This window comes from Culex pipiens, chromosome 1, assembly GCF_016801865.2.
Source record: "Culex pipiens pallens isolate TS chromosome 1, TS_CPP_V2, whole genome shotgun sequence".
In the NCBI taxonomy this organism is placed as follows: Eukaryota; Metazoa; Arthropoda; class Insecta; order Diptera; family Culicidae; genus Culex; species Culex pipiens.
In genome coordinates, this window is record NC_068937.1 from 9050371 (window position 1) to 9165231 (window position 114861).

Consider the following 114861-nt stretch of genomic DNA (forward strand, 5'->3'; position numbering starts at 1 on the left):
AAACATACGGTATTTTGTGACATGCCGAGTATTCCATTCCAAATAGTTAAAAACATTGCACAGTGGTCCAGATCACAAAGTTAAGTGGAATGGATTTTTCGAAAAATTGTGAAGTTTTGGAGCTTTGGTGTCTTCAGAAGAGTTGTTGCAAATGAAAAGGGGCAACTTTCGGTTTGTTTTAAAATTAGAGTGCTTCACGATTAGGGTGATTTTGTAAATCTAACTTTTTAGGAATAATTTTGGGATTTTTTTCGTGTGCTGCCTACGAGTTACCGTTTCAAGCAATTTTGTCGAATACACCAAAATTGTATCTCGTAATCTACGCCTTCTACGACCAAATTTAAAAAATCAGCTTTTTGACCGTGGTAATTCAGGGATATTTTTTAGAGAAAAGTTATGTTCGAAAAAATTCGAAAATTGTCCAATTATTTGTTTTTCTATGTAATTTTGCTCACTGAATCTGAATTTGCCCTCAGAATTGTGCCAAATTGTTGAAAAATCGCTTTTTGGTCAAATTTTAGATTTAAATGATAATTTTAAATGGAAACCAAAAATCGATTTATTGACAATTTGGCTCAATTCTGAGGGCAGATTCAAATTCAGCGGCCAAAATTACATGGAAACACATATATTTGGAAAATTTTCGAATTTCGTTAAGGGGTTTCCCTCGAATATTAGACTTTTTCAAATGAAGGTCCTTCGAGTTTAAAGAAAAACACCCCTGACAAGTGTGTTACAAGTTATAAAAATTTACAAGTTATGAAAATCTTAGCATTTAAAAAAAATCATTCAAAAAAAAAATTTACGACGCTGAAAATGCATACTAAATTTCAAACAATTTTCAAATTAAACTAAAAAACGGCGTTTTTTTGTTATTTAACAAAACAAAATTTGCATGGATTTGAATTGATTTATTTATGGATATAGAAACTGAGCAATTCTCTACCAAAACCGGAAATGGATTTTATTTGTATTTTTTGATTTGGCTCAAACTTTGTGGGGGCCTTCCCTATGACCAAATAAGCTATTTTGCGTCATTGGTTCACCCATACAAGTCTCCATACAATTTTGGCAGCTGTCCATACAAAAATGGTATGTAAATATTCAAACAGCTGTAACTTTTGAGTGAATTATCTGATCAATTTGGTGTCTTCGGCAAAGTTGTAGGTATTGTTGAGGACTTTTGAGAAAAAAATAGGTACACGGAAAAAAAATTGCAGATTTTTTATTAACTTTTTTTTCACTAAAACTCAATTTCCCAAAATACGTATTTTTTGATTTTCGAGATTTTTATATGTTTTAGGGGACAAAAATCCGCAACTTTTGAGCTATATAGAAACAGGGTAAAAAAATTTACCGCCGAGATATGATTTTTTGAAAAAAATTGTGATTTTTGGAAAAAAATCGAAATTTCATGCAAAAACAAGTTTGACATTATTTTTTAAAGCAAAATTGAATTTGCAATCGAAAAGTACCTTACAGATTTTTTGATAAAAAGCTCCGTTTTCAAGATATAGCCACCGAAAGTTTGATTTTAGCGAAATATTTGCAGTTTTTTAATTTTTAAAAATAGTGACCAAGAGTGACCATTTCTAAAAATATTTTGAGAATTTTTAGATCAAGACTAACATTTTAAAAGGGCCAAACATTGAATATTACGTACTGAGATTTCTATCTGAATTTATAAAATCCTTTTTTTTTTCATCCATAGTCCAGACTTTTTTATCCGAAGGCTTCGGAAAAAAATCACTTCGGATAATAGAATTTTTGGATAATCGAACCACGTGAATAAAAAATTGTTTCTTTTTCTCATTTTTGACTGTCTAGCTTAAATATGACCCCTTAACTACTCAAAAGTGGTTTTGAATATTAAAATCCAAAATGGCGGCCAAAATGCTAGTTATAAAATTAAAAAAAAATGTTTTTTTGTAATTTCATAAGGCCGTTGAAAATATTTTTCAAAGTTTATGTAACCCCCCCCCCCCTCCACCCCCTCCCCCTTCAAAATTGGTCTGAAAAATCAGGGGGCAAACAAAATATTTTTCCAAAAAACTTCAAAATTTCCATGAAAATAGAAGTCTAATCAACTAAAATCAATCCAAAATGCATTTTTCGGCATTGATAATCATGTTTGGGCTTGTTTAAAATTGTTTTGAATTTTTATGAAATTCCAATGTACAGCACCGCAATTTTTTTTTTATATTGTGGTTCCATATTTTGTGAAATTGTGAGATCTTAAAAAAAACATCACTTGTTTTCTAATTCCATGAGCCTAACAGAATTTCCTCAGACTAACACGTAGTCGTCGACTTAATCACATATTAATTATCAAAAACGCTTAGCGTTCCATCGTAGCCGTTTTTAATCAGTGATTAGTTTTTATTGAAAGCAATTAACGATTGAAACTCCATAACCTCAAAGCAATTTCCAAAAAAGTTCTGTGGGGCCACCACAACCACCGCCACCCTGCAGTATCGAATAATCTATTTTAATTTAAAAATCTCATTTCTGTTCGAAGCCGAAAAGGTCAGCTCGTCGCTTCAAAATGAGGATGTTTACTGAAAAAATACCTTATCAGAGTAGAAACAATTTCGATTTAAACTTTTAACGCTGACCCACGCGCGCTCCGCTTCAAGATTAATTTGCAACAGTCAGTTTCACCCACCGCGGCGGCGAGCGCTCCCTTATCGATACTCCGTGGCCTCTTTCCCCACCTTAACGGTGGGGAACGGGAAGATTGGTTTCTGGAAAATGCTGCAAAGAAACCAAACTTGCTCATTTTTCTTGTGTTTTTCTTTTCTTTTTTGCATCGAGGGAAGCAGGGAGAAAAAGGAAAATTAATGAACATTTGATGAGGCTGAAGCAGAAGAAGCGAATTTTCCTTTTTCCTCTCAATTTTATACTGGCTGTGAAGGAGGGGGTGGTGGAAAATAAGAAAATGAGCAATCTTTGGCGAGCCGCGAAGGAAAACGAAGCTTGTTGGTTTTGGCTGGGGAAGACAAGTGATGGTTTCGCTTGGTCTGGGAAAGATACCTGAAGGAACGGCGGCTGTGACCATTAAAATAAATTGGAAATAAGATTATTTAACAAGGTGGAAAGGTGGAGTTTATTTTAAAAAAGCTTTTGTACGTTTTGTGAATTGAAATCAGCTTCGTAAATATGTTGAAACCAAAAATCTCCTAAGAGTAGATGTTGAGCGCAACAAGACGACACTTGCATGCAATGTTTGATACAAATGTTGCTAGCCATATTAACGCCATCTGTTGATGAGTAGCAAATTTACTGTAACTTGAAATAAACTGACTGTATTTCAAAACGTTTTTCGATAAGTAATTTTCTAAAAATGATTCTAGATCCAAAAAAACTTCTTTCACAGCATGCCTCCATCAAAATCCCCATCCCCCACTTTTGTGCGTGAAAACCAACGTCGTCGTCATCGTCCCGCGATCCCAAACCAACCCAACAAAACCTCGACGACGATCGGACCGGGTTCCGGAGCTCACCGGAGCTTCAAAGCCTCACACACACACACACACACACTCGGGTGCCGCCATCAATAACGCATTTCGATAGTTGCCTGCGGCCAGGCTCTTTGGCGTGGTTCAATTTGGCGGTTAAGTTCTCTGCACTGGCGCTGCGCTCATTTTGAGGTGGGTCTTTTTTTTTGTTCCTCGTTGTTGCAGAAATTCTGGCGCAAAATTGAACGAGAAAGGCGGGGTGATTTGCGCGCTGTTTAGAGAGACCTTAGAAGGGGGTGGATTTGAAATTAAAAATTTAGTTGGAGTTTTTATTAAAACATTTTGTATTTTTGTAATTTTGTCCAATTTTGTACAATTTTGTCCAATTTTGTCCAATTTTGTCCAATTTTGTCCAATTTTTTTCATTTTTTTCATTTTTGTCAATTTTGTAATTTTTGTATTTTTTGTCAATTTTGTAATTTTTTTTAATCTCTGTATTTTTTAAATTTTTTAATTTTTCTAATTTTTGTCATTTTTGACATTTTGTAATTTTTGTAATTTTTGTCAATTTTGTCATTTTTTTAATCTTTGTATTTTTAAATTTTTTAATTTTTCTTATTTTTTTTTATTTTGTCCAATTTTGTCCAATTTGGTCCAATTTTGTCAAATTTTATCCAATTTTTTTCATTTTTGTCGATTTTGTAATTTTTGTCAATTTTGTCATTTTTTTTAATCTTTGTATTTTTTAAATTTTTTAATTTTTCTAATTTTTGTCATTTTGTAATTTTTGTCAATTTTGTCATTTTTTTTAATCTTTGTTTTTTTAAATTTTTTAATTTTTCTAATTTTTGTCATTTTGTCCAATTTTGTCCAATTTGGTCCAATTTTGTCAATTTTGTCAATTTTGTCAATTTTGTCAATTTTGTCAATTTTGTCAATTTTGTCAATTTTGTCAATTTTGTCAATTTTGTCAATTTTGTCAATTTTGTCAATTTTGTCAATTTTGTCAATTTTGTCAATTTTGTCAATTTTGTCAATTTTGTCAATTTTGTCAATTTTGTCAATTTTGTCAATTTTGTCAATTTTGTCAATTTTGTCAATTTTGTCAATTTTGTCAATTTTGTCAATTTTGTCAATTTTGTCAATTTTGTCAATTTTGTCAATTTTGTCAATTTTGTCAATTTTGTCAATTTTGTCAATTTTGTCAATTTTGTCAATTTTGTCAATTTTGTCAATTTTGTCAATTTTGTCAATTTTGTCAATTTTGTCAATTTTGTCAATTTTGTCAATTTTGTCAATTTTGTCAATTTTGTCAATTTTGTCAATTTTGTCAATTTTGTCAATTTTGTCAATTTTGTCAATTTTGTCAATTTTGTCAATTTTGTCAATTTTGTCAATTTTGTCAATTTTGTCAATTTTGTCATTTTTGTCATTTTTGTCATTTTTGTCATTTTTGTCATTTTTGTCATTTTTGTCATTTTTGTCATTTTTGTCATTTTTGTCATTTTTGTCATTTTTGTCATTTTTGTCATTTTTGTCATTTTTGTCATTTTTGTCATTTTTGTCATTTTTGTCATTTTTGTCATTTTTGTCATTTTTGTCATTTTTGTCATTTTTGTCATTTTTGTCATTTTTGTCATTTTTGTCATTTTTGTCATTTTTGTCATTTTTGTCATTTTTGTCATTTTTGTCATTTTTGTCATTTTTGTCATTTTTGTCATTTTTGTCATTTTTGTCATTTTTGTCATTTTTGTCATTTTTGTCATTTTTGTCATTTTTGTCATTTTTGTCATTTTTGTCATTTTTGTCATTTTTGTCATTTTTGTCATTTTTGTCATTTTTGTCATTTTTGTCATTTTTGTCATATGTGTCATTTTTGTCTTTTGTGTCATTTTTGTCATTTTTGTCATTTTTGTCATTTTTGTCATTTTTGTCATTTTTGTCATTTTTGTCATTTTTGTCATTTTTGTCATTTTTGTCATTTTTGTCATTTTTGTCATTTTTGTCATTTTGTAATTTTTGTCATTTTTGTCATTTTTGTCATTTTTGTCATTTTTGTCATTTTTGTCATTTTTGTCATTTTTGTCATTTTTGTCATTTTTGTCATTTTTTCATTTTTGTCATTTTTGTCATTTTTGTCATTTTTGTCATTTTTGTCATTTTTGTCATTTTTGTCATTTTTGTCATTTTAGTCATTTTGGTCATTTTGGTCATTTTGGTCATTTTGGTCATTTTAGTCATTTTGGTCATTTTGGTCATTTTGGTCATTTTTGACATTTTGGTCATTTTGGTCATTTTGGTCATTTTGGTCATTTTAGTCATTTTTGTCAATTTTGATTGACTTGTTTGACTTGTTTGACTTGTTTGACTTGTTTGAATTGTTTGACTTGTTTGACTTGTTTGACTTGGTTGACTTGTTTGACTTGTTTGACTTGTTTGACTTGTTTGACTTGTTTGACTTGTTTGACTTGTTTGACTTGTTTGACTTGTTTGACTTGTTTGACTTGTTTGACTTGTTTGACTTGTTTGACTTGTTTGACTTGTTTGACTTGTTTGACTTGTTTGACTTGTTTGACTTGTTTGACTTGTTTGACTTGTTTGACTTGTTTGACTTGTTTGACTTTTTTTACTTTTTTTACATTTTTTACTTTTTTTACATTTTTTACTAGTTTGTCTTGTTTGACTTGTTTGAAGAATTCTTGTAATTCCAAATTTGGTAATTCTTTCTGATTACTCTAGCAAAGCTTGCATCAAACTTTGCACGCAAGCTCACTCAATCCAAAGTCACCCCACGCAACCGTACGCCCAGGTAGGCGCGCACCGTGTGTTGGTCGGACTCTATTCACGCATGGTTGATAGAGGTGACGCCACAACACCCCCCACAGCAGCACACCAAAGTGAGAGGTGTATCGAAATTGCATACATCACTCGAGCGGCGGTGGCAGCGTGCGCCGTGCGGACAAACTAGAATGCCTCCGGCCTTGAACGCACCACCCCCGCCTCTTCCGGATGGTTTACGCGATGTAGCGGGCTGACCGCGACCGAACGGACCCCCACGGAAGTGAGTTTGAGGACACTGTAAGCAAAAGCTGCTGAGAAAGCGTTAAATAACACAACTTGCATGAAAAGTTTGACGCAAGTGGCGCTTGTTTTGACAGCGCCATCTATGATTAAATAGCGAAAAAAAAATCAAATTTCGCAATTTTTGCAGTGCAACTCGCGTGGGCATCATTTTTGGGAGTTTCGCGATCCACGTGGATCGCCCCTCCCTCCCAAAATGAGGAGGGGGGAGGCCAGGGCAGTGATATGTGGGACATTTGAGTGTGCAAACATTTCGGTAAGTTTAGATTTTAGTTGGTGCGGTTTGATGGAGGATGTTGGGGTGTGCGCGTGCACACTTTGCACTTGCAGCTTTTTAGAATCGAGGTGGTGGTTTGGAGGGGGCAGAGTTTTGATGCGTTTAACTATGCTGCTGCATAATGACGCTGTGGGTGGTTTTTTGGAGAGGCTTGGGGGAGGGAGGAACGGGTTAAGCTGGGACCACTCTTTGACGTGAGGCCCGCGCCGGCTTTCTACGGCTGGCTCGATGCACACACACATAAAAGCTCATTAAAATGTTATAGTGGGCAAACTGATTTATTATTGCATATTGTGGGATTGTGTGTGTGTGCAGCGTGTTGCAGTCCGCGTCCGGGCTGCATTTGCATTTTTGGGTGGTCAAAAGTGAGGGTGGTTGGGGAGGGGGAGCTTTCTACCGGACCAGAATTTAAGGGTTTTGGGAGAGCGAATGCAGTGAACCGATCGACCGTTGCTAATGGGCAATGAAACTAGAAATTAATGAAGTTTGATTTTATTCTTTTTGATTATATTTGGGAGGACGCATTCTACAATGTTATAGTCACTATCAGCTACAATCTACATCTATTTATTGGTAGGAAGCTTTTTACAAGTTTGTTGTTATTTTTTCCTGTATCTTGTTTTTTTCTCGTGGATGGCTACTTTTTTAACTACATAACGGTATCCTATAAATGTACAATATTTTGTTGAATGAATTGCCTCTTCTTCACTGATCTTTCTTCATACAATTTGAAAATACGAATACATTATATTAGAGATATGTGCTGCTTTATAATACATTCCGCGATCAATTTCTCTCCATTAACTTCAACTCTCAAAATGAAGAAAAGTAAGGTAAAAGAAGATTGAACTATCAAATAATAACATAACATATCAAAATTTATGTAAAAATATTTGTACATGTGTCTTTAATAAGTAATTTTTTTTTTCCTTGGATGGCCCACCTCATACCCATACACAGTTTTTGTAGTATGGAAGATTTACGAGCAGATATCTTTCGATAATTCTTCGTTCATGTTTAGAGAGTGTCCTGTAATCTTACTCCACTTCCGTGTATGCCCATCCATATCTCTCTTATCTCGTCTCAAGGCGCTCTTACAAATCCTATGTAGAGTCTTTCATCACTCAGATTGCATCAAATTTAGGGTATTGGAACCATTTGCTATTCCACTCGCATATGAGCGCATAGGGTTAAACCGCGCCCAGATTCGCGTTACTTTTGATCAGGTTTATCATATGCGGCCCAAAGTGATCCCATGCGAATGCGTACCGATAATGAAGATGGCCGACCGTCATAACGTGCTCTTCCTCACAGTACCATCGTGGGTCACTTCTACTCCAACGGCCGTGTCCGTACGAACTCCTTGCAGTTTCTTTTAAACTCGTTGATGTTGCTTGTCGTCTTTGCATTCTCTGGAAGCTGGTTGTAAAGTTTAAATCCTTTGTAAAACAGCGAGTTCTGCGTGCATGCCTTTTTCCAGTTCTGCAATCTGAGATCGTCAGCTCCTCTAGTGTCATGCTCATGGATATCTCTTCCGCATACCATGGCTTCCGTCAAGTATTGTGGCGCCATCCTTTTTTTCATACGATAAACAAACACAAGGGTATTGTACTCGATTCTTTGCTTTACCGACATCCATTGCAAACATTCGAGCATGCTCCGTCGAGGCGTCAGTCGATCACACTTTAGTATCAGCCGCATTATTTTGCTTTGTAGTACCTGCATCCTTTTCAGTTGTCGTTGTGTTCCCAGAAACAAGATCGATGAACAATAGTCAAAGTGAGGAGCGATGAGCGAATTGTACACCTGAACTTTCGTCTCTGCCGTCAAGTAGCGATTTATCCTACACAGAACACCAAACTTCCGTGCTGCCTTCCGAATAGTATAGTCAATATGTTCGTTGAAATTCAACTTTTCGTCCAACATGACTCCGAGGTACTTCATCGTCTCAACCCGCTCCACAACTCCTCCATCCATCTGTACACACCGTCTGCAGTCGTTGGTTTTCCGTGTCGTCACTACCATGCACTTCGTCTTCGCGATGTTCAACTGCAGCTTCTTCCATTTCAACCATTCCGTGAATCCTACTAGCTCTTCGTTCATGATGTCAAAGCACTCGTCGAAGCTGTCACCAATCACAAACAAAACTGTGTCATCGGCGAACAGGTTCACCTGTACTCTCCTCAGTGCCTGTTTAATGTCGTTTATGTACAGTATGAACAGTAGTGGGCCTAGCACGCTTCCTTGCGGTACTCCGAGCTTGACTGCTGTTTCTGATGACACCGCGCTATTGTACCTTGTCACTTGCGTCCGGTTCTCCAGGTAACTGCTGAACCATTTTAGTACCGTGCCCCGTATTCCACTTTTCTTGAGAACACCTATTAGTTTCGTCCGGTCAATGGTTTCGAAGGCTCGCTTCAGATCCACGAAGACTGATAGAACACTGCTTCCACTTCAACAGCAACAGGTTCAGCGCTGATTCACAAGAGTGATGTTTCCGAAAACCAGATTGTTCCTTCAGCAGCACACCAGTACGGTCAATGAACGCTAACAGTTGTTCCTTCACGATTATCTCCATGACCTTCTCGTACAGCGGCAACATGTTGATGGGTCTGTGGTCCTCCGGATTCTTCGATTTAGGAATTTTTGGGATGGGAATCACCAAGGTCCTCTTCCATGCGTCTGGGAATTCACCTCGAGACAGCGACTTGTTTACGATATCCAGCAACTCAACTGCAACCACGTCCAAAGCATCCATCATGACCCGTTTCGTGACATGTTCAACTCCAGCACAATTCTTGAGTGACCGTACCGTTTCCTTCAGTTTGTTTATTGTGATCGGTTCAAAGTTACTCAACAACTCCTTGTGTTCCGTCCCTCCTGTCGTCGGCGGCGTAAATGCCGTAATTGCATTAAGTAATTGCATAGTTAAAAAAATATTTTCATCAAAAAGGTGTTCCAATGAATTATTCACTAGCCAATCAGTGTAAATTGTAAACATCAAATTACGTGAGCAGGATAGTCTCCTTGTTTGCACTTCGACATTGGCCCATTTAAATTGTTTTACTTACTTTCTTCGAAAAAATAGCAACTTAACAACGTTAAATTTGAATCCATGGAAACTCACCACGGCCAATTTAAATTCACCATTGCTCATGTGCACGCGATTACCAGTTGAACAATTCTGATAAATAATCTTGTTAGGGGTAGTTGAACCAAAATGTTACGTTAATTTAAAAAAAAACTGCATTTTTGAGAATCCATTTGCAATCTATTTCGTGTCTGCGGCAAAGTTGTAACTGAGGTAAAGAGAACTCGATATAAAATGGCAACACTCTTTAAAAATATTTTTTATCAATTTTTGTGATTGATAAGTTGCGCAAAAAATATTTTCATTTTTTTTATTTGTAGGAAATTAAGAGATAACCAAAAACGCTATCTATTGAGCTTTGGCACAAAGTACTAAAAATCAAAACATATTATTGACTCAATATCTTCATTTGAAATATTTTTTATAAATCCAATTTGCAACCATTTTCATAATTTTTGACAAATTAAATCCTCCAAATGGGTTTTTTTTTTGCATAATTAGCGACATTTTTATCTGTAGAAGTCATGATCAAGCTTGACCATTTTTGATTATAGTTTTCAATTGCAGAAATTATAATAAGCAATTCTGTTCCAAAACCGGAAATGGATTTTATTTGTGTTATCATTTCACCTATACACAAGTCTTTACACAATTTTGGCAGCTGTCCATATAAACATGGTACGAAAATCTGTGACTTTTGAAGGAATTTTCTGATAAAAAAGGTATACGGCAAAAAAATCTTGCCATTATTCATTTAGCCCTTTTTCACAAAAACTGGTTTTTCATATATTTTTTTTATTTTCGTGATTTTTTGTATGTTTCAGGGAACCAAAATCCGCACCTATTGAACCATAGCAATATGGATCAAATAATTTGTCGCCGAGTTACGAATTTTTGAAAAAAAATAGTGATTTTTGGAAAAAAAGAAATTTCAAGCATAGTTTTTTTTTTTGTCCTCGACTTTTATGTAAATCTGATTTGCAATCAAAGAGGCATTCAAGATCACACCGTTTTGAAATATTAGTCTTGATTAAGAAAAAAAATGTTTCCGAAGAGATCAAAAAATTTCACGAATGTTTTATTTTACAACATTGAAAATCAGACCATTAGTTGCCGAGACATCGACGTTAGAAAATGGAGTATTGCTTGAGTTAGATTTAAGCCACCATTACCGCCAACAAGCAAACAAACTCGCACGTTTTCGTGTTTGACAGTTTGCCAAACAATTTTAAAGCAATTTTCCTAAACTTTTCAAAAATGGTAAAAAAAAATCGAAAAACTGCAAATATTTTACGTTTTCTAAGTGCACCTATTTCATCTAAATAGTTCTCATCAATACCTACAACTTTTGATCAGAGAATTCCTTCAAAAGTTACAGATTTTCAAATATTTATGTATCATTTTTGTATAGTAAGCTGCCAAAATTGTATGGAATGGTACAAAATGACTTATTTGGTCATAGGGAAGGCTCCCACAAAGTTTTAACCAAATAAATCAATACAACAAATAAATGGTCGAAATAGTCCGATATAGTTGACAATTGCTCTTGTACAATAAGGTTCTCTTTACTAAAACACGTTCACATTTCAGGTAAGAATAATTCATCAATTATTGTCTTAGAATTTACTGTTCCTCCGATACAACTATTTTTTATTTTTTTAAATCATGTCGGGAAAAAAGGTAAATAATAACATGGGTAAGACTCTTGGAAAAAGTAGACTTGACATTAAAAAATTAAAATGTTTGAAAAAATTCAAAATGTAACTCAGAAAACTTCATTTTCCTGTTTGTTTATCTATCGAAGGCTTCAATGTTCCTACGCAAAATTAAAGAATATGTAAAAAACTTTTTGAAAAAATAAAAGAAGACTTTTGCTGGATGAAAAAGTCACTGTTAATACAAAAGCTAAAATACTGTTAGAAGGATGTAATTTGCAAACAGTTAATTACCATCATCTTTACATTTTCAAAAAAAATATTTAAAAAAAAACGTTCAAAATGTCATTAAAAAAGTAATATTCCAAGTATACTTCGACGTTTCTAAAATAAATCTGGTTTTTTTGCTGCAACTTTTTTTATCTGCTTTTTTGGGTGAATAATCACAAGTTTATTTAAAAAAAATATTATTTTTCACTCATGGCCATTCCATCTGACGCTACTTTATCAAAACAATTAAAACGTAGTAGTTTTCAGTTTTTTTAGATTAACTTAATTAAGAGCATCAAAGCACCAACAGAGTATTCTCGTTTTCTTTCGCATGCAATATTAAAAAATCCAAAATTTCGTTCGAATTTCTTTAAAAAATAATCTGCATTGTGATGGTATACATTTATCTTATTTTTTCTTAGTCAATTTAATCAAGAAGTAGGTAGAACAACTGTTTTACAAACATAAAATTTGTAGAGAGAATTTAAACTAGAGCAGTTCTCTAGGATTTCGGTCATTCGATTTTTTTTTTGTATTTTTTAATCCGACTGAAACTTTTTTGATGCCTTCGGTATGCCCAAAGAAGCCATTTTGCATCATTAGTTTGTCCATATAATTTCCCATACAAATTTGGCAGCTGGCCATACAAAAATGATGTATGAAAATTCAAGAATCTGTATCTTTTGAAGGAATTTTTGGATCGATTTGGTGTCTTCGGCAAAGTTGTATATATACAGACTACACTGAAAAAAAATGATACACTGTAAAAAAAATTTGGTGATTTTTTTATTTAACTTTTTATCACTAAAACTTGATTTGCAAAAAAACACTATTTTTAATTTTTTTATTTTCTTAATATGTTTTAGAGGACATAAAATGCCAACTTTTCAGAAATTTCCAGGTTGTGCAAAAAATCTTTGACCGATTTATGAATTTTTTAATCAATACTGATTTTTTGAAAAAATTGAAATATTGGTCGCAAAAATTTTTCAACTTCATTTTTCGATGTAAAATTAAATTTGCAATCAAAAAGTACTTTAGTGATATTTTGATAAAGTGCACCGTTTTCAAGTTAAATCCATATTTAGGTGATTTTTTTGAAAAATAGTGTACATGTTTGCACACTTTTGGAAAAAATATTGTTGAAGAGCTGAGAAAATTCTCTATATTTTGCTTCTTGGGACTTTGTAAATACGACCTTTAGTTGCTGAGATATTGCAATGCAAAGGTTTAAAAACAGGAAAATTGATGTTTTCTAGGTCTCACCCAAACAGCCCACCATTTTCTAATGTCGATATCTCAGCAACTAATGGTCCGATTTTCAATGTTAATATATGAAACATTTGTGAAATTTTCCGATCTTTTCGAAAACAATATTTTCAAAATTTTCAAATCAAGACTAACATTTTAAAGGGCGTAATATTGAATGTTTGGCCCTTTTGAAATATTAGTCTTGATTTGAAAATTTTGAAAATATTGTTTTCGAAAAGATCAGAAAATTTCACAAATGTTTCATATATTAACATTGAAAATCGGACCATTAGTTGCTGAGATATCGACATTAAAAAATGGTGGGCTGTTTGGGTGAGACTTAGAAAACATAAATTTTCCTGTTTTTAAACCTTTGCATTGCAATATCTCAGCAACTAAAGGTCGTATCAACAAAGTCCCAAGAAGCAAAATATAGAGAATTTTCTCAGCTTTTCAAAAAAAAATTTTTTCCAAAAGTGTGCAAACATGTGCACTAATTTAAAAAAATTAAAAACTGCGACTATTTTCAAAAAAGTCACCTAAATATGGATTTAACTTGAAAACGGTGCACTTTATCAATATTTTGCTAAAGTACGATGTAAAATCAAATTTGCAATCAAAAAGTACTTTAGCAAAATATTGATAAAGTGCACCGTTTTCAAGTTAAATCCATATTTAGGTGACTTTTTTGAAAATAGTCGCAGTTTTTAATTTTTTTAAATTAGTTCACATGTTTGCACACAATATTTCGATTTTTTGAAAAAATCAGTATTGATTAAAAAAATCATAACTCGGTCAATGATTTTTTGCACAACCTGGAAATTTCTGAAAAGTTGACATTTTATGTCCTCTAAAACATATCAAAAAATAAAAAAAAATCAAAATAGTGTTTTTTTGCAAATCAAATTTTTGTGATAATAAGTTAAATAAAAAATCACCAAATTTTTTTTTACCTTGTATCATTTTTTTTCAGTGTAGTCCATATCCATACCTACAACTTTGCAGAAGACACCAAATCGATCAAAAAATTCCTTCAAAAGATACAGATTTTTGAATTTTCATACATCATTTTTGTATGGACAGCTGCGAAATTTGTATGGAAAATTATATGGACAAACTAATGATGAAAAATGGCTTCGTTGGGCATACCGAAGGCACCAAAAAAGTTTCAGTCGGATTAAAAAATACAAAAATTAAAATTGAAGAAAAAAGACCGATTTCGTAGAGAATTGCTCTTCTGCATTGTTTAATTTGAAACATTAAGCGCTATCAAAATTCATTTTCTCTCTTTTTAACTTTGTAATGAATTTTTATTTCGAATTGGGTACTAACAATAACCTTAAATTTGTGATATTATTGTTCACAATAGCAAAGCTTATTTTTCCGAGTACAATGACCCTTTGTACGACTGCAATGGATTTAAAATGGATTTTTGAATCAATTTAAAAAAAATTAACCTCCCGGCCCTTCTTGACAAAAAATGTCCAATTTGACAGCTCGTTCCAAGGGTACCATAGTTGAACCATCAAAAAAATGTTGTCTTTTTAATTTATTTTTTTGCATTAAATTCAAAAAAAGTTGTACATAAAAATTTACATAGAGCTCTAGGACCCTATTCAGCATGTTCTGTTTAGAAGCAAGTCGTTGTATTCTTTTGCTGTACGAAATTAATAAATCAATTAACTGTTTTTTCAGTATTGACTGATGCAAAAGTCATTTGTTCTCATTTTTTAGACACCCCCCCGTAAATGTCAAATTATTATAAAAATTGCTGCCTTAAGTTTAATTCTAATTTGACGTTTGCTGAGGTTTTCGAAAATTTTGGTTATGTTAAACGAGCTAGCTAAATAAAACAATATTAAGAAATGACGTTCCAATCTTCTTTTCCTTCTCCCTTTCCTGAAGAGATCGCTTTCGCCTCAAACTATCTCAAATCTACAAAATTTCACCCTAATCAACTAAAAATACATAAAATCCCCCCTCAATACGGCCGCCACACATCGCCCTGCTTCCCCTGCTGCAGCTGCTGCTGGTGGAACCGGCTGCCCTTCCTAAACCGAGCCATCGTCGGCGTGCTGGCCCGCTCCAGAATCGTCACGCTGGCCACACTGTCCGTCGTGCACGGCGACCCCGGTGGACTGGGCGAGCGCTTCGTCGAGCTCACCGACGGGGGCTGGTCCTGGTCCGGGTCGTCGACGGTCGCTTCCGTGACGGCCTGCAGTTTCCGCGGGGGAGCGTCTTCGCCGTCGACCGCGAGCGGCCGTTTGGCATCGGTGGTGCTTTTGGGCGAGTCCAGGCTGTTGTCCTCCTTGCCGTCGGTGATGGTCGAGGGCGGGGAGGTTAGCGAGGGGTTGAAGAGGGCGGACTGGCGGAACCAGGGCAGTTCCTGGTAGTTGCCGTAGAGTTGGTTGTAGAGCCAGTGGTTGGGCTGTGGGATGAGTGGGTTTTGGAAGAAGAGCTGCGCGGCCAGGGCGTGGTTCAGCGGGTGGTGATGGGTGGCTTGGGGGTGAAGTTGCTGCTGGTTGGGGTTCGGGTAGGGGAACATTTTGGCCGCGGCGTGCGGGTTCTTCTGGATGAGGGAAGTGAAGGCACCGCCCATCAGGGGACTTCGCGTCCGGCGATCTTCGGCGGTGTCACCCACGTCGGAACCGGTCACGCTGATCTGGTCGTCCACGTCGTCCTGGTCCGGGTCTTCGGAGGTCGTGGTCGGTTGGCGGCTGGACGGCACCGGAGAACTCTTCGGACTGGTCGTGCTGTGCGGGTTGCAGCTGGCCGGGGGATTTTGGACGTCTGGAAAGCAAAGAGAAAAGAGTAAAAAATCAATGACCCAGTTTTGGGTTCGCGGGAAACATTCCGCGCAGTCTGCTCCGTAAACATTTTTACGACCTCCAACCCCTTCTCGGTGGAACAAAAACAGAAATATTTTCACGCAAATGGTCGTACTCACCATTGGAATCGCTAATCCGGGGTGAGTTTACGGCATCGCCGTTATTACTACTGCCCGTGCCGTTGAAGACACCGCCGCTGGTGTTGGAGGCCGCCGCGGCCACCGCCGTCAGCATTCCCATGGTCGTGGCCGCCGTCGCACTCCCGGTTTGCTGTTGTTGCTGCTGCTGCTGCTGTTGCCGATCGATGGCCGCTAGCATGTGGGGACCAAAGTGGTTGCCCGCCGCCGCGTGGTGGTGGAAAAAATGTGAACTTGGAAATCGACCGTTGAGCTGCCGCCAATCGTTGGCCATGTGGAGGTGGGACGCCATGCCGCCCAGCTGGTGGGGGAAGCCTGGGTGCGGTGGAGGTGGGGCAGGAATCATCACGTGGTGGGTGCGAGATTGTGCATGTGGGTTTTTGGAAGAGAAGAAAATTAAAACAAATATTTATTAGAGTTGGAACGTTGGAATTGATTGTTAAATCATAACGCAAATTAAATTGTTTTAAAAAAGATGATGCATAAGATTTTCTGATTTTTTATGATTTCTTAAACCATTTTTGATCATTGATTCGTCCAAAAAAGTATTCATACAATTGGGTACTAAAGCCCTATGTCAATTTTCATGTACAACGGTAAAAAAACACGATTAAAACCCATTTCTGATCACTTTTTTTCATTTTAATACAAACATTTTTTTTACAAGACAACATTTTTTTATGGATCAACTATGGTCCCCTTGGAACGAGCTGTCAAGTAGGAGCTTTTCTTTCTAGAAGGATCGTGAGGTTAATTTTTCAAAATTGATTTAAAAATCCATTTTAAACTCTTTGTGGTCGTACAAAGGGTCATTGTACTCAGAAAAATAAGCTTTATCGCTGTAAACCATAATACCAGCAATCTAAGCTTCATTTTAGGACCCAATTTTCGAAAAACTAACACTACTTCGATTCCAATTTATTATCTGTGCCAAATCTAAAAGAAATTGCTTAAAATTAAGGAGTCGCTGTTTATCTTTTAAATTTGTTAAAAAAAAAGGTAAAGACATTTTTTCCATTTTTTTCTAAACGAAGCCGTAATTGATTCTTTGTATTTTTTTATTTGCATTAAACTTTTTCCGTGCATTTGATTTGTCAAATAAAGGCATTTTTTACTTTTTATTATTTCATACAGGACTCCATACAACTTTGTGGGCTGGGCATGTGAATGCTTGAAAATTTGTATCTTGGGAACGATTTTCTGATCGTTTTGGTGTCTTCGGCAATGTTATAGGTTATAATTAGTTTTTTTTTCAGAAAAATAAGCACACGGAAAAAATTGTACACATGTCTATTTTACTTTTTATTACTCAAAATTACTTTTTATTACTTACTGAATTCATAAACAGTTTTTTTTATTTTCATTTTTTTTATTCTTTGAATTTCTAAATTTTCAAAATTTTCTCTCTAGTCGAGTTTTGGTTGGTGCAAAATCTGGAACCGGAGATACATTTTTTTTTTTGAAAATTGTAATTTTAGGAAAATGTTGGAAATTTGAAATAATTTAAATGGTAAAAAGCAGATAATTTCACAAAAGTGAAAAAAAATTACTCAGCTCCTGATTGTTTTTGTTTTCATTGGTGCTCTCTATAAAAATGTATTTTTAAATTACAAAAAAAAATTAAACATTCCTAAAATTTTGCCATGATTGCCTGTAACTTGAAAACGGTGCACTTAATTGAAAAATTAATACAATCGTTCTCAATTGCAAATTTGATTTTTGATCTGAAAATGATTTTTGAAATTTTATTGGACAGTAAAAAACTCACTTAAAAAAATATATTTTCGGTTTCCTACAACTTTGCCAAAGACATAAAAAATTTGAGAAATTCTACACAATTTCTCTTTTGAGCCATAATCCATTGAAAACGGAAAATGAATTGCCTCAAATTTATGACCAAAGTAGCCATTTTACGTCATTGATTCATCCATACAAGGCTCCATACAATTATGACAGCTGTCCATACAAAAATGGTACGTAAATATTCAAACATCTGTATCTTTTGAAGGAATTTTCTGATCGGTTTGGTGTCTTCGACAAAGTTGTATTAGTAGGTTGATAAGGCCTACTGAGAAAAAAATGGTGAATGATTTTTTTCAGATTTTTAAATCAACTTATTTTTACAAAATTAAATTTTCCGAAATCCAAACACAAATCCAAAAATTTTAAATTTTTGATTTGTTTTAGGGGCCTAAAACCAGCAACTAAAGAGCCATAGAAAAAACTAACTTAATCCACCTAGGTCACCTATGGCTAATAAGATGGGTTTGGACACACATTTCATATTTTTTTTCAGATCCGGAATAACAAAGAACATAAATATTAGTTAAGTGGTCATAACTCAAGACATGGTTGCCAGAACATCAATGTTTTAGACTCGTTAGAAAGGTCTTTCAATAACATAACCAACGATGGGTCGGATGATGAATCCGGACATCATTTACAAGCATAAAAAATGAGATCCGGCTTCAAAAAAGTACATGAATATCACTTAAGTCGTCATAACTTGAGACAGGGTTGCCAAATCTTCAATATTTTGGACTCGTTTGAAATTCAGACATTTTCTGATCTACTAACAAAAATATTTTTAAAAATTTGGAATCTAGACTAACATTTTAAAAAGGTCTAATATTCGATATTAGTGTGTTTTAAAATATTTTTTTTAATTATATCATTAGTTCATAAAATGCTAAATATGATTTAATTTTTTTTTGGGAATTAAAAAAAATTACTGCAAACTTTTTTTTCTTTTGCTAACAATATAGAATTTTTTTTAAATGTTAATAAACATAAAATACTTTCTTCAAACCTTTGGCAGAGTCTGATAAAACGAGTCAAAGGACTTAAACATTTCTAATAAAATAGTTCTTTTATCCAATGTTTTTTTGAAGATCAACAATTGACTAAAATCTTATTTTTGGCTAACTTCTAGGTTGAAGGTTGCCTCGAGGTGAGACGCCACAGGATACAAATTGGCGACTTTTTGGTTACGAGTCCAATTTTACCTGTCTGCACCACCAAGGTTGACTTTAGTTGAGTTAATTCCTTAAATAATCTCAATTTCATCATAAAACTTCTCCCGACGCTGATAAAACCAGTTGCAAAAGACGAAAATCCAATTTCCACTTTCCACAACCAGAATGCAGTACTGCAGAGCTTTCTACATCTCCACACAACCACCCCATCACAAAGGCCAAACATTCAATATTACGCCCTTTTAAAATGTTTGTCTTGATTTGAAAATTCCAAAAATATTTTTTTCGAAAAGATCGGAAAATTTCACAATTGTTTCATATATTAACATTGAAAATCGGACCATTAGTTGCTGAGATATTGACGATAGAAAATGGTGGGTTGTTTGGGTGAAACTTAGAAAACATCAATTTTCCTGTTTTTAAACCTTTGCATTGCAATATCTCAGCAACTAAAGGTCGTATCAACATAGTCCGAATAAGCAAAATATAGAGAATTTTCTCAGCTTTTCAAAAATATTTTTTTCAAAACTGGGCAAACATGTGCACTAATTTAAAAAAATGAAAAACTGCGACTATTTTCAAAAAAGTCACTTAAATATGGCTATAACTTGAAAACGGTGCACTTTATCAAAATTTTAGTAAAGTACTTTTTGATTGCAAATTTGATTTTACATCGAAAAATGAAGTTGAAAAATTTTTACGACCAAAATTTCGATTTTTTGAAAAAATCAGTGTTGATTAAAAAATTCATAACTCGGTCAGTGATTTTTTGCACAACCTGGAAATTTCTGAAAAGTTGGCATTTTATGTCTTCTAAAACATATCAAAAAATAAAAAAAATTAAAAATAGTGTTTTTTTGTAAATCAAGTTTTAGTGATAAAAAGTTAAATAAAAAAATCACCAATTTTTTTTTTACCGTGTATTATTTTTTTCCAGTGTAGTCCGTATCCATACCTACAACTTTGCCGAAGACACCAAATCGATCAAAAAATTCCTTCAAAAGATACAGATTTTTGAATTTTCATACATCATTTTTGTATGGACAGCTGCCGAATTTGTATGGAAAATTATATGGACAAACTAATGATGCAAAATGGCTTCTTTGGGCATACCGAAGGCACCAAAAAAGTTTCAGCCGGATTAAAAAATACAAAAATTAAAATTGAAGAAAAAAGACCGATTTCGTAGAGAATTGCTCTCATGGATGAGGAAGAAGTGAACTAAATCAAATTTCAATTTTAATTTTTGGCATTTGGAAACAAAAAGTATCACAAAATAGATCTTTACAGATTTGCTACTATCGAAGATTAGCAATTTATCAATGATTTTCTAAACATATTTTTTCCTGAACTTCTATGTTTTGTACCGATCTGCGGTCCAAAAATTTAAAATTCGTAAAAAGATTACAAAGTGTAAATTTGATTTGAAATTATTAAATAAGCAACAAACAACAATTCTGAATTATTTACTGTTCATTTTAAATGCTTAAAATGTTTTTTTTTTCAATATTAATCAATAAACAATTTCTTTCACAAAAAAAAATTATCGTTCAAAAGAACCATTTGAAAATCATCCAATTTTCAACTAATTAATTCATGGAATTAAAAAAAACTGTGTGTACATTTGACTACTTTCGTCAATAAAAAAAGTTCTGCAATCTTCATTACATCACTGTCGTGAGTTATGTTTGAATTTTGTATAAAACTCTTATTTTCAATAGGTACTTCAATTTGACAAGCTTCGTTTTATGAATAGATGACTCGTGGTGGAAATATTTTCAAATAAATGCAACTTTTTGCAAAACACTTATAAAATTCAAATAAATTATATTTTGTGGTTTGGTTTTGGTTTAACACAGTTAAACACAATGAAATTTTCGCTTTTATGCCATATTTTTCAAACAAAATAAATCAGCAGTATTTTATGATAAAATAATTATAAATTATAAAAAAATGATGCAAGTTTCAATATGATGGTTGAATTTATTAGCAAACAACTGTTGAAAAAAAGTTAAAGAATGTCATTGCTGATAAAAAAACTTTTAAAAAATTGAGCAGGCAACAAAATTTCAGGGTTAGTAATTTAAATTGGAGGGTCAGAATAAAAAACAATATTTTAATTACTGAAAATCATGTCTTCTTTTATTCACATTTATTTCAATTTTATTTCCAATCTTGTCCCCTTTTTCACTAAAAAATGAGGAGATCAAAATTTTATAATTGACTAAAATTTAAAATTTCATTGAAAGAACTTGTAAAATCGATTGTAAACTATGTATAATATATTTAATAATGATTATTTATTTTTTTTTTATTCAAACAAGACTTCAAAAGTTTTTCACTTTATTTATTTTTTGATCGGTTCAAGACGTGAAAGTACAAGAAAAAAAATATTTTCATAAATTAATTGATTTCAACATCAGTTTTCAATATAAAATCAAATTTGCAATCAAAAAGAACATTTCGTACAAATTTTGGTAAAGTGTACCATTTTCTAGAAAACGCCACTTAACATTTTATGTTACATAAAAAATCAGCTTTTGAGTTTTTGAAAATAGTCCAATTCTGCAAAAAATCAAGGTTTAGAAAATGCCCAGAACAATTTTCTTAAGAGCATTGATAACCTCTGGTTGCTGAGAAACAGCGGCTAAAAGATGAAGAAACATGAAGTCCAATTTTTAATGTTACTTATTGAATTTTTTTTTTTCAGGAGATAAAATATTTTGAAAAGTTAAATCAATACAATACATGCTTGGCTCTTTAAAAAAAAATCCAAAAGACCAGAAAATTTCACAAATGTATCTTTTTTTAACATTGGAGCTTGGGCCTGAGATATTTGCATAAGAAAATGGTAGCTGTTTGGGTAAGACTTTAAAATTTAAATTTTCGCGATGGCCAATTTATTATTAAAAACACAATATCTGCAAAAAATCCTTTTCTAGAATAATTTTAAGAATAATTTAATTTTTTTCAGCTTTTCACGAAAAACAATCTACTCCAGTTCACAAAAACAAGACAACATCCATAACTTGACCATAAAATAGTGGCATCGTCAGCAAAAGTTCTAATCAAGATCCCGACGGCTGCTGCTCCCTCGAACAATCTTGCACCAGCTTTCCCGAAAACTGTGTCTCACTTTCCCGTCGCATGTCTAAGAAAATTCCTCCACTCCAAAATTCCGTCCTCTCTGCAAAAAAACCCAAATGGATTCAGTTACACTCTGCTTCGTCGGATGCTGCCCAAATCGATGCCAGCACCCATTTACTGGTGGGTCCTTTGCAGCAACCTTTAAACCTCTTGGAAAATGAAAACAACAAAAAGACGGCTGACACGGGAGATTGAGAAAATTTTCTCAGCTTTTCCACCCATCGCGAGAGAGAGAGAGAGCGACAATCTAATTCTCTCACGACATCGAGTATATATAATTTAAACTCGCACACACACATTTAAAGCGCGCAAGAGAAAATGCTTCGAGAGAATTGAAACCAGAAAAAAGTGACTTTTTTTTTGTCAGTTTCCACCAGGACTAGCGTCTGAAGCCATCTCACTTGCTCACAGCAGCTTCTGCTCGTTAGTGTCTTGGTTCGCCGTTTGTGAACGTGGTTTGCTGGTGTTGCCTGGTGGAGCTTTTTCCCTTTTAGTTTGATGTTTTCTTTGCTGCTCGTTAGTAGGAGCAGTGGCAGCAAGTATTGTGGCAGCTGATAATAATGATGTGGAGTTTTGTGATGTCGATTGAAAGACGAATGTGTTGTGGATTCAATTGAAGTTTGAAACGAGTGAGCTGATTGAAAATAAAAAATGTGTGCTTGAGTTTAATTTGTGTATGAGAGTGAAAAAAATATAGTAAAATTTATTGAACATTTTAAGCACCGGATCAGAAAAGTTTGCAAATAAAATATTTAACAAAAAAAAACAAGTTTCAATGCATAGAAGGTGTCTTGTAAACAAACTTATCACAGTACCATATTTCAGAAAAAAAAATACAAATAATTGAAACGGAAGTAAGTGAAGCGATTTCCCGTCGGCAAACTGTTGTCAAATGTTATCAAATATGTATGTTATCAAATAGATATTCGTAATATCTGGCCTTGGAAATTATTGTATGGATCTTAATTATGGGACTCATTAAAAAAATAATTTCTGATTTCAAAAAAGTTATCGGATCTTTTTTTGTAAATAATTTTTTTGGTAAATGACTAGAATATTTAAAAAAGTGTTTCCATCGATTTTTTTAAGCTAAAATTAAAAAGAAATTAATTCATTCTATTTAAAAAAACTCAGCTTGTGAGCGTTCTAAAACAATTGTTTTAATTCAGATTGTTTTACAGTACGCTTTTTTAATTAAAATTTTGATGTGCAATGAAGATAAGATGCCTACGAAAATGTTTAGCAATATTTACCGTAAATACCGTAAAATTGTTTTAACTGATTAGGTAAATCTCAAGATTTCTATATTTAAAACATGTACTGGGTTAGGACACACAAGCTTCATGAACTATTTTTTTAAGTTTTTTTTTTTAAATTGAGTTTAAAAAAATGCATCGGAGATTATTATTTATAATTCCGAGATGACTCAAATAATTGTTTTCTATTTAAATTAGATTTTAAGAATTCTATTTTTTTTTATTTACGTTGAATGTACCATTACTAAGGTTGCTGGTTGGACAATATATTGCGTTAGAGCACAGTCCCAGAAATTAAATTTTGTTTCTTCAAATATGGCCTTCTTTGCTCTAACGCAATATATTGTAGAAAATGGATAGATAAGTAAACATTTGCTGAGCAATTCAGGACTTTCTAACTTAAAAATATATAATTTACCCCGAGGTTTTGATTGAATTCAATGTAAAATAAATCTCAGAATCCGAATGCAATTGCCAGTTTTCAGGTAAGTGCTTGCCCAAAGGGTTAAAAATGCATGTTAAAACTTCAAGCAACGCTGTACGTAAATTTTAAGCATGCCTTTGGATTCTACGTCAAAACATCTTCAAATTTGCGTACCCAAAAGTTGACTTTTTGTTAAATTTTCTTGTGTGAAAAAATGCATTAAAAAAAGAGGGTTTTCAAAAATCCCAAAAACAGAGGACGGGGGTGCGACATGGGAGCGGGGGTGGACCAAATGTCACCAAACTTGGGATTTTTCGTTTTTGAGGCAAAACTAACCCCCATGCCAAATATGAGCATGTTTTGTTTGTTAAAATATCGATTTTTATTACAATTATGAACTGAATACAAAAAACCAATCAAGAGTGTCAAAAATTTATATAAAAATAATTAAAATATTGAAAATCATTATATTCACACATTTCAATCTCATTGCAATGGAATATAAAAAAGATTAATTGATTTAAAAATATAGTGTTAAAACTAAAGTTCATATTTAAATTCTAATATTCGAATTATAAAAAACAAGTAAAAAGTTATTAAAAATGCTTTATCCAGCACACAGTAAAAAATTGTATAAAATTGGAAGGTTTAATTTTTAAACGTTGAATATTACCTCTTTCATGATATAATTTCCCTTCAATTTAGACCGAAAAAGTTACATTACACGTTAAAAGTGGTAAAATTACACATTTTCCGAGGTAAAATTACTATTTTTCTGACCAAAAATAATTACCATGTTTTTTTTAACTTTGCACAAGAAATCGTTCAGAAACCAAAAGGTCTTTAAATTTGAAATATTCAAACATCCATGTGTTAAGTAAACTCTCTGTTTAAAACAAATTATATTGCTGTTCCATACTAGTGCTAAAAATATTTTTTTTTCAGCACTCATTTCAGTGCTGAATCATTCTATTATTTTAGGTACAGCAATGTGCCTTTTAATCGCTTCAGAAAGACAGAAAAAGTAAGTAGTTTCACAACGGAATTGCAAAAATATTGCAAAACTGGATTTAATTCCCATTCATACGGTGAACACCGCCCACGCAGATATTTTAAATGATGGTATTATTTTGAAAAAACGTGAAAATTATGCAAAATTTTGATGAAATTCATTGTAATTAGTTTATAAGAATTATGAAAAAGCTCAGTAAAAGCAGAGTTTCAATTAAGAAATATAAATTAAGAAGTTTAAATTTTGAAAATTTGAATTAAGGAATATAAATTAAGCAATTTAAATCAAGAAATTAAGTTTAAAAATATTAACTTAGAAATTAAAATTTGGAAATTTCAATTCAGAAATTTTATTTTAAAATATAATTTTATAAATTAACATTTAGAAATTCAAATTTAAAAATTCAATTTAAGAAATAAAAACTTATAAATTTTCTTTTATGAATTAAATTGAGAAATTTTAATTTAAAAAGTTAAATTAAGAGATTTAAATTTGTAAATTAAATTGAGAAATTTTAATTTAAAAATTTTAATTAAGAAATTCAATTTATGAAATTAAAACATAAAAAATTAAAACTTAGAAATTTCTGTAATATTAAGAAATAAAAATTTAGAAATAAAAATTTAGAAATTTGAATTAAAAAAATTAAATATAGAAATTTAAAATTATAAAATAAATTGAGAAATTTAAATTTATAAACTAAATTGAGAAATTAAAATTTAAAAATTTAAATTAAGAAATGAAAATTTTAAAAAATAGAGAAATTAAAGTTTAGCAATCAATATTAAGAAATTAAAATTTAGAAATTAAAATTTAGAAATTTAAATTTAGAAATTTAAATTTAGAAATTAAAATTTAGAAATAAAATTTTAGAAATTGAAATTTAGAAATTAAAATTTAGAAATTAAAATTAAAGATTTAAATTTAGAAATTAAAATTAGGAAATAAGAATTTAGAAATGAAAATTTAGAAATTAAAATTTAAAAAATTATAATTTAGAAATTAAAATTTAGAAAATAAAATTTAGAAATTAAAATTCAGAAATTAAAATTTAGAAATTAAAATTAAGAAATTAAAATTTGGAAATTAAAATTTAGAAATTAAAATTAAAAAATTAAAATTTAGAAATTAAAATTTAAAAAATTATAATTTAGAAATTAAAATTTAAAAATTAAAATTTAGAAATTTAAATTCAGGAATAAAAATTTAGAAATTATAATTAAGAAATTTAAATTCAGAAATTTAAATTTAAAAATGTAAATTACTAAATTTTTATTCCTGAATCTAAATTTCTAAATTTAAATTTAGAAATTTTAATAATGAAATTTAAATCTAGAAATTTAATTTACAAATTAAAACTTACAAACTTAATTTAAAAAATTAAAATTTAGATATTTAAGTGAAGAAATTTAAATAAATAATTTTTTGAGAAAGTTGCTTTTTATTTCACGAAATTGGGCATATCTCTGCCTATGTTAATTCTTTCAGGCCTGAATTTTGAAAAAAAAAATGTTGTGTTAATGATGGGAAAATGAATCTATCTGAATCTATGACCATACAAAAATTATAGGCTAGTTTTGGAAATTTTTGTTTTTGAGTCATATATGACCCATTTGACCTGAAAGGGTTAAACCAAAATTGATACTTTTTTTTAGGGAAATTGTTCTGGAAACTGTTTTTTACAATGTGATTGATTCCAAAAAGAATATTTTTTGGGAGACTGGTGAATAATAAATAGCATTTTAATGAAATACTCCAAGTCTAACAGTGACAAATTGCACAAAGAAAAGAATTTTATTCGGTCGTATTGCATTGATTTTGGGTAATTTCAAAGAAAGCAAGAAATCTGCTAAATAAGCTTCGGAAACATTTGAATGGAGGTCAAATATGTAATTTAGAGTCTTTCAAGGCATGTTCATAAGAAATTTGATGGATATCTACATGAATCCATCGATTTTCAGCAACTTTTCTACAGAAAAATCCTACAAAATCAAAAAAAAAATCTTTAAAAAAAATTCATCAGACCCCACCCACTAAATATTTCGACAGACCTCGCAAAATGTCCGGAGAGAGTACTTCTTTCGTGGTGTCAAATCTAAAGTTTACCGGTTTTTTTTATCTAAGTGTTCTCGAAAAAATACACCGTTTAAGGCTATAGGGAAACCACATTTTCAAAAATTCACTGATATTTCATAAATTTATGACATTTATTTATGATACTGGCAATGATCACTTTTCAAAACTTTTTTTCAAAGTTCAGAAAAAAAGCTAGAAATTTCAAACATACTTTAAAGAAAAGTTCCTAAACTAAATTACAAAACAAAAGAGAAGTCCCTACAACAAAAGAATCAACCCAGTTAAAAATCTAATTACTCTCACGTCAATCCGCCACTCTGGTGTGCCCTACCAGTGGCAAAAGTGGCCTCCGCGAGTGACTTCGCCTAGCAAATCCTCTTTCAAGGCAAACACCCCTTTTCCCTGCCCGAGGAGGAACCCTCGTCATAATCATCTGCCAGCTGCCAGCCATCACTTTCCAAGACATATGTTCTGTTCGCACATAATTATCACTTCGCTCGCAGGCCTTCATATTTCCCGTGTCGTCACTTATCATCACACACACACCACGTGTATGAGTAATTATAATTGAATAAATTATCGTCATTTTGCGCCCCTTTCTGGAGAAGCATTCTTCGTCTTGTTGTTGTTATTCGTCACTGACGTGGAAAATGAGTGATCCTTTTCTTATTGTTGGTTGTTCCAATGAAAATTACAGTTAAATAATGCAAATTTGTATTTTAAACGCCTCAAAGTAGGCAATCTTCAATCCCTAACTGTATCGAAAGCGCCTAAAAGTATGCAATTCACTCGAAATCAGCCTTACACAATTCTACGGTATAAATTTAGGGGAGCTGAAAAGGGGTTTTGCGCCACTTCTGTTGATGACACTTTCTCAGCACTCAGTGAAATCTTCTTCAGTCGTCGTCGTCGTCGTCGACACCATCGGATGATAATGAGCGATAATGTATTTCAAAGTATCGGAAATGAGCAATTTATTCACGCGTCAGCGCGGCATTAAGGAGAATTGGGCGTGATTTTGCCGGGGGGATGGCAATGAATTGGAGACGGTGTGAATAATTCAAGTTGCATACATCTAGGCGTAAAGTCACACCAAGGAAGACATTAGGAAAGCTAATGGGTGCCTACTTTTGGGCGTTGGTGGGAATTAATGGCCGGAAGTTGAAGTCTATCATTTGTTGGCGATTTGGAGATATTAGGCTGCTGAAATTTATGGCTTTGGGACTTTTGGTTGAGTTGCTTGAGCGTCATCTCAATTACAGACTTCAAAGTAGAGGTACTCTAAGCGTTTGAAGTGTTGAATGAGAAGTAATCAGGTAAGTACATTTTTCCAGCATCTTCGTAGCCGTTGAAGGTAAGTACAGTTCTGTCAACTCAGTCAATTCAGTCAACCTTGTTAAGGTGGTATTCTACTGCGGCAGTCTCAGTAAGCAATCTAGTCAATCATGTGAGGGATGTATATTTTGCACTGAATCTACCTCCTACTAGAATATCATCTTAAAATTTTCTAATTTAAGCCTTTTGCATCTATCTTTTAATCTTTATCTATCTACAATAACCTTAAACAATTGCGACTCAAATTGAATCGCAAGTGCCGTCCTACCTTCAAGATGAACTTTACTACCTTCAAAATTCCCAAGAGGAAGGCAAGACAATCCCCCAGCGACAAACAATTTAAACTCAATCTTCTCCCCATTTCCACTACGGCTGTTGTCGCAGCCACCGAAAACCGGTGTCAATACAAGGCACTTAATCAAAAATTTTGAAATTCCTCCCCTTCGATTTTCGCACATGCACACGTGTTAGCTGGAGAGGTATCGAATGCTTTTCACGTGCCATTTCTTCCCCCTGCTAGAATTTCATAAAAGGGCGACGCGAGTCACATGTGTGCCATGCGTTTTTCGGGTGGGGTGGCGGCGATCACATATTGCAAATCAATTTACCATCTATTATGAATATGAAATTGGTACAAAATGCAGATGGGGGGAGGAGAAACACGAGTGTCGTGTCAGTTTTCCATTTGTTGAATGGTGTTGTGAGGTGAATTTTTGAAGGGAAAAAAAGAGGGGAAGGATTGGGATAGCCACCGAATTCCGGTGCAGGATCGGAAGCCAAGGGTTAATTTAGCTTCCGGGGAGGTGTATTAGATGTGGGACACGTTTTCTGGCTTTGTTTTGAGAAGTTGAAGTTATTTCAACAAAAGTCTTGAAATTGACCGAATACTTTGACTTTTCCCAGTTTTTTATATGTTTGAGACATTTAAATAAGCTTGATAGGAATTGAAATTATTTTTAACACAATGCAATTTTTTAAAAGTTAGCAACGCTTTCTTCAGTATTGATATCTTATGACAGCGTTGCCAGAGCATCAACTTATAACAAATTTAGCTTAGAGAAAATGATTCGAAAAATACAAAGTCAACGATGTATGAAAATGTGATTACAGAAATATTTTAATAATCAAATCAAAAATGCATTGTTAAGTAAATTCAATTCAATCCGGTTTATTGGTGAATAAACAAAATACAATAAGTTCTTTTGAGGTTTATAACAGAGTTTTGGAGTTCCTTACAGCATGTTACATCATAATCCATTTTGGAACAGTTATTGCTTGTAAATAAAGGTGTCACCAAGAGCAAGAAAATTAAAAAAAAACTTGCTTAAATTGAAAAGCAAACTTGTAAATAAAACCAACATTGATTCAAATCTATAACTTTATCAAACTGTAACCTTTTTTCAAATCAACTAAAATTTGGCACAGATTTTGTTCACATAAAAAACATGAAATAAAATAATAAAATATTGTAAATAAGATAAAGATTCATAAGTTTTACAGTATTGTGACTTTTTATTTATGTTTATATTATTATTACTTTGGCATTTGGTTTTAAAGTTAAGTTAAGTTGAATTTTTCAACTAATTTTATTTGAATAATTATTTAGTAGCAATAAAAATTTTCAGTCCTTATTTCACATTTACAAAAAGGACATTGTTACGACAACATTGTACTCAATTTTGATAAGCCCCAGCAATATCATTTTACAATTTTTTAAGAAAAAAAATAATAGTGACTTTTAAAGGTAATGTAAGGTAAGGTCATTAAAAAATCACTATAACATGAAAATTGTTTGCTATATAAATAAACTTATAAAGTCGATTTTTTACTTAAAATTTTATTTTAAATGCAATCATAAAGTCAAAAATAATTTCGAATTACTCTTGACGTATTCTAACTTTTTTTATTTGTTGGCAACAATGCAAAATGAATTATGATCCTGCTGTTGTTTGCGATCAAAAAAATAAATAAATTATTATTATTATTATTATTATTATTATTTATAGATTTTTAATGACAGAAAAATAAAAAAAATGTCTCAGAAAACTCGTTCTCAAGACAACGATTTTGAATTTTTTGAATCCATTTTTGAACGGTTGTCAAGTAATATGAAACAATTTTGAAAAAAAAGATGATTTGAAACAGCATTGTCAATATAATTGCTATAAAGGGGAAAAATCACTCAAAAATATAGTTGTTGGATCTTAAATATTTAGAATTTGTAAATTTAGTGGGAACAAAAGCCTAGAATTTTCTAATTTTATTTTTTTTTCCTTTCAAATTTCAGTAAATACCGTAATTTTCAAACAGATACTAGAATTTCCATTTTTTGGAAATGCAATTTTGTTTTATAGAATTTTGGTATAAAATACTCAAATTTTCATGAATTCGTTGTTTTTTAACAAACATTTTTTTTTGTTTACAATTTTTTTACAAATACAATTTTTTACAGGCACAATTTTCGTATATTGGTTTTTGGTACAAAATACTCAAATTTTCATACTAGAATTTCATTTTTCATACTGGAATTTATTTTTTTTGCAAAAGCAATTTGTTTTATTGCCTTTTTGGTACAAATTTCTCAGATATTTATCAATTCCGTATTTTTTAAACAAATACTATAATTTCAATTTTTTTGCAAACGCATTTTGTTCAATTGTTTATGGGTACAAAATGCTCAAATTTGCATAAATTCCGTATTTTTCAAACAAATATTACAATTTTCCCCAAATTCATATTTCTTTTAACAAACGAGCAGTTCTCTACGGAATCGGTCTTTTTTCTTCAATTTTAATTTTTGTATTTTTTAAACCGGCTGAAACTTTTTTGTTGTCTTCAGTATGCCCAAAGAAGCTATTTTGCATCATTATTTTGTCCATATAATTATCCATACAAATTTGGCAGCTGTCCATACAAAAATGATTTATGAAAATTCAAAAATCTGTATCTTTTGAAGGAATTTTTTGATCGATTTGGTGTCTTCGGCAAAGTTGTAGGTATGGATATGGACTACACTGAAAAAAAATGATGCACGTTAAAAAATTGGTGATTTTTTATTTAACATTTTATCACTAAAACTTGATTTGCAAATAGACACTATTTTTAATATTTTTTTATTTTTTGATATGTTTTAGAGGACATCAAATGCCAACTTTTCAGAAATTTCCAAGTTGTGCAAAAAATCTTTGAGCGAGTTACTAATTTTTGAATCAATACTGAATTTTTCAAAATATCGAAATATTGGTCGCAAAAATTTTTCAACTTCATTTTTCGATGTAAAATCAAATTTGAAATCAAAAAGTACTTAAGTGAAATTTTGATAAAGTGCACCGTTTTCAAGTTAAATCCATTTTTAGGTGACTTTTTTGAAAATAGTCGCAGTTTTTCATTTTTTTTAATTAGTGCACATGTTTGCCCACTTTTGAAAAAATATTTTTGAAAAGCTGAGAAAATTCTCTATATTTTGCTTCTTCAGACTTTGTTGATACGACCTTTAGTTGCTGAGATATTGCCATGCAAAGGTTTAAAAACAGGAAAATTGATGTTTTCTAAGTCTCACCCAAACAACACACCATTTTCCAATGTCGATATCTCAGCAACTAATGGTCCGATTTTCAATGTTAAAATATGAAACATTCGTGAAATTTTTCGATCTTTTCGAAAAAAATATTTTCAAAAATTTTAAACCAAGACTAACATTTTAAAAGGGCGTAATATTGAATATTTGGCCCTTTTGAAATGTTAGTCTTGGTTTAAAAATCATTGAATATTTTTTTCGAAAAGATCGGAAAATTTCACGAATGTTTCATATTTTAAAATTGAAAATCGGACCATAAGTTGCTGAGATATCGACATTAGAAAATGGTGGGTTGTTTGGGTGAGACTTATAAAACATCAATTTTCCTGTTTTTAAACCTTTGCATGGCAATATCTCAGCAACTAAGGGTCGTATCAACAAAGTTCAAAAATGCAAAATATAGAGAATTTTCTCAGCTTTTCAAAAATATTTTTTTCAAAGGTGGGCAAACATGTGCACTAATTTTAAAAAATGAAAAACTGCGACTATTTTCAAAAAAGTCACCTAAAAATGGATTTAACATGAAAACGGAGCACTTTATCAAAATTTTACTATAGTACTTTTTGATTGCAAATTTGATTTTACATCGAAAAATGAAGTTGAAAAAATTTTGCGACCAATTTTTGGATTTTTTGAAAAAATCAGTTTTGATTCAAAAATTCATAACTCGCTCAAAAATTTTTTGCACAACTTGGGAATTTCTGAAAAGTTGGCATTTGATGTCCTCTAAAACATATCAAAAAATTAAAAAATTAAAAATAGTGTTTTTTTGCAAATCAAGTTTTAGTGATAAAAAGTTAAATAAAAAATCTCCAATTTTTACCGTGCATCATTTTTTTCAGTGTAGTCCATATCCATACCTACAACTTTGCCGAAGACACCAAATCGATCAAAAAATCCTTCAAAAGATACAGATTTTTGAATTTTCATAAATCATTTTTGTATGGACATCTGCCAAATTTGTATGGAAAATTATATGGACAAACTAATGATGCAAAATGGCTTCTTTGGGCATACCGAAGGCACCAAAAAAGTTTCAGTCGGATTAAAAAATACAAAAAAAAATCGAATGACTGAAATCTGAGAGAATTGCTCAAATACTAGAATTTTTATTTTTTGCAAACGTATTTTTGCTTTTTTTTTTGTACGGAATTCTCACATTTTTATAAATTCTTTTTTTTCATATAAATTCAAGACTTTTCAACAATCTCCTATTTTGCAAACAAAAACTAAAATTTCCATTTTTTGCAAACGCATTTTTTTGGTGCTGTATACTTAAACTTTCCCTAATTAAAGTTCCGTAATTTTATTTGTTTTATCAGAATTTTCATTTTTGTCAAACGATTCAAAATTCAAACTGTGATTTTGGAAAGATTTTAATGTATATAGAAAATTCTCAAATTTTCATATTATTTTTAATATGCTCTTCTGCTTAGTTTGAAACCGTGAATTTCAATCGACGCTTCTTCAAAAATACTAAACTTTAAACAATATACTATTTGTTTAACATATTTCGATTTCTACACAAATTACCTTAATTTTAACAAAATCACACGGTTTCACTTGAAGTCAAATCAAACAGAAATTTCAGAAGCGTTCATGTATTAGTTACAAAATAATCAAAAATACCTTTTTCAAATTTCCACTAGTTTTGCCTCGGTGTCCAGCGAAGCCTATTTCTCATGGATTTCAGAGCTATGATGTTTTTACACAACATGAAATATTGAAGAAATATCGAAATTTCTTGAGTCATTTATGCTCATAACTATACAAATTGAAATAATATAATTTTTTTCAAAATATGATCGCTTCAAATTCTTACTGTTGCTCAAAGCTTGTCAAAATATTGCTAATTTTGCTACCAATACATTTTATGTCGACTCCTGAAACAAGAGATCCGTCGTTTTTAAAGTTCCTCCTCATTCACTAAACCATCACCAAATTGAAACTCAAGACGCACCCGGAAACAAGGCATCCCAGGAGAAGAAAAAGGGCTTGGGCGCTTGGTTGCTTGGTGACGGCTCGTTAGCACCCTCATCCTCCATCCCCTTTTGATTTGGGAGGAAAATCTTCACCAAAAGAAGTCGTCGTCGAGCGTCATTCGCCCCCCAAAAAACTGCAACATTAATCACAATCCTTTGGCGGTACTCCCTTCCCCCCACTCCCCTGTCGCCGAAAAAACGGAGTGAAAATTGAAATAAATGACGGTGTTTATTTCGTGAAATATGTTTAAAGTATTAACGTCTTTTCTAGTTGAAGATTTTTAACGTTGGCGTCAGGGGGAGGGAAAGAGTTTCGTTTCCCTCCGCGGGAGGCAGTTCCGAGTCAAAACGTTTTAAAATTTGGTTGAGCCCACAATTTGTCGACTTGAAGGAAAAGTTTTGGCCTCATTTCAACCTCCCCCCCAGGGGAACTGCTGCTGGGTGGTAACAGAGCGGGCGCATAATCTTAGATAATCTTTCGCATTTGTTTCAACGTCTTTATCGGGGCGCCGTCTTTTCGTGCACGAGGAGTTTTCACGAAATGCCGACGGGGTTTTTGGCGAATTTTCAGTGTTTAGTGAATGTGATCGGCTTGGAAGGATTTGCTCGGTTTTGTTGGATTAGGTGACTTGTACGGATGGCCTGAGGTGTTTACTAGGGGGTTGGAAGGACGATGATTTATTGATATTAATGAAGTGAGGTTATTTGAACCTTTGAAATGAGCTTGTTCAAAACGTTTTCACAGAATTCGAGATGAAAAAACACTTGTAAATTTATATTAATTTGCAAAATAAAATTATTTATACCTGAATAAAATGGCTTAGGATTTTATATTTTTTACCAAAAACATCAACCATTAGTGTTGTTATTTACCTATGAAAATCAATGAATAACTTTGCTTCGTTGGACAGCAATGATGCTAACGATAAAAACTAGTATTTGTTTACACACCTTTTTTTTACCAAAAAAGATTGTGTACAACATTCAAAATGACTTTGTTTAGAACATTTTTTAATAAGTCAAATTGTACAGTTATGAACATGGAGCTCAACAGAAATTATGACATTTTGTCGAATTTATATATTGTTCTGTCTTGCATTGCATGAAAAATAAGACTTCGTTTGACACCATGATTGACGTTTGATAATAAAAACAGATATTTAGCTGAAATTTTTGTATTTTGTACCAAAATCATCAACGCTTTCTTTTTTTCTTTTTGCAAAATAGAGCTAAGTTTGATACTCATTTAGCTAAAGACGATCTTAAAATTTGGGTATTTTGTTCTGAAGTCATGAACATCGCTTTAAACAGTATTTTATGAAAAATGATATGTTTAAAAACATTAAATCAAGCAAAATACTTCAAAAATAAATTGAAATATTATAAATTTTACCCAAAATTCGGTAAAACTTTTTTTTTGCATTTTGTTTTATAAAAAATAATAAAACGAAATTGTGCTTTTAAAAAATCAAACCTTTTTTTTAATTGAAACTTTTTGACATTTTTTTCTTGTTTTTTATTTATAATTAATTTTGAATTCCTAAGATCAAGTCTAACATTCTTAAGGGGTTACATGCATGTAGTAAATCACAAAAGCTATATCTCGGCTATGGCTCATCCAAATCTCTTCATATTTATTTTTTTAATAGATGAAAATGTCTAATTTAATGCCCTGGAAAAACATTTTTATAAGTTCAAATTACCAACCTCTGACATTTTTGACGATTTATATGTATGTAACCTCTTGAAGGGTGAAAATTACTTATTTATAAAAATCGTCAGTTTAGGTTGGTATACATTTTATTTAAAGTTTGAAATTGTCTTAAAGTCATTGCTGAGTAGGGTAGAAATAAGTAACTGTGCCAATTTTGAGCGAAATTGGTTAAGGGTTAAGAGTCGCTTCTATCGTTGAAGTTTGTATGGGAAAATTCTAAAAAAATGTATAGGTAGAGAAGAAATTTCCGCCAAAAAGTTGCGTTAAATGTGCCGGATCTTTGTCAAGTGTTAGATACTTATGTAAAAAAGAAGACGTTTTTGTATACCATTTTTTTTACCCATCTTCAACGATAAAAAGTGATCCTTAACCCTTAACCGATTTCGTTACAAATTTTGATAGTTACTTATTTTTGCCTTAGGAATCCAATCAGGGGGTATCCCTGATGTCATAACATTGTCAGCTAAGGAAGTTGTTTAAACGAAAAATCGAAGATTCACGTCATTTCATCATTGTCTTCACGTGAATAAAAAATAAAACGTCACCAAATCTGTTCAATAAATAACGAAAATCTGTTTAATAAATAACTCTTTTCAGGATTCAAAACCTTGCAAAAAACTCATTCAATAACAATTTTATTAGAATAAAAGTCAAACATTTAAAGGCAAATATAAAAAAAAAAGTTCATAATCTTATATTAAAAACATTGAAAATGGATTAGGAAAATTTTTCTGTATAGATTTTTTGCTATTTGACTCAGTTAAATATGGTTTAATGAGGATTATTTTTAATGCATTGAATATTTTCCTATCCACCCTTAAACAATTTATCCACTTCATCTTGTATTGAGATAACATAGTTTTTTTTCGTTTTTCAAATAGGGAATTTCATAGAAAAAATAAAACTTGTACAATTTGTTGAAATCAATTTTAAATAGCATCACCTTTTTTCAATATTTTTAAAATTATGACTCAAACTTTGCGAGTACTTTTTATTATAAAAACTAATTTTGCATGATTTGTTAGTTCATGTATTTAAATAAATAATTTGTTAGTTCATGTATTTAAATAAATAGCCTCAATAAATTTATATAATTATTAAAATATAAATTTAAAAAAATCTTTCTTTGTTGAGCAAATTTTGTAAACAAAGCTACTATATCGCAAATAAATCAATTCAAAAAATCATTACCGTAATCTGGACTACAGTCTGAATAGGGACAGCAGTTTTTAGTGCACTTAAAGCTTTTTTAATTTGGAAATGGATGTACACATTTGGTTGGTCTGAGTCTGTTATAACCGAAACCAACCAGAAAAATCAAAATATTATGCTCCAACATGGTTGAAACTGCTGTCCCAATTCGCCCCATGTGACCCGATTGACCCCAGTTTACGGTACATAAAAAGATTATAAGGTCACTTTAACAAAATAGACAAAAACAAATAAATAAAAAACTTCCATCTGTCAAACAATGTATAAGGCTTGTACCCCTTCAAAATCAAAACGAAAAATCAGGGGGCAAAACATATTTTTTTTTTTTCAAAAAGCTTCGAAATTTCAATGGAAGTTTATGTTCAATTAGCTGAAATCAATTTAAAATGCATTCCCCTGCGTTTGAAAAAAAAAACATTAGAATGTTTGAAAATTTTCGATGAACAGTACCGCAAAAAGTTTTTTTTTTTTTTTTTGTTATAATTTTTGTTTTTGGCTTTTTGGCTTGTTATAAAAGAATGTTTTTTTTTTTATTTTTTTGCCCCACACCAATCGCTTCGGAATACTCTCTCTTTGTTCTCCCTTTCACTTCAATCGGGTTGTACAGCGAATGGTTCAGAGAGACCGATTGCGTTATGTCGCTCAGTCGCTGAGTCGGAATAATTTGCGATCGGCTCTGTGTTGCTCATTTATTAAACAGCTTAAAATCAATGTTGTCAAACCTTTATTCTCATTTTGTTGATAACACAACATCAAAGACACATTTCAGAGCAATTTCCATCATGCCAAATACAAATTTTCGGCAAATTGTGGTAGTGCAGGCCAAAAGAGCACCGAGTTGGTATGTTGTTAGATTCTCTCCTCTCTGAACATATTCGTGTGTGACTCGGGTCGACGGACGGAGTAGGCAAAGAAATTCACGAAGTATTAGTGTCGCTGGGAGAAACGATTGAGCAAGTCGCTGCCATCCTGAGTGGCATGTTCGCTCGCGAATGGTTGCGAGCTCCAGCCGGCAAAGATTCGCTCGGTGATGAGTGAGTGATTTCTGAGCTTTGAACCGAAAATCAGGACTCTCGATTTTCATCACTTTTGAGTTCACGATGCAGTTTGGATAAAAATAAATCTGCTGTTTTTCCTTATGGGACATTTATGCGACCATGTTAATACAAAAATGATGTGGACTTTCTGAATCATAAAAAGAAACTTTTTGTCGATATTTTTGGTCTTAAATTTTTAAGACCAAGTTTTATGATGAATGTTGGAATTGTTGAAAAATTGATCAACAATGTATTTTTTTTTATTTGCAGGATCGAAATATTTGTTCAATTTTCTTTAAATTTTGTCATTTCGCTATGTAACCCATCATCACGCAAATGTGCCTTTTTGGAAGATTCCTCTCCTTCTGCCAAGTGATATCGATTATCCTCGACTGCTCCCATTCTTCAAGAGCAGTCAGCCGCCGCACGGTGGAACAAGAAGCTGCTCTCTTTTTCCCGGGCTCATTTCCCGTTTTTTCCCCTCGAGGCATTCTCAGTAGCAACAACTCGCTCGAGTCAGCGAACCAAGGAATAATAATTATTTTTCACGGCGCGAGTAAGTGAAATCAGAGCACCGTGGAGGGGGGGGGGGGTGATTGCCACCCCCCGTGGCGAAAGGGATGAAATCTTAAGGGTTGACGGTTCAGAGAGGGGGTGGGAGGTGAAATTAAAACACTTGGTTCAAGTTGCTGGATCGGGCGATGTTGTTGTTTTTACAAAAGGGCACACATTTGACAGAACGGCTGCTAAATGACGCGACAATACCGGAAGGAAGAGACCGTTTTGCTGGCATTTCTTCTTCTTCTTTTTGTGTTTCATGGTAGACAGATGAAATGGCGTTTTGGCGCCTCTTTTGTCGGGTTTTTGGTGAAACAATGTGTGAGTTGATGTGTTGTGACTTTTTTAGATTGAAGAGAACTGTTCATTTTGAAATGAGAAACTTGCCGAGCAAGAAAAATACGACAAGTGCTGAAAAATCGAGTTTTGCTAATTTGTTGTTCTATTAAAAAAAAAAGAAAAATTGTCGTGTCAAAAAACTCACCTGGCAACTTGAAGGGCAGCGTTCCCATCAGCGGGTCCGGCCCGAATCGCTGCGGTCCGAAGGCAAACGGATGAAAGCCCTGGTGGCGAATCTTGGATCGCGGTTCCCGCGGACCGTCCACCGTCACCTTGATGGCCTTGCTGTACGTTGCAACCTGCATCGGCATCGTCGATATCGAGATCGTTAGGGTGAAGCTTTTGCCTGCGGAAAATTTCGGCGGAAACAAACCAGAAAATCACATTAGAACAAAGAAAAACAATAGTCTCTTTCAATCGATTAAAATTCCCGTGCGATTTTCCACCCTCTTCTCCCCCCAAAACTCGGAGAAATCAAACGACAAAACAAAGGAGCCGAGACTTTTATCACATTTTATGACACTCTTGGCGGTGTTGTTGGCACTTGCCCCCCGCGGCACGTTCTTATTTTTAATTTTCGACAAGCAGCTTCGCGAGCGAACATTTTCGCTAACAAGATTACTACTGGCTGCTGCTGGCTGGATGGTGTGTTGGGACAGGACAAACGAGGTTGATCTCCCTCGTCGTCGACGGCGAGGGTTCATTCCGGGGAGATGCTACAGTGACGGTTTGGAAGCAAGTGATTTTGGGGGAGAATGGAAATTGTGTGACATTTTAGTTGAAATTATTAAAAAAATAGAAAAACACAGAATATAAATATTTATTTTCAAAATTTACAAAATATTCAAATCACAATATTTTTATTCCACTTTTCCGTTGCAAAAAAAGAAATAATTTTACATTTGAATTAAAAAAAGTTTAAAAATGTATTTTACACCTGCCCAGTAGTTTATTAAATAACTAATTACTGAAAACCTTTTTCTTCGTCGAAAAAAAACTTATTGCAATCGAGCTGTCAAATCGCAACATGGGGTTAAACTTTCTGTGCAGTTGCTGTGAAGCTTACCAAGGGTTTTCATAGAGTTTAACTCCATGTTGCACGCACACACTCCCACTTTTAATTTCTCGATAATGTTCAACGGACATCTTCTGAGCCATAGTGCGTGATGGTACAAAATCTGGTTTAGGTGTTTTATTTTTTTAAACTTATCGAAAATGTGGAATTTTTTAAAAGCAAAATCAAATAAGCAATCGAAAAGTACATTACAATTTACTTATTTTTAAATTAACCGATTTTTGATAAAAGCAACTTTTTGCTATCAGTTTTTGAAATCTTTGCGTTTCTTGCATTAAAAAAAAACTTCTTGAAAAGATAGCACCCCGAAAAAATATTTTTGAAAAGCTTAGAAAACTTCCTACAATTTTCATACTGAGACATTGAAAATCAGGCAATTCGTTTCTGAAACACAGCCCCACAAAGAATTTGAATCGATAAAAAATAGTGTTTTAAGTGATGTGTCTCTATTACTATTAGTCCAATTGTAAATTTCAAAAAATGTAGCTTTCTTGCTTATTTTTTTAAAAAAAAAGGTCTACAAATAGATAACTTTCCCAAATCCATAGTTCAGACCAAATTATACAATTTTTGAAATATTTATAATAAAAAGATCAAAACATTTCACAAAAGATTAATTTTCCAACATTGACATTCGGACCAATAGTTTCAGAGATATTCTGAGTAGAAAATACAGGCTAATTAGGTAACGCTTAGAAAACACCCATTTTCATCAATTCCAATTCCTTATGAGGCTGTTATCCAGAAACGAATTTCAAAGTATCAGAGAGAAAATTGTCGAAAATTTTCTCAGCCTTTCACAAAATATATTTATTAGGGGTGATTTTCTTTTTTGAGATATTTTTAAAATGTAAAAAAACGAAAAGAAATCGAAAATTTATGCATAAAAGATACTTTAACTTGGAAAGAGTAAATTTAACCAATAAAATTTGTTAAGTACCTACTTTAACAAGCTTTTTATTTTTTTTAATCCAGATTTAGAAATTTCCAAAAAAAAATTTCTTTAAATTCATATCTCAGAAACCAGATTTTAAACCATCACGAACTATGGCTCAGATAATGTAAAACATATAAAAAATTTTCGGGATTTTGGGAATTTAACTTTTAGTGATGAGGCCAAATATTTTTCAAAGTTTAGGTCGCCCCCCCCCTCCCCCCTGTAAAGTTGGCCTGAATAATCAGGGGGCAAAACATTTTTTTCGAGAAAACTTCAAAATTTTAATGAAAATTTAAGTTTAATTAACTGAAAATCAGTTAAAAAGCATTTTCCCGCATTTATAATCATATTTAGCATGTTTGAACTCCTTTGAAAACATTTTAAATTTTCATGAAATACCAATGAACAGTCCCACGAAAAGTTTTTTTTCTTTTGCGAAAAAAAAATTCTGTCAATACCTCGATATTTTAAAAACTAATGATTGAAAGGCAACAAAATGCATTTTAAAACACTTTTTTCAAACAAATGTTGAAACCTAGGCTTGTAATTTCAATTTTTATATTGTTTTATTCCCCCCCCCCCTCGACTTTGGTCAGAGCCGAGGGACATAAACTTCAAAAAATATTTGCAACGGCCTAAAACGTTTAATAAAAACATTGGATTTTTTTACGTATATGAATTTTTCGAAAAGTCCTACAACAACATTGCCGAAAACACAAAATCGATCAAAACTTCCCTCCTCTAGTTACAGAATTTCATGCATTTACAAACCCGTTTTGTATAACCATCCCCAAAAATGTATAGAGACTTGTAAGAAAAAACCAATCATACAAATTTGCTTTTGAGTAGGAAATGCATGAAAAAAGTTTCATACAAATAAAAAAAAATCGTGAAAAAATATTGCGAAACTTTTTTTTTTTTTTCAAAGTAAAACTCAAGCAAAAAATATTGTTAAAATAGGAAAAAATCATTCGAAGTATTTGAATTGCATGCCCATTTTGTATGATGTTTTAGAAAAAAAGCTTTTCAATTATTTTTTTGAACTTCTTAAGCAGATACTTTTTTTAAGTGTAAGTAATTATCATATTTTTTGATCTAGTGTTGATCCCCTTTTGATTAAAACCAGGTAAAAAACTTTAAATAAAATTTGCACTAGTCATATCTATGACCTTTGTATGGATTTTTTTCAATTAGGTTTTTTACGGTAATGTGAACTAAACATTCTAAAACAATGATTTATTATTTACCACAAATATTAAATAAAAAAAATTATTCATATAAAAAATAAATTCATATTGCCCGTTACAAATATTTTTTGAAGTTAATGTGTGCCTCTGACCAAAGTCAAGCAGATGGGAGGGGGGGGGGGGGCAAAAAAAAAAAGTTTTGAAAATTGAATTTACGAGCCATGGTTTCTTTCAACATTTGAATGTATTTATTTTATTTTTTGCGAAAAAAAAGTTTTGCGGTGGAATTTAAAAAAAAGTCAAAATATTTTCGATCCAGCCCAAACAAACTTAATATGATAATCAATGGAAAAACATACATTTAAGATTGGTTTTAGTTGATTTAACTTGTATTTTCATTAAAATTTTAAAGTTTTTAAAAAATAAATATTTTATTGCCCCCTGATTTTTTGGACACATTTTGAAATGGGGGGGGGGACATAAACTTTGAAAAATATTTGTAACGGCCTTATTAATTAAGAAAAAATGGAAAAAAAAAATATTTTGGAAAAAATTGTATAAAAAGCTTTAAAATGATCGATAAAATTATTATAATTGTTTTCAAATCAGCAAAATGAATGAAATTACTACTATAAGAGGCACTCTTAACAACACTGCAGTCATTATGAAACGAAAATGATAATTGAAGAAATGAAGAGTTTTACTAATTGGCTTAGACAAATTAATTTGATATCTTTTTATTTAACAGTATTTAAATTGAATTATTTTATATTTATAAATAATGTTCTATATTTTTATTTTGAGCAATTCTTTGCAAAATTTGCTTTCGTTAAGTCTGGAATATATTTTTAATTATTTTGCTCATTTTTTTGGAGACTTTTCTTATGACCAAAAAAGGCATTTTAAATCATTGCACAGTGCACTGTGCATTGGTTCATCCATACAAGTCTCAACCTTGGCTGCTGTCCATACAGAAATGGTATGGAAAATTTCGAATGTCTATACCTCGTGAAGAAATTTCTTATCAGTATGATCACTTCAGCAAAGCGGTACGCAGTAATGAAGACTTAGAAAACTTTACATATTTGTGGAAGCATTTTTCACAAAAAGCGAAGAACATGTGATCCAAGGGATCACGAATGGCAACCTGCAAGCCACAGAAATGTATAGACAAACAAATCCACACAAAAAAAAGTTTTTTGAAAATTATTGACTATTTAAAAATATTGAAATTCACCGGGATAATTATCAAAATTCATTTTTAAATGATAAATAAACTAGTTGCTGCGATAAAGTTGCAATGCAAAGAGTTGAAACTGAAGAAAAAATCATTTAGCCTTACTTTATTACTGACGATATCTTGCCAACTATTGGTCTGATTTTCAGTGATTTTAATATCAACCCTTAAAATTGAAAATCTTATGCTGGATATGTTAGTCCCATAAATTGCAATGATTGTACATTTAGGGTGACAATAAAACAAAATTGACCTTAGAGATACCCCCTGATGCGATTTCTTAGGCAAAAATAAGTAACTGTAAAAAATATGAGCGAAATCGGGAAAGGCTATACTTCGTTAAAGTTGGTGAAAAAAATAATGATTACACACTAAAATGTCTTTCCTAAATCGCTTATGACTCGGTTATGATTTAACCCTGTTAACTCGGATCGTTTTGCAGTCTTGGACAAAGTTGTTTTTCATAAATTTTTACTCAAGAATCTCGCACTTGAAAATGATCCGACACATTTAACTCCATCTTTTGGTGGAAATATTTTATTTTTGTTTTTTCCATAAATTGTTGCGGTTTTAACAAAATCTTTTTTTTTTTATTTAAAAAAATCATTTTTTTTTGTCATCTTTTTGTTCATTGGTCCAAAAATCATTAATAGTTTGTTACATAGTTGGTATTGTTGGTATGATTTTTTTTTGGCGAATTGATGATTTAAATTTTATACTTAACATATCTGGAGTTTTTTTGAAAAGGTCCAAAAAACCAAATTTTCAGTTTTTGCTTACCCCTGACTCAAGGCGGTTTCAAAAACATCCAAAAAGCAAAAACTGGAAATTTGGTGAATAACCAAGGTTTGATAATCTACAAATTTACCCAATCATCACCCGCCAGTGATTTTCGCCGTTGCTAAACCAATATCGTCCCCACGTATAGTCGAAAAGGGGGTGGCGATTGGGAAATTCACTGTCGTTTGAACGAAAAATCGCCGCACGAAAGAAAAACTCCGTTCGCCAATACACGAAAACAACACCAGAGAGGATAGAAGACAAAAAACAAACTGCTTCTAGCAAAACCAAATTGAATTAGTATAAGCTTAACTTATTGACGATGCCGGGACGATCGGAACGCGGCGAATAATAAACGCAATAAATAAATAAATTGAAGGCATCCAGGACGACGGCGGCGGCGGAAAAAACCCCGATGGTTGGTGGGAAAAACATCACCACGTGGACTGGGGAGAGAAAAAATCATCGCTCCAAGGCATCAATTTTAATACGATTCGTTACGCGTTCGCGAGCAGTCCCTAACTAGCCTGATGACTAGACAACGAACGTTTTACTCCACCCCTGAAGTGAAAAAAATCACACAAAAAACGTCAGACTATCTAGGAGGATGCTGTTGTTTAGGAGCGACGATATTTGGCGGAAAATAATATTAACGAAAATTGAGGGAAAAGTGGGGTGGGGGGGTCAGACATTGACGTGGAGGTGGAAATTTGAGAACGGAACGATTTGGCCAAGTTTTTCTTCCGCGGAACGCGGACGATGACCTCGCGAAAAGAACGGCGATTTTATGTGCCATAAAGTTCGTTCTGGGAATCGAATTTGGGACGGTTTCGGGGGGATGTTGTTAAAGGTTAGCTTGAGGGAACGAAATCAGCTTTAGCTTCTGAATTCTTAAACTCAAGAAAATTGAGGATTTTTTTAGCGTATGGGACGGTATGTCCACGCATCCTTCCTTCCCTGTAGATTCTGTGAAATGTGTCTGTTCTCAGAATCCTTTCGGTGGTAAACACAACAAAGTGGGGCTGGCCGTTTGAATTGTTGTAATGCATGGGGCGTAATCTAATCACAGTTTTTTTTAACTTAATTTTAAGACCGGCAGCGAAATTATGGGAAAAGTTTTAAAAATTACAATCTCTAGATTTTGATGATTTTCTCCCTACAATTTCACTCTTAAACAATATTTTGCTCTTTTCAAAGTGCACGAACCTTCAGTTGGTGCTCCATTAATTTTTAAACACTTGAACAGTGCCCTCATCATCTTCAAGCCTCCTCTTGAGAGGAGGCATTTGAATTTAAGGAACAGCGATTTTCATCATCCACCAATTTTTTTTTCTCGAGATGAAAATGCCGGTCTAGGTCGAGCAGCAAAACAAGCCTCTTAAAACGGTGGGCGCGACCAAGGTTACTTCTCAAAGAGGGTCGTCAGACAGACTTAGAAAAAATGAACATAATGAATGATAAATTTAAATTGAAATGTTGGCTGATGAATTATGCAGTGAGGAGGAGGCAAAAACAAAAGTGGCTTCGTCCTACATTTTTCCGCAATTAGTCTGAGCAGATCCAAACGGAGAATTTCTCGGTCCCAAATCCAATCTTGTTAAGGGGCACAGACTCCGGCTTCGATCCCGAAAAAGCAATAATTTCCGCCCCAATCAACACCAATGATTTAGTGGCGAAGTTGTGCGAGCGAGAACAACTAGAAGTTGTGTGTGCAACCCGCAAGGGCCATAAATATCATTTGATTTAGTGAATTAATTAAGGGTTAGCCGAGGAGGACGAAAAATAGTTGGCATTTTTCCGACTTTTCGGAAGCTTGGGTTGTTTCTAAGGAAACTGATCCCTTCACCGAGTAAGGTTGGGGTTCACTGGAGTTCTTCGAGACTAATTATATTAAAAGGACTCTTGTAAGGTTGCGATTTGGTTGGTGGAGAATGAAGGTGGGAAGAAACAATCTGAAATGGCTTATTTACAAGCAAAACATACTTTTTAAAAGTTTTTTTCTTGTTGTTCAGGAAATTTCAGTTGAAAAAATAGCCAAACGAAATCATCTTAAGACTTTTTAAATTGTTATCCTTGCTAAACACACAGGGCACGTTGATGGTTAAAAGGGTGGGACTCTTTCTTGGCAGAGGTGATGCTCCCTTTTGCAGCTAATTATGATTCATTATTGCAACTTTTTTGTTTTAATTTACCTAATGAAAAACGAGTATCTTCTAAAACTGAAGATATACTGTGAGAGTGAGTGTGACTCTGACTCTGCTGACTCTGACTCTGACGCTGACTCAGCTGACTCGGTATGTGTGGATACCGACTCTGGCTTCTGGGCTCCGGCTTCTGGACTCTGGCTTCTGGACTCTGGACTCTGGCTTCTGGCTTCTGGCTTCTGGACTCTGGCTTCTGGACTCTGGACTCTGGCTTCTGGCTTCTAGAATCTGGCTTCTGAACTCTGGCTGCTGGACTCTGGCTTCTGGACTCTGGACTCTGGTTTCTGGCTTCTGGACTCTGGCTTCTGGACTCTGGACTCTGGCTTCTGGCTTCTAGAATCTGGCTTCTGGACTCTGGCTTCTGGCTTCTGGACTCTGGCTTCTGGCTTCTGGACTCTGGCTTCTGGACTCTGGCTTCTGGACTCTGGCTTCTGGACTCTGGCTTCTGGACTCTGGCTTCTGGCTTCTGGACTCTGGCTTCTGGACTCTGGCTTCTGGACTCTGGACTCTGGTTTCTGGCTTCTGGACTCTGGCTTCTGGACTCTGGACTCTGGCTTCTGGCTTCTAGAATCTGGCTTCTGGACTCTGGCTTCTGGCTTCTGGACTCTGGCTTCTGGCTTCTGGACTCTGGCTTCTGGACTCTGGCTTCTGGCTTCTGGACTCTGGCTTCTGGCTTCTGGACTCTGGCTTCTAGAATCTGGCTTCTGGACTCTGGCCTCTGGACTCTGGCTTCTGGACTCTGGCTTCTGGACTCTGGCTTCTGGACTCTGGCTTCTGGCTTCTGGACTCTGGCTTCTGGACTCTGGCTTCTGGACTCTGGACTCTGGTTTCTGGCTTCTGGACTCTGGCTTCTGGACTCTGGACTCTGGCTTCTGGCTTCTAGAATCTGGCTTCTGGACTCTGGCTTCTGGCTTCTGGACTCTGGCTTCTGGCTTCTGGACTCTGGCTTCTGGCTTCTGGACTCTGGCTTCTGGCTTCTAGAATATGGCTTCTGGACTCTGGCTTCTGGACTCTGGCTTCTGGACTCTGGCTTCTGGACTCTGGCTTCTGGACTCTGGCTTCTGGCTTCTGGACTCTGGCTTCTGGACTCTAGACTCTGGACTCTGGACTCTGGCTTCAGCGACATGCAATGATTCTTCATACTCAATTCGAAACATTGCAATGTTTCGTTTTTTTTTTAATACGAATCAACCAAAGAAAAGTCATTCTTTGATTTCAAAAATTGCCAAAATCACTGCAATTTTGTTCAAAGAAAAAACCTTCTCCTTCCACCCTCCCCAAAAACCCATGTCACGCCACTTTGTCAGACACTTTCGGGCAACATATTTTAAAGATCGTTAAACGACCAAAATATTTCATCCCACATAATCCTCCCGGTCTGGCGGGAGTTTGCCCCCCTTCAGGAACAAACAACTCCCGGCGACAGAGATATCAATTTTTTGACACGCACGAATTTATCATATTTCCGCTTCTTTTTTGTTCGCCATGACGACGACAAGGACCTTTGCTCCAAGCAGTTTATATCAAACCGAGGGGGAAGTGTATCAAAATTTTTAGTTAAGAAAAAAAACAAGAAAAAGGATCATTGCAGCGAGAGGGAAAATCAGTGCTAGGGGAAAAGTCGTCGCCGTTGCCTTTTTGATTTTTCATCTTTTCTTTTTCGCTCAATTTTGCCAGCATCCAGAGCATCGAGGAAGGGGAGAAGGATATTGATTTAAACCAGCCTGATGGGGCGAACAGGGAGAAATAAATATGCCATAATACTCAATCTGTTAAATTTTGCCGAGCTCGACGGGCTTAAAATAAGTGGGATACCAATTTGTTAGCGATTTTTCTTGGAAGGGAAAAAAACCTTCGTCGAAATTGATGAGCGAAAAGAGGGGAAGGAAATTGAGGAATTGGCAAAGAAAAACAACAGGAAGCCAACAAAAACAGCAGTGGTGGTGGCGGTGACGGCGGCGATGAGAGTGTGGAAAATTGGATCCTTGGGAGCGGGAAAGGAAGCTGTTTGCAGGAGAATTAGGACGGGCGAGAATAATAACGCAATCAGACAGATTGACTGCATCGTCTGGGAGGGAGGAAAGGGGGATTCGATCTGGTGGAAAATTTTGAGACAAATTTGGTAAACATTTCGCATGGAATGATGGTTGTGTTATGTTTATTGATATTTTTTAAAGAAATTCAATCGGTTCCATAGCATTGTAGCTCAGACGGCACGTTGACGAATTGGAAGGGCGATTTTGAGGTAACTTCGACTTTTGATGACTTTTGGAATGTCAAACATAGAGTTCGTCACGAAATATAGAAAAAATTACAGAATAAAAAAAATGTTTTTCTTGTTTTTGAAGTTATTTGCTTATATCTGTGTATCTATTCTTGAATTTACTTGGCTCACGACAGTTTCAAAAATACTCAAAAAGCAAAAAAAAAGGAAAATATTGTATATTGGACCTTAAAAACCCACAAATGGTAGCTTTGAAGAATATCTAAAAACTCAGTATAGACAAAAACATGCAAGCTTGAGATAACTATGAACATTTATTCATTTATTTCTTTTTTAAACATTTCAAACAAAAAAAGCTGTGCCTTTCATATAAGACTACTACAAATTTAATCAAACGCGTATTATAAATTATAATTTGCAGTATTTTAAAGACAAAATTTGAACAATATATATTACAGAATATTAAGGTAGTATACCTTGAGAAATCAAGCACATACATACAGACTTAAATCTATAAAGTTTGAACTATCGGAAACTCACAACGGCAATTTTAAATTCACCCCCGCTCATTTACACGCATTTGAAAGTTGCATGGAACATTATGCAACTCACACTATCAAACTCTTCGAGCGATACGCACTTTAACAACCAGATGGCTCTATTGAGAAGATATCGATGGATTTTTGATGTTTTTTAAAATGAATTATGTCAGTTTGTCTGGGAATCAAATGTGTTCCTCTCTGAATTAATGCACTAAAATTTAAATTCTGGGTTCTCGTTTTCCATTTCAGTAACAAATAGTTTAAAATTGATATTTTAAATCAAAATGAAATTGCTCAAGCGTTTTCAAATAATTATCTCAATTTTTGTTTTAAATTTTAGGAAAATGTTAAAAGGTTTTATCGAGATTTCTTTTAAATGTTTATTTTTTATTGAAAAGCACTTTTCAGCAAAAAAAAAACTAAATTTAAAATATAAAAAGCTGGTTTATGCACTAATTCCAATCATAGCAACCTTTCTATTTCTGGTCACATGATTTTTCCCACTCAAAAATTGCCATTTCCTAAAATACAAAATTTGACTAAAGATTTATGAATGTTGAAATTAATAAAAAAAACTTGAAAATGTTATATTAAAATTTGTGTAGGTTTTCTAACTCTATTTTTTTGAATTATTCTTCAATAAACCTCAAAAAATTATTTTCCGAAAATGATGAGAGTTTTGGAGCTAAGAAGAATTTTTGCAAATGAAAGTTGTTCCTTTTTGAACTTGGTTGAAAATTAAGGTGGTTCACGATTATGGATTATGGAAATCTAACTTTTCAGGAAAACTTTTTCCTTATAAAAAGTTGTCGAACTTACCAATCCTAGTAACTTTGTCAAAGATACAAATATTTTATCTCGAAATCTTCGCCTTCTACGACCAAATCAAAAGAAAGCATCTGAGCAATCCTGTAAAATCTGTTTTTGAATGTAACAATTCAGGGTTATGTTTTGGAGAAAAGTGTTGTTCGGGGCCCAACAACTTTCTATAAGAAAATAAAAACTCAAAAAAATCCTGAAATGCCAGATTTTCATATCGTGAAAATCTCTTATTTTCAACCAAGTCACAAGTTCCCCTTTCTGTTTGTAACAACTCTTCGTAAGACACCTCCAAACCCCTAAAACCATTTTTCACATAATTTTGCGATCTAGATCATTGTACTTACCATGACATAATCTATTGCAAAATTAAAAAGTATCCTAAATATTTATTTAAATTGATTTAAATGCTTCTATTTAATATATTTTACATTTTATTGAAGCACATCAAAAATTCTTATCTAGTCACAACAACACACAATGTTGTTCTGGCATAATTCTCCTGATAGTCGTCAGCTAAATTTAATTCAATGCACAAATATGCCAGAATTATAGATTATAGACTTTTCTAATGTTACGATTAATTGTTATGATTAACTGTCTGGCAACACTGTGCTTTAACTAAAACCGCTCTTTTCTGACCTTATTTTTTTTCTTTTTTGATTTTTTTTTCATGGCAACCCATTTTACAAAAATGGTATTCATAGTTGAATTGAGTGTAATTAAAATGTAAAAAGTGCATTTTAATTAAAAGTGTAACGGAAGTCGACTTTTCAGAACTTTCATCCCTTTCTTTAAAATATTTTGATAGGTATTTGAAGAATCCGTACCTCAAAAAATTAACTACTTTTTGGCAATATGTACTGATAAAGAATTTCGATACAATCGTTTTAAAATCTTTAAATGCAATTTGGTATTAATATTTTGAAGGATTCTATTGCATCTGCACATCTCAAATTGCAAAGTGCATTCCTTAATCAAAACTGCAAGATTCTAGCTTAAATTCCCTCACCGTTCCGCTTCCCCCTCAATCAATGACACACAAACACACTCCTCAACACCCCTCTTCCTCTCACCTCAACCTGGCACCAACCAACATATCCATGCTAATCCGCAAGCCGTTTTCCCCTTTCTCTCCTCTCTGACATTTTGCATGTCGGGCCGGCTCGTGTATGTTTGTACGATGTGTTTACCTCTCGTGTGTGCAAACAAGCAAACAACTTCGCGAACACAACGCGCGCGGAAATCAAGGCAAAGGTACACACACACTTGTCTTCGTCTTCACTCTGCTATTGTGCAGTGTGTAACGCGCGCGTGTGAGTATGTGCGTGGTGTGGCAGAGACAAAGGGGAAGGCCAAGAACAATAGCAATCCGGAACCCCCCGAGAAGGAGAGGCAGCATTTCACGACAGACACACGATATTAACGCCTTGGGGTACAATTTAAACGAGAGAGAGAGAGAGAGAGAGAGAGAGAGAGAGAGAGAGAGAGAGAGATGGAATGAGAAAGACAAGAGGACAAACAATGTGTGTTTGACGGTGTGTGTGTTCGACGTCATTTGAGCACTCACAAAGGAAGAGGTTGTGCAGGAAAAAAAACAAGGGCAAATATTAAACACTTGCTTCCGAATTGCTTCCCCTTCCTTTATTCTTTTTTCTTAACGTTCCGACAAAAGTCGGAAAACCCGCTGAGTTTCCGCTCTCCGTTTTTTTCCCTTTCTTTGTGTGTTTTTGTCGGCTGCAGGTTGCTTTCAACTTCCGACTTTGCCTTGCTTCAATATTGAATAGTCATAAAGTTATGAAATATGCACGAATGATTTTTCTTATCCTTCCTGCTGGAGATGAAGTTCGAGGAAGACCTTTCTAGGAAGGGGTTTTCGAAATCTGGAAGTGAATTTACTTCCACCAAGGTATGCGATCCGGAACAGGGGAAAACTTGGAATTTACTTGGGACGGATGTAATGAACCTTGGCGCTGGGTTGCAGAAGTGGTAAAAGATTTTGATGAAGTGCTCAGGTTGGCGGGGAAATGTATGTTTAAAAAAAAAATCTGTAAATTTTGTCAATTTGGTCAATTTTGTCAATTTTGTCAATTTTGTCAATTTTGTCAATTTTGTCAATTTTGTCAATTTTGTCAATTTTGTCAATTTTGTCAATTTTGTCAATTTTGTCAATTTTGTCAATTTTGTCAATTTTGTCAATTTTGTCAATTTTGTCAATTTTGTCAATTTTGTCAATTTTGTCATTTTTGTAATTTTTTTCAATTTTGTCAATTTTGTCAATTTTGTCAATTTTGTCAATTTTGTCAATTTTGTCAATTTTGTCAATTTTGTCAATTTTGTCAATTTTGTCAATTTTGTCAATTTTGTCAATTTTGTCAATTTTGTCAATTTTGTCAATTTTGTCAATTTTGTCAATTTTGTCATTTTTGTCATTTTTGTCATTTTTGTCATTTTTGACATTTTTGACATTTTTGACATTTTTGACATTTTTGACATTTTTGTCATTTTTGTCATTTTTGTCATTTTTGTCATTTTTGTCATTTTTGTCATTTTTGACATTTTTGACATTTTTGACATTTTTGACATTTTTGACATTTTTGACATTTTTGACATTTTTGACATTTTTGACATTTTTGAGATTTTTGACATTTTTGACATTTTTGACATTTTTGACATTTTTGACATTTTTGAGATTTTTGAGATTTTTGACATTTTTGACATTTTTGACATTTTTGACATTTTTGACATTTTTGACATTTTTGACATTTTTGACATTTTTGACATTTTTGACATTTTTGACATTTTTGACATTTTTGACATTTTTGACATTTTTGACATTTTTGACATTTTTGACATTTTTGACATTTTTGACATTTTTGACATTTTTGACATTTTTGACATTTTTGACATTTTTGACATTTTTGACATTTTTGACATTTTTGACATTTTTGACATTTTTGACATTTTTGACATTTTTGACATTTTTGACATTTTTGACATTTTTGACATTTTTGACATTTTTGACATTTTTGACATTTTTGACATTTTTGACATTTTTGACATTTTTGACATTTTTGACATTTTTGACATTTTTGACATTTTTGACATTTTTGACATTTTTGACATTTTTGACATTTTTGTCATTTTTGTCATTTTTGTCATTTTTGTCATTTTTGTCATTTTTGTCATTTTTGTCATTTTTGTCATTTTTGTCATTTTTGTCATTTTTGTCATTTTTGTCATTTTTGTCATTTTTGTCATTTTTGACATTTTTGTCATTTTTGTCATTTTTGTCATTTTTGTCATTTTTGTCATTTTTGTCATTTTTGTCATTTTTGTCATTTTTGTCATTTTTGTCATTTTTGTCATTTTTGTCATTTTTGTCATTTTTGTCATTTTTGTCATTTTTGTCATTTTTGTCATTTTTGTCATTATTGTCATTTTTGTCATTTTTGTCATTTTTGTCATTTTTGTCATTTTTGTCATTTTTGTCATTTTTGTCATTTTTGTCATTTTTGTCATTTTTGTCATTTTTGTCATTTTTGTCATTTTTGTCATTTTTGTCATTTTTGACATTTTTGACATTTTTGACATTTTTGAAATTTTTGAAATTTTTGACATTTTTGACATTTTTGACATTTTTGACATTTTTGACATTTTTGACATTTTTGACATTTTTGACATTTTTGACATTTTTGACATTTTTGACATTTTTGACATTTTTGACATTTTTGACATTTTTGACATTTTTGACATTTTTGACATTTTTGACATTTTTGACATTTTTGACATTTTTGACATTTTTGACATTTTTGACATTTTTGACATTTTTGACATTTTTGACATTTTTGACATTTTTGACATTTTTGACATTTTTGACATTTTTGACATTTTTGACATTTTTGACATTTTTGACATTTTTGACATTTTTGACATTTTTGACATTTTTGACATTTTTGACATTTTTGACATTTTTGACATTTTTGACATTTTTGACATTTTTGACATTTTTGACATTTTTGACATTTTTTACATTTTTGACATTTTTGACATTTTTGAATAATTTGTCTTGTTTGACTAGTTTGACTAGTTTGACTTGTTTGACTTGTTTGACTTGTTTGACTTGTTTGACTTGTTTGACTTGTTTGACTTGTTTGCCTTGTTTGACTTGTTTGACTTGTTTGACTTGTTTGACTTGTTTGACTTGTTTGACTTGTTTGACTTGTTTGACTTGTTTGACTTGTTTGACTTGTTTGACTTGTTTTTCTGATATTATTTTGCTTTTTTGACAAACCTTCAAAGTTGTAGATTCTCGTAGAATCCCTGTCCATGTAATCAACTCCATCACCTTCAAACCGTGCGCTGCGGACGCTACCTGAAACATTTCCCTGATGAATAGAAACCACTCCTAGAGCCGTTCTAGGAGGGGCCGAATCACCGTGCGTCTTAATTACGCATTCTCCACATACATCCGACGCTCTGCAGAGAGGAGAGTAGACCATTGTTGTACGCGTGGATTCCTGAACTTGGGGTGCGGACATCATGTTATTTGCATAAGTGTCTTGTCCGAGTTGGATGGGCTGGGATGGGAGTCTCTGGAACCGTTTTAGGTGATTAACAGGCAGGTAATAAAGGACCTGATGCAGTCTGTGTGGAACAATTACATGCTTGTTAACATTGCTTCCGAGATGCTTGTTCGATAAGGAGGGTGCAAATCAATTAGATGTACTTGATGAAGTTCACGAGAATATAAATTAGAAAGGTTGAATTCTTGGCTGGACGAGATTTTGACGTTGATAGCAGTTCAATTTCGTCACCATCAGCAAATACCAGCGTCCTGTTGATTGTTCGATGTCTTACAAGACCCCAAAACATCCTTGAGTAAACACTTTCTCTCCCCAACTCCATCACTCCATCAAAGACCTGTCAAACAACAAACAAGAAAGGAAATGATTTGATCTCGGGATGTCAACGAGTCAACTCGACACAGACTACGTGACTTGTACCTCCTTCCTTCCTTTGCGAAGCCTCGAACAAATCTAATTTCACCTTACCTTTGTGCCGTGTAATGACTTTTGCCCACCTTTCCACCTACCAACCCCCTTGAAACGATGCCGCTGCTGTCAAACGAGCATCCCGGCTAAGTAAACAAACCTTGCTTCAGTGTTCACAATCACCTTGCTGAGTCATTGTGCTGGGTCCCCTCCTCAATCTTATTAGGTTCACCTGTCACCATCAGCAACGCAACAACCCTTTTGCAATAAATAATGCAGCAAATATTTATTCTATTAAAATCAATCATTTGCTGATATTTATTTAAGATAAATATTTGATCTCTGTCGTACACGCACGCACCGACTGTTGTAGAACCTCAACCCACTCAACTCGGGGAAGTGGGGAAGGATTCTCATTTTCTGCTCGAGCAAACAAAACGACGACGACGACGACGACGACGGAGAAGAAGAGTCCAGGACAAGAAACATGCCGACGTCGAGCGGAAAAGGATTTGTTGGACTAATCCTACCTTTAGGCGATAAGTAGCTAAACAATAGCGAACGACGTCGGTTGGTTGGCTCTTCGATGTCGTCCTGGTCATGATTCAATGTGTTTGTGTGTGATTTTGTATGTGAGTCGGGATGTGACTGAGTTTAAGGAACAGGTTATCTGAACAATTTAGTAACTCTTTAAGTGTTTGAATTTTGCCATTTGTTTTGTAATTTATGTCATTTTGTCATTTTGACAAAATTGAAAAAAATAAAAATAAAATAAAGCTGAATGTCAAACAAGTCAAAACAAGTCGAACAAGTCAAAATAAGTCAAAACAAGTCAAAACAAGTCGAACAAGTCAAAATAAGTCAAAACAAGTCAAAACAAGTCGAACAAGTCAAAATAAGTCAAAACAAGTCAAAACAAGTCAAAACAAGTCAAACAAGTCAAAAACAAATCAAACAAGTCAAACAAGTTAAAAAAGGCAAACAAGTCAAACAAGGCAAACAAGTCAAATATGCAAAATAAGTCAAATATGTCAAAAATGTCAAAAATGTCAAAAATGTCAAAAATGTCAAAAATGTCAAAAATGTCAAAAATGTCAAAAATGTCAAAAATGAGCAGTTCTCTAGGATTTCGGTCATTCGATTTTTTTTGTATTTTTTAATCCGACTGAAACTTTTTTGGTGCCTTCGGTATGCCCAAAGAAGCCATTTTGCATCATTAGTTTGTCCATATAATTTTCCATACAAATTCGGCAGCTGTCCATACAAAAATGATGTATGAAAATTCAAAAATCTGTATCTTTTAAAGGAATTTTTTGATCGATTTGGTGTCTTCGGCAAAGTTGTAGGTATGGATACGGACTGCACTGGAAAAAAATAATACACGGTAAAAAAAATTTGGTGATTTTTTTATTTAACTTTTTATCACTAAAACTTGATTTACAAAAAAACACTATTTTTAATTTTTTTTATTTTTTGATATGTTTTAGAAGGCATAAAATGCCAACTTTTCAGAAATTTCCAGGTTGTGCAAAAAATCACTGACCGAGTTATGAATTTTTTAATCAATACTGATTTTTTCAAAAAATCGAAATTTTGGTCGTAAAAATTTTTCAACTTCATTTTTCGATGTAAAATCAAATTTGCAATCAAAAAGTACTTTACTGAAATTTTGATAAAGTGCACCGTTTTCAAGTTATAGCCATATTTAAGTGACTTTTTTGAAAATAGTCGCAGTTTTTCATTTTTTTAAATTAGTGCACATGTTTGCCCAGTTTTGAAAAAAATATTTTTGAAAAGCTGAGAAAATTCTCTATATTTTGCTTATTTGGACTTTGTTGATACGACCTTTAGTTGCTGAGATATTGCAATGCAAAGGTTTAAAAACAGGAAAATTGATGTTTTCTAAGTTTCACCCAAACAACCCACCATTTTCTATCGTCAATATCTCAGCAACTAATGGTCCGATTTGCAATGTTAATATATGAAACATTTGTGAAATTTTCCGATCTCTTCGAAAAAAATATTTTAAGTTTTAGTGATAAAAAGTTAAATAAAAAAATCACCAAATTTTTTTTTTACCGTGTATTATTTTTTCCAGTGTAGTCCGTATCCATACCTACAACTTTGCCGAAGACACCAAATCGATCAAAAAATTCCTTCAAAAGATACAGATTTTTGAATTTTCATACATCATTTTTGTATGGACAGCTGCCGAATTTGTATGGAAAATTATATGGACAAACTAATGATGCAAAATGGCTTCTTTGGGCATACCGAAGGCACCAAAAAAGTTTCAGCCGGATTAAAAAATACAAAAATTAAAATTGAAGAAAAAAGACCGATTTCGTAGAGAATTGCTCAAATGTCAAAAATGTCAAAAATGTCAAAAATGTCAAAAATGTCAAAAATGTCAAAAATGTCAAAAATGTGAAAAATGTGAAAAATGTGAAAAATGTCAAAAATGTCAAAAATGTCAAAAATGTCAAAAAAAATGTCAAAAACGTCAAAAATGTCAAAAATGTCAAAAATGTCAAAAATGTCAAAAATGTCAAAATGTCAAAAATGTCAAAAATGTCAAAAATGTCAAAAATGTCAAAAATGTCAAAAATGTCAAAAATGTCAAAAATGTCAAAAATGTCAAAAATGTCAAAAATGTCAAAAATGTCAGAAATGTCAAAAATGTCAAAAATGTCAAAAATGTCAAAAATGTCAAAAATGTCAAAAATGTCAAAAATGTCAAAAATGTCAAAAATGTCAAAAATGTCAAAAATGTCAAAAATGTCAAAAATGTCAAAAATGTCAAAAATGTCAAAAATGTCAAAAATGTCAAAAATGTCAAAAATGTCAAAAATGTCAAAAATGTCAAAAATGTCAAAAATGACAAAAATGTCAAAAATGTCAAAAATGTCAAAAATGTCAAAAATGACAAAAATGACAAAAATGACAAAAATGTCAAAAATGGCGAAAATGGCAAAAATGTCAAAAATGTCAAAAATGTCAAAACTGACAAAATTGACAAAATTGACAAAATTGACAAAAATGTCAAAAATGTCAAAAATGTCAAAAATGTCAAAAATGTCAAAAATGTCAAAAATGTCAAAAATGTCAAAAATTTCAAAAATGTCAAAAATGTCAAAAATGTCAAAAATGTCAAAAATGTCAAAAATGTCAAAAATGTCAAAAATGTCAAAAATGTCAAAAATGTCAAAAATGTCAAAAATGTCAAAAATGTCAAAAATGTCAAAAATGTCAAAAATGTCAAAAATGTCAAAAATGTCAAAAATGTCAAAAATGTCAAAAATGTCAAAAATGTCAAAAATGTCAAAAATGTCAAAAATGTCAAAAATGTCAAAAATGTCAAAAATGTCAAAAATGTCAAAAATGTCAAAAATGTCAAAAATGTCAAAAATGTCAAAAATGTCAAAAATGTCAAAAATGTCAAAAATGTCAAAAATGTCAAAATTGACAAAATTGACAAAATTGACAAAATTGACAAAATTGACAAAATTGACAAAATTGACAAATTGATTCTGATTTTCTAAAAAACAACGTTGAGAGTAATTTTAAGTGGCTCAACAAGTCAGTAGCTTTTAAGTCATTCTCAGTCGTGATTGATTAGCATGACTCAAAACGGCCAAGTTAGTCCCGACTAACCTGGTTTTACCAGCCTCAATAGACAGGTGTTTAATGTCAAAAAAAGTCCTTAGCTTTGTCGTGGCCACCGTCGAAAGACGACATACATCGTATTAGGTGGCAGTTATTGGCAGGTGGCACCTTTGACACGTAATTACAATGTCTTCTAGCGGGGGGAGGATTGACATTTGTTTGCTCACATGCATATGCCACACCACGTCACGTTGTCGGTCTTTCTCGTTGAGGTTCTGTCACCTCTCAAACATTTGGCTTGGGGATTTTGTGAGAGGGGCATCAAATGTCAGAATCAGTCAAGCAGCTGGTGATGTGATGGAGTTGGGTGTGATTTTAAGAACATTTGTTTAAATTTTTAGTTTTGGTTTGTCTTTCATTAGACTTTGTGAGTTTTTGTTGGACTTGATGCGATTTGTGTGACTTTGTGAGTCTTTATTAGTTTTTGTGAGTTTTTGTGAGATTTTGTGAGTTTTTGTGTGTTTGATGTGTTTTCGTGAGTTCATTCTGAAATCAAAAGTGTTAATTTAAGCATTAAAGTAAAACAATACAAACTTCATCAAAACCCCAACAGCCCAGAACAACAATCTCATCAATCACTCTTCGATGGCCCAGAAAGGGGGACATTCAACAATTGCTCGTTAGAATTCTCTAACCCCCCGCTTCGCCGTCATTCCAATCTCACAATCAGGACTTCCCCAACGCAGCATCAGAAATCAATTAGGCTTGTGTGTGCCCACCGAACCGTAACCGGTTCGAGGAGAGTTCGTATGCTCATTAGCAATAGAGAATGAGAACCTGACCTGGGTGCAGCCTGCTGCATCTGCAATTGCAACGATAACGAGACTCCCAACCCCAATCCCATCGGACAAATAACACAACAAGATTGATAATCCTTTCGAATCCTTCCCCTGCCCCACACCTCCTCGGTCACACTTCTGTTTTCAATTTGAGATTATTCCCTCGGAGGCAGAATCCCGGAATTAATTACACATTAATCAAAATCAATCTAATTTAATTACATGGTAAAATTATTCGCATTAAACTGATATCTCAATCAAGTGGGATTTAGTCTCTCCTTTCGATGCAGCACAGGCTCTTCATTACGTTCCGGTTGGCTGGTGCGGAGAACCATGCATCTCTCGGTTCTTGGAAGGTACGAAACCATCATCATGATCCTCGTCGTCGTCCTCTGGTAGGACAAAACCCCTGAATCCACTGAGCATATTTACCGAGCTTCCCGTTTGCACAAGTTATTTGTGGCTGCAATCATGGGGCCCTCCCCGAATCTGATGCACGCAAAATGCACGGGTCAGTAATCTCCATGGGAGTCCCTTGCACTGGTCACTCGGTAGTCCTTGCTGATTTGTGCTCTGCAGGACGGCATATTGCATGTGGGACATGAAAGTTCATGAGCTGAGAAGGGAGTCGTTCGTAAGAGCTGTCTTTTTTATTTGAAAAATTAACTCACATAACCTCACAAAATCACACAAAGTCTCACAAAGACTCATAAAATCTCACAAAGACTCACTAGGTCTCACAAAAACTCACAAAACCTCACAAAATCTCACAAAGACTCACAAAGTCCCACAAAGTCTCACAAAATCTCACAAAGGCTCACAAAGTCTCACAAAGTCCCACAAAGTCTCACAAGGTTCCACAAAAGTCTCACAAAAACTCACAAAACCTCACAAAACCTCACAAAATCTCACAATGTTGTTGTTGTTAATTCATTTATTTCTGGCAGCTTTAACCTTCTTGGTCATTCGCTGCCCTAAATCTCACAAAGACTCACAAGGTTCCACAAAAGTCTCACAAAAACTCTCAAAAACTCACACAGACTCACAAAGTCTCACAAAATCTCACAAAGACTCACAAAGTCTCACAAAGTCCCACAAAGTCTCACAAAGACTCATAAAATCTCACAAAGATTCACAAAGTCTCACAAAAACTCACAAAACCTCACAAAATCTCACAAAGACTCACAAGGTTCCACAAAAATCTCACAAAGACTCACAAAAACTCACAAAGACTTACAACGTCTCACAAAGTCTCACAAAGTCTCACAAAATCTCACAAAGACTCACAAAGTCTCACAAAATCCCACAAAGTCTCACAAAGACTCATTAAATCTCACAAAGACTCACAAAGTCTCACAAAAACTCACAAAACCTCACAAAATCTCACAAAGTCTCACAAAATCTCACAAAGACTCACAAAGTCTCACAAAGTCCCACAAAGTCTCACAAGGTTCCACAAAAGTCTCACAAAGACTCACAAAAACTCACACAGATCACAAAGTCTCACAAAATCTCACAAAGACTTACAACGTCTCACAAAGTCTCACAAAGTCTCACAAAATCTCACAAAGACTCACAAAGTCTCACAAAATCCCACAAAGTCTCACAAAGACTCATTAAATCTCACAAAGACTCACAAAGTCTCACAAAAACTCACAAAACCTCACAAAATCTCACAAAGTCTCACAAAATCTCACAAAGACTCACAAAGTCTCACAAAGTCCCACAAAGTCTCACAAGGTTCCACAAAAGTCTCACAAAAACTCACAAAACCTCACAAAATCTCACAATGTTGTTGTTGTTAATTCATTTATTTCTGGCAGCTTTAACCTTCTTGGTCATTCGCTGCCCTAAATCTCACAAAGACTCACAAGGTTCCACAAAAGTCTCACAAAAACTCACACAGACTCACAAAGTCTCACAAAATCTCACAAAGACTCACAAAGTCTCACAAAGTCCCACAAAGTCTCACAAAGACTCATAAAATCTCACAAAGACTCACAAAGTCTCACAAAAACTCACAAAACCTCACAAAATCTCACAAAGACTCACAAAGTCCCACAATGTCTCACAAAGTCCCACAAAGTCTCACAAGGTTCCACAAAAGTCTCACAAAAACTCACAAAACCACACAAAATCTCGCAATGTTGTTGTTGTTAATTCATTTATTTCAGGCAGCTTTAACCTTCTTGGTCATTCGCTGCCCTAAATCTCACAAAGACTCACAAGGTTCCACAAAAGTCTCACAAAGACTCACAAAAACTCACAAAGACTCACAAAATCTCACCAAGACTCACAAAGACTCAGAAAGTTTCACAAAATCTCACAAAATCTCACAAAGACTCACAAAATCTCACAAAATCTCACAAAGTCTCACAAAATCTCACAAAGACTCACAAAGTCTCACAAGTCCCACAAAGTCTCACAAGGTTCCACCAAAGCCTCACAAGGTTCCACCAAAGTCTCACAAAAACTCACAAAGATCCACAAAGTCTCACAAAGACTCACAAAATCTTACAAAGACTCACAAAGTCTCACAAAGCCCGTCAAAGACCATTAAATTGTTAAAAATTCCACTAAATATCTCAAAAACACACGAAGACTCAAAAAAATAAAAATTAGTCTGAAAAACCCAGAACGCTCTTCCAAACAACGTCATCCGCGAACGACCCCCTCCTCCCTTCACTCTCAAAAGGAAGAAATTCCAATCTCCAGCCCGTCTAGTTCTCGACTCTGTACGCACATGATTTTGATGAACACACATGCTTCCTTGAGCCTCCGGCCGTCCCGTTGACTTTGAGCCCATCAGGACGATACTTTGTAAACGCGTGAAAGGAATTGCAAACGCGTGTTGCATTTGGCACTAGTCTGGAAAATCCGTTCCTCCGACCCTTTCTCGAGAGGGGGTGGCAACCTGGGACCGACCTCTTACATGACACTTATTGGCCACCGGTGCTCTATGGGGACGACGTTTTGGGACAACTATATTGAGTTGCTGTGACTACAATGTGTGTGACTTGCCATGGGGAGTGTGTAATTGTTATGGTGATTGGTTGAAGGATCGATTGCCGATGGGGCGATTCGGTCGTAATTGATGCTTGGAAGCGATTTGAGAGTTCAAATTTGAGGCGTTTTAAATGTTGGGACAAGTTGGACCATTTGGACAAAAAAGAATTTTGCTTTTAAAATTCAAACTCCCAGAAATGGAGAGTGAGACAAATCTGACCATTTGGACATCTACTTTTAGTCTTTGAAAACCAGCGTAATCATTCTATTAGAAGAGAGATTTTATTACTAATCAATAGAGAAGCGTAAACAAAAAATAAGTGAGACAAGCTGTGCCACTTGGGCATACACAAAATTTCACAATTGTAGTGAGACAACCTTTGAATTTTGGACATGGTGCTGTAAAGAAGAAGTAAATTTAGTAATCTACACTCTCAGAGCATGATGGTGAGACAAGTATGACCATTTGGACATATTATTTTGACTTACATAAAAATTTAACTCGATCACTTTTTGCAGTGAGACAAACTTTGACTTTTGGGCAAATTTCATAGTTGTGTTTCATGGAATGTTTTCTTTACATTTTTTCATAAAATTAAAAGCAATAACTTAAACACAGTCCATAAAACCCGCTCCAAAAGACAGATTGCATTTTCTCCAGCAATTACAGAGCAATCACAGAGTGAAAAAAGAGTTCAAATCAACCCTTTTCGAACGCTTCTTTTTTCCTTCTCTCCTTAAATTTTCCCTTTTTCCAACATCACTGACGGTGGTTGTAACGGTTGATTTGATTTTCCCGCCGTTTTTTTCTTCCATATTGCTGCACCATAAATTTTCCTTCACCCCGTTCGGGTCGCTGCTCACAGGGACCAAATCGTGAAGGAATTTTTTACCCCCTTCACGGTTTTTGAAACAATTGCTGCAGCATTTTTTTTCGCGTTGTCCAATTTTGAGACGAAAAAAAAGTGAACAAAAATGTAATTAAGACTAGATTGTTGTCGGGGCTGGATTTAATTCGCACTCACTTGCAATTTAAATGGGAAAATCCCCAAATTCAATCCGTTTCGCTTGAAAGAGTTTTCCCTTTTTTTCGGTTGGTAATTTTCTCTATTTAATGGAGCGTGAAAAGAAAGTGAAAACTGTCCCGGCTCTGACATCGAATAGATTCAGTCTCGAGAGAAATGCGAAAAGCTTCACGCTAAATAATTAATTAAAGCAAAACATGCCCAAATCTATCAGGATCTCCGCTTTCTTAAACACCAACACACATGTGAGCTTAGAAAAGGCAAGAAAAATGTCTTGAAGGATCCGTTTTCCCGTTGCTGAGACAGCTCAAAAGACGTCACTCTTTCTTGGGCAGAAGCAGAAGAGTGATGAGGATCACATGTGCGATGTTGAGCGACATTAGCTCGTCATATTAATTTTTAATCGTATCAAATTAATCTTTGCCCCGGGAACGAAAATGCTTAAGCTGGCAAGGATTACGTCAGCGTGAGTGAAGGAAGACTGGCTTCTTTTGGGACGAGTTTTGCGAATATGAATTACCAGAACATGTGAAATCTTATGAGTTAGAAAAGAGAAGGTGGGACAAGCTGAACCAATTGGACATAATCTCCATTTTAAAATGATTTATGGAAGCTAAACACTTTTCAGAGTGGAAGTGAGACAAGTTGGACCATTTGGACAACATTTCATTTTAATAACAAATAATGAAAGCTTAACCCGTTTCAAAGAGGAAGAGAGACAAGTTGGACCATTTGGGCAAAATCTCTATTTTGCAATGATAATTAAGTGCTAACCTCATTCTATACAGGAAGTGCGATAAGCTCGACCATTTGTTCAACATTTCAACTTAAAAACGAACAATTAATACTTTTTTAAAGACGAGGTGAGACAAGCTGGACCATTTGGACAAAATTCATTTTAATAGCGATTAATCATTTTTCAAAAGGGAGGTGAGACAAGCTGAACCATTTGGACCAAATTTTATGTTTATAATGACTAATGAGAGCTTATAACACTTCAAAGAGGATGTGAGACAAGTTGGGACAACATTTAATTTTTATTACGATCAATAAAAGCTGAAAATTTCTCAACAAGGAAGTGAGACAAGCTGAACCATTTGAACTAAATCTCTTGTTTACAATGATTAATGAGGGCTAAACACATTCATAGAGGAATTGACCAAGATGGATCATTTGGACAACATTTCATTTTAATAACAATTATTGAGAATATGACACTTTTCAAAGAGGAAGTGGACAAGTTGAGCCATTTGGACAACAATAATCAGCTAATGAGAGCTCAACACTTTTCAAAGAGGAAGTGAGACAAGTTGGACAATTTGAACAACATTTCACTTAAACAACAATTAATGAGAACATAACATTTTTCAAAGAAGAAGTGAGACAAGTTGGACCATTTGGACAAAATCTTCGTTCTACAAACAATAATGAGTGCTAAACACACTCTTAGAGGAAGTGAGACATGATGGACCATTTGGATAACATTTCATTTTAATTACAATTAATGAGAACATGACACTTTGCAAAGAGGAAGTGAGACAAGTTCAGCCATTTGGACAACATTAATCAATTAATGAGAACATAGAATTTTTCAAAGAGGAGGTGGGACAATCTGGGCCATTTGGACAAAATCTCCGTTCTACATTGAATAATGAGTGCTAAACACACTCATAGAGATAGTGAGACAAGATGGACCATTTGGACAACATTTCATTTTAATAACAATTAATGAGAACATGACACTTTTCAAATAGGAAGTGAGACAAGTTGGACCATTTGGACAACATTTCATTTTGTTAACAATTAATGAGAACATAACACTTTTCAAAGAGAAAGTGAGACAAGTTGGACCATTTGGACAAAAATCATTTTTAAAACGATTAATGAGAGCTAAACCTTTCTCAAAAGGAAAGTGAGACAAGCTGGACCATTTCGACAGCATTTCATTTTAATAACAATTAATGAGAACATGACACTTTTCAAATAGGAAGTGAGACAAGATGGACCATTTGGACAACATTTCATTTTGTTAACAATTAATGAGAACATAACACTTTTCAAAGAGAAAGTGAGACAAGTTGGACCACTTGGACAAAATCTCCGTTTTACAAACAATAATGAAATCAAAACACACTTATAGAGGAAGTGAGACAAGGTAGACCATTTGGAATCATTTTATTTTAATATCAATTAATGAGAACATAACACTTTTCAAAGAGAAAGTGAGACAAGTTGGACCATTTGGACAAAAAATCATTTTTAAAACGATTAATGAGAACTAAACATTTCTTAAAAGTAAAGTGTGACAAGCTGGACCATTTGGACATCATCGCATTTTATAAATTATAGTGGGACAATCTTGACATTCTGGATTGTATGCTAAATAGAGGAGGTTAATTGACAGAACATAACTCCCATAAAATGAGAGTGAGACAAACATGACCGTTTGGACAAATTAACTCAACATAATCTGAAAATTTTCTGTTAAAGTTCTATTTTGCTTTCCTTCATTTATTCCCAACAAATTAGTCAACAAACAGGAAGCTTAGCACCTTCCATATTTAACGCACTTTTACGCCTGGAAACCTGCCGCTGAAGGCTGTCAAATTAAATTTGATGAACAAGTTGCGAAATTAATTTAAAGCCTCTGTGCCTCCCAAAAGGGATTACTACTTTTCTCCATCGTGTCCCCCCCAAACCAAGTGTCAAAAGCTGAGACATGGGCCCCGGAAGACGACGCCTCAGCCGCCGCGATGGTGGCAGAAATTTTAATTAATTTCCATCCCTCTTCGGGAGTTTCAATTCAAGAGTGTTCACTTCTTCCCGACGGTTGTGTGAGTGTGAATAAATGATTCGATTAATCGTCTTTGATAATTTTGGAAGAAATCACGATGACGGAAGTCTACCGGGGGTGTGGATTTAATGCTGGAAGGAAACCGTCTGCTCCGGAAGTGCGCGTAAATCACGGGCCAATATTGGCGTCGATGTCAAAGAAAGCGGCTGTGAGTGTGCGTCAATCATTTCGGAACGGAGGAATAAATTAAAAAAATCGCGAGGGTGTATCGAATTTCTAGTGGCGCTTGGATGGGAGTAATGGTTTTGATTGGATTTGCTGAAATCAACTCCTTCCGATTAGGATTTTTAATCAAACTGCTGGAAGACTTCTAATTTGGCTGAGAAATTGGTAAGTGAGACAAGTTAGGACTGATGGACATCTAGATTACTCCATTTCAAATTCTGATTTGAAAATTTTATCTTGCTTTGAAAGAGAAGTCTGATTTTTTGTAACTTTGAATCTGCGAAATTTAAAAAAAACTCTAGAGACAAATTTAAACCAAAAGTATGTGAGACAAGATAGGCCGTTTGGACATAATCACTTTTTCAAAACGATAATGAGACAACGAAAGCATCTTGGACACCATGCTTTTTAGTAGAACAAAATTAACTCATCTACACTCACAGAAAACGAGAGAGAGACAAAGTAGGCCGTTTGGACACATTTCCCTCAGCCTTCAAGAAGCATCTCAATCAACCCATTAGGGTGAAACTTTCCACGATAATCATCCACTTGAGCTGCACTGCATGACGCTGCAGGAAAAGGCCTCTCCATTACGCCCCTAAAATCCTTACTGATCCCTTAGGGCGCGATACAAGAGGCCATCCGCGTACCGTTTTCATTAAAATTCATAAAACATCTTCTAATTTATCTTCCTCTAACCAGCCAGCACCGGGATAACACACAAGTTGATCCCTTCCGGGGCCACGACCCGGAGCGGGGTTTTTGTTTATTTTTACCTGAGTTTTTCCTCCGACAGAAGAAGAAATGTTTAGGGTGAGGACCCCCTTAATTTAGGCACTCCTCTCCGGGCGCGCGCTCTTATCCGCAAATAAACATAATTAATATCTCCTCGTCGGGAATTATTAGTGTGCGGCGATTCGGGCGCTTTCTCCTCACAACTGCGTTGCGACGTTGATAAGTTGGCGGTTGTGCGATTTTTAATTAAAGCCATAGCTCAAGGTTAGCTGCTTGGGATTTTCTCATTTCAGAAAAGACGCTCGACGATTAGTGAGATGTATTACCTCAAGATCCTCTCCAAAGATCTCTGCAGTAACAAGTTTTCCTTTTCACCCAAGAAACGCAGACAAAGTTTCCAAACCCCCACCACTGGCTTTGAAGTCGTGGAGAAAACCCTTTCACCCCGAAAAAGGGGAAAAATAAAACACATTTCACATTCTTCCAACCGGCAGCAAAAGTACGATATACAAATTACACATATTAAAATCAACCTTCAAAAGGAATACCCATCAGGGTTCGTCCCGACTGCCAACCCCAAAATGTGGAAAGAAAGCCCGGGAAATGGAAAATGGGGGTCGTCACACGAGAGAGAGCGATGTGTTGTGTGCTTGTTAGAAACTAATCCCGGGCACTCTGAATTATTCACACATCGACTAACCCGGAAAATTTGAGTGCGTTTCATCATCCTGGTTGGAAAGGGGAAGAGGAGATTCAAATCATTCTTCTTTTTTCGCTTAGTGATGTCCTTTGAGTTGAAATCTTACTTTTTCTACCTGTTGTCGATTTCTTTGAAGAGTTTGTCGGATCCTTTTTACAATGAGACAAAATTGGTCACATGGGCATATTCGAAAAACACATGTTTATACTGGGCTGAATGGACCAGCTATTCAAGAAATACTAAAATTATACACTTTATTTCAGCAGTTCACTGATTATTGTGATTATCTTTCATGATGAGACAAAATTGGTCACATGGGCATATTTAAAAAAAACCTTTTTTACTGGTCTATTCAGAACACACAAAATTTTACACTTTATTCCAACAGAGCACTCATTATTGCGATTTTTTTTAGGGTGGACAAAATTGGTCACATTGGCATATTTAAAAAAACACATTTTTACTGGTCTGATCTGATCAGCTATACAGGACACACTAAATTTTTACACTTTATTACAATGAAGCACTCATTTTCGTGATTATTTTTTATGATGAGACAAAATTGGTCACATTGGCATATTCAAAAAAATTTAACAGGTCTGATCTAACCAGCTATTCAAGATGTACTTAAATTTTACACTTTATTACAACAGAACACTCATTATAGCGGTTATCTTTCATGATGAGACAAAATTGGTCATATGGGCATATCCAAAAAAAACAATTTCTTTTGATCTGATTGGACCAGCTATTCAAGCCATATTAAAGATATACACTTTATTACAACAGAGCACTTATTGTTGCGATTATTATTCATGATGAGACAAAATTGGTCGCATGGGCATATTCGAGAAGAACATTTTTTACTGGTTTGATTGGACCAGGTAAACACTGAAATTTTACACTTTATTACAACATTATGGTTATTTTTCATGATGGGACAAAATTGGTCATATGGGCATAATCGCAAAATAAACATTTTTATTGGTCTGATCTGACCAGATTTTCAAGACACACTAAAATTTTACTTTTGATTACAACAGAGCACTCATTGTTGCGATTATTTTTCATGATTACATTGTGATTATTTTTCATGATGGGACAAAATTGGTCACATGGGCATAATCGCAAAATAAACATTTTTTCACTGGTTTGATCTGACCAGCTTTTCAAGACACACTAAAATTTTACACTTGATTACAACAGAGCACTCATTATTGCGATTATTTTTCATGGTGAGAAAAAATTGGTCACATGGGCATGTTCGAAAAAAAAACATTTTTTACTGGTCTAATCAGACCAGCTATTCAAGACACACTCAAATAATACATTTATTACAACAGAACACTCATTGTTGCGATTATTTTTCATGATGAGACAAAATTGGTCACATTGGCATATTCGAATAATTTTTTCTTTGGCTAATTGGACCAGCTATTCAAGACACACTAAAATTTTACTCTTAATTATAACAGAGCGCTAATTATTGCGATTATTTTTCATGATGAGACAAAATTGGTCACATGAGCATATTTAAAAAAACATTTTTGTTCTGGGCTGAACAGACCAGCTATTCAAAACAAACTCAAATTTTACACTTTATTGCAACAGAGCATTCATTATTGCGATTATTTTTCATGATGAGACAAAATTGGTCACATGGGCATATTCGCAAAATAACATCGATTATTAAAAAAAAAATTAAAAAATATCATTCAGAACTGATTTTAAAATGGTGATCTTTCTTGGTAAGACAAAATTGGTCACATGGACAGCAAGAATGTCAAATGGACAGAACGTTTTCAGCCGACTTATTTCGGGCTCGGTAAAATTCACAAAAACTTAACAAAAATCGATTCCCGTCTCATCTTGACGAACTTTAAACATCTTTCCAAAGAAAAGACCCCGCTTTCCCGCACACCCATTCCGTCACATCCCTCATTATCGCAATTCTCGCTTCCATTCCAGCTGTCGACATTTTCCGGTTGCCAAGTGGATGTCCCACCCCGCCCCTTCGTTACGAAAACGAAACCTTCAAAAATCTTTTAACAAGCCACTGTAACTTGAACCCAACCAAAAAGAAAAAAACGGAAAGCAAAAAAATCCTGCTAAATAATTTCACGTCTGTCCCACCTCACCCCACTTTTGACAAGTGCACAGCTCAAAGTAAAATCAGGAAGAATTCTTTCAAGAAACGAAAAAAATGCAAAGATCACGAGCCGCCAGTCAATCAACGCACGCGGTGGCCGTCGAGGTTTTTCCCGGGAAAATGATTACAACTGACATGGTGGCGGTGGTGTGGCGACGGCCAGGAGATTTTTCTCGGGAAATGAAAAATATTTCTTTTTCTCTGACGACGGGGCTGGTCGTTGCCTGGCAATTACGGAATCTTATCGGTGCTGTCTCCATGACGTGTAGGCATCGCTTTCTTCCGGTGAAGTGAAAAATGATTTTCCGCTTCTTTGTGTAGAGAGTCATTGTTGGGACAAAGCGTCGAGTGGAGATGTGTCTCTTTAAAGGTTGGTTGCTCAAGGTAGCTGGGGTTTCGATGGTGAAATCGAGTGGGGTCAGTGCTTTTGTTGAGTCACGGCTTGATAGATTCGTTGAAATGAAGATTTAAGAAACGAAAAAATCATTCTGTCCAAATGGTTCAGTTTGTCTCACTTGTCTCAAAAACTATCGTAAAATACCAAATATTGCAAAAAAATCAATCTTGTCTCACTACTCATGACAAATCAGCTCTATATTAGAAAATTTGAATTATTTTGGCCAATAAGACATCCTTGTCTCACTTGGTTGAGCATTATTCTTGTCGATTTGCTTATTTTGCTTATTTTGAAAACTTTGTTATTAAACCCTGTGCTTTTTAAGTGCAAACATGCTTGTTTTATAACTATTTTGCCAAATTTGTCCCAGAAACTATTGAAATAGTCTCCCTACCCAAAGGAATCAATAGAATTTTACATGTTTGTAGGCAGGGTGCCAATAGAGACAAGCTTGTCTCAAAAGCATTTTAGGAGAAATTGTATGATTTTCTGACAGATTTTCTTCAAAGGGACAAATTTGTCCCACCTGTTCTAGAAATCAGCAATTCATTATTCGTTTTTAAGCAAGGGTGCCAATAGAGGCAAGCTTGTCTCAAAAGCATTTTTAGAAGACTTAAAGATTTTTTGGAAAATTTTCTTCAAAGGGGCAAGCTTGTTTCATATGTTTTAGAAATCAGCAAGTTATCACTCGTTTTTTAGCAGGGTGCCAATAGTGACAAGCTTGTCTCAAGAGCATTTTAAGAAGACTTATAGATTTTTGGCAAATTTTCTTCAAAATGGACGAGCTTGTCCCACCTGTTTCAGAAATCAGTAAGGGTACCAATAGAGACAAGCTTGTCTCAAAAACATTTTAAGAAGACTTATAGATTTTTTGGCAGATTTTCTTCAAAGGGACAAGCTTGTCCCACCTGTTTTTGAAATCAGCAAGTTATTACACGTTTTTAAGCAGGGTGCCAATAGGGACAAGCTTGTCTCAAAAGCATTTTAAGAAGATTGATAGATTTTTTGGCAGATTTTCTTCAAAGAGATAAGCTTGTCCCACCTGTTTTTGAAATCAGCTAGTTATTACACGTTTTTGAGCAGGGTGCCAATAGAGACAAGCTTGTCTCAAAAGCAATTTTAGAACACTTATAGATTTTTTGGCAGATTTTCTTCAAAGAGACAAGCTTGTCCCACCTGTTTTTGAAATCTGCAAGTTATTACTCATTTTTTAACAATGTGCCAATAGAGACAAGCTTGTCCCAAAAGCATTTTAAGAAGACTTATAGATTTTTTGGCAAATTTTCTTCAAAGGGGCAAGCTTGTCCCACCTGTTTCAGAAATCAGCAAGGGTGCCAATAGAGGCAAGCTTGTCTCAAAAGCATTTTAAGAAGATTTATAGATTTTTGGCAGATTTTCTTCAAAGGGACAAGCTTGTCCCACCTGTTTTTGAAATCAGCAAGGGTGCCAATAGGGACAAGCTTGTCTCAAAAGCATTTTATGAATATTTGTATGGTTATTTGATAAATTTTCGTCCAAAATTCTGAATCTCACCTCTAACTTTCACTTCACAAACAACCACCCAAATTTACGTCCCACCAAGAAAAGGGTGTCAAATTTACACGTTTGCTCATTTGAACCCTTTCTGCTTGTTGAAGTTTCCCCCTCTCACTATTTGCCCTCGCTAAAATCCTACGTTAATTTATAATTCGCTGCGCAAAGAATCCTCCATCTTCATCTTGGCTGCTGGTTCTCTGCTGGGACGGGGAAGACACGATGAGGGATGAAAATGGGTCGGCTTTAATTTCAGCCCCCTTTCTGTTTGGTGAGGTGTTTTCACCACCTTTCTTGTGAGACAAGTTTATGTACTCATTAGCGAAGAATTATTAAATTCCGCAACACGTTCCAATGTTGGTTTTTTGGTGGGACACATATTGATTTTTAAGTTTTACTTTTAAAGAAATTTCAAATAAGAAAACTCAAACCAAGTCGAACAAAAAAAATAATTAAAATCATCCTCTCTTCTTTCACGCCTCAGGCCAACCGGAAAAGCCAAACCGTCCAAACTCCCCCAAGATCGTTAAAAAAAGACCCAAATCCGACCAGCTACTTATTACTCATTGTCTAATTGCCGCGAAGAAGTTGCCCATTTTCGCCTTTTTCCTTCATCTTAAAAAAAATAGAGCGTAGAAAAAACGTCTTCTTTTAACAGCCCATCGTGGCGCAGAAAAAAAGTTTTAATTCCCGGAAATTAAAATTAAGAACGCTCGCCGGGAGTTCAGAGAAAAAAAAACAAATCCTCGGAAGCTACACTGTTTACAATTTATAATCCCTTGTTTAGTGCTTCGAGGGAAAGTCAGACGGACATTTTTGTTTAAAAAAAGGGGCGAATTTAAAACATTTTTTTTCTCGCTCAACTGCCGCGGAGAAAGCAATAATGAAAGTGATAATCTCTCCGCTGGTGATCTTGGAAACCATAAATTTTGATGATTTTTTTCCGTTTTTCACGCAAGATTTACTGGCAACCCTTTCCTTCGTGCTGTCAAACTTACCCCGGCCACTTCTGCCCACGAAGCGCAGATCGTTGAACTTGGCAACCTGGTTCTTCATGATGGCGGTGCAGTTCCGCAGTTCGCCGCAAAAGTTCTCGTCGTTACCGGCGGACACGGTGACCATCGTGCCGTCGCCAACCTCGCCCAGGGCCACCACCTTGAACGCCACCGGCAGGGTTTTGTTTGAGCGCCAGTGCGTGGGCAGTACGGTGCAGACCTGGAAAAAAGGGCAGAAGCAGTAGTTTAAATAACGTGGATATTTGTAACAGTTGATGATTTGGATGGTTTGTAGATGTAAGTCAAGGCAGTTCAATATTAAGGCAGTTCAAAAATAAGGCAGTTTAAGTTAAGGCAGTTCCAAAATAAGGCAGTTTGAATTAAGTGCCTTCAATTTCCAGGCAATTCAACGTTTAGGCAGTTCAATATAAAAATATGATATGAGTTTGATTTAAAAAAAAAATCAATATTAATGCAGTTCAATATTAAGTCAGATCAATGTCAAATAGTTCAATATCGTGGGCAGTACGGTGCAGACCTGAAAAAGGGACAGAAGCAGTATATTAAATAACGTGTAAAATTTATAACACTTGTTAATTATTACATTTACAAGTCTAAGTCAAGGCAGTTCGATATTAAGGAAGTTCAAATATAAGGCAGTTTAAATTAAGGCAGTTCCAAAATCAGGCAGTTTGAATTAATGGCACTTTAATTTCAAGGCAATTCAACGTTAAGGCAGTTCAATATAAAAATATGATATGAATTTGATTTTAAAACACTTCAATATTAATGCAGTTCAAAATTAAGGAAGATCAATATCAAACAGTTCAATATTGAGGCAGTTGAAAATCAAGTGACTTCAATTATAAGACAGTTCAATATCACGGTAGCTCATTACCAAAGCGCTTAAACATCAAGGCAGTAACATTTTAGGGCAGTTCAGTATGAAAGCAGTTCAATTTGAAGGCAGTTCAGGTAATAGGCAGTTCAATATCATGTCATTACAATTTAAAGGCAGCTCCAGATAAAGGCATTGAAATAACAAAGTAGTTCAATATCAACACAACACTATTCAATATCACTGCTGTTCAATATTAAAACATTTCAATTTAAAGTCTTAATCAAAATCTTTCAAATTAAAAGAGCTTCAGTGTTAAGGCACATTAATATCTGGGCAGTTCAATATCAAGGTACATCAATATTATAGCAATTTAATAGCAAAGCACTTCAATATTCAGGCAGTTCAATATTAGGGTCAAAGCAGTTCAAAATCGAGGCAGTTGGTAAGGCAGTTCAATATAACGGTACTTCAATACCACAGCACTTCAATATAAAGGCAGTTACATTTTAGGGCAGTTCAGTTTGAAGGCTTTGCAATAACATTGCACTTCAATTTGAAGGCAGATCAAGATTAGGTATTTCTCATATCAAGGCAGTTCAATATCAAAGCAGTTGACAATTGAAGCAATTCAATATCACGACAGTTCAACATAAAAATATGTATAATTCTGAAGCTATTTTTTAAAAAAGGTCTGATAAACCAAATTTTTAGTTTTTGCTTTTTGGGTGTTTTTTAATACCTCTGACTCAAGGCGGTTTCAAAAAACACCCAAAAGCAATAACTGGGAATTTGGTTTATTGGACCTTTTCATAAAAAACTCCAGAATTGTGAGTCTGTTAATATCAAAGTAGGCAGTTCAATGTTTAGCCAGTTCAACGTTAAGGCAGTTCAATATCAACGTAGTTCGAAATCTTGGCACTTTTTGGTAAGGGCTTTCTAATATCAAGGAAGTTCAATATCATATCAATTTGAAAGCAATTCAATATTAAAGCAGATCAACATAAAAGCAGTTCAACATATAGGCAGTTAAAAATTATGTGACCGCAATAATAAGGCAGTTCAATATTACGGTACTGCAATACCAATATAGTCAATATAACAGTCAACCTAAAGGCAGTAACATTTTAGGGCAGTTCAGTTTTAAGGCAGTTAAGTTTGAAGGCAGTGCAATATCATTGCTCTCCAACCTGAAGGCAGCTCAAGATAAGGTAACTCAAGTTTTAGGGCAGTTAAATATTAGGGCATTAAAATATCAAGACAGCTCAATATCAAAACGCTTCAACAACAAAACAGTTATAAATTGAAGCAGTTCAATATCACAGCAGTTCAATAAAAAAAAGTTGAATCAGTCTTATTTAACAGAAGTTTAACTTAAAAGCACATCAATATTAGGGAAGTTTAACCTTAAGGCAGATCAACATCAAAGCAGTTCAATAAAAGACTTTAGAAAATCAAGTGACTTCGATAACAAGACAGTTCAACATTACAGTAGTTCGATTCCAAAGCACTTCAATATCAAGACAGTTACATTTAAGGGCAGTTCTGCCTTTAAAGATCAATTACATTGTACTTCAATTTAAAGGTAGCTTAATTTAGTCACTATAATATTGAGGCAGCTCAATAAAAGACATTTCAATATCAAAGCAGTTCAATATCAAGGCAGTAATACCTAAAGACAGTTCAGTTTAAAGGCAGTTCAATACCATAGTATTTCAAGTTAAAGGTAGCTCAATTTAGTCTCTTTAATATCAAGGCAGTTCAATATAAAGACATTACAATATCAAAGCAGTGCAATATCAAGGCAGTTATATCTAAGGGCAGTTCAATTTGAAACAGTTCCATGTAAAGGCAGTTCAATATCATACTAGTTCAATTTAAAGGTAGATCAATTAAGTCATTTTAATATTAAGGCAGTTCAATATAAAGACATTACAACATCAAAGCATTTCAATATCAAGATAATTCAATGTCTTAACAAATTATAAGGCAGTTCAAAATTGCAACTGTTAAATATAAAGGCAGTTCAATTTCACAATACTCGAATTTAAAGAGTTAAGGCAGTTCAATATTAGGACTGTTCGAGGCAGTTCAACATCAATTTTCCTTTCTTAGTCCAACTTTAAAATTCACGGCCAGCCTCCTCGTAAAACAGTCTTTGACCTCCTTATAACAAGATTTTACTGCCTCCCAAGATGCCACGCTCATTTGACTTCTCGAGAACAAGCATTCGGGACTCGCCCCTCACCAACCGGCGATGAAATATTTTATTGATTTTCCCCAAAAAAGCCCCTCATCAGCCCCTTCTGAGGACAGAAATTTTACTACACACAATTCGGCAAAACCAGAAAGAGAGACCCGTTGGCGTTGGTCTGGTTGATTATACCGCAACCGAAAATTGATTGTAAAGGATACCCGAACTCTCTGTGTGCGGCAGACGAACCCCCAAAAATCGACCACAGCCCGACTGCCGCAATGGGGCCTGGCAACACTGCCGTGTGTGCGAGGATGTGCGGATCTTGCGGAGATATCTGTGGCCAGAAATAATTTATTTGGTGCCGCCCAGAGATGTGTGTGTGTGTGGGACCGCACTCTTTGGTCAAACTTGAGGACACTCAAGTTTGGTAAATCTGGGCGGTAAATGAAGCTGATGGCTCTTTGGGTTGGGCTTTGCTTCTTAGGTGGACATTTCAGGTAATTTTTTATTGAAATTAAGCCTTATTATCGAAAATTGCACCAATTAAATAAATTTTACTTTGAAAACTATAAAAAACAATCAATTTTGCACCATTGCAAAAAAAAAATAACTGGCCGCAGTAAAAAATTCTACAAAAATGCAAAAATTGTTATCAAATTCCAATAAAAAAAATAAAATTGAATTTTATTTTAAAATATCTTTGTTATCAAATTCCAATAAAAAAACAAATTGCATTTGATTTTTAAATTCAAATACATAATTAATTTGGCATCACTGCTGTAACTTTAATTTTTTGAAAATAAAAAAAAATCTATTAGGAATAGCCAATTTTGCATCCTTTGTTATCAAATACCGATAAAAATGCGAATAAATAACTATTTTAGCATCACTTCTATCACCTCCAGTTTATTGTTAATTTGAAAAAAATCTTTTTGGCAAAGCCAATTTTGCATTCTTTTTTATCAAATTCCAATAGAAAATTGAATTTTATTTAATTTTGAAAATTGAAATAAAAAACTAATTTGGCATCACTGCTGTCAATTACAATTGTTTAAAAATTAAGAAAAAAAATGGCATAAATGATTCATTCTATTTTAGCAAATTTCAATATAAATTTCAATTGAATTCAATTTAAAAAATGCACTTATATAACTAATTTGGCATCACTGCTGTAATTTCCTGTTTATTTAAAATTGAAAGAAATCTTCTTGGCATAGCCAAATTACCATTTTATGATTAAAATTCAATTCAATTGTGGAAATGCAAATAAGTAACTAATTTGGCATCACTGCTGTACCCTTTTTGTTAGATTACAAAAAACTATTTGGCATAGCCAATTTTGCATTTTTTGTTATCAAACACCAATAAAAAATGAAACTAAATTCAATTTTAAATCACTGCTGTCATATTCATTTTATGAAAATAAAAAAAATATTATTGTTATATTCCATTTTACATTCTTTACATTACATTTACATCAAATTCCAATAAAAAAGATTTTTTTTATCAAATTTTGATAATTAAATTCAATAACTAATTTGGCATCACTGATGTCAATTTTTTTTTTAAATTAAGAAAAAAACTATTTTGCGTGACTTATTAATTTTTTGTTATCAAATTCCAATAATATTTTGAATTAAATTCAATTTTAAAAATGCAATTATATAACTAATTTGGCATCCCTGCTGTCACTTTCATTTTTTTTTTCTAATGAAAAAAATCTACTTGGCGTATCAAAATCAGTATTCTATGTAATCAATTTTAAATAAAAATTTAAATTCAATTCAATTTTGGAAATGCACATCAATAACTAATTTGGCATCACTGTCGTATCTTTTTTTTTTAAATTTACAAAAAAAAATCTATTTGGCATGGCCAATATTTCTTTGTGATCAAATTCCAATAAAAAATCAAATTTAATTCAATTCTGAAAATGCGAATAAATAAATAATTTGGCATCACTGCCGTCACTTTAACTTTTTTGAAAATAAGAAAATTTATTTTTCTTTTGCATGCATGCCATCATTAGTTTTGATGCATGAATTCAATTATTTAAAATAAAACTTATTTTTAAACTTAAAAAAAATATTTAAGCAACACTGCTGCTAAATATTCTTTTTAAATATCACTGCTATAATAATAATTAATTGAATAATTCCAATAGATAAGATCCAATAGAATTAGAAAAACTGGCATCACTGCAGGCATCTAAAAAAATGCATTGACTTCAAAAAAAAAATCAACTCAATTTCGGAAATGTAAAAAAACTAATTTGGCATCACTGCTGTAACTTATTTTATCTTTAGGCAGATTACAAAATTTTAATTGGCTTAGCCAATTTTGCATTCTTTGTTAACAAATTCTGATAAAAAAATAAATTTAATTAAATTTTTAAAGTACGAATAAATTAATAATTTGGAGTCACTGCTGTGACTTAAATTTTTTGAAAATAAAAATATCTTTTTTTCATGCCATCATGAATTTAGATAAATGAAATAATTATTTTTACAACATCAATTTTGGCAACTTTAAAAAAATCTCTATTTGGCAACACTTCTGCAAAATATCGATTGTAAATATCACTGCTTGAATTATAATAAATTGAATAATTCCATTAGATTTCAGATAATAAAATATTAAAAATAAACTACTGGCAAAACTTTTGAAAAGCTAGAAAAACTGGCATCACTGCAGTCTGCTAAGAAGAGGCAATGACTTCGATAAATTTTGGTTAGAAAACCTGAATTAGCAATAAATTTGGCTTTACTTCTGAAAGACTAGAAAAAACTGGCACAAAAAAAGTAATCAGTAATGACATCGCTTTCGAAAATCTTCAAAAACTGGCATCAATGCTGTCAATTTAAAAAAAAAAACATTAATTTGACATGCTTCACTGCCTTCAATTTTTAAAAATGTTTGATGGGTCAAAATGATTTATAGTCAAGGTTAGAAGTGAGATAAATTTGAATATTATTAAATAAATAATGTGTAATAACTGTTATCATTTGGATCACGGATTTAAATTTCGTAAAAAAAATTAAAAAAATGCCATCGTTTTGGCATCACTGCCCGAAGGACGGAAAAACTGGCACCACTGCTGTTAATTTGAAATAGCATTTTTGATAATTATTATTTAAATCTACGTTTTATCGATATAATTTTCAATTTTACAGTTCTAAATTCCACTGGCAACACTGCTGCCCCACTGACACTCACCACGTGTGGCGACCCCGTCCGGACCAGCTCTCCGGGATGATCCGCCAGCAGCCCGTCGATGGTCCGTTCGGCTAGCGTTTCCGCCGTCAGCGGCTGATGTTTGGCCGTCGCCGCTGCAGCAGTGCTGCCGTCCACCACCGAATCTCCTCCAACGGAAACGGTGCCGCCACCACTGCTACTGCTGCTGCTGCTGCTGCTTCTACTGGCACCACTGCTGGCAACACTGCCACCATGCTCCATCGTGGTGGGATTCGTCGTGGAGCTGACCTCCGAGGCGGCCAGGTGCATTTTTTTTGGTGGATTTCACTTTTGACTGGCAACACTGTTTCTGGGTGGCACTTTTTCACAAATTTAAACGGATTTCTGGCAACACTACTAGCATTTTGAATTGATTTTCTAAATTATAGTTTAAAAAAGTTTTTTTTAGATTTAGAAGGCATTTAATTTCAAACCGCTGCATATTTAATCACAAATCAATCACATTTTAATTGGCAAATTCTCCATCAATTCCCGATTCCGCCGATCTGTTTAGAAATTCCCCAAAATCCCACCACCTAATTTCGAATGCCAACAGCAGTCAAAACCAAACCAAATCAAGCAAAAATGCAAAAAAAAAAAAAACCTTTAGATTGGCTCGCGAACCGCGCAAATATTTGATCGCAACAAAATTAATGAACTTTCGATGCGATGCAACCGAAACCCAGTGCGCGCCAAATTTGAACAAAAAAAAACAACCTTTCACTCACACACACACGTTTGCAGCTAAATTTCACAAAAGCCACTAATCCATCGATAGCCGCTCGCGCTTGAGTGTGTGCGTCCGTTTGAGCCTGTTGGCTTCTGCAGTGTAACCGAAAATCTATTGTTTAAAACATGCAATTTTGCAATCTAATCCCGGCGAGATTCTTTTTTTTGTTTGTGTTTGTGCAAACACACACACACACACACACTCGCAGTAAAACCACCAAAGCTATTTGCCTAAACATACCGATTAGTGAGGTTAGGTTTTTCCGGAAGCGGGTTTGAGGTTAGAAGGGGGAAAGTCAAACCGTCGATTTTTCATCAGCTTTGGCACATCATTCATCGGGGCTCAGTAATGGGCACTTTTACACGCACAAACACAAACAAGGCCTAAAATTGGGTGCACTAAAACGCGCACAAACACACTCACGCAGGAAAAGTGCGTTGCGTGCATTTTAAATAAATTAATTTTGTAATAACCATTACCGCACATTTGCGCTAAAACTTCAAACTAGGTGGAAATTTAGCTACTTGCCACCACCCCCCTAAATTTGGTTGGAGCCTCCACGTTGAATGGGTTTGGCAGCTCTCGCTGGAAGTTAGTTGGTCAGTTTTTGGTTTTTTCGGGGGCCCCATCGTTGATGGGATTTCTGAAAAGTGATTTTGAATTTTGTGTACCTACTATCGTGCGCAGTTTTGTGCGTTTGTGTGTGTGTGTGTATTGGGTTTTGTAGTTACTGGGTTATTTATGTTGCAGATATTGGACCACAAATTGATTTTGAAATGATATTGAAAATGTGTGTTAAAAATTGTTTGATTTGATGGTTGGTTGGTCATCATCAACATATTTCTTCAAAAAATAATGAGATATGAATCATTGCATAAAAGAGTTATTCATCGATTCTGAGATATATAAAACATTTAAAATTTATTGAAATTGTTTGAATTTGAATTTCGAATTTCAATTCCTCCAAAAATTACAAAATTACTGGTTTAATCACAGATAGATATCAAACCTAACCTGAAAACAAAATGAAACTTAGAAATTACTTTTTTCATCCAGAGTAAAAAATAATTAAAATTTTATGTTCCGTAATTCGAAAAAAAACTTAAAAGATGACAAAATCAATAAGCATATTAATAAAATATAATTGTTTCAATAAATTTATTAAAAAACCCTCATTTTATTGAACATTTATTTGCACGAGACAAACTATTTCTCAGATTAATTTGCAATTCGTAGTAACAGCGTGACGGTTGATACACCGACACTTGATTGTTTTTTTCGCTAAAACAAATCGAATGTTTAAAATTTTCCAGTAAAGAGCATTTGAAGGATGTGCAGATGAACAATTTGAGGCACTTTTGGAATTTATAAATTGAGCGAGAATCGATTGTAAACTGGCTTTGTTATAAATTGTGCTTATGACCTATTGCAAACTATTACGAAATTTGTAAGATTGATAAATATTAAATTAAATCAAAATTGACACCAAAATCTTAACCCTCTACAACAATTTGCCAAAAATTAATTTTCAACCGATTTTAGATTTTTTCAACGCATTGGAAAGAAAAAATTGAAGAATCTTTAACGTTTGGAAGTTTGACTTATTTTAAGTAACTTTTCCAGTGTTTTTTTGAATGTCATTTTTTTTGGGTTCAACTTTGGCTCCGTTCCTTAGTAACATAGTGTACCAGATTATGCCTCCAAGCTTTTTTTACAATTTAAATGATATCGTTCTAAAGTAGAAAATGTGAAAAACCATAAAAAATTGAAAAAGTGACTGTAAAAATATTTGAAAACTAGATCAAAAGGTAATTATAATTAGCTGGTAAAAATATGTTTAAACAATTTTTACTTAATTTTTTAAATAAAATATTTGTTAAGTAAAACTAAAATCTGTCAAATTTATTAATTATTTAAAAATTTGAAAACTTGTACTTTTTGAATCCGTTGAAAACAATTTTCAATGTTTGAAAACAATAATCACTGTGAATAACATTTTGTTTATGAAGTGATATTGGCAATTGTGCAAAAGTGTGAACGAAGCCAATATATATTACATAAAAAATCGCACATTCCTCAAAACAAAAAAATAATGAAAGTTAAATTAAGCGACTAATTATGTTTTTGTATTATTTTAATTTCAAACATTACCTTCGCCATTTAAAAATTTTCTTTAAATTATTTTCAAATACAAATTAAATTAAATTTATAAAAAAAAATCTCGAATATATAATTAAAATTCAAAGTTTCAAAGTTAGTTTGGATACTTCAGAAAATGATTTCTTTTTTTTATTCAGCAACAAAACATATGAAACCGACGTCGTCGTGCTATCTTGTCGCATCCGCCATTTTGACGTTCCGAGAAAAACGCGTTTTAATGTTTGACCTTGAATATAAAAATACGAGATCACGCAATGTAAACAATAACAAACACGTTTTGTTTGGCTGACCATTCTGTGCATTGTCCCGAAGTTTGGTTGAAGTTGGTTGCTGGAGTCCCGAGTTATAATTACAAATGTTTACGGTAGTCTAGCTTGTACGTGCGACAAACGCATCCTGACTTTCCTGGCCTGACATCCCTTTGGCCTTTTGTCGCACTTACATCAATTTTCATGGAGTGACAAGATAGCACGACAAGATTGAAACTACTTTCATATGTAAAGTGACAAAAATGCACGGAGTTTTTTCGATTTTTGTTGAATATCTCAGGATTGAAATCGAATTTTGGGGATCTATGAAGGTCAAAAGGTGAGGCATTGTGAGCTGCACAAAATGGCGTTCTTAACTCAATTTGGCCCAAAATGCACGTACGACAAGTTAGCACGATGGCGACGAAATGTTTAAAATCGAACTTTTTTGACAGTGATGAAATAATACAGAAGATACCATTTAATTATTTTTTTTAATTATATATTTGTTTATTTAATAAATAAGTACAACAGTAAATCTGCAAGAATGAGTAATTTCTATAGGTTTTTTTATTTGACATCATTAGTTTGTCCATACAAGTTATCGGAGAATTAACAATGTTTAATTTTGAGAACGGATATCTAATCTAAGGACAAGACTTTTCAGAAAAAAATGCGCAAAATAATAAATTTAAAGAATTTTTCGTCCGATTTCCAATTTCAAAAAACAAAATATTGTAAAATTAATCGATCCTACAAATTCAAATATTTTCAAAATAACTCTAAAATTTCAAAATTCCAAAAACATTTATTTTCGACCAAATTAACTGGAGAACACTGATTTGAAAATAAAAAAAATCAAAAAGCGTAAAATTTTGCGATACAATCACTTTTGACAACGGAAATCGAACGCATATACTTTTAAAAAAATCGGATTTTTTTTTTCAAAACATTGGCAACACTTCCACATGATTTTAACCAACTTGTACCTTAGCTCGAAAGATGTCATTTTTTGTTATCTAAAACATATTGAAAAACGATTTTTTTTTAAAATGTTTTTTTTTTCGTAATAATTTTTTGTGTTAAAAATCGAATAAAAATGAGTTGTGTTATTTTTTTAAGGCACTGTTTCTTCTGAGAAGTCCTACGCTAAGTTAAAAAAGGACAAAATTCCTAAAATATATGAATTTTGTACTTTTTTATTATTTCAGTTTTTATAAAACCTACAATTTTGCTCAAGACACCAAATCGATCAGAAAATCCCTTCTAAAGATACAGATTTTTGAATGTTTGAATCTTGTATGGACAGCAGCCAAAATGTATGAAAATTTGTATGATCTAACTAAGTATGATTGTGAAGAGATAACACACAAAGTTAAATCCAATGCAAAATATTCTAAAAAATATCGTTGGCTGAAGTCTCCTCAGAGAATCTATTTCCAATTTCCTATTTCAAAACATATTTTAGCAACAAATTATTCATATATTTTTCTTCTCAGAAGTTTCTGGAACACAAGCTTGAGAAAATTCATGTTATGGTCTGGTATGACTGGAGTCCAACCCGTGGATTTTTTTAACAAATTGTAATCCTTTTTTTCCTAAAAATTTTGCACTTTTTTGCTCAGTATATTTACATTGCTAAATTTTTTTACATTAGCAACTTATTTTGATTTTTTTTTAATCGAAAACTTTAAACCAAAATGACCTCAATGAAAACTAACAACTTCATTTTAAAACAATTGTTATTTTTATCATTTCTTTTTATATGTATCTAAAAAATATATCTTAATTTCCATTAAATAATATGAAAAAAAGTGATAAAAATCTACAGCAACAAAATCAACATCAAGTTAATGCCATAACTAATAAGATTTAAGTTTGAAATAGCGAGTGCGGTAGAAAAAACATATTTCAAGCTAAATGTAAAAAAAGGATACCAAAAGTATCACAAAATGCCAAAAAATACAGTGATGCTACAGTCATCCCTCATATTCGGAACAGTTTACAGATCGGCCAATGTTCAAAAAATCATAGCAAATCGATAATTGAACTTAATGATTCGCTTTTACCTTCATTTGAAAGCTTTTCTTGAGATCTTTCGAATGCTGTATCGAACAAATCCAAATTTTTACTTTAAAATCAAGTTTTTGAAGAAAAACTTTGACCCTTGAAATCCCCAAATTCGGAACAATTTTTTGTGAGGGATGTAAACAAACTTTGGATTTCTCCAGGAGTACATATTTAAAAAAAAATAACTTCACACACTGCAACCAGTGAAACTCAAGCTTAGAGATGTTTTATCCTTGGTCTGATAACTTTTTTTCTGTGAAAATATCAGTTAAATTCAGGTGTTCCACAATTGTGGGAGGCACAATAACATACCACAATTATGGAACAGGCAATTTGGAGGCAGTGATTTGCTGTTCTGGATAAAATAGTCTTGAAATGATGCTTTTTTGATCAAAAAGACTACTTTTACTGTGAAATAGCAAGATAATGTCCAAATGCAGGTCCTAAAAATAGTAGGGTCGACAAAAAATCTGCATTTGGCATGCTATTGACAAATTATCACAAAAGTGATCCGAATTTGAGGGTGTTCCGAATATGTGGGATGACTGTACTATCAAAATTATGGAAAATATCGAAGTATAATTTTTTTTAATGTTAAGGTTTCAGTCTCTATTTGCTAGAAAAGATTTTTTAACCATAAACAGTTTTCATCCCAGAATTATATTTTTGTAAAAACTTTAAGGATGCAACCAAAAAAAATTTACAAAAATAATTAAAAAAAAGAACAGTTTGAAATTAGCCCTATTTGACTAAAAACAAGGTTAAATTTTCATTTAAATATTTATTTAAAATAGTTCACAATCAATATCAAATGTTTTTTTATTTCAATTTAATTTTAGTTAATTTTATTGATTGCATCCTGATTATTTTGGAAAATTGTTAGCATAAATGCAGCATTATTTCTTATTCAAAATAGCACTATTGTCATCGTTCCAGTTCATCACTTTTAACAACAGTAATCCAATTGTAGTAGAACCATAATCTTTATAACAACCTTGAAAAACTATTTTTTGCACTAATCCTTCCTTTGCACTTAGCAATTTCCAAATTAATTATCACTCGCGAAACTTTGATAAATCCCAACGGCGATATCGCGACGGCCTTTCGTACACAACGACTTTTTTCGACTTCTTCCAAGGATCGCGCGCCCGAATCGCAGCAACCGCAGTGGGAACTTGACTTTGCTCGCTCGCCGCTACTACTACCGCCGCGATGATGATGATGATGAGTGAGATACCGAAACAACCACGCCAAAAGCCAAAGCCTTGTGGCCTGGTCTTCTTGATACATTTTTCTTCTTCGTCGTTTTTTTCTTCTCCTCTCGTGGTGTGGTGGAGCGTCGCTTCGTCGCGATGTGGTTTCGGTTCTGGGGGGCTCTGTGTGGTTGTATCGTGGTCGTAGTTCCTCCTCCAAGTAGGTTCTTCGAGGGGGGGGGGGAGGAGGGGGTGGCAGGACGACCTTCTTCTTGTCAACCGCGAGCGAGAGAGGAATAAAAAAGTAAACAACCACCACCTCCGCCACCACCCCTTCACAAAAAGAGGGAGAATTTTTCTCCTGAAGCATCCTTTCGTCCCGGGTGCTGCCAAGAAGAACTCGCCAAAACCGAAGAGCTGCGGTCCTGCGAGATTGCGACTATCGGGGCCAAACCACCAAAACGAACCACGAAGCGAAAGAGTCCTGGAAAAATCCTGACGAGGAAAAAAAAAAAGGAAAAACGGCGCTCCCTCTCTCGCAACCTGAAGACGATTTCCCACCAAGACATTCAAGAGCCGAGGGTGGTAACTCACTCTCACCATTACAGCATTTTTTTGTTTGTTTTTGCTCTCTCGATTTTTATTTCTTTCCTTCAAGTTTTCCCTCATTTTTATGTACCAACATTTATGTTTCAAAGTTTTCGCGTTCGAAAAAAGCTCAAGATTGCTCACTCTCTTGAAAGTTTCGCCACCTTCTTGGAGAAATAAAACCAAGAAAAAGGTCGTTTTACATAGCGAAGCTCTCCAACTCAAAAAAAAAACCTTAAGAAATAATCATGGAAAATAATGAATAATACATAAAAGTGGCGAACCCCCACGAAATAGCGCCATATTTTCTTTTTTTTCTTCTTGTACTAGAGGTTTCAGTGGCAGAACGCAAATGTGGGCCTTGAGGTTGGAGTTTCTTCTTCTGCTTCTTCGTCTTATTCTATTATTTTTTGGCTGTGGTTGTTCCAAGGTTGCGGCAGCAGGGTGGTGGACTTGGAGGGGTCCAAGTCCGTCTTTTAAGATGGTGGTCGTCGGCGGTCGTTACTTGGAAGTTATGGACTTGTTTTTTGGGTGGTTATTTCGAGGAAGGTGGACTGATGGTGGAGCTTCATTAAAGGAGAAAAAGAGTTTTGAAGATCAAGATCTTGATGTTTGAAATTGAATCAAGCAGATTGAATTTAAATTTTGTTTAAATTTTAGACATAAATACATACAATGTGAAAATAGTTTTTTTTTTTATCTGAAAGAAAATAACTTTCCCGGTTGAGGTGCACGGAAAAAGATCTATTCCCAAAATCGTGAATTATGTTCATCAATTCGAGAACCACAAAGGAATATATTCACGTTTATTGTGCAAATTCACTCATGAATAAGTTACTTCGTAGTTCTCATATTCATGAACAATATTCAAATTGATTGATTTTTTCTGTGTGTGTCCTTAAAAATGATAAAAATTTGTTTTAATGTTGAATCTTTCTGAGTTGAAGTTACAGGGCTCAAATTTTGCATTAGAACCTTTAAATTGAATACCTTCAAATTAAACAGACAAAAATAGTATATTTTGCAAAAATAAAAGAGAAATAGAAAAAAAATTACATTATATGTTCCTTGGATAAAAAAAACATGTTTTTTTGAAAATACTATTTGACAAGGCACAAATCGAATCGAAGATTAAAATAAATTTAAAATATCAAGTTAAATCTAATAAAAATCACAAAACGCCTAATATTTATTACAGTTTTTCTCTAATAAAAATCCTGCAAAAAAATTAAAATTCATTGAATTTTATTAAATTGTCATTTTTGTCATTTTTACTCTGTAGTCTCAAAAAACAAAATTTACTTAAAATCTTAAAATGACCTACAAAAATCAAGGATACTTCAAAATGTTAAAGGAAGTAAAAATGTAATAAAATTTAAACAATTCAAAATGCATTTTCCTGTGTTGATAATTAAATATAATATGGTTCAGCTTGTTCAAAATTAGATTGTTTTTTTGTTTGTAAAATTTCGATATACAGCAGAGCATAAGCATAAAAAAAAAATATATATTTACAACGGCCTGAATAAACTTGATAAATCGATTCTGAAATGCATTTCAAAATAACCATTCATGATTTTTTAATAAAATATAGCCGTTTATATTGTTTTATTTTTGAATCATAGTAAGAGACAGGAAGTTGAAGGAAAAAATATTATAACTTCTTGAATATTTTGGTAAACTGTGACAGTAGCAGTATTTTTGTGTTTTTGACGTTTTTTTATGTTTTTTTAGACTATAAATCGGAAACAATTGGTCTGATTTTCTATGTTAAAATATTAAACTTTTGTGAAATTTTCTGATCCTTCAATAAAAATATTTCAAAAATTGTATATTTTGATCCAAAATAAAAAAAATAAATAAAAAAATGTATTCTTGGATCTTTTAAAAGTTAAGCTAGATTTTAAAATTATGAAATTATTTTTATTGAACAAATTGAACAAACAGAAATAAAAGATTTGGAATAAAAAGGACAAATAGAAAATATCACATAAAAAGTTACTTAGTTTTTGAAAAATGTTAAAAAAATACAATTTTGACTAGCACAAATTTTATTATTTTTTTTTTGTAAAAGATTAAAATAAGACTTAAAAAAATGCTTAATATTTATAACAGTTTTTCTCCAATGAAAAACAAGCAAAAATTTAAAAATTCATCGATTTTTTTAATTGTTATTTTTTTTACTCTTTAGTCTCAAAAAGTCTTAAAATGACCTACACAAATCAAAAATACTTCAAAATCTTAAAGGAAGTTAGAGGAAAACTTAGAACAATTTAAAATGCATTTTCCGGTGTTGAAAATTATATGTATAATATGTTTCAGCTTGTTAAAAATTACTTTGTTGTCGTTTGTGAAATTATGAAACATAGCAGAGCAAAAACTTCTAAAAATATTTGCAACGGCCTTAATAAACACGTAAAATCGATTATAAAATGCTTTTCGAAATAAACTTTCATGTACTTTTATCAAATAAAGCCGTTTTTTTTCTTTTTTTTCTTTTTTTGGATCAGAAAAAAAGACAGGAATTTGAAGAAAAAAAATTTCATAACTTCACGGATATGTTGCTAATTTGTGACAGTAGCAGTGTTTTTGTGTTTTTGACGTTTTTTTATGTTTTTTTAGACTATATGTCAGAAACAGTTGATCAAATTTTAAACTCTTGTGAAATTTTCTGATCATTCAATAAAAATATTTCGAAAATTGTATATTTTTGTTTGCAAAAAAAATATTGAAAAATTTTCAATTCTTAGATCTTTTAAAGTTGAGCAAGATTTTAAAGCAATGAAATTATTTTTATTGAAATGATATAATTTTTTCCTGTTTCATGTTTTATGTTTTATGTTTTATGTTTTATGTTTTATGTTTTATGTTTTATGTTTTATGTTTTATGTTTTATGTTTTATGTTTTATGTTTTATGTTTTATGTTTTATGTTTTATGTTTTATGTTTTATGTTTTATGTTTTATGTTTTATGTTTTATGTTTTATGTTTTATGTTTTATGTTTTATGTTTTATGTTTTATGTTTTATGTTTTATGTTTTATGTTTTATGTTTTATTTTTTATGTTTTATGTTTTATGTTTTATGTTTTATGTTTTATGTTTTATGTTTTATGTTTTATGTTTTATGTTTTATGTTTTATGTTTTATGTTTTATGTTTTATGTTTTATGTTTTATGTTTTATGTTTTATGTTTTATGTTTTATGTTTTATGTTTTATGTTTTATGTTTTTTTTTTTATGTTTTATGTTTTATGTTTTATGTTTTATGTTTTATGTTTTATGTTTTATGTTTTATGTTTTATGTTTTATGTTTTATGTTTTATGTTTTATGTTTTATGTTTTATGTTTTATGTTTTATGTTTTATGTTTTATGTTTTATGTTTTATGTTTTATGTTTTATGTTTTATGTTTTATGTTTTATGTTTTATGTTTTATGTTTTATGTTTTATGTTTTATGTTTTATGTTTTATGTTTTATGTTTTATGTTTTATGTTTTATGTTTTATGTTTTATGTTTTATGTTTTATGTTTTATGTTTTATGTTTTATGTTTTATGTTTTATGTTTTATGTTTTATGTTTTATGTTTTATGTTTTATGTTTTATGTTTTTTGTTTTATATTTTTTTAATTAAACTATTGTTAAATTTTCTAATCCTACAATGCATTTTTTAAAATTGTATATTTTGGTCTGAAATAAAAAAATAATGCAAAATTTCTATTCTTAGATCTTTTCAAAAGTTAATTTTGATTTTAAAATTGTTAAATTATTTCTATTGAAAAGATAAAAAAAATGCAAGATTGCTAATTTGATTTGCAGAAAATCTGAAATTTTTAATTTCTAATGCCTATTTTCACCGAAAGGTCCCAAGGTACAACTTTGCCGAAGACTCTGAATCGATCAGAAAATCCCAAAAAAGTAAAATAGTATAAAAATTTAAATTGCGAGCCAAACTATCAACATTTGAATTATAAAAGTGTTATAAAAATGCACTTTACTCCCGTCAAGATGTTTTTTTACGAAAAAAATACCTTTTTGCGGTGCAAACATTGGCATTTTACAAAAAAATAAATAAAACATTTTCAAAAAGATCCCAGATATGTTAAATGTGCTATGGAATTAACACAGGAGAATGCCTTCAAGTTGTTTTCAATTAATTTAAAACATATTTGCAACGGCCTAAGTTTGACACCAAAAATTAGTTTCTTAAAGAAGCTTTTTGATGAAAACATTTTGACCAGTACAAATTTTAATCAAAATTTCTGCCACTCAGCCCTGGTCAAAGTTCAAATGGAGGCTAATGTTCAAATGTTCAAATGTTCAAATGTTCAAATGTTCAAATGTTCAAATGTTCAAATGTTCAAATGTTCAAATGTTCAAATGTTCAAATGTTCAAATGTTCAAATGTTCAAATGTTCAAATGTTCAAATGTTCAAATGTTCAAATGTTCAAATGTTCAAATGTTCAAATGTTCAAATGTTCAAATGTTCTAATGTTCAAATGTTCAAATGTTCAAATGTTCAAATGTTCAAATGTTCAAATGTTCAAATGTTCAAATGTTCAAATGTTCAAATGTTCAAATGTTCAAATGCTCAAATGTTCAAATGTTCAAATGTTCAAATGTTCAAATGTTCAAATGTTCAAATGTTCAAATGTTCAAATGTTCAAATGTTCAAATGTTCAAATGTTCAAATGTTCAAATGTTCAAATGTTCAAATGTTCAAATGTTCAAATGTTCAAATGTTCAAATGTTCAAATGTTCAAATGTTCAAATGTTCAAATGTTCAAATGTTCAAATGTTCAAATGTTCAAATGTTCAAATGTTCAAATGTTCAAATGTTCAAATGTTCAAATGTTCAAATGTTCAAATGTTCAAATGTTCAAATGTTCAAATGTTCAAATGTTCAAATGTTCAAATGTTCAAATGTTCAAATGTTCAAATGTTCAAATGTTCAAATGTTCAAATGTTCAAATGTTCAAATGTTCAAATGTTCAAATGTTCAAATGTGCAAATGTTCAAATGCTTAAATGTTCAAATGTTCAAATGTTCAAATGTTCAATTGTTCAAATGTTCAAATGTTCAAATGTTCAAATGTTCAAATGTTCAAATGTTCAAATGTTCAAATGTTCAAATGTTCAAATGTTCAAATGTTCAAATGTTCAAATGTTCAAATGTTCAAATGTTCAAATGTTCAAATGTTCAAATGTTCAAATGTTCAAATGTGCAAATGTTCAAATGTTCAAATGTTCAAATGTTCAAATGTTCAAAGGTTCAAATGTTCAAATGTGCAAATGTTCAAATGTTCAAATGTTCAAATGTTCAAATGTTCAAATGTTCAAAGGTTCAAATGCTCAAGTGTTCAAATGTTCAAATGTTTAAATGTTCTATTTTTGCTTTTTGCTTTTTATTTAAAATATTGGTGTTATTTTTGGTTGTTGCTTGATTACTATTTATAAACTCAAAAAGGTCTTAAAACGCCAGCTTGATTTGGACTTGTATAAAAAAAGTTAATCTGATATGGTACCATAACGTCGTTAAAAATCTCCAATAATTTTGAAACAGTCACAGCAAATAACCTTTACTGCTCAAAATTGCTGTGGAAGAGTTATTAAAATTAATGCTGCAGCATTCCGCAGTACCTCACCATTTTAATGATAAGTACACACGTGTGGTACTTCTCTCGACCCTACCAGCAAAACTCATCCCCCGTTTTCATAATGGCAATACATAAAAAATAAAAGAATTTTCATCCATGTATCCAACCAGTGGCAACGACGCAGCCTCTTCACTTCCTTCGCTCTTTCTTCCACCATGTCATCACCCTGCGGCAAAGCCTCAAATGAAAGAGTGTCTTGTGGGAAAATTTTGCGGTGTGGGCGTTCTGGAAAAACTGGCAAACCACCACCACCACTACTGCCCTCTCTTTCTGACACCACCACTCATTTGCACGTGAGCCTCTCGTTTCTTCTTCCAGAATCATCATCCATATTTCCGCAAAGCCACCTTCACATGAGCGAGAAATAAATTTTTCAACGCAAAAATTCACCCCTTTACCTTGCAGGGAGGTCTGCCACCCACCTTTTCTCCAACGAGGCCACACGAAAGCTTCAGGAAAAAATAAACGTAAAAAAATTAAGGGCGGAGTCTTTAACAACAACCACTAAAGAAGTACATTTTTCCCGGCCACATCGTCGTCGTCAGCGGTCGCTTCTCTGGTGTACCACACGGGGTGGTAAAAACCCCTTCCCAACCACCCACCCACCACAGAAAAGCTCTTCCCCGCTGACGACGAACCCCCCCCGAAAGCAAACCTCAAGATCTCCACAAAACTAGCAAAGAGAAAGAGCGAATGCAGGGAGAGAGAGAGAGCGAAACCAAGAAAAATACCTTTCCTCACCCACCCCACCCAAAGAAAGAGGGAAAAATCTTACCGTCACCCACTTTCCCCTCTCCACGATTTGGGAAAAACCACACGACCACCACGAAACGCAACCAGGACGAAACCGCTGAAAGGGAAAGAGTTTTGGAGAAGGAAAAATAAAAATCGGGAGAGGAAAAGTCGCTCCCCCGCTCACGAAAAGAGTCTTCAAGAAATAAAAAGGCACAAAAGAAAAGCTCCAAGAAAGCTTGCTTCACTCACACATTTGAAAAAACATCTTGGAGATAAATAAAAATGCGACTCTCTTGAGGGTGAGCGGAAAACTGGTGCGAAATAAAGAACGCCACGTGGTTTGGCAGGAGCTGCGAAAGGTGTCACATTTCACTGCTGACAGCCGACGGAGGAACTAGTCAAGTTGAGTTTATTTTTTGTGTATTACTAAAGAAAATTTCGCAACAAATACAATTGGTACCTAAAAAATTATAGGCAATTGCGTTTTTTTTTCTCAATTTCGTATTCTATTTCATCTATAAAAAAAATCTTATCTTGAATATCAATGTCAATGAAACTCCACAATTGTTGTAATGTAACATTTTCCAATGAATCCGTTAAAAAAATCGGTCTGCATTTTATGTTTTCTTACGGCATTTTTAAATATAAAGCAAGATTTTGAAACCCCAGAGAAGGGATATGGCAAAAAACTGAATCTTAACTTTTGAGACTGATTTTCGTAATTTCGAAACAAAAAGTGTCACAAAATGCTTTTTACACCATAGGGAGCGTTCTTAAATTACGTAACGCAAAAAAAAAACATATTTTTAGACCCCCCCCCCCCCCCCCCAAAATTGTGTGGAGCGTAACACGGCCTCCGACCTCCCCTCCCCAAACTACGTTACGTAATAAAATGGTTTTTTACTACCTTTTCTCAGTGAAAAAAACTAAAATAAAAAAAAAACAAAAAGGGGCTGGCGAACTCTTGATAGGTCATACAAAATCATGGAAAATCTCAAAAATCTGTACCTTGTGAAGTAATTTTTTGATCGATTTGGTGTCTTCAGCAAAGTTGTAGGTATGGATACGGACTACACTGGAAAAAAAAATGATACACGGTAAAAAAAATTTGCTGATTTTTTATTTAAATTTTTGTCACTAAAACTTGATTTGCAAAAAAAAAACCCTATTTTCATTTTTTTTTTTATATGTTTTATAGGACACCAAATGCAAACTTTTCAGAAATTTCCAGGGTGTGCAAAAAATCTTTGACCGAGTTATGATTTTTAGAATCAATACTGACTTTTTCAAAAAATCGAAATATTGGTCGCAAAAATTTTTCAACTTCAGTTTTCGATGTAAAATCAAATTTGCAATCAAATAGTACTTCAGTAAAATTTTGATAAAGTGCACCGTTTTCAAGTTAATGCCATTTTTAGGTAACTTTTTTGAAAATAGTCGCAGTTTTTCATTTTTTTAAATTAGTGCACATGTTTCCCACTTTTGAAAAAAATATTTTTGAAAAGCCGAGAAAATATTTTTTTCGAATAGATCGGGAAATTTAACGAATGTTTCATATTTTAACATTGAAAATCGGGCCAATAGTTGCTGAGATTTCGACATTAGAAAATGGTGTGTTGTTTGGGTGCGACTTAGAAAACATCAATTTTCCTGTTTTTAAAAAAGCAAAACATAGAAAATTTTCTCAGATTTTCAAAAATATTTTTTTCAAAAGTGGGCAAACATGTGCATTAATTTAAAAAAAATGAAAAACTGCGACTATTTTCAAAAAAAGTCACCTAAAAATGGATTTAAATTGGAAACGGTGCACTTTATCAAAATTTCACTAAATTCCTTTTTGATTTCAAATTTAATTTTACATCGAAAAATGAAGTTGAAAAATTTTTGCGACCAATATTTCAATTTTTCTGAAATCTGTATCCATATCAAAAAATAAAAAAATAAAAATAGTGTTTTTTGCAAATCAAGTTTTAGTGACAAAAAGTTAAATAAAAAATCACAATTTTTTTACCGTGTATAATTTTTTTCCAGTGTAGTCCGTATCCATACCTACAACTTTGCTGAAGACACCAAATCGATCAAAAAATTACTTCACAAGGTACAGAATTTTGAATTTTCGTACATCATTTTTGTATGGACAGCTGCCAAATTTGTAAGGAAAATTATATGGACAAACTAATGATGCAAAATGGCTTCTTTGGGCATACCGAAGGCACCAAAAAAGTTTCAGCCGGATTAAAAAAAACAAAAATTAAAATTGAAGAAAAAAGACCGATTTCGTAGAGAATTGCTCTACTACTTAAAATCACAGTTTTATGCTAAGAGTACTCATTTTTTAAGCTGAAAACCATGTGATATAATAAAACCATTAAAAAGTCATTCAAAAAAGTACTTTGTATTGTTTAAAAGGTTCTCAAAGAAGGCAAACATATTTCAAAAATTTGCTCTTAATATTTGAAAACATTGACTTGTTTCAAGTAAAAAATAACGAGAAGTTAGATTTTTAGGGATATAGCTTTACTATTTTGTTTATCAAACCAGTATGACTTGTTCTTGAAAAGTAATTTTTCTTGAAAAACATAATATCTGCATGATTTTTTCTCAATTTCAATTTTATATGTCAATACTCGCTCAAACTGGTCACAGAGGCAAATTGATAAGAAAAATTTAGATTGTGGAGTATGGATTCATTTTACTTACTGTCCAAATACTTTGTAAAACAATATTTCTGAACATAAAATATCTGAGATCAATTTTGGATTTGACGATTTTAAAGACAGCTCATAAAATAAGAAAAATTTTATATTTTCTTAAAGTGGTAAGAACTTAACTTACCTCACGCTTATTTTAAAAATTTGAGTCGTTGCCCTATACAATTTAGTTGCAAAATATAATAATTTTTAACCCCAGGAAACAGGAAGCTCTAAAAAAAGCATTTTAAATGCATTCTCCACCAATTCAGTTGGTTTGCAATCATTATCAATTTCAAAATATCGAAGCATTGAGAAAAAAGTTTCGCGATAGAAAAAAAAACTGTTTGTGTAACAACTGCATTTAACAACCGAGAACAAATTTTAAACGAGCTCAATCATGCTAAATATAATTATCAACGCTGGAAAATTGTTGTTGATTTTTCCTATTTTTCCATTAAACATTGGCAGAACATCGTTGAAAGATGTACGACTCGTGCCTAAAAAAATCTCTTTGCTATATGTTGCATAAACTACCATTTTGCCCCCTTCGTTGTGCAGATTTTGACATGAACTTTGAAAAATATTGCAACGGCTTCAATTGCCATTTCTAAGAATTAATACGATTTTTTCAAAGTGGACAACCAGTTTCCGAATTTATGAATTGATTTTAAAATTATTTAAAAAATGGTTTATTTTCTTAAGACTATGTATTTTTAAGAGACCAATTTGTTTGGTTTTTACTGTAATTGAGATTATTTTAAGCAACTTCAGAAAACTTGTCCTTCCTTAGTATTGCTTTGCATTCCATTTTTATTTTATTTGCACTAATCTTTGTTTTTGATTTGAGGTTTCCATCCCTCGGTCTCTTTTTTCAAGTTGACGTCTTAAATGATTATTACAGAATGTGGACGTAATTTTTCGTTTTAAAATAGCTCTTTCCAAAATTTGAGATGGATTACTCAAATTTGAAATCATGCTAAAATTATATTTTGCCTTTCTTACTAAAGAAAGGTATAGGTTTTACTTTAAGGCTGGACGTCATTTTCATCTTCGTAAATATGTCGATTCAGCATGAATTTTAATCGGAAAAATCGTCAAAAAATCACACTGCATCGATTTTCGACGCTTCGTCGCCAAGTTGTCAAGTTGAGCTTCAAATACTGGCGCGAGTATGCTGGCGCGTATATTTTGTGGCTCGACTTATACTCGTTTTGTCGTAGCTTGTCTACCGATGTTTCCTACAACATGTAAGATATCGTAGCTTTTCGGTTTTTTTTGCCCTGTCCGTTTTTGCATAACTGTCCAATGTTTATGCAAAAACTTTTTTGACATAGGACATTCATCCGGCTACAATCAATTTGTTTCCCGTGCGCTCCTAAAATCGCCTAAATGTAGACTTCATTTTCGTAAGTTTATTTAACAGGGTTCATTGGATTCCAATAGGAGCTTTCCAAGCTTTTCATCGTTTATATCGTTTTCAAAGTTTTCAATGCTGGCGACGCCAATGGCTTTCTACCTAAGGTTCTCGCGATTGAGTGTGTAGTGGTGCGGTTTTTAAAAATAGCTATATCTGACTCTGTCACTTTCGTAGAAGCTGAATGGCTAGCTTCCCTGCACCGTGCGGCACACGCGGTTCACTTGTACCTCGGTTTTGCTTGGCTTGGTGCGCTGGAACGATGAACCAAAATACCAACACACAAAAGGGCTCGTACCGAAGCTAAAAAACCAAAACCGCGGTGTGCGTTGTCACTGGCGCATGGGAAGCTTGCTATGATCGCGTTTGTCATAAACGCTTGTTTGATTACAAACGTACAAACATATTGTACGATTGAAAATATTCTTTTGGTGAAAATTGCGTTTTTTATTTCTTTTGGAAATCATATCATTTATAATACATTGCTTTCATCATTAGACTTTCTCTTGAGCTGACGTTATACATAAACAAAGTCGATGTTATGAATTGAAAAAAGTTCTACCATTGTTATATTCTTTAGTAAGAAAGGCTCTATCTCACCCCAGGTGGGATTAAATCGGGTTTTTTTACTTAATTTTATTCAATTCCATCTCAGGAAAGCCTAATTTCAAAAATATTCTTCAACAAAATTTTTCATTTTTTCGACATTCTGGAAAGTCCAATACACCGGCTACTGCTTCATACGATATCCCATATGCAAATGTAACTGACATTCTTCTTAGGAATGGATAGCCAAATTCAATTTGCCGAAAAATACCCCTGGGAAAATCGACAAATGCTTTTCCCCTTCTTTGACAAACTACGTCCACAGTTTTAAAACTATGCTTGTTTCAAGGGGATTGAAATCCACCGATAGTCCACGGTCACAATTTTGAGCGAACAATCAATTCAATTGAGCGATTAAGGTTACAATCGTAAACACGTCCCAATCGATATAAATTAAGCTAATCCCAATAAAAGAGAACCATCTAATAAGTGTCCTTCCCCCAAATCGATTCCTCGGTGATCATTACAACTTTTTTATATCTCTCGACTGTCCTTCGGCAGAAAAAATAGAAGTCTCTTGTAATTCGACCATTCCGCCTTCCCAAAAATACAGATAAATTCACCTCCAGGGTATCGTTTTCGTTTGCGTCCAATAAAGAGGGACTCCATAAAAAGCGGACACCCGAAACCCGTGTGTGTGCACTGCGTTGACCTAAAAGTATCACGCCAACAACCTCAGGTTGGCCAAAAGAGTGTGTCCACCCTCCGGAATTGTCACTCGGCGTGTGTGTAAATGATAGCAATTCACTTTTCGCAGCTTCTGGAAAAAAAGACCCCGCACACAGACGATGGGATCATTGTCTAGCTTAACGGGGGAGGTTTTTTTGTTGGTTGCTGGGAAATGGTCGGGACATTCCAGGAGTGTTCAGGATGACCTACCAGTGACACTCACCACTTTGGAAGGAGGGGGGGGGGGGGGGGTAAAAAGGACAACGACACGGAGTGTCGTGTTTTGAGGGACACTTTGAGAAGAGTGGTTCAAATAATGGTTCACTTTGCAGTGTGTTTCAATGAAACACGAGTTTTAAATTAATTTTGAAGAACTATGCTACTTAACGGTGCACATCAACAAAAGGTTTTGCACCAAGATTTCTATTACAGATATTTTAGAATCTTCAAAACTACTTAATTCATCCGCTTAAGGTCTAGCTGCAAAACTATTTAAAACATAGTTTAACTATTTTTACAATCGGACTGATGCAGGATTGTGTCCGTATGTTTGATTTTGGAATAGGAAGACATCAACTTCTTTGGAGTTGTGCACCATTAATCTGTTTTGACAGGGTTGCCAAATTCTCGAACTTAATTTTTAGTTGAAAATTTGTGTCATAAATGTTATTTTAAGGCAATTTAGGTCAATCAATGTTCACAGCATTATTAAAAAAACTAACTTAATCCACCTATGTGGTTGATGCCTTCCTCACTCTTTACCAACAATTGGTAATAAGATGAATTTGGACACAAATTTCATAATTTTTTTTGGATCCGGAATAACAAAGTACATAAATATCACTTTAGTGGTCAAAACTCGAGACAGGGTTGCCAGATTTTCAATATTTTGGACTCGTTGGAAAGGTCTTTTGATAGCCTAACCAACGATGGGTCGGATAATGGATCCGGACATTGTTTACATACATTTAAGTGAGATCCGGATTCGAAAAAGTACATAAATATCACTTAAGTGGTCATAACTCGAGACAGGGTTGCCAGATCGTCAATGTTTTGGACTCGTTGGAAAGGTTTTTTTGATTACCTATCCAACGATCTATAAAATGATGATATTTGTTGCGATTTCCTGCCATTTATTCAACTTCCGAAAATATGCGAAAACACATTTTTATACATAATTTTTGAACTATTTATCGAAACTTCAAACAATTCAATAGCACGTTATAGGACCCTGAACCAAGTCGACTGCGGCTAGTTTGGTCAAAATCGGTTCTGTCAATGCTGAGAAAACTGAGTGACATTATTGGTCACATACACACACACATACACACACACAGACATTTGTTCAGTTTCCGATTCTTGGTCAATTTGTATATATCAAGGTGGGTTTTCGACCTTTAAATAAAAAAAAGTTCATTTATAGAGCAGGATTATAGCCTTACCTCAGTGAGGAAGGCAAAACACTGATTAACTTAAACAAAACAGGGTTGCCAGATCATTTTTGCCTTATTTAAAAAATAAAATACCAATCTAAGGATAAACGTACAATTCCAACTTATATTTTCGTATTATTTTAATACATAAGTTACGGAAATTGCTTTCCGCATAATTGATCGACGCCACCAACATAGTCAGCACAGCCGACAATAGTAACCCAAACTGCGAACAAAGCTAAACTTCGTTTACCTCGCCGCGATTAAAGCAAGTAGCTCGATTAATGCTCAATAAGCAAAACCTCAGTACCTCGTGTATGAAGGTCTGGGGGACTTTTCGATTACAATAAAATCAGAACGTTTTGGACCGTCAAACTCAACACTTTGGAGTAATCAATTAAAAGAAACCCACCCTTTCATAATGGACGTTTTATAACTCATATATTTTTTAGTTGCTAATCCCGTGAAATTTCGCATTGTTTGTCTAATCAGTGCTTAAATATGAAAAATCCTTTTCATTTGAATTTTATTAGTTTTAAATTATATGTTATTCGTTTTAAATTGGATAGGATAACGAAACATACTTCAACATAAAATTGCTACAACATTTATAAAGAAAGGAAAGCTATGAATACTTTAATTATGTAAACAAAAATCAGTAAAAAAAATCTGTGAATCATCAAGTTATCCCCAAATGTACTAACAATAAGACTACCATTTTATTTTAAACATAGAATTTTAACATAATTTAAAAATATATTATTGGCCCCTAAAATCAGGTCTTTCTAGCACAATATTCATATTTTTTTTAATATTGAAAATTTGGTTAGCGAGTTTTGTTGTTTCTTCTCCGATTCTGATTTTTTAGAAAAATTGATACAGATTATTTTATTTTAACAGTTATTTCTTAATTTGTTGTCCTTTTGAAAAGCGAGATGACAACTTTTAAAAATATTTGCTGCGGGCAAAATTGTGCAGAAAATTCAAATTATTTTAATCATTTTGGCAAAACAAGACTTAAATTTTCTATTGATATCCATATAAAAAACTTAAAATAGAAGTAAAAAGTAAATAGAAAAAGTAACAACTATTCAATTAATAAGAACACACTAGCCCTACATTTTTTGATGTCAACAATCGTTCGTGACTAACAAAAGCAAAGAAATTAAATAAAAATTTGCTCGCGTTCAAAACTGGTAAAGCAAATTTATAGTTTATTGAAATATAATATAAAATGAAGCATAAAAAGTAGTTTAAAAAATTCCAACATTAACTTTTCAAAGTTATTTAAAAAAAATCATGTTCCGTGAAATTTCCGTGAAATTTGGTGTTTTGAAATTAGGGTCCCCGTGAAATTTTCAATTTTTGAGCGTGAAAAATCACTGAGCCTACTCATAACATAATTCCGGGTTGCCAGACTGTTTAGTTTTTTGGAAATGCAGAATATTGTTCAAAAAAAATTATATTTAATTTAAAATTCACATATTTTAAACAGTGCAAATGTAATTCCAATCTAAGTTCACATCATTCTTGAAGCCAGTCTTGCCTGATTGTTTCTTGTAGAAAGTCTTCATGTTTTCTCTGAAATTCATTCACAATTTTAAGGTAAAAACAAGAGAAATTGTTTTTCCTATTGAATTTCAATTGCTGAAAGCATGCACTCTGAGGTCAATCACATCCGCGAGTTTACTATAACACAAAAAAGTAAAAAAAAAATGAAAAAAGGACAGGAAAAACTTTTCCTTTTCCTCGAAAGTCCCGTTCTCAAAGTGACGAAAGCAGCTTCCAGCGGGAGATGTCCTCCGTTCCGTCGTTTGAAGTGTGCGGAAATGTGCTTGTCGTGTTTAGAATATGTTATCGCTGGACCTTTTGGGACATTTTGGACATGTGAGTGTGGATCGATGGAAATCTGATGATGTTCTTCGCTTTTTTTTTTGGTTCTTTTTTTATGTTCAGGAGATATCAGATAAGGGACCAACAAAAAAGAGTGCTCACTTTGTCCTAAATGTATTTACGGAAGGCATAAATAAAATCTGCAAGTTTTTTTTTTGTTCTGGATCGCGCTGGCTATCGAAATAAAGAGGAAAACTTTTATCATTTTTGTTTTACATAAATTGGGTACAAGGGTGTCGTAAAAAAGGAGCCGAAGCAAATACAAGTTACATTTCTAGAAACTCGAAATGGGGGTGGTGCTACTTTTTGGGTTGAAATACGACCGTGAGTGGGATTCCCTGCGTGCAGAACGGGGACATTAGTGAGTTAGCCCGAAGCAATTCACATTAAAGGGACCCAATAAATATTATCGGTCCTCGATCAGGACAAAATCATTGAACGAGCCTAATTTTATTGTGTCGATGAGCTGCAGTTGGGAATTCTGTTGAGAGAATTGTTGCTCGAATTTGTTATTCGAAATTTTGATGAAAAGTTTTAATAATTTATTTCATTTTTCCGAATTTAAAAAAAATGAATTATGGATGACAAGCTCAACCAACAAAAATATAACAACTAATCCATCAGTTAACAATTAAACGGTCAATTAGAATGATTAGAAACTCACCACAATGATTTTTAATTCACCACAGCACATTTACTCGAGCTAGGCGCGTTTGAAACCACTTAATCAATAATTTACGTCTGTTTGTCTGTGAACTGGTGAGAGATAATAACCCAAATGCATTTTACACTTGCATCAAGCAGAGACAAACAGATGTTAATCAATTTGTCAAAAATGATCAATCACTCAACACCTGAGCCACCTAGTTGTGAATTCAAGCACTGCACAAAAGGTTTGACAGTGTGCGTGCGCAACTGTCAAATACGTGCAAACGCGCAGTGGTGAGTTTAAAATTGCCATGGTGAGTTTACGCTCATTCAAATTGACCGTTAAACAGTTGATTGATAGCTTTTAAAAAAGATTTACGTCAATTTGTCTGTGCCTTTCATCGGCAGTGTCAAAGTCTGAACCTGTCTGAACGATGAAATGCCCTTTACAGTAGTTTACTTTGTCTTACCGGCCAGTTCCCACAACCAACCTGGGCTCCAAAGCAAGCGAAGACCCGTTCGTTCGGCCAACTCACCATGAATTATACATGATGGGAGATTCTCAGGCCAGCCCATCGTCCGTTCCGGAAGAGGATTTTCGCTGTGTGGATTATGTAAATTAGCTTGTGAACAACGAAAAGGACTCACCCCACTCCCACTCTCGTTCGCTCCCAGGAGGAAAATCGACAAAATGCAGTTCCGACTCCCTCAACTCAAACTTAAGGGGGAGCCCCGTAGCAAAAATGTTATGAATATTTTACTCATTCAAATGACCCCCGTTCTTGGCGCGGGAGTTCCTGTTGGCGAAAGGAAGTGATCCTTTTTATGATGTTTGGTGTGTGTTCCCCTTTTTTCCAACATTCCGGGAAGAGGAAATCTTTGCATCATGCACGGCTGTGATTTCCCCTCTGCGGATTTTTTTCACCCTTAACATTTTTTTTTTCTCTTTTGAAGCCCAAAGTTTCGGTTACAAATGCAACGAGCAATAAAATAAAATAAAAATTTAAAATCAGGAGACCCTTGGGATTAATATCAAACGAAGATTTTCCCGGAAATCTCAACTCAAAATTCAAACACAATCAAAATGAATGTTGTGACATTTTTGCAAACTGCAAATCGGCACGACAAATTGAAACGATTCCCCTTTCCTGATGTTTGCAAATCATTTGAGAAGGTTTGGAGGGGTTTGTGAAAACACATAGTCTCCGTTGTCGCTTAGTTGAGAGAGGTAATTACCTCGTCATAAATTGCACCCGTGAACGAGTACTGTGCGTAGTGTAGAGAACATTACCACCCCTGCCTCTTTATTTTTTATGTTGAGTTTACAATTCATCCCTTTTTGCTTGAATTTTTCGAAAATATTTAATTTCTTTTTCAGTTCCTTTTTTCTTGATTTGTTATTATTTTTGATATTATTAAGCAGTCCAGACTCGATTATCCGAAGCCTTGATTGTCTAAATTTTCGATTATTCAAAGTACGATTTTTTGAATAATTCTTAGGAACTTTGGACAGTCAAATCACGAACATGAACATTTTTTTTCGTTTGACTGTATCCCGACGGAGGTACATTTACATATGGAATAACAGAAGCCAGTGTAGTAGACTATCCAAAATGTGAATCGAATGAGCAATTTTGTTTGAAAATAAATATGCAGTGTAATAAATGTGATTATTGGAATATAAAAATTATTAAATGTTTTTATTTCCTATGTACTTTTAATTAGAGCGTCCAATTTCCCGGGGTTACAAAATTCCCGGGAAACGGGAAATTTTCAACAAATTTCCCGGGAAATCCCGGGAATTCCCGGGAAATTTTAAATTTATCAAAAATTGTTCTGAACCGGGTTCTGATTGATATTTTGCACTTTTTTTGTAAATTTGCAACAAAAATGGTCCAAATAAGTATGAGGATCAATTAATACCTTGACTGCTTGTAAAAAAATATAACTTCATGAAAATACATAAATTTTCTAAATTAATATGCTGTCTTTCCATTCGTACAAAATATCAAACAAGTATTTTCTTATAGGAAGTATTATTTTTTAAATCACAGTGTGTGGACAGTGAACAAAATGAACCCATGCTACAAAACCACAAAATTGCTTCCAAATGTGTCTCTGTGACTGTGATTGTTAAGTCTAAACTAAAAAATAATGAAGAAAATATGATTTTCGTGACAAATATTTTTTTCAGGAAAAAATCTTACAGAAAATCTTTCTAAAAATCTGCCTTTTCACTTGAAATAACATTGTTATGCAATCACAAGTTTTCAAATATTTTGAGCGAGTTTCTGAAATATGTTTGTTTTTTTTTGTTGTTGGTACCTTATTACACGAAGTAGTTTTTTAATGATTTTTTGTATGATTCAGCCTAAGAAATGACTCCGATAAAAAGAATTTTCATAGTCAAAAAAAGTAGTTAAAAAGTATCATATTTAAACCTCTTACGCCCCTGGTAGCTCTACTGCCCATAATTGAAAATTCGGAAATTATCTGAGCAAATGGGTTTTAGTGATCACCGTAATTCTCAATTTTGATCTTGGCGGGAAGGGATAAAAATGAAATGATTTTATAACATTCGTTTAAAAACGTACCAAAAATATAAGAGTATATTTTCATTCCAAAAAATCATAATTTGTGTTACCCAACAAAAAAACAAGATTTATTTCTAGTTATAAATGCTTCAGAAATTATCACCATCTAAAAAAAACCTTGTCATGAAAATTTCAGACAAACTGATAAGTTCAATATAAACAGTAAATTGAATTGAATAAAATAAAATATAGTTCTTTAACAATTTTTTATTCAAATTAAAAAAATGTGCCAAAAAGTTAAAAAAATCTATACTTTTGCTTGAATTTCGGGAATTCCCGGGAAATTTACAAATTTCCCGGGAAACGGGAAATATTTTTTTTCGGGAAATCCCGGGAATTCCCGGGATTTTTTTTCCCGGGACGGGAAATTGGACGCTCTACTTTTAATCGAAATTTCACCAAAACATCAAAATATTTGTCTCTTAATTTAGCGCAATGGCTTTAACATTTTTTTTTCTTTCATTAGCTATTGGAATTTATTTTTTATTGAATGAATACCAGGGCATGGATTGCTGATATTTAATTAAAAACCTTACTGATTAACTTCACGTAAAATTGGAATAAAATATGTAAAGAAAACAAATTATAAATAAAAAAAACCTTTCAGCAGTTATTGTAGTGCGAAATTTGCAAAAAAAATCGATAATTTTCGTTTTAATAATTTTGAATAACGTTATAAAAATTGATTCAATAACGAGAGTCAATTGATTTTCAGCGGCAATTTTTAATAGTTAAAAATCAAAAAAATGTGAGCACAGATTTTTAAAATTATGTTCTACAGTTTCATTCTCAAAAAAAGACGAAGCAATTAAAAAATTGAAAAAATAGACGTGCTTATTGCTAGAACAATTTGCGTTTGCATTTTCCGGCGATGATAATCATCTTTAGCATGAAGAAAATAGTTTAAAATTATTTTGAGCTTTTGTAAAAATTAATTTTACAACTCCACTTAAAAAATATATAATGGACCCAAATGTTCAGGTGTTTAATAGATTTAACAAACAAATCATTGAACTGGTTTTTAAAAACAATCACCTTGATTGAGGGTTCGTTGTTGTTTTATGTGTAACTTGAAAGCTAGAATAAAATATCTTAGCATAAATCTAAAAGTTGCATCAAAAATTCAATGAAATCATAAATGGAAAGAATATCAAAGTTTTCGGAGGTTTTCCCCAAATTATTACTAAATTGTTTTTTTAAATACTTGCGCCACCTTTATTTTCAATACCATTAAAAACGTTGTTTAACGCTCATTTGTGCATTTTCAATCAAATTGGTCTTTTAAAAGAATTTAAAAAATGTTGATGTTTTACCTCAGACATCATTTTACTATAAAAAATGTCTAACATTTTAGCATTTTTTGGTTCAAAGATTTCCTAGTAGATACAAAAAAACTTTTACATTTTATGCTTATATCTGACATCGAGATAGAAGTGCAAAAAAGCGAGCCTTTTATGCCTCATCACGGTTTTCCGTGTACAGCTGATATGTCACAATTTGGCGCGAAAAGTATCCTCTTAAACGTAAGTACGGTGTGAGTGCTTATCTTTTCGCTCAGTGTTAGTACACAGCACAGTTCCAAGCGGGTCGCAGTGTCACAGCTTTGGCGAAGTTATTCGTGATTTTGGTGCGTTGAGTTCTTGATTTTCAAAAAGTTTGCAGTTGAGTTGAGCTCTCGGAAATTGCAGGTAAGTTTGTTCTTCTTAGTATATTTCGCCAAAAAATCATTCAGTAAGAGTGCCGGTCCGCTCAAACTACATGCAATTTCGCGAGTATCTCTAGAAAATGTGTGTGTGTGTGTGGTGTAGGCGTTTGTGATGTGAAGGTGTAAAATATATTTTTTCAATGAAAAATTAAAAATATAGTTATGATCACGGAAGTAATCCCGAATCCGGCAGCAAACAACATCAAATCCACCTGTTGCCCTCCAAACGATTCAGTGCATTTCAAGAAATTTCTCGATTCTTCTGGATGATTCATCCACAGTTATTGCATGCTGTAGGGACACTGCATTGGTATCACTGTATGAGCTAGTACATGTCAATCGTACGCATGCCGTTTTTTTTTTTTTTTTCAAAACGAAAACGTGGGCATCTTGTGTTAAAATTGGCGTTTTTAAAGATGATTTATAAACTTTATAACAAAACAAATTTAACGTCAAATCAGTACCAACTGCCGATTTTTTTTCCCGCAAGAGTTTGCTTGCTATCCAGCTGATAACAATTTGGCGCCATAGTATGAATGCTTGATATTCACACATTCTAAGTACAGAGATTGATCGAACAGGCTGCAACAAGTTTATTCAGGAGTGATTAGTGCGCCCGGTAAGACATGTCGTCGTGTGTTGGCAGCTTGCAGTCATTGTAGTTCGCACCTAGTTAATCGATAAAGTGACCCGGGCAGAAAGTTGCATCTTGGAAAAATCTACCCATGTTCGTAAAAACACGAACAAGTCAAGTTCACCCCAGGGTATGGTTAAGAGATAACCGAACATGGCCACGAACATAAATTGTTCGAGGCGTATCTGCGAAAAATCTTGTTGAGTTTATTTGACCAACAATGCCACATCAAGTTAAGTTTATAGTAGCAAACAACTGAAATCTCCAAAAATCATATCAAGTTCATAAAGTAGATTTTGATCCCAAAAATAATTTTATTGGTTTTTAATGCACCCCGCCACAATTCAGACCCCCCCTTCTTCCTCTTCACAAATATGAGTAATATTGCAGGAATATACGCACTTACATCAAAACAAGATTTTTCAAAGTTGAAAAATTATTTTACTTTAAAAACTCATTAAAAAATTGTGGAGAAAGCGTTGAATTGCCAAAATGTCATAATAATTTTCCAAATCACGAAAAATCCAAAGTCTCTATATTCCATTTTTTTAAATTAAAAATAAAAGTTTATGAAAATATTCCTAAAATTGCATAAGTCCAAAAATCCAAAGTAAAATTTCAAAAAGCCTGGTAATGTTTCTTATCAAAATAATTTTTCAAAATGTTGAAAAATATTCAACTGGCTGAGAGCAAAAATTTCGCAAAGTCCTGAAAATCTAATAAATTCTACCAAAAATCTTGTCGTGATACGGATCCCGTAAATTTTCTAAGTGCCGGAACGATTTTTGTAGGGGGTATATCAATAATTATTAAAAACCAACTTTCGAATTTCAAAATTTCAATGAAGACGTTTTGTTAGGGACATTATTTTAGGAACAAACTGATGTTTTTGTAAAAATCAGACGAAAATTTCCTGTAATTTCGACGATTTTCTGAAATTTTACTGGCCAAAAGCCAAAATTTTGTTAAGTCCAAGAAATCAAATAAATTCTGCCAAAAATCTTGTCGTGATACGGATCCCGAAAATTTTCTAAGTGCCGGAACGATTTTTGTAGGGGGTATATGAATAATTATTAAAAACCAACTTTCGAATTTCAAAATTTCAATGAAGAAGTTTTGTTAGGGACATTATTTTAGGAACAAACTGATGTTTTTGTAAAAATCGGACAAAAATGTCCTGTAATTTCGTCGATTTTTCCGAAATTTTGGTTCAAAGCAAAAATAAACATCAAAATAATTTATCATGTTTCCAAACTCCCGAAAATTTTCTAAGTCCCAAAAAAATGCTTTTTCTGTAAAAAGCAAAGAATTAAAAAATATACGCAATAATTTCAAAGTCCAGCATAAATAAAATCAAACTTTAAAATATCAGCTCATGAAAATTATTCTAAGTATCGGAAATTGAAAAATCGGTCAGTGACTGCAAATTTTGCTAAGTCCAGCATAAATTTGAAACAAAGTCAAAATAATCATTTCATGATGTTCGGGTAAAATTTTTGAAAAAAATTTAATTTTCGAAATTTTTGCTAAGTCCAAAAAAACTACCACTAACAGCTCAATATCAACTGTAGATAATGCAGTATGATCATGGAATATACTTTCCATGATACGCAGTCGGTTTAAAACAAGATCACTAGCGTGCACAGGGTGGGGCAACATGGGGCAACTGCCCCACCATCCTAAGAAATTTGTTCTATAATTGTTCGGGGGATGTCCATAAACTACGAAATTTTTAAAACGCTCATATTGTTGCCCCACCTTTCTCGAGGATCTGGGCACGCTAGTGAACAAGATGCAAATAAACAAGCCAAGATAGTTCGAAGTTATCGCAACCAACTCACTTTCCGCCCGGGGATGTGTTGTGCATGTGGTAGTAGCATCATCAGGAATCCAATGTGTTGTATTGGGAACGGGGATATGTACTATCAAAACTGAATTAATAAAAATAAAATGATCCATTTTTTAGATGTTTATTACAATATAAGCAAATAAAAATAAACATAAATTGTATTCCCGGGCAGACGCACCCAGAACTGGGCATCGGCATACGAGAGGATAAAGAGCACGATTCGGTAGTAAAATGGTACTGTGTGCGGACGGAGAGGATAAATCCCGAAATTACCGAGAGTACTTTACTCATGGTTCATTTTCCAAAAAAGTTCATCCATAAAAAAAGTACCGGTACCGAGACTCGAACCCAAGACCTTCGGCATATTGAACCGTGCCTTTGCCGTATGGGTCACCAAGGTTCGGTGACTAAGTGGCGGTCGTTTGTCCATATAAGCCACTCATAGGATGAACTGTTCCAATGAACGAATGAACACGCGAGAGGACTATACTCTCGCAATATAGCACTTTCCTCACGTTTCTTTTCGTGAGGACTATCCCCTCGTTCTTTAACTTTGGGTGCGGTAATATCAAAATTCATGCCATTTCAATAACAAATACTGTTAAAATAACAAAAAGTGTTCTGGATTGTACTTTAAAAAATCCAAAACGAAAAAAATCAAGATGACAACAAAAAATGTTAAAATGTTATTCCTAAGTTATTTCCGTCTGCTCGGGTTCTAAACAATCAGTCAAAGATTCCTATACGCGACATCTTTTAAAAATTCTGAATTTAGGTACACCGCATATAAAGTTCTTTGGAAAAAACAGCTTTAAATGAGGATAACTAGATATATAACAAATTATAAAAAGAACCCGAGCAGACGGAAATAACTTTTTTTGATATTTGAAAATACTAGGCCAATAACATTTTATGTTATTTATAACAAGATTTGTTATTCGTCGTTATGAATTTATTGTTATTTGATTGTTATTGTGAAAAACAGACTAATAATATTGTTTGTTCTTCGAACAAATCTCTGTTATTATTGTTTGTTATTTCAACAACTAATCCGATCATCCCAATAACAGTTGGAGGTATTCTTCCACAACAAAAAATGTAATTTCAAAGTTGTTTTGGCTTTCCTCCAATATCAGACCAATAACAAATTTTGTTATGATAACATTATTACTGTTATTAAACCCTTATGCAAAAATGTTTTTTTTTTCAAGAAGATTCCATAACACTTTTTGTTATTTTAACAGCATTTGTTATTGAAATGGCATGAATTTTGTTATTACCGTCTGCCCGGGAAGCCTGAAATTTGTGATTTCTTTGTTGTGACGAGAGCTTGCTGGTATCAAACTTTTATCAGAGATTTTCTTTTCAGGGATATCACCATCAAAATGGACTTGAACAGATGTATCCCATGTGGAATTCAACGTTGCGATCCCACCGAGAATATTGATCACACAAGCATCCAGCAAATTAAGGTGTGTATTTTATTTGCATTCATCGCGGGACTTTGCCGCTTTCTCAATAATTCAAAACCAAATTTGAACCAGTGCGTAGAGGACAGATCTCTCCGCTCTCTCTCTCAGTAACAGATTCACTAGAGTGAGCGGGATGAATTGTTGGCATGCATCTATGATGCGCCCTTTAGAAAGGTTTTCCTTGAGTTAAAGATGCTTCAATGATTTGGTTTGAATTTCAAACTCTCCGTAAAGTTTTCGAGTTTGCTAAATTGTAACTGTCCTTATTTCACAGAAACAAAAATTATGGTCATATTCATCAGGAAGGGGTGACAGGTTTTGTTTCAAAAAAATGTGCAATATTACAACAAGAATTCTGATGAATTTCCAGATTCACATTTTTACACATTTTTAAAGTTATATTACTTTAAAAAGAGATAATATTGAACCAATCAAAATTTCAACCTTCCAAAATTATTTTTTTTCTGTTTTGTTTTTTTTTATCTTTAGCGATGTTAATAAGTAAAATGTAGGGGAGAGTGGGGAGACTTGATCCCCTTTTTTTGTTTCTCACATAACTCTGTTAATTTCTCACAAAACTATAAACTTTTTGCATGAATTGAAAGCTTAAACATTCATCTATGTTTGGCTAATAAGGGTATTTCATCAGATGAACTATTCCAATCATGCCAAGCGTCTTAAAACAATATTTTAAACCGGCATTTTAAAAATGTTAGGGGTAACTTGATCCTCCTTTCAACATTTTGCAGAAATCTTAATCAAAATGTTTCTTATTCATCCAAACTTTTAATTTTCTATAAGTTACAGCAATTTCACATAAAACCTGTACGTTTGTGTTCAAAATATAAAAGTTTAGAATGTAAAATATTTAAAAACTTAAAATTTTATTTTTTAGACCAAAATTAAGCATGTTTACAGAAGCTGGAAATTTTTGTTTACAAAACTTTTGAAAAATGGTTCAACCTGCAGTTAGTTATGTACAACTATACTAAAGGAAACTATGTATGAAAACCCAGCCCAATTAATTAATCTTGAGGCTGATTCCAGTGACTGTAAAAATGCAGGGATCAAGTCTCCCTAAATGCACTTCTTTAAACAATTGATTGTAAAAATAGTATGACGATAAATTTAACATCAAATGCGTAAGGGTTTTGGAGTTGATAAGTTTATCAAACAATTCATGTAAAAAAATATTTTTTTGAATAATTGTTGAGTGTTTTCTATAGATATCAAAACAAAGAAAAAAAGATCTCTTGGACGTTTTTTGCATCTCGTTTTAGAAAAATGTGTGTAACTCAATCTAAACATTTTATAATTTTTTGCTTTGTTTTCTACAAAGAGTTTTAGTTAATTTCGCACAACTTTCTAGAATAAAGCTAATTGTTTTACCCACATGCTGACGAGATAAAGGCTTGGGATCAAGTGTCCCCGGGGATCAAGTCTCCCCACTCTCCCCTACCTCTTTTTAAAATTATTTAATTTTCAGGAACTTGGCAGAGGTGCCTTCGGCCGTGTGTTTGAAGCGAAGTGGCGTGATACCAAGTTTGGTCCACAGAGTCCATGGTATCCAGGTTCCAACATAGATCCGCAGAATGGTTCAACTGATGCAGTTGGTGGTTTAACTGTTGCAGTTAAATATATGAAGAAGCAGCCGGATGAAAACATGCCATGCGATTTTCTACGGGAAATCTGTGCGCTCTCATCATTGAAACATAGCAATATCGTCGAGCTGTACGGGGGTGGTCAAACCCATGTCGATTATTTCCTCGTCATGGAATTGGCAGAAGGATCTTTGAGAAATATTCTAAGTAAAGGTCCGATTCCTTCTGGTAAAGGACTATCCTATTTAAGGCAAAGCGCAGAGGTAAGAATATTTTGTATTGCTATTTGACGATGACTAATGAACACAAATTTTAGGGACTACATTTCTTACATATGAACAACATGATACACCGAGACATTAAACCGGAAAACCTCCTAATTTTTCATAAGGGAGAGACAATTAAAATCGGAGATTTCGGACTGGTTTCTGATAACTACCTAACAAGAAACGCAGCAGGAACAACGCTCTACATGGACCCTCAAGCAATCAAATCAAACAAATGCAACTACAAGAGCGATATTTATAGTTGGGCCGTTACAATGTGGGAGATGTTTGCTGGCAAGAGTCCAACCTGGAACAGGCAAAAACGAAGGCCTGTAATTCCGAAAAGCTGGCCGAAAAAGGTACAAGTTTTGATTCTACTGTGCTTGAGTCATGATTCAGATTCTATAATGTCTATGGACGATGTGATTAAATTTTATAACTGTGGACCAAATGAAAACAGCGAAAATTATTCTAATGTCCAAACAGGCTCAGACTTGAGCAAGTATTTCATTGGAGGTGGATTTGCCGCGGGGCTTGTAGTAGCAATAATTATGGCATTTCATTCGTTGAGATAAACCTAGGGCAATAAAATAAGGGCGTAATATTAAAATTTTCCCTTTTTCTGAAAATCTCTAACTTTCAATTCAATTCAATTCAATTTTTATTTTTCGAGATAGCATGTTACAAATTTGTTCCTTTGGGCTTGTATAGAGATTTGGATTTTCCTTACAACTATGAATGTTTCAGATACTGACTTGGTAGCATAGAAATTGTTCGTTTCAAATTTTCAAATCTAGGAAAAGGGTGCCGTAAACTGGGGTCAATCGGGACACATGGGGCGAATTGGGACAGCAGTTTTAACCATGTTGGAGCACAATATTTTGATTTTTCTGGTTGGTTTCGGTTAGAACAGACTCAGGCCAACAAAATGTGTACATCCATTTCCAAATTTAAAAGCTTTAAGTGCTCTAAAAACTTCTGTCCCTATTCAGACTGTAGTCCCGATTCACCCCAGATTACGGTGGTGAAAAATCCAATCCAAAACTGTTATGTTTACTCAATCTAATATCACAGTTGGGAGAAGAAGGAAAAATCTTTGACTTATTTATCAATAAAATATGCGATTGATAGCTTTTTTTGTTTTATTAAACATTAACTAGGCCATTATTCTCTCGATATGCAGAAACAGTTAGATGGGAAAACCCAAAGCAAGTTTGTCCCACTCATGAGGCTACAAGTAGAGAGCGAGAGTTCAATTTGTTGGGTGGTGACGCGCGGTCAATTATGTGGCATTGTGTGTGAAAAGAAAAGAATTTTATTTCGTGTTTCATCCTGGTTGGCTTGCTCAAGTACTTCCTACATCATCGTTGATCGGGAGGAACGACGTCGTGTGAATTGTTGCATTAAAATAAGTTTAAGTATTACTGTAAATGACTGTAAAAAAGTCCTTCCTATATCATCAATGTCGTCTGGGTAATCGTGATGAAAAATTACATTTATTCAGTATTTAAATACCTGTGCGCGAGTGTTTTGGTGTGCTAATTAGAAAGACCTTCCCATAGCATCGTTGCTCGGAAGGCTCGCCGACGGGTTTGTTATGAAAGTCCTCCCCATAGCATCGTAGCTCGGGAGGCATCGAAAAGCCAATACCTTATCCTACTAACCCAAAAAAAAATAATCACGTGATGCTTGAAGGAGATGCTGTGGATTCAACGGTCTCAAGCGGTATCAACAAGTATATAGCGAAAAACTATGTGCTTGATGAGTCTGCAACTTCAACTATCGGACTAACATTCCTCCCTTTTGTTGAACTGCAGGCTTCTTGGGAGGGCGCCGGTATTGACTAATAAAGTCGGGGTCTTCAGGGGTTAAACAGTGAACGGATGGTTGGCTCCCACTGATCATGTTTGATTCATTGTTTAACTTCAGCTGATCTGTCAATAACGGAGTAGCAGCTCATTGGCAGTCAACCATGCTCATGCTCATGCTCATGCTCATGCTCATGAGGCTACAAGTAGAGAGCGAGTCCAGGGACGTCGATTGGACCGGTATAAAGGGGGGGAATCCGACGAGGCCCACTGGCCATCTGTCGGTGAATACGCGGAACTCATGAAAACTTCATCTTAGGGTCCGGCTGATTGGACCAGGGCCTCGGCGATGGCCTGATATGAGCTACCGAACAACATTGGCAATATGGCGTCGTTTATTTACAAACATGAGATTGTTTGTGGACGAACCGAAAAATTTCCTTTTTTTGTAAAAAATTCTATAACCATTGTGCAATAACACTAAGTCTTACAAAACAGACACAATTTCGTTAAATTCTAGACCAGATTTTTTATTATTATTATTTTTTTATTTATACCTCTTTTATCGCGATTCTGATCAAGATTACACATCAAATCATCGTGCCTGTAGTGTATCTTAAGTTTTCACATAGATTCGCTGTAGATTCGTGTTTAAATTTTGAAATTTAGCATAAATTAAAATATTTAGCAAAATTCTCAACTTCAGCCATGTGCAATAATTTCCACATCACCCATGAGGGAAACCGATAATGATGTAAAATTCATGCATTCCAAACTGTCAAAATTCCAAAACGTCATTGCCAATCTTCGGTTTGCTGCTTTCACGCAGAAAAATAAGGCATATTTGAATCAACAAAACGTTTTGCTGATTTGAAAATCAAGATTTTTGTTGAATCAACGCTTAACGTCATAGCAACTTTTTCAAAACAACAAAAGTTTTTTGTGGAATTGAAAAAAATCAAGGTTTGTTTTAACGCAAAATCGGCGTTGATTATATTCAACAAAAATTTTGTTGAATCAAACCTCGTACAGGCTGATTCTACAAAATATTTTTCTGCGTGTTTGTTCGTGTTTGAAGTTTCGGGCCGAGACTCTGGATTGGATCTCACCAATCTGCCTGAAATTTCAAGGGTTATTTGGACATATATAATTTGACATTAAGGCCAAATATGAGCACTCTAGGTCAATGGAAAGTGTTCCACATCGGGACGCAAAGTTTGAAGTTTTCAAAACG

General features: G+C 33.5%; 2 protein-coding genes across 2 annotated transcripts; one reads left to right on the forward strand and one right to left on the reverse strand.

Annotated features, from left to right (window-relative positions):
• Positions 1-14731: 14731 nt before the first annotated feature.
• On the reverse strand, positions 14732-79246 carry LOC120413272 (segmentation protein Runt; the record flags this gene model as incomplete). Its single annotated transcript, XM_039574001.2, has 5 exons — positions 14732-15873; positions 16031-16363; positions 38838-39038; positions 72699-72915; positions 78947-79246. Coding segments are annotated over 5 exons (1860 nt in total), but the record flags the coding sequence as incomplete, so codon positions are not given.
• Positions 79247-105830: 26584 nt separating this feature from the next.
• On the forward strand, positions 105831-112949 carry LOC120413298 (mitogen-activated protein kinase kinase kinase 7-like). The gene is made up of 4 exons (XM_039574056.2): positions 105831-105980; positions 109850-109952; positions 111439-111816; positions 111870-112949. Exons 2-4 carry the CDS (start codon positions 109866-109868, stop codon positions 112392-112394), a joined length of 990 nt encoding a protein of 329 aa, XP_039429990.1. The 5' UTR covers positions 105831-105980; positions 109850-109865; the 3' UTR covers positions 112395-112949.
• Positions 112950-114861: the final 1912 nt, after the last annotated feature.

Bases quoted from the DNA above. Each gene is read 5' to 3' on its own strand.
- LOC120413298 (XM_039574056.2), top strand. From the start codon at position 109,866: ATGGACTTGAACAGATGTATCCCATGTGGAATTCAACGTTGCGATCCC. The intron at 109,953-111,438 runs GTGTGTATTTTA...TTTAATTTTCAG, and splicing joins CAAGCATCCAGCAAATTAAG to GAACTTGGCAGAGGTGCCTT. The intron at 111,817-111,869 runs GTAAGAATATTT...CACAAATTTTAG, and splicing joins ATTTAAGGCAAAGCGCAGAG to GGACTACATTTCTTACATAT.